This window comes from Anas platyrhynchos, chromosome Z (genome assembly GCF_047663525.1).
Source record: "Anas platyrhynchos isolate ZD024472 breed Pekin duck chromosome Z, IASCAAS_PekinDuck_T2T, whole genome shotgun sequence".
Taxonomy (NCBI): Eukaryota; Metazoa; Chordata; class Aves; order Anseriformes; family Anatidae; genus Anas; species Anas platyrhynchos.
Genome location: NC_092621.1, coordinates 68,934,962 through 69,079,140, shown reverse-complemented (window position 1 = coordinate 69,079,140; position 144,179 = coordinate 68,934,962). Strand labels below are relative to the sequence as shown.

The following is a 144,179-nucleotide window of genomic DNA, read 5'->3' as shown; positions in this document are numbered from 1 at the left end:
TGCAAACTGTGGTCTACACTCTGCTGATAGAGGAATGGAGAAAAAATGCATTAGCAATATCGATTGTGGTGTACCACTTGGCTACCTTTGATTCCAGTTCGTATTGGTGTTCTAGCATTTCCAGCACTGCAGCACTCAGCAATGGCATGACTTTTTTCAGGCCATGATAATCCACTGTTAGTCTCCACTCACCATTAGACTTTTGCACTGGCCATATGGGACTATTAGAAGGTGCATGAGTCTTGCTCATCACTCCTTGATTCTCCAGTTGATGAATTAGCTTATGGATGGGAATCAGGGAGTCTCGGTTGGTGCAATATTGCCACTGGTACACAGTTGTGGTAGCAATTGGCCCCTGCTGTTCTTCGACCCTCAGCAAACCCAAAACAGAAGGGTCCTCCAAGAGACCAGGCAAGGTAGACGACTGTTTAAGGTCCTCTGTCTCTAACGCAGCTATGCCAAAAGCCTACTGGAACCCTTTTGGGTCCTTGAAATATCCTGTTCTGAGACAGTCTATGCCAAGGATGCATGGAGCATCCAGGCCAGTAACAGTACGGTGCTTTTGCCACTCATTTGCCCAGTTAGACTCACTTCAGCCTCCAATATAGTTAACTGCTGGGATCCCCCCATCACCCCATAAATACAGACGGGTTCTGGCCCTTTAGCCTGGAGAAAAGGAAGCTCAGGGGTGACCTTATTGCTCTGTACAGGTACCTTAAAGGAGGCTGTAGCGAGGTGGGGATTGGTCTATTCTCCCACTTGCCTGGTGACAGGATAAGGGGGGATGGGCTTAAGTTGCACCAGGGGAGTTTTAGGTTGGATGTTAGGAAGAACTTCTTTACTGAAAGGGTTGTTAGACATTGGAACAGGCTGCCCAGGGAAGTGGTGGAGTCACCATCCCTGGAAGCCTTTAAAAGACGTTTAGATGTAGAGCTTAGTGATATGGTTTGGTGGGGACTGTTAGTGTTAGGTCAAAGGTTGAACTCGATGATCTTGAGGTCTCTTCCAGCCTAGAAATTCTGTGATTCTGTGATTCTTTATAGCTTGAAGGCATTACAGTATACTGTGCACTGTTGTCTACTAAAGCCTTATACTTCTGTGCATCTGACATGCCAGGCCATCGAATCCACACAGTCCAATAAACTCGATTGTCCCTTTCCTACCCCTGTCTGGAGGCAGGACTCCTCTAATCCTGGTCAGAATCTTCATTTCTGTGTCTGAAGGACTGCCCGCTGGAAGTTGGAGCAGCAAGCTTCTCAGAGAACCCCTTTTTTCTGATTGTTTTTCTTTGCAACTCATGTACCCGTGCCTCTAGGGTCGAGGTAGGTTTTTCATCCCGTTTTCTTGTGTCCTCTCCATGGTCACATAGGTAAAAACACAGGATGGCACAGGGGGTGTACCCACTATGTCGTCTTCCTTGCACGGAAAGATGCTTACCCCTGATAGATGAGACACTGGTTTGTACAGGTGGGGAGGAAAATAAATTCTCTTTAAGTTGATGGACCTCTTCAGAAAGTTTCTCCAAAGTATTCTCTTTTAGTTGGTGAAACTCTTCAGAAAGTTTCTCCACAGCCGAGATGCAGGCCTGTAGGGAAAAGGAAAGACTTTCTTTGTACTAGCGAAGTTGTTTAGCCACTTCATTCACTGTGGGTTCCTTGTGGTCTTTCCAAGCCATTACTGCCAAAGGGCTGTTATATGATGATGGTACACTCCGTACAAACTTCTGCCATGTGGGTTGTGTATACTTGACTTCCTCTGGATCTGTAGATATTTGTTCATTGTCTAGGTCCCTATAAATCACCTCCCATATGGCTAATTCCTTCAGGTACCGCATTCCCTTCTCCATAGTGGTCCACTTGTCTGGTAGACATACAAGTTCTTCCTTGAAGGGATACCCTTTCTTCACAGCTGACAGGAGTCACCTCCAGAGGCTGTAGCTTGGTGCTCCATCTCCAAGTACTTAGTCAATGCCTGCATCTCTAGCAAGGGATCCCAGACACTTGGCTTTCCCGCCCTCTAATTCCAAATTATTGCCTCTGGTGTCCCAGCACCCGAGCAGCCAGGTGACAAGCTGCTCCCCTATACAATGACCAAAATCTTTTCACACATCTAACACTGCTAACACTGGTATAAGTTTGAGTAGTTACTGCTGGTTTTGCGACATCTTCATCTTCATCTCCTGTTCCTCTGACAGCCCAGCCTTGTCTTCTCCATACTTAGTCTTAGCAGGAGTTTCTTTGTGTTTTAAATGATCTGACTCTCTAAATTATTTTTTCACCTTGGTTACAGGGGCAATTTGCACTGCTATAGTTCATTTCCCTGACCCAGCCACAGGGCCCGCCACAGGGGTTGAAACAAATGCAGGGCCTGCCACAGGGGTTAGAACAAAGGCTGGGCCCACCACAAGGGCTGGAACAACCCCTGGGCCTGTCATAGGAGCTGGGATGATCACTGGGCCCATCACAGGGGAGTGATCCAACCCCTGTGGAGTGGCCACAGGGGCTCAAGTGGCAGTAAGGGTTGGAGTGGCTGCAGGGGCTGCAGTGGCCCCAGGTGCTGGAGTGGCTGCAGGGTCCATCATAGGGGTTGGAGTGGCTGCAGGGGTTACAGTGGCCATTGGGCCTGTCACAGGACTTGGAGTTGCCGCAGGGTCTGTCACTAAGCTTATAGTGGCATCAATTGCAACTTGATAGGCATAGACTAGACCCCAGCACATTGCAGCGATTTCTGTCTTTCTGGAATTGCCAGGGTGATTACACCCCTTTTTCAAGCATTCTACCAGTTTTTTAGGATTTTGCAGTTGTTCAGGGGTGAATTTCCAAAGCACTGGAGGTGCCCACTACTCTAGATACCTGCCCATATCCTCCCACATTCCCTGCCACTCATAACTATCCTGCCTCAAGATAGATCTCTGGATGGCATTCCTAAGTAGTTGTTTAACCTTAAATGAAATCTGAAGCACATTCAGGAGACATAACAATAACAACATGCTGTTCTGAACACCCCAAGGATATTCAAAATCTTGAAGAACCATTGTAGCTAGCCCAGAGGAGAAGTGGGGGCTGAAGGAGAAAGGGAGGGTGAACAAGTAGGAAAAAATATCTCCCCGTCCCCTTCATAGATTGGCTCCCTGAAGAAATAAGGTAATAGTTTCTGAGATATGGTTTCCAAAGTGTAGAGTTGATAGCAGTGCTGAATACAAATACCAGGTTAGTCTTATGACCAGAAATTTTATCATATCATAAGCTAGTGTTACACCACACAGTAAAATAATAATCTTAAACTAGCCCCTGGAAAGGATGAACAGCATGACAGGGATCACATACAGTAAATAAGGTGCAATATAACTCAATCTGGAAAACAGGCACTGCAGACCTAAGATCAAAGCAATCAACATTGTGACTAGCAACTATTAAGCAGGTCTAATACTTATACCAGTTTTGGTTTAACATACTCTGGTCAGATCTGTCAGTATCTCAACCCTTCTAGCCGCATGTTAGGCACCAAGTGGACTGTTGTGGTTTAACCTGGCCAGCAGCTAAGCACCACACAGATGTTCGCTCACCCTCCCCCCTCCCATACTACCTGGGACTATGGAGGAAAGAATCAGGAAAATGAAGCCTGTGGAATGAGATAGAGAAAGTTTATTAGGGTAGGAAAAAAATAATAATAATAAAATAATAATAATAATAATAATAATAATAATAATAATAATAATAATAATAATAATAATAAGTGTACGAAACAAGTGATGCACAATGCAATTACTCACCACCCACTGACCGATGCCCAGCCTAACCCCGAGCAGCCAGCCACGCCACCATGGCCAGCCACCCCTATATATTGTTTAGCATGATGTCAGATGATATGGAAAACCCCTTTGGCCAGTTTGGGTCAGCTGTCCTGGGTCTGTCCTCTCCCAGCTCCTGTTGCACCCCTAACCTGCCCACTGGCAGGACAAAGCAAGAAGCTGAAAAGTCTTTGGTTTGGTGTAAACACTGCTCTGCAGCAATTAGAACATTGGTCTGTTATCAACATTCTTCTCATCCTAAATCCAAAACATAGCACCCTACTAGCTACTAGGAGGAAAATTAATTCTATCCTAGCTGAAACCAGGACAGCTGGTTATTGACAGAGTTTTGGCACTGCACTTTCATAGTACATTATGCACTATCATAATTACCTTGTTGTTAGTCAGCTTCTGAAAGAAAAGAAATGGGTGTGAAATCAGTCACCCAACATGGTAAATTTATGTGTGTGGAAGTACCCAACCTGCTTGTTTTTACTCTTTATATTTACATTGACTCTTTACATTTGTTTTACCCACAAAATCAAGCACCCTCCTTTCAAGCTTTGGGAATCAAGAGCTGCAAAGGTTATCTGCCTCTATTTTTTTTTTCAAAACTGGTGAAAATCAAAGTCACATGGGCCCTCTTCCACCATGGGAATGCTGTGGGGCAGACTGCATGATGCCTGAGGAAAAAAATACTTTTTTTTTTTTTCCCATTCTGTGAAGCTAATTAGATGATTTTTTTTTTTTTTTTAACTTGGTAAAACAAAACAAAACAAAAAGCAAACAAACAAAAACAAAGAAACCACAAAAACTGAGATACTATTGCCAGCAGGATACAAAAATTTTGAGAGGGGCCTGCAGGTCAATGAGGTTATGATGATGACCTATCACATATTCTGTGAGAATATTGAGGTTTATCATTTCATTTATACCTTTCAATCTGCTATGCTGACCTCTGCCTTCATGCCCGCATACCACTTTTTGTTCCTTAAACCTAGCACAATAACACTTGTCACCCCACATGGCCATCACGAGAGGAAAAGGAGATGTTTGACACCCTCTAACCAATGGCTTATGTATGTGGCTGAAAAGTGAAATATTCAAATCCATCATGCAAGGTGGTGAATATCCAGTAGGATCCTACTTCTTGGGTGGTTATGGGTGGGGTGTTAGCAGCTGTTGGGAGCTTTTTTCATGGCTGTATCAAGTGCTTCCATGAAAATGGCTCCATGACCTCTTGGATAACCCTAAGGGTTTTTTTTGACACCAGCTACAGAATGTACTTCCAGCAGCTGTTTCATACATCGCAGGGATGTCTTGAAAATCAGAAAAACTATTGCCATTCCAGGTTCTATGGTAATCCACATACATGGGTGGGTTTAAACCTTCCTCAGATCTTTCTTTTGTTCTGGACACTCTAATGTGTCGAGCCCATATGTTCTCCTCTTGAGCAGAGGCAGATTCTTCAGTTATAAACACACCCCCATGCAGGTTTTTCCAAATCCTCACAGAATTTGAAGGGTTCACAACCACAAATTGGGTTCCAATCATTCTGTGGAAACTGTGGCAGTAGTTCTTCATAAATGTCAACAATACCTAAATGTAGTTAAAAGTGTTGTGTATGGTAAAATATCCCCACCTATTGCTTTCAAGTACCCTGTTAAAACATCCTGTGATGGAGGCTTCTGATGCATTATTAACAACAAAAAACGTCAACATTACACTACTTTAACAGTTTGCTTGAAGGCTGGCTTAAATATTTTTTGCCTCGTCAGTCTGTGATTTGAGGCTAGTGCTTCCTAGTAGAAACAGCTTTAAAAGCCTCAAATATTTCAGAACCTGTTTTTTCTCTTGAATCAGTGGCTCAGGCTTGTTTGAACAATATATCTGTCACTGTTAAGTTACACTAAACACCATCATTGTATCTGTAAGGCTGTGGAAGGTCCACCAAGTATGCCTGCCACAGTGCAACCCCCTCTGCCGCAGTTACCTTGTTTCTTTTCAGGGACTTTCCTGCTACCTTGTGTAAGCTGTGCAAGTCCAAGTTTTCAAGATAGCCTGTAACGTGGCTTCTCTTCAGACAGGAAATTCAAAAATACCCCAAAGCAAATACCCCAAATGCAGAGGAGCATTTTAAATGTCTTTTAAGAGAAGCAGCAATGTAGCAGCAATTTTTTTATAAATAAAACATTTATATAATAAATATTTATTATATCTATTATATATATAATATATATATTATATATTATATATTATATTTATATTATATATATTATATATTTATATTATATATTATTATATAATTATATATATATATTATATTTATATTATATATATTATATTATATTATTATATATAATATATATTATATATAATAATTTTTTTATTATTTTTTATAAATTCATCAACAGAAAAAGGAGGACTAGGGAGAATCTCCATCCTTTACTGGATGCAGGGGGAAACTTAGTTACAAGAGAAAAGGTGGAGATGCTCAATGCCTTCTTTGCCTCAGTCTTTAGCGGCAATACCGGTTGTTCTCTGGATACCCAGTACCCTGAGCTGGTGGAAGGGGATGGGGAGCAGGATGTGGCCCTCACTATTCACGAAGAACTGGTTGGTGACCTGCTACGGCACTTGGATGTGCACAAATCGATGGGGCCGGATGGGATCCACCCAAGGGTACTGAGAGAACTGGCAGAGGAGCTGGCCAAGCCACTATCCATCATTTATCAGCAGTCCTGGCTATCGGGGGAGGTCCCAGCTGACTGGCGGTTAGCAAATGTGACGCCCATCTACAAGAAGGGCTGGAAGGCAGACCTGGGAAACTACAGGCCTGTCAGTTTGACCTCAGTACCAGGGAAGCTCATGGAGCAGATCCTCTTGAGAGTCATCATGTGGCACTTGCAGGGCAAGCAGGCGATCAGGCCCAGTCAGCATGGGTTTATGAAAGGCAGATCCTGCTTGACGAACCTGATCTCCTTCTATGACAAAGTGATGCGCTGGGTGGATGAGGGAAAGGCTGTGGATGTGGTCTACCTTGACTTTAGCAAGGTTTTTGACACCATCTCCCATAGCATTCTCCTCAAGAAACTGGCTGCTCTTGACTTGGACTGGCGCACACTTCATTGGGTTAGAAACTGGCTGGATAGCCGGGCCCAAGGAGTTGTGGTAAATGGAGTCAAGTCCAGCTGGAGGCCAGTCACTAGTGGTGTCCCCCAGGGCTCGGTGCTGGGGCCGGTCCTCTTTAATACCTTCATCAATGATCTGGATGAGGGCATTGAGTGCACCCTCAGTAAGTTTGCAGATGACACCAAGCTAGGTGCGTGTGTCGATCTGCTCGAGGGTAGGAAAGCTCTGCAGGAGGATCTGGATAGGCTGCACCGATGGGCTGAGGTCAACTGCATGAAGTTCAACAAGGCCAAGTGCCAGGTCCTCCACCTGGGGCACAATAACCCCAAGCAGAGCTACAGGCTGGGAGATGAGTGGTTGGAGAGCTGCCAGGCAGAGAAGGACCTGGGAGTGATGGTGGACAGTTGGCTGAATATGAGCCAGCAGTGTGCTCAGGTGGCCAAGAAGGCCAACGGCATCCTGGCTTGTATCAGAAACAGTGTGACCAGCAGGGCTAGGGAGGTGATTGTCCCCCTGTACTCAGCTCTGGTGAGGCCGCACCTCGAGTACTGTGTTCAGTTTTGGGCCCCTCGCTACAAGAAGGACATCGAGGTGCTTGAGCGAGTCCAGAGAAGGGCGATGAAGCTGGTGAGGGGCCTGGAGAACAAGTCCTGCGAGGAGCTGCTGAGGGAGCTGGGCTTGTTCAGCCTGGAGAAGAGGAGGCTCAGGGGCGACCTTATTGGTCTTTACAGATACCTTAAAGGAGGTTGTAGCAAGGTGGGGGTTGGTCTATTCTCCCACATGCCTGGTGACAGGACGAGGGGGAATGGGCTTAAGTTGCGCCAGGAGAGTTTTAGGTTAGATGTTAGGAAGAACTTCTTTATTGAAAGGGTTGTTAGACACAGGAACAGGCTGCCCAGGGAAGTGGTGGAGACACCATCCCTGGAAGTCTTTAAAAGACATTTAGATGAAGAGCTTAGGGATATGGTTTAGTGGGGACTGTTAGTGTTAGGTTGGACTCAATGATCTGGAGGTCTCTTCCAACCTAGAAATTCTGTGAAATGTCCACTGGCAGGCCGCTACTAGCCATGTACAATATGATACACTGATGTATAAATTTAATGCAAATACAGAGGAATCATAGAATCACAGAATAGTTAAGGCTGATAGGGACCTCTGGAGGTCATATGGTCCAATTCATCTGCTCAGGCAGGACCACCTACAGCAGGTTGCCTAGGACCATGTGCAGATAGCTTTTGAAGATTTCCAAGGAGGGGGAATTCCTGAGACTTTGCACAAACTGGGCTGGTGCTCCATAAACTCCATAAACTGCACAGTAAAGAAGTGCTTCCTGATGTTGAAGGAAAACATCTCATGTTCCAATTTGTGCCCATTGCCTGCTGTCCTGTAGCTGGGCACCACTAAAGAGAGCCTAGGACATTAGTCTTTGCATCCTGCCTTCAGGTATTCATACACATTTATAAGATGAGGAAATTTATTAACAGGATGTAAGGCGAGTTGGTTGCCAGTCAAGGTTCTCATAGCTTTTTCCACTTTGTTCTTGTTGTTGAACACAGGTGCCTCTTTCTATCTTGTTTATATTTCTCTGGCTGCTACCAGCCCATATGGGAATGCCCTCAGGTCACAGCTCACTTCTTACGTTTCCCTCCTCAGACAACCAGGTGGTGTTTTTAAGAAGTTCTATAATATCACCAACCTTACAGACTGTATTGGAAGTACATATAGCACCAGCCTGCACCCCATTGTGGTCTTAAAGGTTGCAGTAAGGCCTCCCACAACCACAGGCAAAGGGAAGTCCCCAACACTGGCTACTGTCTCTGTGCAGGGACTCAAAAAGTTGTGGTTCATGGGTCCACTAGCTGTTTTTTGGGGTCAGTCTATGCTTTTTTTGGGAAACCCATAGAGCCTTGCTAGTCAACTACAGTGGACCATAAGAGGGGAAGGACTGCTAGGACAAATGGCACAGGTGTTCACAGCACTGGTGGTCCCATTGCTACTCCCAGTATTGCCTATCATGAAGAAGACATCCTGCCCACGTAAAACAGGTGGGATATCCAACCATCGATCCCATCATTTACCATCTGCTCAACAGTATTTGCCTTCTTCTAGGCAGGAATAAAAAGATAGTACTTAATCAGGTATGTTCAGCATTATGGTTACCTGTCATATCAGGTTACAGCCACCACTACAGCCAGACCACATGGAAGGGCTTCATGCAGGTCTGACACCCCTGCTGCACGTTGACCACAAGAAAAAGGACATGAATCAGCATTCTCTGGGGCTGAGAGACTATTTCTTTGGTAAGGGCTCTGTGCAGGAATCTGTGTAAGAAGCACTGAGTTCCCAAGGGCTTGCATGACCTCACCTTTTGGCTTCTTAACAAATGTCCACCCATGCCAGCTGTGTCAGAGCAGAGTCCTCAAGGCACTACTCACCACAGCATGGGGGCAGTATGTTTCTCAGTGGAGTGAAGAGAAGTGTGTCTATGGCTAAGCAGCCTTACATCTCCCACAACTCCAGCACTACTTTTTCATTTTTGTGTGAGCCCTATGCCCATAAGAACCATTGTATCAAGGGCTCTCTGCTCTCCAGGGAAAGGGGAGCCAGGAGCCGGTGAACCCCAACACAGGCAGTGCCCTCAGCAGCAGTGCACAGCTGAGTGTCAGGGACAGGGCCCGTCAGCATTCCCAGACAAAGAAGAGAATGAAAGAGGTCCAGACTGTCTCGGAAGTGCAGTCAGAGGAGATGGGGCTGGCGACAGGACTGGAGACAAGCTACAACATCTAGATGCAGGAGAGATCACTGCTGGAGCTGAGATACCCACAGCACAGATCTGAACTGCTGCAAGGAGACGGGGCCAGAGACGGGTTCGGGAGACTAAAGGCCCAAGTCTGAGCTCAAAAGGGGACTCCCACAGGTGTGATGCAATCCCAGGGATGAAGATGCTCAGCTCCCTGATGCCGTTGTGCTGCAGCCTCGGCTACCAGCAGAGGGCAGCCTTGCACCGTGCAGAGGTCTTTTTCACACGGACGTGCTGGCATTGTGAGAGGCCACAGGTCCTCTAGGGATGCAAAGTACAGCTGTGTGCTTCAACTTCCTTTAAACTAACACACAAAAACAAAAGAAAATAAAACACAAAACGAAGAAAATCTACATAATTCAGCTTCCCATTCCTCACAATTAAACTAATGTAATCTTTTAGATGAGGGAGAGCTGCCTACCGTGTATTTTATTCTATCATATCATTGCAACCTCATCTGTAATTTTTTGTTTTGTTTTCCACAACACAATGGTTTTGCTAATCAATTAGGGTAACCCTAATTAACCCTAATGGTTACCTACTCAATTACCCTGCTCAAAACCAGAAAGCCTCCGAGTTTCTGTTAAACTGAAACTTTACAAGGACTAGGTGAACAGATGCAACATCATGTGCTTCCATGTGAATGTACAAGTCAGAAACAGGGGGAAAGCCTACAAAATTCCACAGATATGCTACAATAGTGTAGTGTACATCAGCTACATCCACAGGTACGCTTCATACCAGTTATAGGTACATACATATTTACTCTGGTAACTGAAAAAATGAGGAACCATAAGAAAAAGTGGAGGAAGGAGGAAGGAAGGAAGGAAGGAAGGAAGGAAGGAAGGAAGGAAGGAAGGAAGGAAGGAAGGAAGGAAGGAAGGAAGGAAGGAAGGAAGGAAGGAAGAAGGAAGGAAGGAAGGAAGGAAGGAAGGGAGGGAGGGAGGGAGGGAGGGAGGGAGGGAGGGAGGGAGGGAGGAAGGGAGGGAGGGAGGGAGGGAGGGAGGGAGGGAGGAAGGAAGGAAGGAAGGAAGGAAGGAAGGAAAGGAAGGAAGGAAGGAAGGAAGGAAGGAAGGAAGGAAGGAAGGAAGGAAGGAAAGGAAGGAAGGAAGGAAGGAAGGAAGGAAGGAAGGAAGGAAGGGAGGGAGGGAGGGAGGGAGGGAGGGAGGAAGGAAGGAAGGAAGGAAGGAAGGAAGGAAGGAAGGAAGGAAGAAAGGAAGGAAGGAAGGAAGGAAGGAAGGAAGGAAGGAAGGAAGGAAGGAAGGAAGGAAGGAAGGAAGGAAGGAAGGAAGGAAGGAAGGAAGGAAGAAAGGAAGGAAGGAAGGAAGGAAGGAAGGAAGGAAGGAAGGGAGGGAGGGAGGGAGGGAGGGAGGGAGGGAGGGAGGAAGGAAGGAAGGGAGGGAAGGAGGGAGGGAGGGGGAGGGGGGAGGGGGGAGGGAGGGGGGGGGAGGGGGGAGGGGGGAGGGAGGGGGGGGGAGGGGGAGGGATGAAGGGAGGGAGGGAGGGAGGGAGGGAGGGAGGGAGGGAGGGAGGGAGGGAGGGAGGGAGGGAGGGAGGGAGGAAGTTGACTTTTCCCCTGGGGGAATTCCTGCTGCCCTGTGTCACAGTGCCACAGTGCCACCAAGCTATGTGGCCTTTTCTAGTCTAAATGATTCTATAATTCTATGATAAAGCTGAATTTTTCTCTCAGTAGCTGATGGCAAAGTTTTCTCTCAGTGCTCTACAAGATCCATCTTCTTCCCCATACACTGACACCCAATGGCACATATTTTTCCTGATACTTGGTAACAAAAAACAGCTTTTTCTGCCCCCACCAAGGATGCCAAGTTTGTGAAATATGTGGAAGCCTCCAGGAGAAGACTTGGATGCAGACAATCAAAGTAAATTACACAGAATCACAGAATTCTAGGGGTTGGAAGGGACCTCAAGAGATCACTGGGTCCAACGCCCCTGCCAAAGCAGGTTTCCAAGAGCAGGTGGCCCAGGTAGGTATCCAGACAGGCGTTGAATACCTCCAGAGAAGGAGACTCCACAACTTCCCTGGGCAGCCTGTTCCAGTGCTCCGTCACCCTCACCATGAAGTTCTTCCGCATGTTGGTTCCGCAGAACTTCCTGTGCTCCATTTTTTGGCCATTGCCCCTTGTCCTGTCCCCTCATATCAATAAAAAGAGGTTGGCCATATCCTGTTGTCTCCCACACGTCATGTATTTATAAATATTGATTAGATTCCCCCTCACTCTTCTTTTATCCAGGCTGAACAGAGCCAGGTCTCTCAGCCCTTCCTCGTAGGGAAGATGCTCCAGGGCCTACATCATCTTTGTGGCCCTCTGCTGGGCCACAAAGAGTCTCCTGGACTCTATCCAGGAGATCCCTGTCTTTTTTTGTATTGGGGAGCCCAGAACCGGACTCAGTACTCCAGGTTAGGCCTGACCAGGGCAGAGTAGAGGGGGAGGATCACCTCCCTTGACCTGCTGGCCATGATCCTTTTAATGCACATCAGGATCCCATTGGCCTTCTTGGCCACCAGGGCACACTGCTGGCTCATAGCCAACCTGTTGTCCACCAGGACCCCCAGGTCCTTCTCCTCAGAGCTCCTCTCCAGCAGGTACTGTACTGATAAATGCTGTTTTTCCTTCCTGGGTGCAGGACTCTACCCTTGTTCTTGTTAAACCTCATCTGTTTTTTTGCTGCCCAGCTCTCCATCCTGTCCAGGTTTTGCTGACTGGCAGCACAGACTTTCTATGTTGACTGCCCCTAATGACCCTCTTATCCTTAATATGACTAGAGACAACACCAAGGATAAGTTGTTCCATCACCTTTCCAGGGATGGAGGTGAGGCTGACCAGTCTATAGTTATCCAGGTCCTCCTTCTTGCCCTTTTTGAAGACCAGAGTGATATTTGCTTTCCTCTAGTCCTCCAACACCTTTTCCGATGCCCATGACTTACCAAAGATGATGGTGAGTGGCCTAGCAATGACTTCCACAAGCTCTTTCAGCACCCATGGACCCATGGATTTATGGATGGCCAGCTTGCTTAATTGGCCCTTAACCCAGCCCTCATCAACTGAGGCAAATTCCTACTTTATTCCAACCTCCTCTGGGGCCTCAGGGGTACAGGGATCCTTAGGAGGGCCTCCAGCATTATAATCAGAGACAAAGAAGGCATTCAGTCACTCTGCCATCTCTTTATCTTCTGTCACCAGGGCATCTACCTCTTTCATTACTGTGCTTACATTACCTCTAGTGTTAGTTTTATCTGCAATGTATTTGAAGAAGCCCTTTCAGTTGTCCTTGACCCCTCTCTCAAGGTTTAATTTTAAGGAGACCTTAGCTTTCCTATTTGCCTCCCTACATCCTCTGACAACAGCCTTATACTCCTCCCAAGTGGCCAGCCCCTCCTTCCATGATTTGTATACTCTCCTCTTCCACTTGAGTTTGCCCAGAAATTCCCTGTTTAACTATGCAGGTCCTCTGGCTCTGTTTACTGTCCAGTTTAGAGGGACCTGGACAGGCCTAGCAGTGGGCCTGTGAACCTCATGAAGTTCAACAAGTCCAAGTGAAAGATTCTGCTTCTGGGCCAGGGCTATCCCAAGCACAAATACAGGGTGGGCAGAGAATGGATTGAGAGCAATGCTGATGAGAAGGACTTGGCAATGTCAGCTGATAAGAAACTCAACATGAGCCAGCAATGTGAGCCTGCAGCCCAGAAAGCCAACTGTATCCTGGGCTACATCAAAAGCAGTGTGTCCAGCAGGTTGAGGGAAGCGATTCTCCTCCTCTGCTATTCTCATGTGATACCCCACCTGGAGTGCTGCATTCAGCTCTGGGGCCCCCAGCACAAGAAGGACATGGACCTGTTAGAACAAGTCCAGGGGAGAGCCACAAGAATGATCAGAGGGCTGGAGTACCTCTCCTGTGAAGACGGGCTGAGAGCTGGGGTTGTTCAGTCTAGAGAAAAGAAGACTCCAAGTAGATATTATAGCAGCCTTCCAGTACCTAAAGGGGGGTCTACAGGAAAGCTGGACAGGGACTCTTTGCCGGGGAGTGCAGTGACAGGACAAGTGGTAACGGTTTTAAACAGAAAGAAGGTAGGTTTAGATTAAACATTAGATTAAACATCTTTACTTCTGTAAGGTCTTTGACATGGTCCCACACGACATACTGATTCAAGTTGGAGAGAGATGGATTTGATGGGTGAACCATTCTGTGGATAAGGAGTTGGCTTGAAGGTCACACACAGACAGTTGGTGTCCAAGTGGAGGTCTGTGATGAACAGTGTCTCTCAGGGGTCTGTTTTGGAACCAGTGCTGTTTAATATCTTTATACATTGACATTGGGATTGAGTCCACCCTCAGCAAACTTGCAGATGACACCAAACTGAGTGGTGCAATTGATACCAAAGAAGGAAGAGCTACCATCCAAAGGGACTTATACAAGCTTGAGAATCAGGCCCAAGTGAACCTAATGAGGTTCAACAAGTCGAAGAGCAAACTGCAGCACCTGGGTTAGGGCAATCTTGGGCATAAGCACAGAGTGGTAGAAGAACTCATTAAGAGCAGCCCTGCAGGGAAGGAGTTGGGGGTTCTGGTGGACAAAAAGCTTGACATGAGCCAGCAGTGCATACCTGCAGCCCAGAAGACCGACTGTATCCTGGGCTGCATCAAAAGAGGAGTGGTCAATAGGCTGAGGGAGGTGATTGTCCCCCACTACTCTGGCCTTCCGAGGCCCCACTTCGAGTGCTGTGTCCAGGTCTGAAGCCCTCAGCACTAGAAGGATGTCCAGAGGAGGGCCACAAAGATGATCAGAAGTCTTGAGTACTTCTCCAACAAAGAAAGGCTGAAAGAGCTGGGGCTGTTCAGCCTACAGAAGAGAAAGCTCTAGGGAGACCTCATTGCACCTTTTGAATATTTACAGGGGGCTTATAAAAAGGATGGAGAGCAGCTTTTTGCTCAGGTAGATAATGACAGGATAAGGGGGAAAGGTTTTAAACTAAAAGAGGGGGGTGTGTTAAATTAGATATTAGAAGGAAATTCTTTACTCAGAGAGTGGTGAGGCACTGGAACAGGTTGCCCAGAGAAGCTGTGTCTGCCCCATCCCTGGAGGTGTTCAAAGCCGGGTAGTGGGTGGGAGTTTGACAACTTGATCTAATGGAAGATGTCCCCACTCATGGCAGGGGGTTTGTAATTAGATGGTCTTCAAGGTCCCCGTCAACCAAAGTTATTCTGTGGTACTATGATTCATTCTAGGGTCTGAGGCCAGGCAGAGTTATCAGCCTATGGGGCCCATGGCTAAGCAGAACAGGGCTGTAGAAAGCTGGAGACCAGCACCGGGTGGCACCACTGGAACAAGGGATGATGGCTCTGGGCTGGGCTGAAACGGGATACAGGTCTGGGGGCAGGAGGCAGGGGTCAGGTCTAGGGGGGTGGAGGGGGAGGCCTTGGAGTGGCTGGAGCAGCCCTTGAGGCCCATGGGTGCCTTGAGGACATGACAAAACACAGTGGAGATGCCTAGAGGTATTGGCACTCCACTGTCCCTAAAATGCCACAACTTCTCATGTCTGAACTCTTGAAAAGGAATGGAGAAATAAAGAAATCCTTTGCAAAAAAATTGTGTCACCTGATGTCATCAATGTTAGAAGTGTGAAGGACATTCAAGTGACAGCTCTATGCAAACTGTTACATCACAGGTTTTCCTGCTTATGTGCTCTTTTAATTCTGTACAATAAAAATAACTGTAATGTAATGTAAGTGTTTGTAAGTGTAATCAAAGTGGTAAGAGCCCCTCAGGCTATAGCACATGACACTGCAGAGAGCATTCTCATAATGACAGCATCACCCAAATGAACCAGAAGTCTCAGTTTCTTTGTTAGGTATTAGATTTTTTAATTTTGGTCTTTATTTAAAACATACTTATAATTTTGAGCATTAAGACCAAGCAAAACAAGAACAAAAAAATTATAAACTTAACACACAAGCTGAATCTTTCTTGATGTCTTTCAGTCCAATAATTCATGTCTCAGTCCAAATTTGTGTAACTACACTTTCAGTAGAAAATGTTACACATTTAGATAGTCTGCAGTGGAATGGGTTTGCTGACAGCCGTGGTACCTGTGGTGGGACCCTGATCAGCACTTTCAGTTCCCCGTAGCCATGGACACCTCTGATGTGTGCTGGGGGGAACCATGGAGGAGACAAACTCATGGCTGATAGCATGCAGGTCAGCATGTAAATCCTTCCTATTGTAGGGGAAAATAAGCAAACAAAAAACACAGGTGGTATGAAATAAATATGTAATTCTTCCACAAGAAATGAAGATTAAATGTCTCTGCAGTGTCTCAGGGCTACACCAGAAAGCTGTCAGGAGCATGGCCACCAGCTCGCACATGCCTCCAGCCCTGCGAGCACCACCTTTGCACCTCTCCCATGCAGACCGGTACCTTCCCATGGCTGCGTGGGTCGCAGCCTGGAAAATCCCACCGCTGCTCACCTCCTACCCCTTTTCTCTTCGTGGCACCCCTGCACACGGCGCTCCCACTGCTCGGGTGCTGTCTCCTGCCCCATTTCGGTGCACAGCCCCACCCCGGGACGGTTATGCCCTGCCCATGCAGGGCATCCCTCGGCCCTGCGGTCCCCCCCCCCCCCCCCCCCCGGACCCCGCCGCACTTCGCTTTTCCCCTCCTTCAGCCTGAGGCCGGGCCGGGATGAGCCAGAAGCACGAAGCTCTCTCCCGAGCCCATCGTGGGGAGCCTGGCCAGGGGACGCAGTGACCCCCAGCTCCCCGGCTCGGGGCGCTTGGTGTTCCCGTGCGGGAAATCAAGACTTTATCCCAAACGCCGTCATCAGAACAGTGACTTTATTAAGAGAGACGAACAGAGGATTAAAACACGTCATGAGTTCGCTGGAGCACACAGTGCACCTGTGGAGGACAGACACGTTTACGTACATCAGTTCGTTGTAGAAACGTGACAAATTTGGTTCGGGTGACTGGGATATCCCCTGCTGGTTCACCACAGATCCACACGGCTTTCTCTCCGCGGCTGCTTCGGTAAAGCGATGGCTTCCCTCCCAGCCCCGCAGCCGGAGCCCTGAGCGCCGCCGGCTCCCACGCCGGGCTACCCCTGTGAGTGCCTCCTGCCCGACGGGGCGGGCTGTCCCGGCCGCGGGGCGAGGGGACAGGGCTCAGGGTGCTCCCCCCGCCGCCACCAGCTCCTTCTCACGCCCACCCGGGGCACACCTGGCCCCGGCCCCGGCCCCTGCCCCTCCGATGGATGTCTCGGGAAGGAGAGGAGCGCCGGTCCCTCTCCCGGGTTCGGCTCGGCTCCCGGCAGGAGCGGGCTGGTTTTTTGTTTTTTTTTTTTTTTTCCTGGACGGACAGAAATCAGATGGGGGACGTGGGGCGGGGAGGGGGACAGGGAAGAGAACAGCTCCACGGATATCGGATGTCACGGACGGCGTTACGCGGGTCCCCCCCGGGCCGACGAGGAGCCGAGCCGGGAGGCGGCGGTGCCTGCGCGCCCGGCGGCGAGCCCGGGGCCGCTCCGCTCACAGGCACTTGAGGAGGAAGGAGTTGCACCAGGTCCCCCGGGGGCAGTCGCAGAGCTTCCCGATGCGGGCCCCCTTCCTCACGGCGCACTGCTCCCCGGCGTCGCACTGTGGGCAGCGGCGGGGCCGTCAGCGGGAGCACCCCGGCGGCCGCCCCGTCCCGCCGCCTCCCGCCGGCGCACTCACCATCGGCACCTGCCCGAACTTCTTCTCGTAGTGCGGCACCCGCTTGCTCTTCAGCTTCTCCAGCACCTCCTGCAGCGCCTCGATCTGCAGGGACACCCCGGCACCCCATCAGCCCTCTCCCGCCCGGACAGCGCCCTCCACCCCGGACCCCTTCTCCCCCTTCCCAACCAGCTCCTTCTCGCGGGACGCTCCGCCGCCTCCTTCTCCTCCTCCTCCTCCTCCTCCTCCGCCGCCGCCGGGGGGCCCCAGGTCGCGGGCGCGGCGCAGCGGGGGCTGCCCCTGCCCGCGGGCGCCCAGCAGCAGCGCGGCCGCCACGGCGCAGAGCGCCAGCGCCCGGCAGCTCTCCATGGTGCTGCCGCCCGCCCCGCCGAGCCGCCGCCGCCGCCTCCCCTTTATAGCGCCCGCGCCCTCCCCGCCATGCGTCAGCGCCCCCCGCCGCCGCCCCGCCCCGGGAGCACCGAGACGGAGCCGTCCCTCGGCTCCTGAGCGGCGGCCGGGCACCCCGAGCCACGGGGGGAGTGCGTGTCACACGCCCGTCGTGTGTCTGTGTGCGTGTCACACAACCGTCGTGTGTGTCTGTGTGTTTGTCGCACGCTCATCGGGTTTTCTTCGTCGGGGAGGTCGGGGCTGGAAGGCAAAGAGATCAGGAAGAGGGAGGGTCTGTAGCCGTGGGGCTAAGGGAAGGTCGGACGAGAGGAGAGGAAGAGCAGGGACTGGAGGATCGCCCTGCGCGAGATGGGGGTGGAGGAGAGGAGGATGTGCTGCGAGGGGGTGACAAGTGGGACTGGGTAGGTTAGGGAGGCTTGGGGCTGTAGAGCACGATGGACATCTGGCCCAGGACAAAAGTAATAAGCAGCACTTTGAGCACAACCCTGAGAAGGGGCTTGAGGCTGCGCACCACCTTGCTGAGCTCAGTGAACACCACCCGCCCTGTGCATGAAATGTGGTACCCGCCTCTTGGGGAGAAGAAAGCACAGTCACCAAAATGAGAACTGACACCATCATGAGGCTACTGCACTCACTGCCATCATGCCTCTCCACTGATGCTCACCTCCACAGGCTGGGTGGCTTCATGTTGAGCCAAGGTGCTCAAGCCTTGGCCAGTTGTGGCCAGGACAGGAGGAAAATAAGAGCAGCTTCCCCAGCTGAGAAAAGTGGTGTTGTGCTTGGGGAGCAGGTGAGAGGAGGGCAAGAGGACCCCTCACTCCCACAGGCCGAGGCTGAAGGAAAGCCATGGGGAGCAAAGCAGTATGGATGCTGCCCCTGTCAGGAGCCAGTCAACACCAAAAAATATGGTGGCTGTGGGCAGGGAGATGGCTGTGGGCCTGCCAGAGGGGAGGCCCCGCTCACAGCATGGCAGAGGCATGGGGATGCGGGTGCCATCTGGCCTGTAGTAGCTGGAGCTGAGCTGGGTCTCCCAGCTGCAAAAAGGATTGTCTGGAGAGGGGGGACTTCGGGAAGCCTCCCTGGCAAAATGCTATTGGTGGGCAGGCTGTCAGGGAGGTAGGGATTCCCTGAAAGTCAAAATGACATGGGTAAAGAGAAGGTTCTTCAAAGAGAAGAAGTGAAACAGGCCCAGGAACATATTTTTCCATGCAGGAAACAACATTTAAAGGGGCCAAAATGAGTAGTGGCTTAAACAGTTTTCAAGAGCACTGTTCTGTCCGAGGTAATAAAAAGGCTCTGATCTCTACAGCTATCATGTTGCTTGTCTCCACAGCTGCGTGTTCGCCTCCTGCTGTTACCACCTCCCACACACTCCTATTGATCATCACATCCAGCAAAGGTCCCGTTTGTAATTGCTCTTCAGAGTAGAGATTCTCTGTTTGCATAAATCCTCCAGCCTCACTTTGCTGCGGGAAAGGCTAAGATGTCAGCTCTTAGGCTGATGGTCAACTGCTCATAACAAATCCCACATCCCAGGCTGGTGCAGAAATGCAACCTTGTGAACTGCTGGAAATGATGGGCCTGTCAAAGCAAAGTTTCTCAGAGCAGAGAAATAACACAGACAAGAAGAACGCCACACTTCATACGGACAGGCAGATATACGGCCTATTCAGCTTTGAAAGCAGTGTCTGTGAAGCCTGACGAAAAATTCAAGCTGTATTTCATAGTACAAGGATTACTCACGCAGTGCTGAAAACATCACAGAAATGCTCAGAAGACATCAGTGCTTTCTTTCCGACTGGTACTTCCATGTGAAAAGCTGAAGTCCTGATTCTTAGTTCCCGTGGTGAAATTATGACTGAATGTGGAGGTAATTACAAATTTCTATTTCCAAAAGCCAATGTATCTGCCTGGCTATAGACACCTACAGAGCTGTACATTTCTGCACCTACCTGTTGCTGTCTTTATGAACATCACTGTAACCTGCTCCATAGTCCAGCTGTTCTTGAAGACTATGTCTCCATCACTGGGGGGAAAATATTGGAGGATGCAGGAGAGCTGAATGTTAAATGCAAGTCAGAAGCTACCAAGTCGGTGAGCAGAATTGGGTAATGGTACAAAAAAGCAAAATCTCTGTTTACAAGTACAAAAAAGGCAGGTACTTTTTGGCAACAGCGTCTGTAGCCAGTTGTAAGACTAACTAACTTAAATCTAACTCCCACAGGGCAGTGTGTGGCACTACAGAACTCGTTTCCAGATAATCTACATGAAATCCAGTCAGACCTCATGGATGAACAGCTCTGTTTCAGCTACATATTTATTCAAGCTTTTCAAAGTTAACACAGTTACTAAAGGTAATAGGGATGACGTACAGATGGGACACAGTCAATGTGTTTTAACATCTACATATCAAATGCATAATTTTTGAAGTTTTACACTATATATGCTTTTTAAATCACACCCTTCCGTTGTGACTAATTAACTGAGTGTAATTCTTAGCACAGGAAAATAAAAGAGGTTTCTGTTGACACCGTTGTCAAAATAATGTTTTGACATTCTATTCTAAATAATCCTTTGAGCAGTTTTGATACACTTATGTGTTCTAGTTTTGGCTTGACGTAGACACACTGTTGGATGGATTTTATGACTACTAGACCATAGAGATTAGCATGAAACATTTGTTCAAAGTGTTCTACTGAATCAGAGCTGTGAAAGTGGACATCTGGCTTTAAGTGGATACTTTAAGGCTTTGCTGAAAAGCACCGGGCTTTTACATGTGCTTTGTTGAATTGCCTTAATTTATAAACCTCAGTTAAAAAAAAAAATAATAATAAAAAAAAAGAGTTAATACAACATACACTTTTTTTCTGAATCAAGAGATTTCTTCAGCTGAACTGCAAGAAAAGTCTAAGACAAATTAGAGTTCTGCCACATTTAATATAGTCCAGAGATATACTTGAAAGACAACATCTGTTTCAGTTGGAGATACCAATTCATCTTGATGAGTAACAGGTTCACAAAATGCCATCTAAACAAGAGTTGGTCTCACAAGAACAGCAGATACACAAATGCCAGCAGAAACGCTGAGACTACATACTTCACATCAAACCAGCACCAAAATGGCTGGGAAAAAAAAAAAAAAAAAAAAAAAGTGGGAAAGAAGGGTGGAAAGAGACACCCAATGGCTTCTCATAAATTGTATTGACTCTCAGTTTCTATCGATAAATCCATCAGAGAGGCTGTGCTCATTTCAGTCTTGGAAACTGTCCTGCAATCCTCATGCTGCTGCTGTACCAGACTATCTGCCCTCAACATTTGTTGCACAAACTGCCAGTCACTTTGGTTGGTTATCACATTGTAGCTTCCAGTGGTTCCCAGCACGTTCTCAGTGCCATGAGAAGAAAAAGGAAAATGTTATGTTCAAGTGGCAGTTGGTAGAGGAGGATGTTCTTGTGATCCATCCTCGATTCACCATCTCATCCCAGGTAATTTAAAAAGCACCCTTGGCTACTTGCAGCAAGGATACAAAGGGTCTAGCTGACCTCATTCACAGCTTTCCAATTCCTTCTGTGAGGGCATTTGAAAACACACTCAACATCAGAATATCAGCTATATTAAACTCAGCATACCCAAACATTGACTTCTCTTAAATGGACCATGTCATTTACAGTTGTCAAAGAGAGCTGGAACTAGATAATCTCTTACATTGCTACTGCTCATTGGCAGGAGGGAGGCAGACAGCCCAAAAAAGCAGTCCCCAAGGACAGACCAGATGGGAGCAGAAACGTCACCTGGAAGCCTAGAGCACCAAGTTTGGGGTCCTGGTCCACTGCAGCTTGTGTGCATGACATTATGCACTTATTTCCTTTGTTCCTCAACTCCCACATGAAAAGTAAGTGTCATCCTACGTATCATCCTTTCTAACAAGTACACAGATTAACAGTTATGAGTTGTTCATATACTAGAGTGAAGAGGTGACACACAGCCACGATGGGTAGGACAAGCCTGGATATAGTCATCCACAGTTCTTAAGGCATACTTGATGTCAGGAATCTTATGTCCTTGCAGTGACACTTACCTTATTAATAGTGTGTTTAACATTTGCCTTCAGGAAGTATCCACAAGAAGTCCTACCAATAAGCAGTGGCAATGGGAAGAGAGAATGACTACCAAATGGAACAATGCCCAGGCATAAATGTACCTACCAACAGCATCAACTATGGTAGGAACACAGTAGTCCAACTCATGACTCCCAGTGGGTCTGCAAAGAACAGGTTTTTCAGCAAATTTCTGAGTGCCAAAAGCCAGTCTGTGCCATTAGAGTGCCATTCTGCACAACATGCATCCTGTAGTTAGTGCCTACCTGCGAGGGACAGCATGTTGACCTGAAAAAAAGATTTTTCAAGATCCAGTTTCCTAGGCAGCGGGGAATTGTTAATTGTTAAATCACTACCGATTCCTTGAATCACTTGTCTTCAGTGAAGGTTCCACTCTGTACCCTCCCCTAACTGGAACATGCTGATGGGAAGCTAACAAGCCTCTGATGATGAATTTCATTTAACAAGTTTCCAAAGTCAGGTATTACTAATGCAGTACTGTCTTATTTATTCAGAGACATGTTTTGACTCGGCTTGTACACATATTTAGAGGAAGAAATTTTGATAAATGTAAATATCTATCCTTTCAGTCATAACAAATGATAGGTGTTGTGAGAGGCATGAATCCTCCTAAATGCATCTAATTCCTTTATCTGCATCTAAGGATTATCAGTTACTGTCTCCAACTTTGAATGATTTCATTACCAGTCTTGCTGAAAAAATATATCCAAAGTAAAAATATTATTCTTAAGTGATCGATCACTTACTGCTAAGAAAATGACAATAATCCTTATAGCTTTGTGGGTAACAGGCTGGGGAAACAGACCCCATAGTTTAAAGCAGAGAGACAAAGGATGCTTCTGTTGCTGACTCCACTGGAGTTGAAGAAAATAAAGTGTTTCTTTTTTGTTGGAAGTTGTTAATAGCAATAGTTTCAGTGTCTGAATCCTTTGCTCCCCCTGGCTACATTTTATATATAAGTATTTGAAAATAAGGCATTGCAAAAGTTCAGCAACCATAAATAATGTCGACATATTTTCAGGATGAAGATACCCTGGGGCTATGCCCAACACAATTTTTACAAACTCTTGTGGTGAGATGAGAACAAGAACCAGTGCCACAAAAACAACTCTGTACCTTGTTGCCATTTTATGGTAGTATTTTACGCTGTTACTTTCTGCTAACTACACTAACTACATGCTTAACATAATAAAAACTTGGGTGCGGGCATAACAGCGAGTACATGCGCAAAACTACAGAAGTAGTCTTTTCAGTGGTGTGAACACACTAAGTTTTATATAAATTTATTCTCAGTAAAAACAGAGAGAAAAATGGTCTTTTAATGTAGTGTGGATGCACATCAGAGACCGCAGAGCTCAACACAGGCTGGGCTCTGGTTCTACTACACTGAAGATCCTTTGATCCAAGAGTTTACTTCTCAGCCCTACAAATCTGGGAAGACTACAGCTGACATGTTGTCCAGGATGATTATCGCCCAGTTAACTGTCTTCTCCCCCCAGGCCAGCACAGGAGAAGACTTCCATCCATGTATTTAAACTATTTTGTAATTTGTCAGTCAAAAGTATTTCTGCCATTTAGCAATTGTTTGGAATCTAGGTGCCTGAGGGACCAAGCTAGATAAAACTACCTTCAGAGTTCCAGCTAGCATAGTCTTTGCATCCATATTCCAGGCACAATTCATGACAAACACTTAGTTTCTGCAAGGTGCGCTACTTCTATAAAGAACAAATGAATTCTTTAAAAATATTACATTGCAACAAACTACAGTAAATAAATTGGAAGATTTAACAATGCACTTCTAGCATCTTAACAACCCCAAAGTTGGTGGGATTCAGGCAAGTGCTCTGGCTCAACCATTGACCCATTTGGAGAGGATGCCATGTCCTTTTGAGACTAAAACTGCCAGAAGCATCATGCCACTGGAGCAAGATGTTGAAACACCTCAGCAGCCAACCCATCTTCAGAAGTGCCCTCAGAAACCTGCAGCTCACACAGATGTAGTCTACTCTCTCCAGCTCTTCCAGAAAAAGCTAGGCATCCATCAGATTCTCTTGTTTTGACTTCAGAGAATCATACAGAAGACTAATGTTTTCTGAATGAAAGCCAGAGAAAGGCCAAAATGCCAACAACTGTGTGAAATCTACAATTTCATGCTGTGTTGAACTCCCTGGTTGCCATTATTGCACTTTTTTTGCAGAATTTATTTACCAGCAATGTGCTGTTTTTGTTGTTGAATTTCAGTAATATTTTGCTTTTGTAGGAGACACAGAAAAGAATTAAAAGAAATGAAGGTACTAATAAGCATCAATTATGCAGTTTATTTTGTAGATTTATTTAGATAAGAGACAATATCTATGTTTTCTTATCAAAGCTTTTAACTTAATGACAGAAGTTACAGTTTATTCATGAACAGGGCACTGCAGTGTTATATAAGCACTATGACTGGTCTCAAATCAGTACCAAAATACTGAAGGATGGTGATGATTATTCAGTCAAAATAAATAAATAGGACTTTTCCATCAATAATAGTACTGTATAAAGCTTTATTTTTTAAACTGGTTTAAAACACCTCAGCGTTGTAGTAAGTTCACTCTCCGGTCCCAGTTATAATATACAGAGGTAATTCTGATTAGCATACATTTAGATTACATCCTGAAAACCCCAAATTCTGTCTTCTTAGAAGGTGCATTTAGTGCTGCGCTGAGACTGAGGCCCAAAACCAGTCTAGTATCAGCTGGATCAATAATTCCATCATCCCACAATCTAGAAAAAAGACAAACAACAATAATTAAATTATATTAACATATACAGCTGGTAGTTTCAAGTAGGCAAAACTGAAAATAGTTATACTAAATTGCAAGGACTAAAGAGCTAAATTACACATGAAACCATAGAGTTAATTCACCTGACCATCAATGCAGTAGACTAGTGTGTATTATTTTGAACAAATTGTTTTCTAAAACAAAGTATAAATTTTGCATAATGTAGAAAATGACTTTTTCACCAGAAGCTACCTTCTTCTACTAAAAATGCTAAGGACTATGTCTCATCATTATGTACGTTACTCAGATTAGTCAAGCTGCCAGACAGTATGCTTCATATGTTTATATTTTTGTCATTAAAAGAGCTAGTTTAATTTCAGGTAATTCCAATATCTGTTGTATTTATTTTTTCTGAAGTCCATTTCTAAACAACTCTAAGCTAATACCCTCCTTTTTACCGCCCTGAAGGCAATTAAATTATGAATATGCACTGTGTCAAAACCTCCAAGCAAATACCAAATTTGCAGTCCCCAAACTCCTAAACACTTGTAAACAAACTCTTCGACATTATCCAAAAATCAAAGTTCTTGTGGCATCAGTTCTCCACATCTTCATCTTACCCAAAATGAAAACCATGTCAAAACCCTCATCAGGCCACAAAACTGTAAATATTGTACATCCACTACCTCCTCAGTGATAGAGTTAAACAAGAGACCGCACTGCTCATTGCAACTCAAGTCTTCCTTAAAGAAGCAAACATTTTAGCCAGGGTATGCAAAACAGAGGTACAATACCTTCAGTTAAGAAAGCAATGTTCCTCCTCCATCCCATCTTTCCCTAGAGAGACTTTGTTTGCACCTTTCCAGAACTTACTGCAGTGCTGTCATGTCTACTTTTTATTCCTTATCTTTGGAAAGACTGCTCTACTAATGTGTTTTAAAACTACAAGAAAGAGTCATGAATAGAGAGCTAACACTGTCTTTTCACTAAGAGAATGCGCAGATAGCCATTCCTTTCTAACTGAAGTTTCCAGCTTCAAGCCCTTTCTTATTGTTTGAAGATTAATTAAAAAAAAAAAAACAGTAATTACACAGGAACCAATGTATTTTGCACATTTCTCTTAATACTAAAAGCCTGCCCCCAAAAGAAACAAGACTGCAAAATGTGCATAAATACATGCTGATGATCTTAAGGCAGCAACAGACAGTTCTGACGGTTTTCTGTCTTTGATATATTTTGCCATTTAATTTTGCCATTTACTGTGAAACTAAATTAATCAAATCAGAGAAAAATATTAAATGACTGATGATGTAAGTTTTTATTTTTGCAAAAACTACATATATCTTTCCTAGGATGCACAAAGTGGAACTGTAATAAAGGACACCTGTAACAATATGAGGCACAAGGGTTCAGTCCCAGCTTAGGTGTATGTTCTCCAGCTATCAGAATAAAAAAGATACCAGACTCATAAAGAAGGTTCTACTACAAATACAAATTTATCATGGTGTAGCTGCCCATGTACAGGAGACCACTACCCTAAATAGGGCACAAGAGCACAGCTGAAGTACAAAAGGAGAAAGAGGTTTGAAATAGGGAATACATTCCTGTTAATTGGGCAAAATTACCTTATTCCTTTGTTGTGACTGAAAACAAAAGTTTGTTTAAGAAATTTCACACCAGAATGAGGCTCACTGACCAGGCTGACCGGAGTCACAACCAACCCAGAAAGAAGTCTGAAAAAGACAGTACTTCTTCCAAAGGTGAGGAAAAAAAGTGCTATAGAGCCAAATAACAAATATAAGGTAACAGTAGCTCTATCTAATTTGTTCTCAGTGTAGGATTTTCTTGCAAATATCTCCTTTCAAGTGGGCTGGACAGCTCCAGCCTTGAACTATAATATTCTAAGAGCCACACCTGCACAGAGGTTGTACTAGCAAATTGTGCTGCAAAAGAAAGACAATAATTGTCTATCATATTTTGGATAAAGTGCGTGGTATAACCTCTTGCAGTCTGCTTCCCATGAGTAATTGCTTTTATAGCTGTAGCTTTTAACAGTAAGTTAAAAATTGTTAAAATATTTTGGCATATTTTAACAATACTTCATTGAAAAGAGACTCAGAGTAAGGACTGCTTAACCATACAGTGAAAATAACTGGAAGGGTTTTTTGTTCAAAACAAGAAAGGGACAGGATGTAACTTTGTTCAACTGAGATTTATTTAAGCGTTGGTTGAATTTGTTTTTCCCCAAGCATAGTGATTATACCTATTTACGTAATCTAACATGATAGAATGGCAAAGACAAAACATTCCCTCCACATTCAACATCATGAAGTATGCATTACCAAACTCTTTTCCTTAACTTTCCTAAGCTCTTTTCCTTAACTTTCTTGTGTTTAGATATTAAATTTTGATTAATTTAGTCAGCTTAATCTGGGGGAAGGGAGAAGGTCTGTGTTAACAGTGATAACCAACAAAGTAGTTTTTGAGGTCAAATCGGTCAGCACTACTCTGCTGTTTTTTTTAAGACTAAAAAATTTGATTGTAATAACAATGACAAATATACTGACTTCTATTTTTAAGCAAGTATTTTCTTTTTGTATGTCACAGCTTCGTTTGTTCTCCAGTTCAATTTTTTAATGAACATTCACAGTGAACTTTTTAATTATGAAAACCAATAAAACTAAATTAAGTAATTCAAGCTTCTTACAAGTGTTTAATAAATCTGCTGAGGGTTGAGGAGGGCAGGAATGATCTGAATTAAAAAGAATCACTGACTTAATGGGGTACTTCCCAAGCTGCAACTTCCTAGTGACCAACACTGCAACAAACACTTCCAAACATGAAGCACATTTTAATGGCAGATTTGCTTTTTGTAACAACACAGTGAAGTTATATTCACAACCACACAGATTTCATGCTGCATAAAAGTGAAGCCACTCTCATATGGCCACCCCTGGTTTCTGCTTCTCTTTGTTTAAAGAAAACTACATTTTCTACTGGGATGTAGCATTAATAATTAAACTATCTATTAAAACCCCATTGCTAGAACATGAGTCACATCAACACTCATAAAACATTCATAACAGAAATGCTCTGAGTACAAGAAATGAACAGCTCCCAAAAGGAAAATGCTCATGTAATTTGTTATGATGCAAACTGCCGAAACTCCTTTTAGAAACCTGTAAGCGGATTAATATAGCTCATTAAAATGGGTGCTGCCTAATGACTTTTGTTAATTAAGTCTGCTCAGTATGAAAGGTTCTAATCAAATAATTGATTAAATTTTGATTAGAAAATACAACTGTGGGGAACAGTATTGACATTCTGTACATGTAACAAGTTGCAATTTATAAGCAAAAATAAAAAAGAAGAGTAAATAAGGAAATTTGCCTTTTTTCAAGATCATTGGATGTTTTCCTTCCCTCTTGTTTCTGCACAAAGCTTTAGTCAAAGCCTAATGAAGTCAACTGGAAGAGCCACATCAATCTCAGTGGATGTTAGAGGTGAGACAAAGTCCCCATAACTTAGGACAGCATGAGGGAGCTTCCAAACTGACTGCATTCAAGCAGTCATAAAGAAAGCAGGCTTTATCTCCATCTATCATTCTTTTCCTCTCAGCAACGCAAAGCTATTTGTTGGAGTTTTCTCCAGCAATCATTTGGTTTGTCTTTTTGGTGGAGGGGCATAGCTAGCATTTGACAAAAACAAGGCTGTCTGGACCCAGTTTCAAACAGATGCCCTTATGTGGCCGACAGTCAACTGTTTGTGTTTTGTTGTTGTTTGTTTGTTTTTAACTACGCTTGGGATCAGAAAGGAAGTATCCTTTAGAGCAAAAGGAAGATATTACTTCTCCCTGACATATAACAAATGCTTGCCAATGAGCAACTGCTGATGTTAGGTGACAAGCAGATTGGCTCTGTGGTTCCAAATCCCTTCCTTGTGTACATTACTTGCCACAGGCAGTGTAAACCTGCTTCATGTCAGTGTTTCTGCCTACCTTCTGTGGGGTAGGCAGCCTACCCCACAACAATAAGAACTTCTGAGCGATTGGTCCAAGATCTTGCTTCAGGATTACTGATAAATGAAGGAACAAGGCATATGCAAGATAACACTGACAGTCATGAAATGAAGGCAGAAAACTTAGGAATATCTACCAATATACTATCGTGGTTTAACCCGGCCGGCAGCTAAACACCACGCAGCCGTTCGCTCACCCTCCCCCCTCCCTCTCTGGGACGGGGGAGAGAAATGGAAAGTGAAGCCCGTGAGTTGAGATAAAGACAGTTTAATAAGACAGGAAAATAATAATAACAAAATAATAATAAAAATAATAACAATAATAATACAATGGTGATAATAGGAAAGTAATAATAGTATGTACAAACAAGTGATGCACAATGCAATTGCTCACCACTCGCTGACCGATGCCCAGCCTAACCCCGAGCAGTCCGGCCCCCTCCCCCCGGCTAGCCACCCCTATATATTGTTTAGCATGACATCAGATGGTATGGAATACCCCTTTGGCTAGTTTGGGTCACCTGTCCTGGGTCTGTCCCCTCCCAGCTCTTACTGCACCCCCAGCCTGCCCGTTGGCAGGACAGAGCAAAAGGCTGAGATGTCCTTGGCTTAGTATAAGCACTGCTCTGCAACAATTAAAGCATCGGTGTGTTATCAGCACTCTTCTCATCCTAAGCCAAAACACAGCATTCCACCAGCTACTAGGAAGAAAATTAATTCTGTGCTAACTGAAACCAGGACATATACCCAAGTACCTCTACCACACAGAAGAGAGCAATTAAGAGCTCCTATACAATGCCAACTATACTACTCTGTCCAATGCATGGACACAGAGAGAGAAATCAACCTGGACTGTCTTGACCTGAGTTAGTCACACACTGCTCTCACAAGCACTCAGTGACAAGGGACATTTTGCTTTCACTGCTTGCAGACAGATGAATCTCTGAGGGATGTCAGCCCTGACATTTGACTTCATATCCCAGCTGGGCTTATTAGCTTGAGTGCAGCATCTCATGAACTCAACCAGATATAATCCAGACCCAAGCTAGGTCTCAGCTAGCCACCTCATATCTGTGCAAGCTATAGGTACAATAAGAAGTATTAAAAACCCTGTGTTTTTTGTTTGTTTGTTTGTTTTTAATATTGGGAGCCACATCCTTCACTTAAGTGTACTTCCTAACCCCTGGCAAAGTTAGGTTATTTACTGAAGTGCCTATGTATTTTCAACATGGCTTTACAAAATGGCAAGACATTCTGGAAACAAACTGGGTCAAAAAGCTGGTCAATAGGGAGCAGAAAGCTGGTATTAAATATTCAAGTTTCATACCTAAAATCACCAAATGCTATTAAAAATTTAGAACCTGACTTTTTTTTAATCCTAACCTTAATCTTATGTATGAAACTACTTTGTTGCAGATTAGCAATTTACTCCTGCAAATTGTAGCAATGGTCTGTTGTTTTTTGGGAGGGGAGAAGTTTCTGTATCACTGATATACTGAATATATTGAGTGTTAAATAAATCCAATTATTTTCAATCATGAGTACAAAGAGACTGTGACTGTGTTTTCAGTGAGCATATTAAAAAGAGCAAATATTAAAAAAAAAAACAAAAAACAACAGACTATTCATTTCCTCCTTCATGGTAGGGATTCATTTTAAATACAGACAGTTTGACTCATTTTTTAATGTTATTATTTCAGTGGAAAATTCTCCTTAAAATCCAGTTACAAAGGATGACAGCATGTGTTTTGATTTTTCCTTCTTGCCACAGGGAGGAACACAAAGTTTTGCGACAGAGGTCCTAAGCTTGATTTAAGGGGGACTAGCAGAGATAGCACAAGATTTTTCAACAACTGACACCATTTCAGTTTGGGGGAAATCCTATGAAATTTAAATTGATTTAAAAGGTTGGGGAAAAAACAAACAAACAAAAAAAAACAGCATGCCAACAGAAAATCCACATCAATTATAAAATAGGGATTTCACATAAGTATCTTCATTGACTATATGTAAAAAACACAGTAAAAACCATAAACTAATTTAGCAGCTGTGGGGATTGCACATATGCACAAAACCTCAAGAAGCTGAGAACATCCATGACAACTCTCTGCAACATTGCCATGTAGACCTTTGCCAAAAACAGAAACCAAGGAGTGACAAGACAAAACCTCTCCCTAAATCCCTGACCTATGTGATATAAGCCTGCACCAGTGCAATCTGCCTAAATTGTCATGCTGAATACTCTATTGAGAATACTGAGCCCATCACAGCACCAAACAGGGCAAAAAAGCAAGAGCTTCTGTTTGATGAAGGCATTCACCTAGTCAGAATACTAAAATGAATATGGATTCTGTAGGTATGATTATTACAGTTACGTTCATTCCAGTATCCCAACAGGAAAGAGAGTTAAGCAACCATTAATTTTATACCTTTCTTCAGATCATGAGGAACTAACAATTTATATAGGAGGTCACTGATGCTACAATGTTGCTCATGTATGAGACTTGATAGGCATGAGGTTTAACATGTATCAAGTCAGATAAAAAAAGCCCCCAGCTCCTAGACTTACTGGCTTCTGTAAGACATTTACGGAATTCTTTGCACCCACCTGTTCATATAATTTCTGCACATGATGACCCCATAAAAATTTATCATATTCCAAACACATTGTACTCACATTATTTCCCAAATTCCTGCCTTGCAGGCAACAAGACCATCAATAACTCTAATTCAGCCACACAAAAAATATACACAGCAGACACCAAAGGCGCAAACTGGCTACAAAGGCACAGTAAAGTCTCATTATTTTATGCTAATCCTATGACTAGCAGCTGCGAGACTATGAAGAATTAGCTTTAGGATACGACAAGCAGAAAAGTTCACAGAATTACTATTACAAACAGGATGAAACTAACCCAGATTAACAATCCGAGGCCAAGACTACAAACTAGTTTCCACAGGCCATGCTCTAGGATGCCACCTTGCTTCATCAGCCTAACTACTTCCTGGGCATTGACAATATTCCGTAAAACTAAGAACCAAATGCTACAGAGGACTACTGTGGTAGTTTTGGATGACTTGTCAGCATATTCATATATGAATACACTTCATGCATTAGCTAATGCCCTACCTGAATTCCTATCATTCAGTAGACATCTACGTGACCCAAGATTTACAAATTGCTTCAGGTATTCCTGAAACTTCTCCTTTACCACTGGCCTCTTCTAGATGTAGAATCCATGTATGTTTCAGTACATTTCAATAGGCTTTAGAAAGGTGACCAGACGCTGCAGTGGAGAGAATGATCTAAGACTTATCCAGAACGAAATACACAGAATATAAATTCCATGTTTCAGAAGACCAGTTAAGGAGTATCTCCCTACTGTACCATTACTTACAGAACCAGCACAGTAATTCCTGGAAGTGCATGCCTTCTTCTGAAATAGTTTGCACTACAAAGTCTTAGAGGCAAGACACACAAAACATTGGTTTGAAGTTTGTGGTGCTGTATTCCTGCACATCAAACAAAACGTTTGTTCTGGAGTGCTCTGTTCTGCTCTTCTACAACACCAGGATTTAGGTGTCATTGCTATATCCTGTGGTTACAATCTAGTTTTGGAAAAGTCATTTTTATGTTACCTTGCACTGGAATAATAAGGGTTTCCTTCCTCCTCAAACCTCCTAATGATTGGCTCCTTCAAAGCTGCTTCATCTGCCTCAGATAACTGTAACAAAACAAAGACACAAACACAGATAAAAAAAAATATTATTTTCTTCCGCAATGACAGTAAAACTTTTTGATGCTGACAAGCAGCATCAAACAAGCAGAAATAGCCTAAATTATCTCTCCAGATTTTTTCAATCTTTTTACCTATAATGATCAATTTAGCAATTTGCTAAATTATTTTACTTATAAATTTAATTAGTTGAATTAAAATTTTACTTTTCAAAATGGGTGGGTGGGAAAAAGAGTAGAAAGTTATAGGGAAACAGAAAGTCCTATTGCTATACTTAATCATCTAATTTTTCTGCAGGTAATAAACTGAGATTTTATTAATAGACTTAACCAAGTATAATTGTGGACTAGCAACCAAAAAATTAATGATGCTACTTAACTGAATAAGCCCCGTTCTGACTTGCCTTCGGAAATACTTTTTTTTAATAAAACCAGTCTGTTCTATTCTAGTACTATGTTTCTCTGATCCACAGTGGTCACTACTGTAATTCAGAAAACTGTCAAGTCTCTAATACACTTTACTGACATTAACTACAATTAGTTTTTAATAATAAAATAGTATTTTTTTTACTTTCTGTGCCTCATTCCGACAATATTAGCGATTTGGAAAGTTGAGACAGAGAGAGATAAGGATCTATATGTTCTATCCATGGAAAGTCAAAATAAAGAGCAGAAAAAAGAACTTCAGAGATAACAAGAACATACTGATTCACTATTCTGAACAACTACTCATGATAAATACAAGCAATTTTAAGACATCACAGTAAAATCACTTCTTACGGGACCAATGCACCAGCATAAACACAGAACATGTAATTTAAAAAACACAGCAGAAAACTGTGTAGAGAGAAACTAGAAAAATATTATTAAACAAAATACCACTAACTATTAGTTAAAATGATTAAATGAGTCAAAAACTTTTCCAAACCTCTAAGGGCTTCTCCTATTATAAACCTTATAAGTCTCAGTCACTGAATAATTTGAAGATCAGTTTTCTATAAAACTGCCTACTTCAAAAGTAAATGGAAAGACACTTTGTTCTCACATATTCCTCCTCATACTCCCAAGTGGGTGTGGGGGAGTGGGAGTCCCTTGCTGCTCATCTTGGGCAGAACAAATAATCATGTGCAAAAAAAAATATGAAAAGATGATAATATAAGAAATACTTCTCCTTCTAAACAAACACAAGAAATGTCATGAATGACTTTCACATTTAGAAGATGTAATATTTCACAAATATTTCATTTTTGTCAATGTGCTGGGTGGTATTAGGAGAACCATAGCTCACTCGTGTCTTACTCTGTAACATCCTTCCCTGGCTTACAATGTGAGAGCTCCAGTGAAGAAGTAAATTATAATAACGGTACTGCAAATGAAAGAAGAAAGATGTACCTGTTTTCCCTCCCTTGCCTTTTGGTCCTTTGCTATTGTAGCTAGAACAGTTGCAGCTTGCTCCCCTCCCATCACCGATATGCGAGCATTTGGCCACATATAAAGAAATCTTGGACTGAAAAACATGCATTAAGTATTAAAATTAGACTGCATAATTTCATGGTAAAGAACTAATTCTCACTCAGATGCATTTTATACATGACAGTCTTACAATTCATTGGTTTTCAAAGAATGCAAATTAACATTTTCGATGCTTGCAGCATTATGTTTGAAAATACAAATATTCTGCTCATTTCCTATATTCAAGCACCTTAAAAATTAATTTCCCTCGTTCTTGTGTCTCTTCAACTCACAGCCCCCCCAGGAACATTTCTCTTTAAAATATCACTAACAACTTCAGTAGTATCAGAGACCTTGAAAAATAATTAAAAAAATATTTATGAGTCATGTCCAACAGGTCACAAAAATAAATCCTTAGAAGTTTTGCAAACACTGCTCATAAAATCCAGACTTCTCAAAGTGAATGAAGATTTTTTTATTCAAGTCAGTTCTCTTCACATGAATGCAGAATAAAGGACCAGCCCATATCACGTGGCGATTGTTTAGGACTGTTGATTTTCTGACCCAGAAACAATAACAGGAGAAAAGCACGTCAGCAGGTTTACACATTAGAAAATCTCTTCTGTCACATAAATTAAAGTTAATCATGAGCTTAACTGTCTCTACAGGTTTGTATGGTTGTTTTTTACTTAAGACCACATTCTATGAGAATTCTTTTGTTTTCCTAGGAGTACAACTTCTGCAAGAATTAAAATAGCTTTTCAGATTGGTACTTTAAGGTTAGAGTATCTTAACTTAGTGCTATGTCCTGTTGTAATTAGTGCTATGTCCTGTTGTAATTTGAAGTAACACTTACCTGTATGCTCTTCCACACATCCCATAGTTTCCAGCACCATAAGAACCACCAATAATGACTGTTATCTTAGGTACATTGGCACAAGCTACAGCAGTTACCATCTTGGCACCATCTTTTGCTATCCCTCCAGCTTCATATTCCCTACCAACCATGAAACCTAATGAGTTACATGATGAAAAAAAGGGTTAGTAACTTTATACTATCACACTGTGCTGTACTTTCTAATATGCAATATAGAGCACATCCAAAAAAAAAAAAAAAAGTAAGATGACAAGAACGAATCATCAATAACTCAAGCCTTCACAAGCTGCAGCCAGACTGATTCCAGAAGAGGCTGGAGATGTAGATAAAATAAAGCACACAAGATTCTTTCTAAAACTTACAGCCTTAACAGTTAACAGCAAAGCCTACAGCATAGTTAAACTTCATAATACTGCGCTTACCTGTAATATTCTGCAAAAACACAATGGGAATATTTCTCTGGCAACACAACTGGATGAAATGTGTACCCTGTGGGGAGGAAAAAAAAAGAAGAAAGGGTAAGCCTTTAAGTATTAGATCAGTGAAGCCATTGCTACCACCAGCATTTTGAAGTATGTGACAGTCTCCTTCCACTGAAGTCCATTGGAGTATCTGTATCATAAAGTGATGGCCAACTTCTCCATCCAAAGTAAGCTGCAAAAGATAATTCAACTCTAGCAGAAGTAAGAAAATGCCAAAAATACCAAGTTGAAAGAAAAAATAATACCCGTAAGTATTACTGTTTGTACTGAGAAGTTCAACTGTTTTGACTTGGCCAATATGCAGTTAAACTGTAGACATATTCACAACGTGGCATCTGACAGCTTTGTAATGCTGTCATGGAACTTGGACAACTGATCAGAAAAAATATCTCCCCATTTCCCTTATAAAAGAAAATTATTCTTTGAAACTAAGCAAGGCTCACATACATTATTTGCTCCTGGCCCTGTCAATTGCTACAACATTCTTTCCCCTTTTCTCAGGACAAAATCCCCCCTCTGCATTTTCTGGGAAAGACAGTTTTTCTAACAAAGATAAGAATAGCAGAATCCAAGCTTCATTTTCAACTAAGCATAATCTAAAACAATACAGATTCTCCACTTATTTACACGTTGTTGGTATAATTGAAAAAACAAAAAAAAAAAAGGAAAAAAAAATATCACTGCAACTGAGAAAAAAACTAACCTCTTCACAATACAAAACCAGCAGCATTTAGAAAAAGGACACACCCAAAAAAATAAAATAATGAAACAATCTTTAGCTAGCTTTTTCAGAGAAGCAGTCAAAAAAACAGTGATCTTTGGACAAAGATCACAGGTACTTTTGCCATATTTTTTTTTCTTTAAGTTTCCAACTCACTATAAAAATGAAAAAAATATATTGTTAGATTAGGAAGCTTACAGATGCAATGTCATGAATACAGCTAAACAAGTGAAACTTGATTATCTCCTCATAGAGTACCAACACGTCAGCAAAAGTCAACAAACCAAGGGAGATTCCTTTCATTTTTTCATTGGTAGGAAAAAAATCATCAGAAAAATACTGGAAGTATTAGAAATACAGAAAGAATTATTTTCAAATTGGAAATACCTGTGATTAAGAAAACACTACCTGAAAACAATGTCACTTACTGCAGTGCTCCAAGTTCAAAGTATTCTTCAGTACATAAAACTCAATTTTGTGTATTATTTTATGACAGCAATAAATCAAGTAAAATTACTTCCTTTCTTCAACTCCTTCATAAAGGTCTCTTTTTTCCTATAGATTTTTCATACTGATTTCCTAACCATTAGTTTGAGGAGCCTACTAGCACAAAACTACCATATGTAACTGCTATTACAAAAAATTCAACTCATAGCAGTTCTTGAAAAAAACAACTAAACACAGAACAAGGTTAATAAACACTCTGTCATGCACAGTATCTTTTTACCATCTCCTATGCCCAAACCTCAAAGATGCCCTTTGACTCACAAAATAGGTACTGTGTTTCACAGAGTTTGAGACCCTGTATGGTTTACTCATTAGACTAAGAGCTGCCACAGCAAAGTATGAAAATAAAATCTTTGGCAAGTCAATGAGCTGAATATCGGAATCCAGGTTTGAAATTTTCCAGTTACTATCAAAACAATGACGTGATTTATTGTAGTACATCAGCTTGGAGTTCAGGACTTACAATCAACAGGCTTTTTGAAGTAATCAGTATGCATTTTTCTTCTAAGAGCCGTAAGTTTCAAGATAGAATATTTCAACTGTGTTATAGTTAATCAAATTCAAATGCTGTCTTTATTTTACTATTGACCTATTTACTTCATATCAGAAAAACCTAAAGAACAAACACTAAAATAAGGTCAATTATTTTTAGTTTATTAAGCTATTTCTTATTTACATGATAAATTTGCGGACAGTCCACTTTCATTATTTAAAAAAAGATCCACATTTCAAGAGCAAATTCTTCAACTTAAGGTTTGTTTCTCAGTGGTTAAGAAGCTCTTTATTTACCTTTTTTGCTGACTCTGAAAAAAGAACTCCGTTGTTTCCAATAATTCCTACTGGGTAACCAAATATTCTTGCAAATCCTGAAGAGGACAGGTAAAATTACAAATTATGATAATTATGATGTATATTTATTTTACTGTAGCACAGAAAGGTAACATTTTCTCTTAATAACAGGAAGTGCTATTCTTTTAAGGAAAAAAACACTATTAAAAATACCATCGGGTAATCCAAATAAAATGAATATAAGTATAAAATCATTGGGAGTATACATAGAATAATTGTATTTTTAAATACCTGTGATTAAAGTATCCCCATACAAGGCTTTGAATTCATCAAATTTACTTCCATCTACAATTCTAGCAATAACCTTAAGAAAAAAACAGAAAAATAGAATGAAACACCTAATCCTTCATAGTTTATAATTATTTTTTATTTATTTATTTATTTTTAGAAAGAAAGAACGTGGTAGCACCTTGACTTAAAATTACTTAAAATGAATGCTTTCCAGTCAGAAAATATCAAGCAGTCCACCATGTAAGTAGTCTGGATGGCAGGCAAAACCTACTTACTTTTTAAGGTGTAACTTCTCTACATGCTTATAAAAAAAAAAATGGAATTTCAAGGCTAAGACTATTGTAACTAAGCAGTTGAAATAAACAGAAAGAAAGTTTTTTTCTGATTAGTTCCATTTCAAAGAAGAACTGGTACCTCTGGTTATATTAAACATTAATCAATAGGCTCACATTTATAAAGAGAAAAATATATACAGCCATGAGTCACTTTCTTAGAGATAACTGCATTTTCATCTCTGCTTAAGTTTTTGACATATAAAAATAATGAAGATTTGTCCTGAGGTTTCTCTGGGATGCAAAGGAGCATTTTAAATAAACATAAATCTGTTGCTAGCAACATGTTTGCCAGAAGATATTTATTTCAACTTTAAAAGAGCATAAATCCAAGCTGGGGATTTATTTATACTACAGTGTTCCAGGGTATAGTTCAAGTAAGACTCAATAAAAGTTTTTTTTTTTCCTCTTACTGCAAAATAAATCATAGTAATTTCTGATAAAATATTTTAAGGAAGGTATACAATAAGATTTTTTCTAAAATAAATACTTGGTTTGTAGTAGGAAAAGCTCTGTATATGGTACCTGTGCAAAAAATCAGAGTGTGGTTACTCTCTGCATGTATGGAAGCAAATAATTACAAGAGATTTGCAGTAGAGTACAATAGTCTCCTCACATGGTTGGAAGATCACTGAATTGTTTAGGATGCTTATACTCCATCGATCTTTAAATATTTGATCTTTATTTTCTCTAGACTAATAGAAGAAGAAAGCTGTCATATCACTTGGCAAGTCTATAGAATCTTTAGCCAAAAGTTCACTATTTCTTGGAATTTTTTTCAACATTCTATCAATCTCTTATCTTTAATTACCCTTCTTAGAAGTAAAAATAAAATGCATTATGTTTTCAACATGTCGTTGTCATTGTAATGGATCTGTTAGATAACAACATCCAGAAATACATTAAAAAATGTATAATATTTAAATATTCAGTATATGCCCTAAACCAAATGTCTGCAGACAAACTATGTTAATATAAAGAGTGACTTCCTGCAAGAAAACATAGTACATGCATACATTCTATTTCTGTTTATACCTCTTTGACATCAAAGTTTCTTTTTAGCTGGTCACCAACTATTCCATATATTTCATCAGCAGGAAATAAAGGCTCTTCTGATGGTTCTACAGTCACCTGTAGCAAGTTAACAAAACAATTTTCACAACAAAGTCATTATTATTCTACGTTATGTTTTAGAAAAAAAACACCAGTTAGAGTTTAGACTGCATTCAACAGTCTTCTCTTCGCCAGTCACAGCCACAAAATGTCTGTACTAGCTTGACTTCCTTCTGCATAAAGATCAAGTTTCTTAAATAGAAGAATGATAATTTCTTCTCACTTACTGAAACAAAGGTGAGGGCCTTTGTTTTTATTCCTGTGTATGCCTCTACATGTGCTCCACATTAACAACTTCTTCCATGTCATCAAAAATTAAGCATGTCTTCCCCTTTCCTTTTTATTCCCCTACGCCCTATTAGACAGGTGGTATTCTGAAAAAACAAGTATTTCTGCCATTCCACTAAATACAGTATCTTGGCTTCCTTCAGCTGCAGAGATTTTATCTCCGATTCACCCTTTCACGTTTCCCCCAGCATAGGTTAAAATAATTTCTCCGCTATATCATAGTTGCCTTTTTTTCTTAAAAGAATTTTTTAGATCAGTAACAATACATTACAAAACCTAAGGTACCAAAAAGAAATAAAGCAGCTTTATATCATGTTTTACATCTTTTGTTAATAATCTCAAAAAGTTCATGTTCAAACAAATGCTTTAGCAATTACCAAATTTCAAGTCCATGGGAATGACCATGTAAGCTTAAAATTAAATGCAGCACCTGGCAAGAATGAGTTCATCTTAAAGTGCAAATCTGTGATTCTGAAGTGCTGTTCTAGTTATAGTGCATATTTCACTCTTGCATGCAATCCCAGTGGTTTCACTGGGAATGATGCAGTAGGAATGTAATTAATTGCAGAACTGAAGCATTAGACAAAACATTAAAGACAAGAATCATAAATTCTACTTACAAAGTGTTTAAAGTCAGAGACAAAAAAAAATATGTTGTATGAATCAGGGTCAGAAGAGCATTCATCCTTTAAAAAAATGAAGTGTTTCCGAGAATGTTCTATATACTTACATCTATTTTCTTCTGGAGATTTAAACTTCTTACAGCTTTCCTTGCTAGATGAAGTGCATGACTGTCATCCAAAGCATAATGATCTGTTACACCTGATTTTCTGTATTTAAATGATAATAGAAATATAAAGATTTTTTAGAAAATCCAAGAATGAAAATTAAAGTTTTTAAAAACCTTCAAGACTGTTTATTTAAAATATAGACGCTAAAATACAGCTCTGCATGTTATCTTGTAAAATTGAATTCAAAGTAAAACCCATGTCTGAACTTTTCTTTTAAATGGTATCAGACAGGATACAAAATGGTAACTCTGGTAAACCAAAAATCTAAATGACAATATAAAAAATGGCAAGCATTGTTCAAATGGAAATGAAAATTAATTTGAAGTTATAAAGAAAAAAAAAATTAAAAAATACTATGAACTGCCCTTGAAGACAATTCTTCAGTCATTTCAATAAACTGAAGTAAAAATTAAGCATTTATTGTACAGCAATACCTAACTTTTTAAAAGCACCACCTAGTTGTTTGTTTTTTTTTTACTATTCTTTTCATTTTAGGAAAAGCATTGAAGTCTTTGTTTTGATAAGTATTCTCTTACGAAAAACACAGGCTATTTTGATTTTGTTTGTAGTAAGTTCCAATTGACATAAAATCTGCAAAAATACATTAGCTTTCTCAAAATTTGTTATTCTAATAGCACTCAGCGTAAAACAATATAGCAAAGTTGTCCGTGTTGTGAATGATGTTGCAGTATGTTAGATACACACTTAAGTATTTTAAAGCAGTAAGTGAAAGAAACAAGATGCTACTTGGAGTAACACAGACTAACTACGCTACTCTAACAACAAAATTATCCACCAGTATCAGATAACGACAAAGCAAATATTTAACTTTTATAATCTAAATAATAACAAAATCAATCAATAAATAAACCACTCTAATAAAGCTTAAAGGATGGAAAAAATTAACTCCAGGAAAATATTTCTTTAAACCTGCAGTGAAGATCTGCCCCTCCAAGATCCTCTGCTGATACTTCTTCACCTGTTGCTGCTTTAACCTACAACAGGAAAAAGAAAACGAGCATTAGAATTGACACTTGTCTAGCATCAATATTTATATAGACTATTATAGCAATAAAACTGTACTTTGCAAAACATTTCTTCACTAATAATATTTTCTCAGTTACTCTCCCTCAGAGCACTTCAAACATGACAACTCAGAATCCTGCCAAAATTACTTAATTTTACTGACTTTGTATCTTTATTATCTAGTATTTATTTGTAGTTTTTATTGAGAAAGATTTTCCATTTACTGCAGTATCTGTTGTTGTGTCTATTATTAGTGTGGTCATATTTACATACCCCTTAGGTTTATGAACATGCATTTTCACAAAATGATTTTTTAGCAGTTAACAAATGCAATTTGAAATGTTTACACATCCTGCATTGTTTCAAACAACAACAACAAAAAAAACAATACCCAGCTGACACTGTGCATTTTGATTCTGCTTAGTTTGTTTTCTCTACACAAACTTCTCTTCTGTAAATTTTAAGTTACTTATTTAAGCACTAATCATAAAACAATCATTATTAGTTTGTATTTCCTAGATCTTCCATTACAAACACAATAATTTAATAACAATCATTTTCTAAGAAGAGTGCATCAATGGCATAAAACTGTTTGGATTAACTATGATGTCTCCATAAAAATAACTGGAATGTATGATCTAAATCCTATCAAATTATAGACCTGACAGGATAATTTAAGAGTGACTGAATTCCTTCTTAAAATAAAGCAGTATCATTTTCTGCATGGTAAAAAAAACCTTTTTGACGCAATTCCACTGAAATACCTTTCCCACAAGCTCTGCCATACTCCTTTGAAAAGGATTCCTTGCAAGCTAGTGAAACCATTATTCACCACCCACGGAGAGTACAGAGGTAGCAAAAGACATTAGGAAAGAGAAAACTATCACTCCAAACCAGATATCAGTTTCCAAGATTCATGACCATGGACTGTTGGGTTTTGAGTATCTCTAGTGATGAAGACCCCGAAACCTGTCTGGACAACTTGGTTTGGTGCATGATCACACAATCCTCACAGTAAAAATGTGTTTTATTTGTTTTGTTTTGTTTGTTTGCTTTTTTAATAATAATTTCCCATATTTTAGTTTGCCTCTTGACCTGTCACTGAACTCCAATGAGAAGTCTGGCTTCAACACATTTACTCCTCCTGACCAGGTACTCATACACATGGAGAGATTCCCTTTGAGCCTTCTCTTAATGAGAATGAAACGTCTCAGCTCACCTTCTCTCCGTATTACAGATGCTCCGATCCCTTCACTGGATTTACTTTTTTTTTTTTTTTGTACTGGGAGCCCAGATCAGAACCCAGCACCCCAAATGTGCAAATGTGCGGAGTAGAGGGGAAGGATTACCACCCCTGACTTACTGGAAATACTCTTCCCAAAGCAGCCCAGGATGTTGCTGGCCACCTTGCTGAAAGGTGGCCCATGTTCAGCTCGGTGTCCAGCACCTTCCCAACTGGTTAGTGCCTGGCCTGCTCTAGTGCATAGGGTTATTTCTTCCAATAAGCATTCACCTTCATTGAACTTCAAGAGGCTCTTGTGAGTCCCTTTGTAAAGCTTGTAAAGGTACCACTGAATGGCAGCACTCCTATCTGATTCATCAACCACTCCTCCCAGTTTTGCATTATTTGCAAACTTGCTAAGCCCAGCAATTCAGCCAGTTTTCAATCCACCTTACTGTCCATTCAGTTTGCTATTTCAGGAGACACTGTCAAAAGCCTCATCAAAGTCAACATAAACAACATCTACTACTCTCTCCTCAGCCACTGAACCAGTCATCTTAGCATAGAGGGAAACCAGGTTGGTCACGCTTGATTTCCTCACTGAAAATCCAACCAGACTACTCCCGGTCATCTTCTTGTCCATAATATTTTTGGAAACAGCTTCCAGGATTATTTGCTCCTTCACCTTCCTAGGTATTGTGGCAATGCTGACTAGCCAGTAGTTATCTGGATCCTCCTTCTTGCCTGCTTTGCCACTTTCCAATCTCAGAAACCTACCCTGATCACCACAACTTTCAAAGTGTGACCATGCAACAACATTGGCCATATTCCTTAGTACTCATGGGTGCATCTCAACAGACCCCCTAGACCTGTCTATGTCTAAACTATTTACATGGTCCTTACCTTGACCCTCCTACACTATTCACCCTGGCCTGAGGAACCTGGAATTCCTGAACACTAATCGAACCAATAAAGACTAAGGCAAAAACAGCATTGAGTATCTTAGCCTTTTCCACATCTGTTGTCACCAGCTTCCTTATGCTGTTCAGCAGCAGGCTCTCATTTTCTCTTGACTTTCTTTAACTGCTGCAATACCTATAGAAGCCCTTCTTTCTGTCCTTCACGCCCCTTGCCAGATTCAACTCCAGGTGGACTTTGGACATCCTAAATCCATCCTAACCTAAGGCCCTTGAAGAAAAGTGTGAGTCTTGGCCAAGTAAGTATTAGTCTTCTATACCTAAAAAAGGGACAATTTGCCACTAAATAAAGACAAATTCCATTCAAAAGTAGTTAATACAACTTTCTTCTAAATCTGGAGTGTCATTAGCAATTAAACACCTCTTTCAAAAAGTGGTAGTATGTAGTAAAAAGAAAAAAGATCAACTTTCTTCACATAAAGTGATAATTAAAAGAAAAAAAAGAAGTAAAAGGAAGCCCTTTGAATTGAAATAAACTGAATTATTTTGCCCCTTTTTGTGTGTCATTAAGAGGCCTATCCTTTAATTCAGATGGCATGTTTATAGATACATATCCTTCATTTTCTACACCATGAGGTTTTTCTTTGCATCTCAGTTCCTAATTTCATTTATTTAATTTATAATACTCTGAACTTCCAATCAAGACTGCAAGCCCACGAACAAGAGATTAAAAAGAGGTTAATAAGAGGTACAGGAAAGGTCTATAGCAAACATATTCACGTACTTCTGGGTAAAATTTAAAAACAAAATCATCCAATTCATTTCATTACTATAACTAGAATTCCAAACACTTCAGACAAAAGGTTGAATTCCTCAGGCACTTTGAATGCAACTAAATTACAACTAATGAATATTACAGTTCCAAAGACATGTAGATTCACTGGACTAAAGTGCAAGCTTGTGAATAACCACTCATTTTGAATGATTACTATTCAAGTAAAAATATAAAGTTTCAGTATCTTGAGTAACTTATAGGCCACTTATCTGTCTTTTAAAATACTTTAAGTAAACACTATAATCATACCATGTTTCTAGAACAGAAATACACATTTCCCCAAACAGATGAGCTGATGTGTAGAAGAACTCCTAGCACATAAACCTACAGGAATTTTGCACTTTTTCCCTTTTCACCAGGCTTCCCTTTACTTCAGAACACAGGAAGTAGCACACTTTCCCTGGCAGAGGAAGGACCGTAAGTTTTGGATGAGATGGGAGAAGCCTATCAATCAACATGGCACCCTGAGCTATGAATCAGTATTGCCAAGGGCAAGGATATTGATTCCTCAACCTGGTCAAGTACAGAGGAATGGCTCTTTCACATTACTACTCTGGTGGCACTGCTCCTCTTGTTATTGAGATCTATCTGCTTGTGAAGTCCTTACTCCTCACCTTTGAGAAAAGAACACTGAGGAAACTTGCACTTCAGACTTTGGACAATACATGCAATTATTTTTTTATTTTTATTTTTTTTAAGTGTACACATCCCAAGACCAATTATATCTATCATCAAGTTTTTTTTCCTTAGGATGTTTTGTTTTAGGCAGGTGAGCAGAAAACTCCAATCCAATTCTTTTCATACAGGAACAATGTTTTTGGGGAATACAGCATACACAATAATGGCTACAATATCTACTACAAAATGGAGTGGATATTTCTACGGGAGTCTGAAGTAATTTTGATACTTACAGAAAGGCAAGCAAAAAATTGTTAGTGAGAATATGAAAAGCTCTACCAAACAGGAAAGCTGACAGGTTGTGATATTAAAGTTTGATCTATACACACAAAGATAAAGATCATTACATCTGCAGGTTGCTAAGGAACAAATTAAATTGCAGGATAGTTGTGAAATCTTCCTCTGGAAGTGGTGAAAAGTTTTCTTCCCTTCTGACTTCACAATATCTACACAGTCACTGCCTTGCCTTGGTAAATCTTCACTTTGACACTTTACTCAGGCCAGCCTTTTTCAGCCGCCTAACTGGGCAAAAGTCTCCTACACGGTTTCTACATCTCAGTGATAAAGATGAATGACTTAAATTCCCTTACAATGTTAAAAGAGTACTATCCCCTTAGAATGAGAGCATCTGTTTTCCTATTTTTCAGCTTGCTGGCTAGTACTGGGTATTAGCTCTCTCATTTTGTATTTGCTTAATGCTGAAGCTTGAAAGAAACTGCTTGTTTGGCTGGGATAGAGTTAATTTTCTTCCTAGTAGCAGTTATGGTGCTGTGTTTTGGATGTGGGATGACAATAATGCTGCTAACACATCACCGTTTCAGGGGTTGCAGAGCAGTGCTCACACAGAGCCAAGGACCTTTCAGCTTCTTTCAGCAAAGGCACCCACCAGCAAGGAGGCTGGGAGTGCACCAGGAGCTGGGAGGGGACACAGCCAGGACAGTTGGCCCAAATGGGCAACAGGGATGTCCTGTACCATGTGGCATCACGCTCAGCAATAAAGCTGGGGGGAGTGTCTGTGAGTGGTGGCTGCTGCTCCAGGACATTCACAGTGATGGTGTTTGTCTTCCCAAAAAATTGCCGCACCTGATGTGCCCCACTTTCTTGGAACTGGCTGAACATTTCCCTGATGATGGGAAGTGGCAAGCTAATTCCTTGTTTTGCTTTACTTGTATGTGCAGCTTCTGCTTTACCTATTGAACTGGCTTTATCTCAACCCAGGAGTTCTTGCACTTTTACCTTTCCAATTCTCTCCCCCATCCCACCTGGGGAGATCAAGCAGCTGTGTGGGGCTCAGCTGCCTGCCAGGTTAAACCACAACACTCCCCCAGGACACACAGCTTGGTGTACCCAAGGGGTCCCCTCTGGGTCTGATGAACCTTTCCAGCTTTAACAGAGCTCCAGGCAGAATCACTCAAGGTGTACCATGCTCCCCAGTGCTTTCCCCTGTGGAAGTGCTGTCAGAAAAGGAAGGTTTGCTCAGGTCTTTCGGATTTACCAACAGAGCTTCTGCAACAAATTACTCTGAACTTGAGCAAGCCCCAGAGGCTGTCATGCCACTTAACGTGCCACTGTCTAAGCTAATGAACAGTGCTGGGCCTAAAAAGACTTCGTGCCTAGACAACTCAGGTGTTCCTGCAGCCAGTGGCAGTTATTTGTAACATGATAAGCAAGCTATTAACAGTCAGATGTAAAAGCTCATTTCTTTCATCCTAGTAATTTCTTTATTTCAATAAAAAAGACATATGAATCACCCAGTGTTACTCATGCAACTAATACCAATATTCTCAACTAATATCTTCATTCATATGTATGCCTCCTTTCACAAAGACATTCCTAATATCTAAATTACTGTGATAAATTTACAGAACATTACTTCATTTTGAGGGGGAATTCGTCTTTGTTTACCTAAAAACTGCATGCTGAAAAAGACTAACGCAAGATAAAAAGGAACAGAGACATATGTAACACATTTGAAACAACAATTAATGCCAAATAAATTCTATCAGCAAATGAGCAATAAGTTAATTAGTAATAAATGGCATAGTTGCTATTATTTACTGCATTTGCTTTTGCTGATTACTTTGTTGTTCTTGTTAACTTGGAAAGTCTCCATTATAATAATAAAATATTTCAAGTTAAATACATTATTTTATTAAGGTAGGCAACAAAGTATGCTCGTCCTAATAGGTTTCCCCCACACACGCTTTCATTGTCAGTTACAATCTGAATTTAAGATGTTCTAGAACAATAATTACTATTTAACAGCCATAGCAAAGTGTGTTTGAATAACTGGTTGTTTAGTTTCTTTTAAGATGCACAAGAATTTTACTTCCATCTATACATAGAACTTGGAAAGAAAAAAGTGTATAGAACAATAAATACACTTTTAGGACCGAGACAAAGCCAAAAAAAAAAAAAAAAGGCAAGCAAACAAAAACACAAGAAAAAGAATAAAATGCAAAAATATATTATGGAAATTAAAGCAATACTATACAAGTAAACACTGAATGGCATCACAGGGTAACTTCTTCAAGCAACTTAACTTCTTTAAGGAAATTAACCCAACCATGATTTAGAAACTGCTCAACAACAAAAGATGTTCGTGTTTGTTTTCCCATAGTTCGTAGGATCTGCTAAATTTTTCACAGTATCATAAGCAGTGGAAAGAAGTGAATTCCAGCAGATTCCCCCTTCTCTGTTACTACAGAATAGAGTGGAGCAGGATCCTCATTAACACTGCTCTTCAAAAGTGATTTCTCCTTTGCTCAGGGTGGAAGAACTTTTTCCTAGACATTTGATTTGCTATTGGCTCTGTCAAAGGAAACACCCTTAATAGTTTCCAAGACAATATAACTAAAACAGAGACAACACACTGCCTCAGACCAGTTTGTTCAATGAGAACTTGACTATTTCAAAGAAGCAAGTTTATCTAGTCAGGTTTCACCTAGACTGGTTATGCTGAGTGCTGCCTTACCAGCAGCCTTACCTTATCTCTAGCACTAATGTAACACTTATTACACAAGATTATTTTTTCCTCATAAAGCTTATGTTGAGTAAAACAATACTTGTCAGGAAAAAAACAGGATTTTTTCAGTATAAAATCAAGCCTATGCTGTAACATACGCTGTTTTTAAAAAAAACACAAACCCACTTAAACACTCCCTTTCCTGTTGTAGCCAAGCTATCATAATTTTCAAGTCACCTTATGCTGCAGTATTTTGCACAGCCACAGATTCAAGTGTGTGTTCCACAATAAAAGCAACTTTTAATTCACCAGAGTTCTTCAGGCATGCTTCGTTAGAAATAATTTCATTACTAATAAGGTAGAGAAATGATGACAAACTACGTAATTAGTGCATCTCTTTTGTCTATAACATGACATAAAATATAGCCGATTAGTCCATCTGCTTAGTCCATCTAGTTCTCTGATCTAGACTCTGAGATATAACACACAGTTGTAATTATTTATTTATTTATTTATTTATTTTATTTATTTTTATTTATTTATTTATTTATTTATTTTATTATTTCAGGTCAAACCGAGAGACTATTTAACTGAATATAGAAGGCATTCCTACCGTTTAAAATGTGCATAGAAATCTCAAAGTGGTGCTATAAAAACAGTTTAACAAAGTCTAAGTTATATATATATATACACATTGAAAAGTTTTAACTAGAAAAGTTTTAATCAAGGATATAAACATTCAGATATATTTAAAAATGCAAAATTACCTACAGACGATCTGGAAACATCTCACCAAAATCGATCTGAATAGTTCAAGTAGCACAATTGTCAGCAGTGCAAAATTTTTTGGCTATGTTACTAAAAACCTCTCTGTGCTTACCAGTGGTGGCCCTCCCAAGAATATTGTTCCCTGTTTGCCGACAATAATGCTTTCATCAGCCATTGCAGGTACGTATGCTCCTCCTGCTGTACAGGATCCCATTACTACTGCTATCTATTGGGAAAACAAAAAACACAAGTAAATAATTGTCAAACCTTTTAAAATGAATTGCACTTGCATAACTATATATTGTATTGATTTGAATAATTTCTGGGACAGTACTACAAGATTACTTTGGACTGGCAGGGCAAAAATATTATTTAAGTTTTAGCTTTTCTTCCAAAAACAAGGGAACATCTTTAGTTTTCAACCCATCTTCTTCAGGCCCCCCTACATGAAATTTCATATATGAAATGCCATATGCCACGTATGTGAAATATTTGAAGGAACTAACATTCTATAGTGGAATATGTCTTTACCAGTGAACTGTTGCAGGTTGAAAGCTAGAGTTTGCTCCTGGTATTTACAACTGAGGGTATCAGTTGTTGCTTATCGGTACAATTTCACCACTGTTAGCAGCCTTCAAAGAACATTTCTTACATCTACTAGTACATAACTTCAGTTCTTCAATGGATCAACTAACAGCCAACACATTAGCTCTGCCCCTTCAAGGTGTGTTGTATAACTCATTGTCATCTTGAGCATGAATAATTATTTCATTCTTATGCTAATTTTGAGACAAACATCTAAGCAATGCACATTTTCTACCACTAATATTTGGGTGACACTTTTACAAAATTGACTGGATTTCAGTAATTATGAATAACTGCAGCAGCAAATGATCTTAAAAGTGAAGTTCCTCTCTTAGCTTCTCCTTCAGCAGAGATCCTCCAAGAAAGCTAAAGACATTTTCAAAACAGTTCATAATGAAAAAAAATTAAATGCTCATAATGAAAAGGAAGACAGAAAGAAAATAATTCTCTAAATGAATGCTTCCTTCCATGACCACAAAAAAAAAAAATCTGAAGCACAAAATAACATTGTTTTGTGAGAACTTTGTTTTGATATATTTCTGAAATGACATCAAGTAGTGTTCTGTGTTAAATGGTAATTTAAAGGTTGCTGTTAAAAGGAAACAGCACACACAGAAATAGAACATCCAAGTTCTAGTGCATTATCTGTACCTAAAGAAGAAGTAGATGAAATTATGTTAATCTCTAACCCCAAATCAAACAGCTTCTTCAGTTAACAGTTTTCAGTTTCTTAAACTATATTCAGTCATGTGATTGATCTGCAATTGTGCATAGAATAAATATCTCCAGGTAAATACAAACATCATGTAAGCCTCTGGAAATGGGAGAAACTTGGGGGAAAAGTTAATTTTCTTTATTCCCTAGGTTTTCTGTTTTTTCTCTTATTTTTTTCTCCACTCATGCTGAAAAAGGTGGCTGCATTTAAACTATCATTCAGGTGTTACTTCTTCCAAAGCTATATAGGAAAATCAACCTGTCAAAAAACACAACCTCAAACTTTCCAACCAACGTGCTACTTCCTGACTTCATTCTTTGAATTACTGCATTGAAAACTACTTAAAAGAGCAATATAGATCAACAGTTCTGAATGCACACAGTTATTTTATACCTACTGCTCAGCTCCCCTATTGTATCCATGCAGCTTATGAGTATGAGAAAGCCTAAGAAGTGGCTAATGGGAAGCTAATCACATCTTTCTGATTCACGGCTATATACACATCAATGCAATTTAAAGCTGCAGTAGGAGTATAATAAATTAGTCACAGGTAAAAGCGGAGGGGGAAATTAAAAGCAGCATAGGTAACTGGTTAAAAAAAAAAAAAAAAAAACAAAAAAAACAATCATTTTAAGGTTAAAATTGAGAAGAGCTTATGAGCTGATGAAACAGATGCTCGGCCAGGCCACAAAAAGTAACAGCAGATAGAAAACTAACAACATCCAAACTTGCTTGTCAGAATAATTAACCTGAATGGGAATCAGAGGCAGCACTATTTCCTAATAACATTCCCTAATGCAACATCCTCTCAGACAGGGAAGACTATTCTAGTTCCCTGTATCTGCTAGCATAGAATCAGTAGCAGATTACAAATGTTTACTGTGCTTTTTTGAAATGAAACAAAGGATAAAAACATCCCTCAAATAAAATACTCTTATTAGATATTTTATATGAAGGAATAGTTTCAATGATTTTTTTCTCCAATTTTCCATAAATATTTTAATAAAATTAAATTTTCATCAGTGTCATATCAAGAAAATTACTTTTATCAGTGTCATGCCAAACAACAATATAAGTGTATTATTAGAAGACAAATTCTTCCCATGCTTCTTTTTGATTGTACAGGGGTACAGTGCTACTCTAATTTAATACTACATGGTAATCAAAACAACAACAAATTCAGCTTGATGAGGAATTTTGCAAATACCTGAACATTTCAACACGTACGAGAAAAACTGCTAGGGATAGGACTTTCTAGCAAGGTGCTGCATAACCTCAGTAATTTCAGCCCTACAAACGGGGTTTACATACCCATCTTCAACTTAACATCTAAAAATCACTAATCCCATACTAGATAATGATCAGAGTCTCCAGTTTAAAAAAAAAAAAAAAGTTCACCAAAACTTCTCTTAAAAGAATTCAGTACAACAGCCATGTGAGTGCCTCTTTTGACAACACACTGGCTTCCTGTTCCACAAAAATGGTGGGACCAATTTTATTCATATACATACATCTAAAAGTACAACCTAGACATATCAATGACTCCAGTGAATGACCAATTTGTTAGTTATGCAAGTGCATGAGCTCCTTAAGAATTCTTAACTCTTTTCTCTTAAATATTTTTTTCCAATTAAACAGTGCTTTTCCTCAAGTAACCTTACTAAACACTACACTTGCTTAACTATTGCTGTCAGAAAGAAAAGTACTACCGAAATTAAATTATGTCTGATTGCAAAACAGATTTAGTGAATTTTGGGGATCTTCTGCCTCAGAGGCAATGAATTTCAGAATTCTTTGTTAGAGAAAAGATGAATGAAGATTTGAAGCCTGAGTTGTCTCCAAAATGCGCCCAAAGTGTATCAAGGCAACAAATGTATTTTTCTCAGAAATTAGGCAAAGCCAACATCTGTCAGGTAAGGAGGAGTCAGAGGCACAACTAGATCCTTGACCAGCACTTCTGCTTCACAGTGAAAGGAAGTATTAGCTTCCACTTACTCCTAGACTATGAGATTCAACCAAGTATAGCTTCTTGCAGAGAATAATAAAAAAAAAAAAGTATGTTTCTAGCTCAGCCATGCCTTTCAACAACAGGGGTAGATAAGAATGAAGAAAATAAAACATGATTTCCACCCTACATTAATGGTGAGTTCAACAGCCAAATATGCCAAAACAATATGGTGGTAAAATACGCCCCTCACAGTGCTCAGATGAAAGAGCAAGTGAGCTAGAATATTCACTCTGCTTGAGATTCCAATAGCTATTTCTAAGAAGACTTCCTTCACCTTCTTTCATCCAGATGGTAGGCATTGAACAGACAACAACACATAGGAGCAGACTCATGTAGTTACAATAATTCAGAGAAAACACTGGACCACTGCTCAGTAGCAGTGGGGAAAAAAAAGCAAAAATGTAAAGAAATACTGGGAAAGGGACATAAAATAGAATTGGGAATATCATTGTACACATACTATTATATAAATCCATAATCAGTTGCCATACTAAATAATACAGGAAAATCTGTCCCTTTCACCTCAGAAAAGATGTAACTGGGCCTAGAAAAAGGTTTAAAGAAGATAAACAAGGATGATCAAAGGTAAGGAACAGCTTTCCCTATGAGGAACAGCTAAGAAATCTGGAATTCTTCAGCCTGCAATGGGGAGTAAGAGGCAGATAAATGACAGCTGTACAGCTGTAGAAAGGACCTGGTTTGCACTGCTACAGATCAGAATAGAAGGTTCCTGTGTTTGGAACAGGTTATCTTCAAAGATCATCTGCCCTCCTTAGTGGCCTCTCACAGGTGCCAGATGACAGCTCCCTTAACTAGCCAAAGACTGCTCTACTGAAGCCCAGTGTCTTTATCCTGCTACTTGCCTTCTTCACCTCCATCCATATTTTATATCCTGCCATACATTTTCACTGCAGCCAAGGCAGCCATCAACATTTACATGCTCAGACAGTTCTGCACACTTCATGAGTAGCAGATTCAGTAGTACTCCTCTCCTAGCTGGCCACCTGCATCAAAAAATTGCCCCCAACACACTCCCAGAATATCCATAACACAAAAACATTTCTAAATCCACAAATTGTGACCAACAGTAATTCAATGCATCATTAATACATTAGAAAATGACCTTGTTGCCAGGGCAGATTTATCATACAGTTATCAGTGTATAAAATGGATATATAAATATACATATACCCCTCTTAGCAAAAAGTATGTCTAATTTACTAGCCATCATCAAAGGGGTCCTCACCCTTACAGCACTGATGCAGAATAATCAACTGCTCCAAGACTTCCTACTGCTTCCTGACGTGGCCCTATTTACCACACTGTCAAGTCCTCTTTCTCCCCACTCCAAGATAGGAGCAGGTAGGTCATGTCATTAACATCAAGGCCAAGAAAGAAGACAGCTTCTTCAAAACTATAATGACTTTTTGTGGACAGTTATTGTGTTTACAGTGCCTCTAATCCCCAGACTGGGCCAACAGGTCAGCAGAATGCAGTGCTAACTAATGCAAAGCATGACTACACATCTTGAAATCACACAAAAGCAGCAGGAATAAAAACTAATTAATACATTTCATTCTCAAGTAAAACCAAATTACCTGAGGAATTCCTTGTGAAGACATGACTGCTTGATTATAGAAAATACGACCAAAATGATCTCGATCTGGAAATACTTCTGCTTGCCGAGGCAAATTTGCTCCTCCAGAATCAACTACAGTAAATGAAAATATATTAACATATGCCTTTGAACAGTGTTATATACATAAATTGTTGGTAAAATATCTGCATGTTATTGAAAATATCCAGCCCTTACTATCACTACTGCTACCTGGTATCTATGTATATTAGGATACCCTTCCTGAAAATGCAGAATTAGTACATTCCACATACACAACTAACATCCACACCAAATATTATAATGAAAAATATATTCAGATGGCTTTAGAGATACAACCATTCTTCCTGCAGATACTTCTAACCTCATCTTACTGCAAAACATTTGAACTAAGATCACTTTCAGTGCACAACTTTTAAGACAATTTTTCTATTGCAATTCTGTCACAAGTTCCAAAAAAATGAAGAAACTGTGTTCAAGATATATAGCACATGTACTTTCACACTTGATTATCCAGACATACTGAAGACATTTTATGTTTACAGTCTTCAAGAACCTTATTTTATATTCATGCCTGCCTCATGATGTACCCTCTAGCTTATAGGTCATCAACTTCAGCTACCTTTTCACTCCAAGAACATGAGAATAAATCAAAAGACTCCAAAGATGGAGAGAAGGTGAGAAAGAAACGCACTGGGCATTTGCACAAGCATCCCTTAGAACTCTGGTAAGTTTTACCTACGAGTAACAATCCACACATACATTCTCATGTTGCATGACGGTAGCTGGTAATCCCCTATATTCAGCTTTACCATTAAGAAGGGTTTTGTTTCTGTACCCTGCCCTCGTAGAACCACTCTCCTTAACATAGCATCAACTCTAGCAACTACAGAAACATACAACTGGTCACTACTGTCAAATGTTGTGCAATGGGTCATCCCTGAACACAAAAGAGAATGCCCAAAACAGTGACTGACTCTCAGTGACAAATGGCATCAGGTGTCAACATCAGAGAATTAGCACAGTGACCACTGAGGGAAAAGGAAGACCAAACTGCATGAAAATTAGGTGGTCAGGAAAACACTCCCTCTCGTGTTTTCCTAACCGTCTAATTAACACAAGCCCAGGTATAGAAATTAAAAAGGTCAAGGAATTCACTGGGTTTGATGACAGGCAGTATTGTTTGCAAGGACTATACTTATCAAAGGTATAGGTTCTCCAAGACACCTTCCATTGCAGTATGACAATCCCACAGTCTCCACCCACATTGTCCCCAAATCCACCCCACCAATACTTTCAAGTTCACATTTCTTCTAAACTTTCTCTTGATATTCACCGCATGTTTGACCAACCAGCAGGGATTGTACATGTTGCTGCTGGCTAAGAATTACCATTTTTATTTTTTAAATGGGGACGATGTAATGGTCTTTCTCCTCTGCTCTAATGCTGATCTATACAAAATCCACAGGCATACACACTCTCTGAAATCTGTCAAACTTGGCTTAAAATTAGTTAATGGGTTTAGAAGTTATTAGACCAGGATTTGAGTCTGACAGTCAGAGAGCCTGGTTAGAGAGTCCTTGTAGTCATACAAAACCAGACTAAGTGTTACCTGTAATAAAGTGAAGACATTTGGACAAGACCATAGGATGGATTACTCATGCATGATGGATGTCAGGGAAAGGAAAAATAATGAAGTGATACATACAGTGGTGTAGTTACATCTGTATGTTGTAAACCAAGACCTACAGCAATGCAGAAAATAGTGCTACAAAGCTAAAAGTGCACTCCAGTAAGATTTGCAACTAATCTGTAGAAGTAACATTATATTGATGAAAATGCATTTGCAATTGAAATATTTACCTGGTTAGTTGAATCTGGGGACCTGTCAGCCTCAACAACGTGTTTTGAAAGAAGCAGTGTTTTATCTAGAGATCATGTAATACCATTGACAAAGGTCATTTGCTATTTCCTCAATGGGACTCACCCAAATATATACAAGGGAGATGATTTTGCATTGCAATTTCTTGAGCACGTAAGTGTTTCTTAACGGTGATAGGATAATAAGTACCACCTTTGACAGTTGCATCATTGGCGACAATCAAGCATTCCACCCTGAAAGCAAAACAAGTTTATGGGAGAGAAATATAGTCCTAGTAAACAAATCATTTGTTGATTAAGAACTGCAACACACTCAAGACACTTGAAACCCTTGGGATGCTCAAGAAAGCAACCCTCTTTACCTGCATTCCCTCAAATACATAGTACAGCAGCAGTTGCAGCACTATGACGTTCTGCTTCACAGTCCCTTAGCTCCCTAAATAATTAGCTATAGATTCATACTTATTTCCAACAATAGTTTTAGTGGTACGTTTAGTAAGCAAAACTAATTCTTGACCTAGAATACTGTTCTGTCTCTTGAAAATTGCCTTACTGATGCACAAATCTCTTTTCATCATCATACACCAGAAAATCTGTGTGTCCAACTTCAATACGCAATACAGTTATTTAAAAAATCACCTCCTTTTAACAAAAACTGAATGAATTAAGACACTGAATTTGCTGATATTTTGAGTCTCTGAGACAAAACACTTAAAAGCTAATAGCTTAACACTGGAAATTAAGCAGTATTGTACCTTATTGCTTTTCATATCATCAATAATGTAGCTGACTGCTATCTCTCACCCAGATATTCGTCCAATGCCTGTAATAATTCCTCCTGCTGGTACCTCTTCATTACCATACAACTGGTAGCCTGCAAACTGGGAGAACTCCAAGAATGGAGACCTGAATAACAACAAAGACCATAACAAGATTTTTAAACAGGAATTGGCCTAGTACTCAAATGTCACCAAATCTCAATTATAAGATCTAGTTTTATTTTTTTTAAATCTCACTTTTTAAAAAGATGAGTATTTCAAAGAACACATTTGTAAAACTTCAAATGGTGATAACTGCCAGTGCTCATGGAAACTAATGATAAAACAAGTCTCTTAGAATATTGACCTGAGAAAGAGAATTCGATGTGTTTTTAAGCAGAGAAAGTACTTACCCTGGATCAATAAGCCTGTCAATTCTCTCTCTGGGTAACAGCTTTCCTCTTGATGTGTGAAGCTTACGAGCTTTTTCTCCACCCCCTGTGATACAACAGTCATTCTTAAGGTTTACACTGAACACAGACAGACAAATTAACAGTTATATTAAAATTTAGAATGGAAGCACTAAAAAGTTCCCAGCTTTTCAAATATGGAGTTCAATAATGCATTCAATAAATAATGATTTTCACTTCAAACAGACTTAAGGTATTGATACAAATGCTTGTCTTTTGGAATCTACTCTATTTTTCCCCTTCATTTTTTATGGCTAGTCTTCATGTAAAGATACTAATAAACACAGTTGCCTGAAACTTTCACCCTCTGCTTGGCTATCAACAGAAGGGCTGGAAACTTGAATACACAGAGGAAAAGCACAGCAATAAGAACTACAAAATACACTTTTTCCCAAACTAGTTCAAAACAGCTATGCTGAATCCAGTCTTGAAAGACCCAACACTACCAGGATTCATTTCCTTAGATTACTCCAAAGCTGTGAGCATCAGAGTTCAGAAACACAGCATTTAATATCAAGGTTATATTTATCTTTGCTTCATTTCAGCCCGTTACTGGAGGCCAACCTAAATCATATCTTTTGCTCTCTAGAGCTTTGTGTCATTCAATACTTAAGATTTGTTGACACACCTCAGCCTCTTTATAACAATAGCTTATCCAAACAGCGTCTCTTTATGTAGACAGATCACTGATCCACCTCGTCACTCTAAAATTGTCTCCCCTTGTCCAAAATAAAGCAGGTGTTATTTTGCTAGCATTTCTCCTGAGACTTCTAGATTTCTTTGTTAGCTAAGCATTGCTGAAACAGAGCTTTTAAGCCTACCTGTCAAGCCATCCCTCTTACCTCTTTCTTTGACCACTATGAATATCATTTCCTACCTATAAGGCAGGCCAGAAAGCCCACAGATTATTTCTGATTCAGTCTGTTCATTAGGTCTGTATATCCAGCCTAAGTCTAAATCTTGCACATTCTTTCTGCACAGGTCTCTTAAGATACAGCCTTTCATATCCACCCACAGAGCTAATACTCTCATCCAAGTTCCCAACATCCCACATCATGATTACTACAACATTTTCTCTGACCTTAGCTGAAACCATCTTGCCTTTCTCATTTACACTTAGAGTGTTGCTGCAAGAATCATTTTCTATCCTGTGATTTTCGTCATCTCTGTGCATACCCCCTCTTCACATGCTAATCCTAAATGCTTGCCCTCCACACCCTATAGCCATTCTGTCGAACATTTCTCTTTCAGGATCAAGAGGTTCACTCCACCCTACACTAGACTCCTTTCTGAAGCAGAAATTTCTGAAGCAGAAATTCACTGAAAAAAGCTTGGAGGTGTTTAACGTGAAATCTCCTGTTCAATTTCTCCTCTACAGCAATGTCTATAAAGACTTCACTGTGACTGTGGATTGGTTATGATTCCTGCCAGTCACAAAGCCTAGAAGTATCTCAGTTGTAAAATTATTTTGCTTGTCATCCGAAATCCACCTGCTGTAATTTTTTACAGCCCATACATTCTTTGGTGGCAGGGACCTTCCTGTTACACACACTGGTATTACACAGGAGAATGTGATAGAGGATTACAACAGACCTACCCACCAGAGCAACAAATAATGAAATATGCATTACAAAGACTTCTGGCAAGAGCTCATTCTCTGAATGACGGCTCTTAGAAACAAAAAGATGTTGCACTGATCCCTCAAAAGTATTCAGTCTAAGTATCCAATTCTTCTTGGTTGGATGAGATGATCTGAGAGGTCTTTTCCATCCTGAACAATTCTGATTCTTGTATACCTGTATGACAGGCAAAGCAATCTCACTTGATCACACTCTCAAAATACATATAAACTTTGTGACAGAGCTCCCTTCCTGAGATGCAGAAGAGGACTGTGTTCTTGTCCTGTTATCATATAACAAGCAAGAACAAGAAAAGGTGCAGCAGTGAAGAAGGCCATTATCACTAGTTCATGAGCCACACAGGGTACTACTAAACAGTCCCTACACCCATAAAAGACACAGGGAGTCTACAGGATTCAGCACATCCTTATGAAGTCCTTGAGCTTCATTACATAGCAAACAAGGAAGAACATTAAACTCATACTCTTAAATGTACTCTGTTCCAAAGTTGTACAAGAAGTTGCATTACATAGGAAACAGCACACTATCATGACACACACAAAGTGAGAATTAAAGCTACATGCTTGATCTCAGGCAGCACAGTTTAGCTTTGATAAACCACTTCATTTTGTATTTCTCAGTCAATTGTAATTAATTTAGGTAGTCCTATATCAGTAAAGATTAAACCCGAAACACAGGTTTCAAACTTCCAAATCAGTACAGATTTAATTATTTTTATTTTTTTTTTTGCCAGCAAAACAACAACAGAGGTCTTTGTAAGCCCCCTTGAAAGTGAAGAAACTAACACACAACCTGAACAGCAATACATTTGCCAAACCAAGCTTTTATAAAAGCAGGCAGCCGAGGATGAAGCAAAGAAGCATGTGAAGAGGAAAGTATATGAGCAAAAACCATTTTTAATAGTCCTTTCTATTTTTAAAATATTGCCATTAAATTCATTAAAGAAACATATTTTCCATTGATTAAAAAGACTGATTAAAAATGAAACAGCTCTAAATATCCAGTTTTCACCATATATTTTGCTTACTTTTTGCCTCTTTAGCAAGGAAATTAGTCTTCTGTTTTGTTATATCAACCTTACTTTAACTTATTGTCCTTTTCCAGTAATTTATGGACTTGCTGCATTAGGATATTCCTGTGATATTCTGTTGGCAAAAAAATGTATTAACACTCTAAATACTGTGATAAACAAATAAATGCCAATGTTAAAGACTCTTTTTCTTACTTAAACCAAATTACTTTGAAAAAAAACACCAATATTTCGAACCAAGCTAACTTGGACATAAACCCTTTAAAGTTTTCAGCTGATGAAAGATAGCACCTAGATGCAGACAGATGACCTAAACTTCAGTATGACTACCACAATCCACCTAATGTTGTGTCTGAATGAACTGATTAATGGGAAAAATAGTAATAACTTAAAGAAAAACATCTATTTTAGGACTAGTTTAAAAAAGTATTCTAAAATCTGGACTACCATACTCACCTAATTTGATTTTTTCTGCTTGTTCCTGGAGTTCCTTTACCAGTGCTTTCATTCGTTCATAGTTTTCCTAAGTAGGGGAAAAATGTTTCAAGTTTAACCAAGAGTGACAGTGCTATGTTTGAACAAAGAAACACAGAAATTAGTGCACAAGATTTATGTCTCTTCAAAATTTCAATCTACCTTATTAAATTCTTGTTCTGCACTGTTTGTAAAGTAATAAAATTTCTACCTGTGTGTCGGCTTTCCTCAGGCATCCCAAAACAACCTTCACAAAAACTCTGAGTGTGTTCGAATTGTAAAAGGTCAGTTCTAAATTTAATGAACCATTACCAGAATTAGTCATTACAGAGTTGAAATGTTATTTTTCAGGTTTTGTTAATGTTTTGTTACAGGTTTGTTTGCCTTTTACAAATCTAATTTTGTAAAACAAAACATCATGGACACTCAAATTAATTGCTGCTATGTCTCTTCTACGGAAGATGAACGACCTAGACTGAACAGAAATTGGTAAGCAATTTCTATATTCTTATTGTTTAAGTAGAATGTAAAGAGAAAACAAAGCTTTGCAAAACCAAGGAGACTGGTCTTCGAGGCAATATTCATCTTATAAAAACAGACTTTTGCAGCTTTTTATATGAGCAAACCAGTACTGAGCTCACCACTGCAGAAATATCCAATACTCTGTGTGATCATTACAGCTGTTTTTATCATTTCTTCAGAATTAGAACATGTTAGTCAACCTTAACTTGGCTTTTCAGACACACTAAAAACTACGTAACTGCTTTGAAAAGTATAACCACAACAAAGCAAAGAGATACATTAATTGTTGCACAAAGAAATCATACTGTCTTGTCTAATTGCCATGTAGAAGATATTAAAGTCTACAGAAAAAATCAATCTGGAAACTTCATATTCAGACTTGAACACTCAGAACTGGGGTTTCCCCTGGAAGCAGCAAGTGTTGTGGTTTAAATAGCTTTGTTTAGCTCTGTCTTAATCACAGAAAGACACCATGTGGTGAAGGGCAAAGAGAATGAAAACAGGTATAGGCCCTTTGGATTCAAACCACTTTAGGTGTACAGAAGGACTTTAAAAAGAAAACATTTCTCCTCCTTTACAACTGCTATGAAGAGATAGAAAATATCCTACTGAAAGGTAAAAATGTGTCAGAAGAAAGCAGGTCTTGGCCACTTCCCCCCCTGGTACACAGGGTCGGCAGCAGGTCAGCCCCTGTGCCTGGGGAAGGACTGCACATCCCCACTGAGTGCTGCGGGCAGCAGGGCTCAGCCTGCACCCGGTGCTTCCCAGGAAGATGACTGCAGAACGCTACCTACCTGCCTTCGGAGCTGCCCTGAAGCCCCAGGAGACAGGGATGGGGAAGTCACCAAACTTTGTGTCCCCTCCCTCAGATGTAAGGCTGCATTATCTGCTCCAGCATGCTGCTCCTCCTTTGGTGCTTCAGTCTTTCTTCCTGGCCCACCCTCCACACAGACCTAGCACCTACCTCTTCAACTGTTTTTTGTTTGTTTTTGTTTTGTTTTTTTCCCCCCCTTCCTAAGCTGTGAAATCACAGGGGAATGACTTACTGACAGTTTTACCATTGTTCACAGCATCCCAGAGAAACAAGTACAAAGCAAGCTGCGTCTCGTTAACAGGACTCCGGCACTCCCCAGAGACACTACGGACAGCAACTGCAGCCACACACACAACCACTCACCAATGAGGAAAGCAGAACCTGATTTCAGACCTTCAGAAGAGCGCTTACAACTCCTACAACTCCCCTGTAAAAGTCCGTAAAACAGACATTGTAACTCTGTTCTTCTAAATCTGCAGTTGTTACAAGATCCAGTGTTACTGTATGCGTGAGTGTTCAGTTTGTCTAGCCAACTCACTTCCCAGCACTGCACACAAAATTTTCCCTGTTTCTCCTTCTTCAGTCAGCCTGTTTCCTCTAAACACACTCACCTTTTTTGACAGTACTGAGATTTAAAGATCACCTTTAACATAGGAAAAAATGCAGCTAAAAATAGCTGAGGGAATTAGAAAGGTTGTAGCAACCCCAGTTGCAGGCTCCCTTATCCGATTCTGAATTAACAGCTCCTGGCAGCTGCTTTAGCTATTCTCCTACATGAAAAACTGTGAAAAGATTTTTTACACCATCTATAGAAACCATTGCATTCCAGTATTTAAGTTAAATTCAGTTGATTTCTAACCTTATCCTTCATGTCCTTAACCACACCACAACATCATTGTATGTTACAAAGGCAAAGTAAAGATGTTTTCAAATCTTTCTATGGGTTTTTTAAGAAACAGCTCCCTTCAGAAACAAATCTATTATTCCTTCTAATAAGCTCTTTATTAACTTATGTCAAAAAGGCAACAAGTTCTTTCTGGAAACCAGCCCCTGCACCAGTCAGTCTGCTCTTAATGTAAGGGCTCCCGGGAACTTTAAAGCAAAATCTAGAAGCCAAAGTTACAGACTAATCCTACAGTTATTGTATGAGCTGAATTACTGCTACACAAGGTAAGGAGCAGTCAGAGCTAATCTTTAGAATCTTTACATAGACTCTCCTCTATTTTCTAGAACTTAGACTAACTCATTTTTAAATTACATTTTTACCTGTCTGGTTTGACAGTTTACATTATGAAGGCCAGCCTGTCTAGCTGAATTCACAGCCAGAAAAGCAAACATTAGCTGCAGGAGGCAAGACCTTCATCACGTATTGTTATGCCTTCTTGTGTTTGCACTGCTACTCCGTGTATTACATTTGTTTCAGATGGTTAAGTACCTCACAGCACGGACCCCAGCTCTTTGTGTTTGTAAAGCACCACGTACATTTACACTAGTCTACAAATTGTAATTATTTCTACCAAATACTAACACTATTAGGAACCGTACTGCTTGAATGACGTACCAGATGTGTCCAAGTAAGTGGGCTTGTCTAGCATAGCCACGCAAACTTTTCCTGTCAAAATGTCCCATTGGAAACTGCTGCCAAAACTTGTGAACACTAATGAAAAAAAAAAAAAAAGTAAAAATGTATCCTAGAAAAAATTACCTGGCCTTGCATTTTTTTGAGCTCTGGAGGTACACACGAAAATGAAAATCCATTAACAGCTTAGCTGAGTAAACACATTATTACTTTTTTTTTGTAGGTGTGAATATACACACACGTGCACAAACATACACACACTCACTTCACATGTACAAGCTTTGTACATATACACACCAAAGCTTCACGGAAGTTTCTGTCACCTACCAAGTTCTGTCCCAAAATTTAGTTTCTGCAAAACCAAACACAGAACGAGAGGAAGTATTTCTGTGAGAGCACGCGCTGTTGCTTCACTTGCTGTTAGTTATTTTGCCTGGATCAAATTTTAAAACAGCTGTGTGTCTTCCTATCAGTTTTGATCCACACCTAAAACTACGTGATTTTCAGCCTAACTGTAAACACAACTTTTATCCTCCATGTGAAGATGCCAATAACGCCCCACTAAAACAAAACAATTTCCGCCAGACACGGGTGCTGTTATCTCCATAAAGGAGGCTGTCATTCCACCTGTTTCTCCTCCTCCTCCAGGGATGGTGCTTTCCACTGGCATCCAGCTTTCTGGAGGCACACACTTGACTTTGCAATATTCCCCCTGCCTCCAGCTCAGGAGCTGGTTGGCAAACAGAAGAAAGTTTCCAGCCCTGAAACCACCAGAGACCTCCTCCAGCTGCCTGCAAGCTCCCTGTGTCCGCCTCACCAGCCCGGTATCGATCAGCTCCTTCCTCACCGCTGCAATAACAAACAGGCTCTCGGAGTAAGGAGAAAAGTCGAGACCAAACCCACCGCGAGGCGGCAGGCGGCACGGACCCATGCCTTTTTTTTTTATTATTATTTTAAACTCAGCCTCAGCGAGATAAAACGGGATTTGGCACTTCCACCAAAACAAAACCCCAAGGGGCGGCGGCAGCAGCAGCAGCACCCGCCTGCGGGCACCGAGCCCCGTGGCTGAGGGACCCTCGCTGCCCTCCTCCTCCCGCAGGGCGCTTCCCCGGCCCCGGGGCCGCCGAGCGGTGCCGGGCCCGGCCTACCTGGTAGAGCGCGGAGCCCGCGTCGGGCCGCGAGCCCACGGCCGCCACCGCCTCGCCGCGGTAGGGGCGGGCGGCGGCGCGGCGCAGCAGCCGCCATGGGCGCAGCAGGCGCCGCGGGCCCAGCAGCATGGCGGCGGAGCGGAGCGGAGCGGAGCACAGCCCAGCCCCAGCCGTGCCGGGCCGGGCCGTCCCGGGCCTGCCGCCGCCGCCACTCCCCCCGCCGCAGCCAATGCGCAGAGCGCGGCCCCACAGCCGCCCGCCCCGCTCGGCCGGGCCCCTCAGCGGGCAGGCGGCGGGCACGGCTGGGAGCTGAGGCTGGCTCCGTCCTTTGGTGTGCGGGAGAGAGAGAGGAAGGGAGGGCGAGGAGGGGCTGCTGCCGCCGGCAGAGCTGAGGGGGGTGAGAGGAGAGAGCCCAGCGGAGGCCGAAGTCATTTTGCGTAAAGAAAAGTGAAATAAAGCAGCACCCCAGACAGAAAGACAACGACAACATGAGACGAAGTGTCTTCAATCTGCTTTCCCCATGCAAACGTGCCTCACAGTGCGAGGCAGAAGTTGAACCCACACTCTGAAATACATACAAGCCTTTAGAAATGGCAATAAATATTCCAACAGACACAGGTAATATAAAATAATTTATTAACATAATTTACATATACAATATGACAACTTTCTTTGAAACAGAAAGCTTATACGCAATAATACCTGTGTCAGACACATCTTCAAGCAAAGCCACATTTCTTGTGCCACATTTCTGTAAAAACGCTACAACTAATCGGCATCGAGATTTCACAATTCCTTTCTTACATCCCCCACCATTACAAAACTTGCATAAAACAGAACACAAAGTTGTCTCATCACAATTCATATTACACTTGTTCTTTAAAAAAAATCCTCTAACAAAGTGCATGTGGTTTACTGCAGGGAAAAAAAAATGTACCCCAATTAACAAGGTAGATAAGGCACCTTAAATATTGGTGATGAAATTATTATTTTTATCTTATAATATGAATGCAAGCTAAAATATATGCAACAAAATATAGAATGGATATCACCTTAGGAAGTAATTAGGGCAATTATTTCATAGCCAACTCTGCACAAATCTGTGTTTAGGCTATGCCAGTGCAAGTGATTGAAACATGCCACATTTATTAGGAAATAAGAAATTGCTTAAATGAAATATCTACAAGACATACAATACTTTGAGCTTAATGTATACATTACCCTATTTCATAATATTTACAGTAAGACAATACTTAGATAAACTACTCAAGTTAAATGGATTAGGCAGAGCAGGATACTGTCTGAGGAGAAGCTCTGGTGGTGGTGGTAGATTTGTCTATTTGTTTTTTCTTTTTCTTTTGACAGTATGCTTTCCAGTAAGTTACTTTCTACTGGGAACATCAGCCTCCTTATCATGTCAACTAGATGTTGTTCCTAGTGCCATCTGGTTGACAGAAAACTCCTAGTATAGCAATTTGCAGTAGCAGTAATTTTTTTTGTGCATTGTCCCTTACTGACAAAGTTTTAAAGGCTCTTTCATAAGCCTTGCCAGTAAGTTCTGAAAGGCAAACATTTTCAAACTTCAAGAAGTATTTCAAAATTAAGTAGATACTTATGTGAAAATACTTGCCAGCCTATGATTAAACCAGTCCAAAACTGAAAACAGGCTAATACAGTTTCAAAGTTTCTCTTTTATGATCATTTCTTTTGCAGAAGTACTTGCTGTTATTAAGTATCAGGACAAAGCTAGACTATCTAGATCTACATACTCATTGTGTAATGAAGTTTGAGAATGAATATTTCACCTTTCATTGACCACCTGGCTTTATGAGACTCAAAAGAACTTTCTTATTTCATCAAGACAATCTTCCTCCTAAGCAAGTAAACAATTACACTAAAATCTCAAGCTATGCCAGTGAGTACAAGTAATCCAGGAACATGGGGAAAGCCATTCAAATTCAACTGCTTCCAAGCAGCAAATCCTTAAAGCAACCTCACTGTACATGTACAGTCATGGTTTAAATTTAGTTCTGTTTGTGCTAATTTACACAGGTGAAACAAAGGACAGTGGTACAGATATATACACCTATATGTAAAAACAAGGAAAAGAAACGGTATCCAACCCCTTGTTTTCAAATTTGGAAGGAAATTAGTATGTGTATTGGGAAATACTAACCTTTTCTCACTCTAGTAGGACAGTTGCAAAAATTAACATTGTATAGCATCACTCGGTAAATGAAGCATATTTTTCAGTGTTTTCCTATATAAATTTTAACGGAGACAAAACCATTTGGCTTTTCAGGCTAAGGTCTTTTAATTTATGCAAGACTTCTTAAATATAAAAATACGTAGTTTGGAGATGCTAATAAAAATAGCTGCAGTGATGAGCATATCCATGTACTTCCTATGCTACTTTCAGTATTTGCATCCTGATCTACAGAGATTACACTATATATAAAAGGTTCATTCCTCCTTCTAATATACTAATATAGCATACTTCACAAAAAGAAGTAAAGAACTTGTATAACCAGTACCACAAGCTTTAGCATTATAATCCAAAGGGATCCTTGTCACAAGAATAAGCATTTTTTGCATCACACTTTTCTGGAAGACAGCCATGCACCCATTTATCAACATCTAAACAAGGGAAAATTAAGCCACTGGTCCATCCAATGGCATCAATGTAGTGGTGTAGGTTGCATCAACATTTTAAAAGTATCCAGGTCACTTTGGAAGAAATTGATTCCATCTTTAGGGAAGTTTATTAACAATAGCTTGGCTGATGGTAAGATTGGCACAGCAAGCATTAGAACAAGCACAGACTTTTAAAAATAATTTATTGCTGTTGTACTTAGGTCCCACAATTTTTATAAAGCCAATTTGCTATTCTGAGTCATCTACTTCCATAAAGATGTCACTGAAAAAATACTCAGAGATTCTGGTGGGCTCTTCTTCCTTCTTTGGATCTTTAGCAGAAAGGGGGGGCTTCTGAGGTGGCTCATTACTTGGAACCTAATAGAAAAAGAAAAGGGTACTGTTAACAGTCTTAATCTGTTTACATACTTGTATGTACACAAACACATATATACATACACACATATATATGTACATGTGTATAAGCATATGTAGATATATATGCTTGTGCTTCCTATTCAGACAGGAAGTTTCAATAAAAAACAGGAATTACTAGAAAAAGGAAAACAAGTAGACTCTCTTCTCATCTTCTGCTAATTAACACCAGGAATATTTCTGCAGGAAAAGCTGATTAATATTTTGAGATAGACCACGTACTGGACAACAGTCATTCCCTTTGTTTGACTTCACATATTTGCTATGGGTTTCAGTTAAAACAGAGAACTATTGCTGCAATTTGTTCCCCAGGGGGCAGTGTTGAGGCCTGTCCTCTAATATTTTTATTGATGATCTGGATGAGGGAATTGTTTGCAGACAACACCAAGCTGGGGGGAAGTGTGGATCTGCCAGAGGGTAGGAAGGCCCTATAGAGGGACCTGGAGAGGATGGGTCGATGGGCAGAGGCCAGGGGGATGAGGTTCAACGTGGCTAAGTGCCGGATCCTGCACTTCGGTCACAATCCCGTGCTATGCTACAGCCTTAGATGGAGTGGATGGAAAGCTGTGCAGAGGAAAAGGATCTGGGGGTGCTGACTGATGCTCACCTGAACATGAGCCAGCAGTGTTCCCAGGTGGCCTAAAAGGTCAACAGCATCCCGGCTTGTACCAGGGACAGTGTAGCCAGAAGCATCAGGGAGGTGATCGTCCTCCTGTACTCTGCTCTGGTGAGGCCACACCTTGAGTCCTGTGTTCAGTTTTGGGCCTATCACTACAAGAAGGACATCGAGGTCCTGGGGTGTGTCCAGAGGAGGGCTACAAAGATGGTGAAGGACCTGGAAGACAAATCCTGTGGGGAGCAGCTGAGGGAACTGGGGATGTTTAGTCTGGAGAAGAGGAGGCTCAGGGGAGACCTTATTGCTCTCTGCAACTACCTGAAAGGAAGATGTGGGGAGCTGGGGGTCGGCCTCTTCTCACAGGTAACTAGTGTTAGGACTAGAGGGAATGGCCTTGAGTTGTGCCAGGGGAGGTTCAGGTTGAAAATGAGGAGACATTTCTTCTCAGAATGAGCCGTCAGGCATTGGAACAGGTTGCCCAGGACAGTGGTGGAGTCACCATCCCTAGGGGTGTTCAAGGAAAGGTTGGACGTGGTGCTTAGGGAAGTGGTTTACATTGGTAGCAGGATGATGGTTGGACCAGATGATCTTGGAGGTCTTTTCCAATCTTAATGATTCTATGAGTCCACAAGATAATTCAAAGTCAAAACTTCATCACATTAAAATATCATACATACACACATAAACAATTATCAGCAGAAGCCCTTAGAGCTTCACCCAAATTTTGAAGAAATGTACAAACCTTCTGCAACTTCTGCAAATGTAACATTATAGAATATTGGGCTACAACTGTCAGAGAAACCAAAACATTCATAGATGTATGTGCACAGAAAAAAAAAAAAAAACTTAGTTCCTTTTTAAGTTTCCTTGACATGCACACGTTAGGATCTATTTATTCAGTGAAGCAGATCTCTCTCCAAACTTGAACTCTGTATGCCCACTTACTCACTTCTGAAACAACTAATTCATTGTTCTTCACATCTCAAAAATGAAAGGACATTCAGAAGCAAACATACCGTAACTACAGCATCAGCAGTTATGCCGTCATACTCCACAGATGATGATGTGCTTGTAGAGGGAAGGGAACAAGATTCCTTACTGGATGGAGAGGTTTTTTTCTGATTTCGCTTCAGGGTCGCAATCTTTGGTTTTTGGATCTTCCCTCTACTCCCCTTGGTATCTTCTGCAGAATCAGAACTACTTTTTTTACAAATTAAAGATAAAAATCCAAATGGTTTTCGTCCACCCCTATTCAAAACAAATACAGTCAGAATGTCACAGATTGCTCCATTTAAGCAATATATAAATAGTATAGCAGGGGTCCAACTCATTACAGAGCAAACAAACACCTCAGATGCATATGAAAATTCTAAGAAACAAGAAGTTATTCCAAGACAGGCTGTTTTTATTACTGAGTAATTTCTCATATGAGGAGTTTTACAAAGCACTACAGAAACTAGGACCTCCAACCCTTACAACAGGAACCTACGATTTGTCACTAAGCTAAAGCCTGTAAAAAACTACTGAATCTTCAGAAAGAGGTTCCAAGAGAAACAGAGACTTAGGCATGAATAAAGAAAAAGAGCACCCTTCGTCTATTCACTGAAAAAAAAGAAACCTGATTCCCGACAATGGGGCTACAGCAGACTATTTTAGACCACAGAAAGAAGACTCCCTGCTGCTGGGTTTCAGACTCATCACACCTAGTAATCAAACTTACGTAGAAAAACAGGGAAGAAATGACAGTGATGATGGAGGTACAGAGTATCAAAGTTACTTCTTATGTTGCAAAGAGTTTACAGATCAGGGAGTAAACTCTAAGGCAAGGATTCCTAATTTTAATGCATCATTACCCAGCTGCTGTGGATATCCAAGGTACAAATAAACAATTTTGTTACACACAAATGTAACAAAAGAATAAACAACACGATCAGGACAGACCAGTGGAGCACCACAGCTGAGACCAGTGAGCACAAGTGCAACAGACAGCAGGAATTCAAACACTTAAAACAGTGTGGAAGGGTATATTAAAAAAATAAACATAATCCACACACTGACAGACCGATGAGAACAATTTCTTCTCAGCTGTCAGGCTTGAAATTCCTTTGGGGAAATGGTGCATCTTAAGTTAGGCCTAGAAATCCAGTGTATGAGTACTATACCAATAATAAATTTTATTGGCAGAAGGACAAAAATCAAACCAAAGGGATAGGTACATATATCTAAGCATAGACTGAGCTAAGGAAAACGACAATTATCCTAAATCAGTATCAGAGCCAACAGATGTCTCCCTCGCAAGAGACATCTGTAAATGTCTACATAGATACAACATACATCAGTAGTGTCCCTTAGTGTATCTGCTCACTTAATGACTAAAATACATCAAATTTCAAAGGAGACAGTTTGATCCTATTTAATTTGCTGAAGAGGATAGATACTATAATTCTTACCCAGGATGGTCACAAATTGTACTGCCCTTATTAAAAAGTATACCAGAAACTCAATATGGAAACAATGTCTTTTTAACAGAAAAGGCTGGTCAAAATATTATTCCATAAATACCTGAGTAATGGAGTTTTTGAAGATTCTGTTAGACTTCCAGAAGTTTCCAACTGTGCAGGTTCATGCACATCTCCTAGTTTTCCTTGCTCGCTTGTTTCTGCTTTTTTGCTGCAGGTTAAGCTAGACATCATCTCTTTTTCCTGATCAGATTCTGAATTCTCCAACGATGCTTTACCTAAATTCTCCAAAGTTTCATGCTGACTTCTCTCACCCAGTGGTCTGAGTGACAAAGACTCGGGCACCAACACAGAAGTAAGTAACTTTTTCTTTGCTGAAGCTTCTGTTTTTTGAAAAGGATTCCCTGTAAAAGAGTTGAGTTATTCAGTGTTATTCAAAAACTTCATTTAGTTCCTTCAATGATAACCTGTTCGAGCGAGTACAGAAGAGAGCTACGAAAGATGATCAGAGAGCAGGTGGAGCACCTCTCCTATGAAGAAAGGCTGAGAGAGCTGGGGATGTTCAGTCTGGAGAAGTGAAGGCCATGGTGAGACCTCCATGTGGCCTTCCAGTACCTGAAGGGGCTTATAAAAAGGATGGGGAAGAAATCTTTACTCAGGTAGATAATGATAGAACAAGGTGAAATGGTCTCGAACTAAAAGAGATTAGAGAGATTTAGATTAGAAATTCGGAGAAAACTCTTCACTCAGAGGGAGTGAGGCACTGGAAGAGGTTGCCCAGAGAAGCTGTGAATGCCCCATCCCTGGAGGTGTTCAAGGCCAGGCTGAATGGGGCCTTGACCAACCTGATCTAGTGGTGGCATCCCTGCCTATGGCTGGGGGGTTGGAGTTAGATATCTTTAAGGTCTCTTCCAACCCAAGCCATTCTATGATTCTGTGATAATACTACAGCCCAAAAGATGGGGATAATGTTACAATGGCTTGCATCACAAGAGAAGGGCTGATTTTTTGTTGTTTTTGTTACTGTTCTCTTTTTTAAAAACACCATTATGAATTAAGAGTTCACAGTCTACTTGTAAGGTCTGTAAAATCTTACAGATGCTATATGGAAAAGCTGGGAAAAATTTGAGGAAGTGTAGTTTTACTGCCCACACCCTTTACAACAATTGAACTTAGTTTAGCAATCTAGATGTTCAGATTTCCACAATTTCTCTTTCAAGTTTATTTCAGGACAAAGAAGTAGTTCTCCAAATCCTTCATGGGCTCAAAGACTATATCATCAGGAATTCTGCTTTCCTTCTGTTGATTCTTCAGAGACAGATTAAACTGTGAATTTATTTTTTTTAAAGACTAACAAAAAATAAAATTTTAAAAATTTATTTTGGCATAGCATGGTAAGACACCAGTTAATACCTTTAGTTATTAGCACTCAATGAGTGGAAATATTTGCTAAGCAGAAGATAATAGGTGTGGTCCAAAAATCTCCTGTAATTCATGAGTAGACTAACTACGGCAATGCTTTTAGAACCATTCCTTACCATTAATAACCACCACAATTAGTTTATAGCAAAAATATGAAATTGTGGTATTAGGTTATTACAGTGAAAATTTCATTCAACTGTTATGTTAGATAGCTGCTTTCAGCACCATTTAGCACAATGACAGCAAGTATTAAATTTTAATGTATTATGTATTTACATTTGTTATACTTTGTTTTTACAAGTTTAAATTTACCTACCAGAAGCTCTTTTTGGAGAACTTGTGGATTTAGTTGAATAACCCTGTTAAAAAAAAAAAAAAAAAAAAAAAACTTTCACCATTCAAGAGACAATGAAAGTTGACAAAGGCACATCGTGCGTGTACACTTCTAAGAACAGGAGTGATAGAGAATACATCTTCAGTAGAGCATCATTCACCATTTATCTCATTTCCTGAGCAGGCTTTTCAAGGTGTTCTCATGAAAAATGACTCAAGTCAAAAAGGTCAAGACAAGAGGTCAAAGAACAAGGTAAATTTTTATCCAGTCCTTCCTAGAAAAGCTCTCTGAGTCATATGGGAAATTATCACACATTCCCTCACAGGGACGCACTACCAAATCCTAGCCTACTCACAGAAATTGGTGGAAGTCACTCCCACAAGCTTGGTCGTACTCTAAAAGGAAAGGGGAAAGCTGAATACAGGCTGTCCTGTTTTAGTTTGCAGGTTCTTTTAGACTAGTGCCCACTAAGTTAAAAAACATTAGGAATATATCTAATAAGTTCTTTCTGTAATAGATACCACTAGGAATCATAATGTCTGCCAGTCATCCAATACACATCCAAAGTTTACCCTCCTCCATTGTAATTGTCAAAAAGGCTGTGGTGAATGAACTGAACAATGAAACATGTTACTACCCTACCTACCAGGAAGCTTAATAAAAATATTTGAGAGCCAACAGATTCTTCAGAAAAATAATACTAGAATTAACAGTCTAAAAAGTGCTGTTGGGTTCAACATAAAAAGCAATTTATGGATACTGATTTTGCCTTGAAATTGTACAGGTAATAGCATCACTTGCTTAAAAGTGTACTGTTAAACATTAAACATAGCTAAAACACTCTACAGTTGTGTTAAGCGTTTACACTATGCATACAGACACACTAACCAAATTACCTTCTCACCTTACAAGGGCTTTCGAAGTTACCCTCCACTACAGTAGACAGAGTTTTCTTGGCAGGAGGAAAGTCATTCTCTGCAAGCTCAGCTGCTGACCTTTTTTGAGCTGTCCGCACCAAATTTAGAACAGGCTCTGCTAATGCATTCTGTAGTTGTTTGGTTTCCATATTGTTGTTCAAAGATGCATCAAATTCATTAGCTGCAGTTGTCAAGGATCCAGTGCTGTTTAGATAAAAAATCATTATTGTGACTGTAAAAAAAAGCCAAAATTTACCTTGTATAATACTTCGGTATGGAAATTACCCATGGATCATTGCTGATATTCTTTGTTACTTAAAGCCAGTATTGGTTTCACATGTACTGTTTACCATCAAGAGCTATTTTGCTGCACTACCTTAAGGCAAGTTAGAGAACTGAAATTTGCTAGTTACAGTCATATCTAATTACTTTAGAAGATGTTCTGTTTGAATTCAATTTGATATTTCCATAAAATGCAAAAATATGTCAACTGATTAACTGCCCTAAATAATCCCATAATGCAATACTATTTGCACGTGCTGCTGAATCTAATTCCCACCCTCTCCCTGCTCCCCCTGGTATGATCTCAAAAGAGAGTAAGAAATCTCAGGAAGCAGCAGAGACTAGGAAATAAAGTAAAGCAGTAAGAGAACAGTGAGACAGATGTACCCTAACTCTGCCTGTCAGTAGTTCTCTCTATCTTCAGTAGTTCCACACCAATTCACTCTTAGTTATTGAATGGATAGATCTTTAAATAGAATAACATTTTCCTTAAAGTTCTCCATACTGGTGGAGAACTGCATCACACCTGTAGTTTTGACCTGGGAACTTACATTAATACAGTAGTACATTTTACAACATAACAACACTTCCTATTCTTCAGAATCTTTTTGCCTTTGACATTTTTCTTTGATTTAATTAAGCCATAACGTTAAAAGAATTCAGTTATGTCACATTGAAGAACACTCCTGCTGTAAGATACAGACAAACCCTTTGTCTCAAAATACTGCCAACTAGCTAATATTCTACTAAATGAATTCATTTATTTGACTTTAGGTTCTTCTGCCTTTAAAATCATGGCACAAACTCAAGAGAACAATATCTCAATTTGTCTGCCATTTATCATATTCTCCAAAGGGCCATCTAGACTAGAAATTTGGAAGAGGAATTGATAAAAGAAGTTTAAAGTTTTTGTTTTGTTTTGTTTTAGAAAATTGTTAAAGTACTGTAAAAATGCAAACATGCTTAGATTTATCATTTTCAATTACTTTTCTTTCCAAGTATCCATGATAGAATAAATTTCAGCTGAATAAATAACTTTTATTGTTAAAAATTGACACTAAAGAATAAATCAGAATTAAAGTTAACATAGACACCAAAAACCCAACTAACTAAAACAGTAACTTTAAACCTCTGATGAGAGCTTTCTCCACTCTGATTTAAGTACTTTTAAGACTCTGCCCAGCCTACTAAAATGATTTCTTCTTGCATTTATTTCTTCTGAGATGTTTCACTGTGTAATGCACATTCAAAGGATAATCAAGATTCACAAAAAGTGTTCCACTAAGATGCTCAAAAGTTAAGTGTTTACCTCTCCACTTCAGTCACACTTGTTTCACTTGCATTTTCTGAGCCGATAATTATTGGCGCTGGTAGTAATGGTTCAGAAGTTTGTTCCAGCAAAGCAGATGCATCAAATTCTTTTGAGTCAGCTGGGATTTCTACCAATGTTAAAATGAATGTCTGTTCTTCATCTGGACATTGACAATCATCACTCACTACTATAATTTCCAGTGGAAAAAAAAAATAAAGAAATCTATTATTCAAGTTTCAAACCATATTCTTCTCTTCTTCATGCCCTCCCCTCCACACCCCCCCCCCTTGACTGATTAGCTTTTAGGTGCTTGTTTCTCCAAGGAAAAAGACAATGGGAATATCCTTCACACAATATGCTTGCCTTCTTCTGAAACAAGATACTCATCATCACTCCCTGGAGCTCATTCATTCCAGTGAAATTCTTAATATTCTTAATACTATTCATAATGAAGAATATTAAGCATAGCTATTGGAGATGGAGCTTTTAAAATGAATGTTCTAGTATTAATAAACAACTTGCTGTTCATTTAAACTTGTGTAATGGACAAATGGCTCTCTGTCTCTAAATGCTACTGTCAGGTAAGAGTTATTTTTTGAAGTGGCAGGAGTAGGTTGGATTTTTTCAATAAACTCGAGATTTTTCCTTTCCCCACTGACTGAAGAGGGCCTGAGAATTATTGTCAGAAACTGAACAAATGACAAATATAAATAATTTAGCCAAAAAGTTGGAAGTAACAGACAACTGCCAACTGCCATTAGAATGAATTTAAGGAGATAGCATTTTTAAAGGTTTTTCAAAAATGGAAATCAACAGTGCTACTCTGTTACTGAACACAACTCTTATTTTTGATTATTTAAAGCTGTTATTCTGATCTTTATTAACTTTGGTTCTTTTTCTAATTAAAGATGATTTACAAGGCTCTGTTCCAAGACCCTTGTAAGCATAATGACAGACACCTAAAAAGAAATATTAACCCTAGAGTTTTTGCACATGCTCAGGAGTTTGGCAGGAAGACTGCAATCTGCATGTGAAGAAATTATTCTGGGCTTCTGACACTAATTTTCTCATACCTTAGCCATCTATTGGTTCTAAACCAGCTCCACTTCAATTTGTTTTAACAACATGCAACCATTACCTTGGTACTTTTCACCACTTTTAATCATTTAGCAGCTGATTGCCAGGTAAAGAGGGAATTCTGTTTTCTTCCATTTTCTTCCCCTCTCCTTTTTCACTTGCTTGGACTTGCACAGTCCAGTCTACCCACCCACACAACTGTGACACAGGCATCCACTTGACAATTCCATGAGCTAACTACAGTTCACTAAACCGGTGGAAAACTACACAAGTTCTCTCCCTCCACCACCTTCACATTTGGCAGGTGAGTCAATCAGAGGCTCATAACATGCTTTAATAAGTGCTAAACCCAGCAGTGGTAAGCAGTAGGATCTCCTTGCAGGGAGGAAAGAGCAAGAAATTCCCCTTCCATTGTTATTTAAACTTAGGGTGCCATTCCAAAAGTTCCTAAGTCTAGTTTGTGTTCATGAAACATAATGATAGGGTGGGGAATGGCACTATGCCGTGCGTTCTTATTTTTGCTTATGAAGTAGATTGTTTAACTATGTCAATAAAAAAACATTTTCATTTTGTTGATTCATCTTTGTATAACTGCAACATACACAAGTGTGGAATTTTGCTGACTTAAAATATGAGCACATGCTACCTGAAGTCTCTTCTGTGCTGCTTACACATGGCTGTTGACAATCCTGAGCACACGTTTCATTCTAGAAATAAAATATTTGAAATAAAACAGGTTGGTAAGTCTGAGAAATAACTCTAGAAAAGAAGAAACAAACAAAACATGTCAAATGAAGAGCCAGAAAAACTAATGATATCATCATAATTACATTTTGTCAGGTTTTTGTTTCTAGCTAATCTAGGGTGAAGGATACTAACCTGTCAAGGACAAGAAACATTTGGGCAATATATAATATATATGCAGCTCACTGTATTGATAGTTTGTTGAAATAAATTTATACTTCCTACAGCACAAATGTCACTGATGACTTACACAACAAATTGCTCAGTGGCACTAAGAACATGAATTCCCCCAACCACTATAAAAACACTGCGTGCCAGACATTCACTAAGCTCTGCAACATACCTACACTTTGTCTTTTACAGCATGCACCTTTGCTAAGAACAGGAATACTCTACTACAAGCTGCCTCCTCTCACACTCTCTGCCAGTCCAATATAAGCTAAGTCTTTGTACCCTGGTCTAACCTTAGATGGGTCTTGATACATCTACAGGTTGCACTGTGGAAACAAGCTACTACCCATCAGCTATTCCACTTTAAGTACATGAACACGGGTATCGAGCAACACTAGAAACCTTGAGTGAACTGAAAATGAATCTCTCTCATGAAGAAATATGATACTTCTCTAGCACAAATATGCTAGAATTGGGATACACAAACCACTGCAAAGCAATGGATGTGGAATACATACATTACTATGGTCAAATAGAAAATGTAAAAGTTGTTTTAAAATAAATGGAAAAGAGTAGAACGAAGGATGAGGGTCAACTTAAACAAAGCTTGTTTTAAGCAAAGCAAATGAAGGGGACAATGAAAATGTAGTGAGTCCAGCAGAACATAGTTTTAATTTAAAAAAAAAAGTAACAGCAAGAGGCCAGCAAATGAAGGGGACAATGAAAATGTAGTGAGTCCAGCAGAACATAGTTTTAATTTAAAAAAAAAAGTAACAGCAAGAGGCCAGCAAATGAAGGGGACAATGAAAATGTAGTGAGTCCAGCAGAACATAGTTTTAATTTAAAAAAAAAAGTAACAGCAAGAGGCCAGACTGAATGAATACAGGAGTCTTAGGTAACTTCTTCCATCAAAACTCATTTTCAAAAATCCTCAAAATTTTTCTAAAATTTATCACTTATTGCTGAAACCCTAAAAACTGAGGCTTGCAAAGATGGGGTTTGCCTGAATGATTGATTATCCCCGTGAAAAAAAATAAAGAGGGGTTTCATTCACCAGCTGACCTACCAGGTCTGTAAAATGGGTGAAGACATTTGCACTGGAAACCTCTTCTTCTAGAGTTTGAGAAAAGGTGCACTTCCAGACTGTAATTAAATTATTTACCTGAGCAAAGTTGATTGTACAGATGCTGTGCTCAGCAGGACAAGGATTTTGCATGGTAAGTCCATCCACAGAACTTTGATTCAGATAATCCTCTAGTCCAAGGTGAGATTTCTTATATATTGGTGATAAATTCCCTGAAGTCCTACAATCATCTGTCATCTCCTTCTCTGTTCTATAAGATACATACCTAGTTAGTTTGAAACCAAGGCTGAATTCTGCATAATTATGCATTTAATGCGAAGCTTACATACAGAGAAACAGAGCACCTGTTTGAAAATTACATACTTCTACTACGGGAAATGCATAATCTTTACATAAGTCTACATAAAGTACTTCAGCAAAAAGCCCAACACCACTAATTGAAACTTTACTACTAAAGGCATGAGCAAGCATGTAGTCTTACAAGCTTATTAACATTTCCAAATTGATCAGCTACTTAACATTTCCTTTCAGACACAGTTTTCTGGGAGAGAATTAATTAGCAAAGTAATTACCAAATACTGAAACAGCAAACACAAATTAATGTTTTACCTCCAGAAGTTGCAAGACAATATAGAACAGCCTTAGAAGTAAAATGTCAAACTAAGCTTCTGTGCATTATCTGTAAGCATATAATGTCCATCACAGATGTATTACAAAACTGCTTATTTTATAAGACTCTAGAAATGAAATCAAATACTAACTGATGATTTCTTCCTACCTCTCTGTTTTGTTCACTTGTTTGACAAGTTCCATACTAGTTGCAAAATTATCAAGAATTGAAGAATCACTTGCAGTTGGTCTGAGCAGTTCTAGTTCCACCCCTTGCATTTCTGCAGTACTTCTCAGCTCTGTAGACTCTAAGTTATATAAATATTATTTTATAAATATTTATACATGCACTTGTATATATGCATATTTACACTTATTCATGTGTATATATATACATACACAGAAAAATTGTGTAGTTTCTTGTACATTATTTTTACATATAAGCTTTTGTCTATTAAAAATACTGACGTGTGCATATAATTGCACTATAAAATCTATTCTTTTAGTGTGTACATAAAGTGTATACACACACAAGTTATGCAAAAACCATAGTAAAAATTTTGCTGGTCTGTATACACAGTTTAAAATTAATGTAAATGATATATATACACATGTATCAACTTGCCTTAGTATTTTGTGGGTTTTTTTTTGCCAGTGGTATGAATATAATTAAAAATTTGAACACCCTACAGACCACCGTTTTTCTGTAATTGCTTGAAGAATATAGAAACTATTCTGTATATCTCCCCTTCTGCCTTTAGTGGAAGGGAAAGACAGTAACAACAGAAAAAAAAAGTACAATGTACTGTACAGTATTTCTGTCATTGCCAGATCAGTAATTGCTACTGAGATTTCATTTTATTTGGTGTTGTATAAAACCATACCATAAACAGATAGTCTGTTGTTAAAACAGTGATCCACAATCTGTGAATGTGAGCAGAAGTGAAAAATACCTTCAGCCTAGTTTTGTTTTACAGACATGAATCCATTAGAAGAAACTATTTCAAAACCCTAGGATAAGAAATGGGCTTACCACTTTGAATTTGGTCCAGCTGTTCCACAACTACATTTGTATTAAGTGGCTCCTGAAGTATGTTTTCATTAGACCTCAATACTCCAAGGTTTGACTGAGGCTTTAGGAGTCTGTCTCTTCTCAGTCTCTGATTTACCATCGACAGAGGGCTATTACTACAATTAAAAAGAAATGCCATCAACATTGCTAGCTGTCAAAAATCAAGAACTATGTGATAAAATCAGTGTTTTCAGCAAAGATCATTGCACAGAGAAGAGATAGGAGAGGTGTAGTAGATGAGAAAATGAACAGATGAAATACAGACTATAACTGTCAGTGAAGGCACAAAGGCTATTTGGCAGAACAACGAAAAAATAAAGATCAGCTACACTGGGAATTGGAGCACACAAGTTTACTACAAACTTGTATGTTCTCTATCTACAGAAATTGATGAAATATGGAAAAAATGTGAGAACATCAGATATGTAACACTGATCGTATGAAATTAAGTTCTGGCTAATAATATAGTAAAAGAACCACCTAATTTGAAATCAAAATCTCTGATTATATTTTTTTTAGAATTATATAATCTGATAGTGTGTTCAAGCAGTCAACAAGTTACAGTCCTCCAAATAAAGAAACATGTTCACTACCAGATTTTTCTGAAAAGCTGTTCCATCAAGCTATTTCAATGTTTGCAAATATTTTAACAAAACTAGAAGACATGATGATATAAGATCAAATAGTTCTTTGACATTCATTTGCTCTAAATGTAGAATACAGACCAGCACTGACACGTAAGCAATTTGCCTTGGGCTGATTAGCCAAAAAGTACTTTGGGAAAATGGGCTTGGTAACTAGCAGCAATCCATACCAATGAAGTTCTCACATTCTTCCCTCCTCAACATAAGCATAATTTCAGAAGCTAAAAACAAGTTCTACAGTCTCCAAATCACATATCAACATCTCAAAAATCATAAGAGAAATGCAAGAGGGATTTCCCATATTGCATCACAAACATAAGCAGTGCTATAGGATCTCTTCCTAAAGTAATTTAATCAAAAAATAAAAATAAAAATATTAATTAAGGTACTAATTGAACCTGGTAGCATTTTTCTCACAATACTCTTCAACACCTGTTCCTGCATCAGTGCTTTGATCCTCTACATTAATGTTGCTTCCATCGTCACAAAGGACCAAATTCTTGGTGTAAGAGGCTGAAGAAACTAAGTACTGATCAGGAGTCCTATTTTGCTCAGCATAATCGTGGGTCACAAGGTTACTGGACAAGTTCAATTCATCTTGAGTTGGTAACATCTGTGTCCATTCTGGTTAGAACAATAAACAAAACAGAAGAGCATAACTTAAAAGACAGAAATTAATATTCAACCAATGAAAGCTGACAATAAATTCTGTATAAAAGTCTACCAAAAACTAGACTGAAAACGTAATTTCAGGTTACAGCTACTTGGGAAGCTACGTTCCAATTTAAAGGCCTGGAAAGATCTCTGATACCTATGCTCATTTAAGCTTGGATCCTCTCTTTTGTTCAATTTATGTGACCAACATAGATTAATTCAAGCATGTGCTTCTTTAAACAGCTCTCGAAACATCTTTCTAGCACAGTGATGCAGTTTGTAGTATCCAGTAAGGTGCCTTGCTTTTTCCAGCCAAGCTGCATTGCTTAGTCTCACTACATGTGTTACAATTCAACAGAACAAAATGCATAAAAGACTCCTGAACTCTTGCTATGCAGCAGCATGGGGAAGAAGCATGGACCCAGAAAGCACAAGGAAGGCTTTGTCTCAAATCAGATCATACCTTCAGTGCTTGTTTTTAACTGGAACATTGGATCACCCATTGCAAGTAAAGTCATGGCAGCTTCAGTGCTTCCATCATTAATTCCTGCAAAGTTGTTCACACACAGGTTAAAAGTCACAAGTATATTTATATTATACTTACCTGTATTCAAAAAAAACATTTGACACTATTATCAATACATTGCAGAATGCATTTTTAAATTGTTGCCATTCACGGATCAAGATACTCACTGACAGATGGCAATTCCCACTAAATTCAATATTCCCTGAAGGATATTCCCTGAAGGAATTATAGCCCATGGAGGACATGGTAGAACAGGCTTATCCTGGATCCTGTATTAGTAGCTGTTCCTGAAGGACTGTAACCAATGGGAAGGGCCCCATACCAGAGGAAATGTGTGAGGAGGAAGGTGTAGCAGGGGCAAAGTGTTAAGAACTGACCACAACCCCTGTCACCTCCTCCCAAGTAGGGTAGGGAGTGGCAAGTCAGGAGTGAAGGACTGATGCTGAGCCTGGGGAAGGGTAGGATGGCAGGGTGTGGCAGGATGATGTGTTTTAGTCTTTTTCTCTACTTCTAACCACCCACCTCCACTTTTGACGGTAATAAAATAAATTATTTTTTCCTAAGTTGAGTCTGTTCTGGTAAGTGATCTCCCTGTCTATATCTCAACCCATACGCTTTTCCATTTTCTCCCACTGTTCTGTTGAGGAAGAGGATTGACAAAGTGGCTTGGTGTGCATTTCACAGCCAACCCTGGTCAACCCACCCACCACAAATGGAAAATAAAGAGGAACCAGTTTAATTGCATAAATCCTGTAATATAAGCTGTAAAAATATAACCTGTAATATAGCCTGTAAAATAACCTGTAGCATTAATCCATATCTCAGTTTAAATCTCTGTTTCCTAATCTCTACCCAGAATACATCCCTTCAGCTATAACTAACTGGTCGTATAAAACAAACCATTTCCATCCTCCAAAACAATTGTACTGAAGTAAATCAAAGGAGCATAGCAGACTTTCCCTTATTCAACTATGATGGTAACCATTAAATTTTAATTTCTCTTCAGAAAGACTGACAATGTATTTAAATTTCAAAGTGAAAGCTATTCTAAAAAACAATAGATCTGTAAGAGCAACATATCTCACATGGAAAGAGTATTTTCTTCTGGTAGGCTGTGGTTACTCTTTCACTATACTAGCTTAACAGTCTAGAATATTAAAGTCAGAGACCATAATGATGGCAAAGCTATGAATCTACCTTATTTTTTATCACTTGGTCACACACCAGGTTAAGTTGTAAGTACGCATTTCTAAAGTTTCCTCTTCTCCCACGTACAGCTAACTGCAGCGTGGAAAGCATACATGAGACACAAAAAATGCACATTCTGACCCTGAGGAACAGAAGTTCGCAGTGCTTGGTTCATCTACTTGATAAAGAACAGTAAGAAAGCAAATTGTTTAAGTCTCCTCCAAAATATCCAAGCATGCAGCATTTCATGAGCATTTTTCCTACAATAAATGAACTTCCTGCAATAATAACTGCTTATTAGTAGCAAGTTAATGGGGAAGACATGAACAAATTCATTTCATATCTACCTTTGTCCACTTCTGGATTTTCATTTATGGTTGCTTCCTTAAATAAAAAAGAAAAAACACATCAAAGATATAAATAAAGATATAAAGATAATAGATATAAAAGAGAAGAGATATAAAATGAGTCTGCAATTTTAATCTAATATAATCGTTAATTCTCTGCCCAAAGGTTACCCTGGCTTTAAAATTGTATTTTAAATACTGATAATATTTTACAGTTTTCCATTATCAGCAGGTCAAGGGAGGTGATTGTCCCCCGCTACTCTGCCCTTGTGAGGCCCCACTTAGAGTACAGCATCTAGGTCTGGGGCCCCCAGCACAAGAAGGATGTGGACCTGTTAAAGCGGGTCCAGAGTAGGACCACAAAGATGACCCAGGGGCTGGAGCTCCTCTCCGATGATGGAAGATTGAGAGAGTTGAGGCTGTTCAGCCTACAGAAGAGAAGGCTCCAGGGTGACCTCATTCCAACTTTTCAGTATGTGAAGGGAACTTAAAAAGATGGAGGCAGATAATGAGAGGACAAGGGGGAATGTTTTTAAATTAAAAGAAGGGAGATTTAGATTAGAGTCTAGGAGGAAATTCTTCACACAGAGGGTGGTGAGGCACTGGAACAGGTTGCCCAGGGAGGCTGTAGATGCCCCGTCCCTGAAGGTGTTCAAGACTAGGTTGGATGAGGCCCTGGGGAACCTGATCCAGTGGGTGGCACCCCTGCCTACGGCCAGCAGGTTGGAAATAGATTATCTTTGAGGTCCCTTCCAACCTGAGCCATTCTATGATTCTATGACATGATTCTATGATGGTAGCCACATAGCTTTGCATCTACAATGAAATCAAACGAGACGTTCTTACAGTTGGTGAGGTGTTTGCTTTTTCCTCCCTCTGGATCACTGGCTGGACAGTTATCTGAGAGAGAGTTTCTACATCTGTAGCCACCTGCACATCTGGGATATTCACAGATATATCCAGCTGTAAAAATAATTTGATAAACATTTCAGTTCATCAGCCCCAAAAGAAAATCTATCAAATGCCTTTGTTCTTTTATATAATGTATAGACTTAGCTGATATTGAACACCTAGTGAGATACCTCTCAAAAATCAAATGGGTTTTATTGGTTTTCTTACTTCTTCAGGTTTTAAGTGTTCAGGGAAAAAAAATCAGTTCTACCTTTTTTCTATGTAATATTTTCTAATGTAAGATTAGGGAATATAACTGTACACACATACATGTCATTTTACCTGTATTTTTTTTCTCTTCTCTAGCACTATACTTATACTGAGAACCTCACACATTTCACAGTTTCAGAAACAAGAACTTGAAATTTGGCCAAGAGGTTACGGTACTGGCAGAGAAATTCTAATGAAAATCACTGCTTAATCTACATAGTTTGCAAAGCTTCCACTTTTACTATTTTCCACTGAACTATTTAAATCTGGAAACAGCTGAGTCTTCAGGTATCTAACCATATCCTGTACTAGTATTCAAGACATCTGTGTGTTAAACCAGGTAACTTGATGACTATTCTCAAACCTAATATATTCCACGTCATTGAAATGGAAACCTTTGATTCAGTAAAACTTTCCCTGAAACACCTTTGTTCTCCATTATTATTCTAGAGCTTCCCATAGTGTTTTGACTGAGCTTTAAATTCTCTTGCTGTTTCACCCTGAGCAAGAAATAACGTGATTAATTCAGGATGCAAAAAAGCAGGATTTCAACAGAAGAGAGGAAGATTAGTAGTAGGAAGGAAAAGCGAGAATTGGAATGAAAGAAAAGAAGCAGTGATGATGACCTGAAGGATGAACGGAACTGGCCGGATAAACAGATTTGGAAATAGGCAAGAAAATATGAGATAGGCAAAAATAATAAAATTACACTAATTTGTAATTCACTTAAAACCATATACCTGTGTCAGCCAAACATCCCTGCCACTGTCAAAACTATTCTTAATGAAGTAAACTAAATTGGGATAAAACCACCACCAAGTAGTAGCAGGTATTAGAATAAAGGCTTCTGTTTGAACAAACAATACAAATGTACATACACAGAACACAGCTACATCATACCTCCTCCATGGTTTCCTCTATCTGAACGGGAACAGGTTCAGGAGATCGAAGACCAACAGGAACAAACACTGGAGCTTTGTTTACTTCCTCTGGTGCAAAACATTCATCCTCATCATCAGGCTCAAAGTCATCTGTCTCCTCCTCTTCCTCCTCTTGAGAAGCCCGTAGAGTCACTAAGGTTATCTTTGAACTTCTGTGCTCCTTTCCAGGTTTCTTCCTATGAGCAGCTTTCGTACTTTTGCCTCTAGTAACACTCTGCTTAACTTCTTGTCTTTGATTCCCCTTCTCACAACAATCAGCATCACATTCAGAAGCAAGAGATGAAGCAGTTCGTCGCTCCCAGCCATGCTTTGGTAGTGCTGTCTGTTTCGATGACCTCCTAGACTGCCTTCTAGAGCACAGAACAAGAGCATGTTTAAAAAATAATGAAGTCTAAGACTTCTCCCCTCCTGCTCTCCTCCCCCCAAAAAGCACCTTAAATAAAAACAAACTAAATGAATAGAAAAGGATCACTGAAATCAACAGCACAATCTAGTTACTTCCTAACATATATTGGCATTCAGATACCACTTCATCTGAAATTCAAAGCTTCATGTATGCATAAACTATGGATTTTGTTTATTAAGCAGTTTCAGAGTGCTGAAAAGTTGCATAATGAAGCTTACAAGCTACACAATTCTTTCATTAGAAATAGATAAATACATGTTCATTTTCAGGGACTTGGAAGTTGTGTGCTTTTTAAATCATTGGAATATTTCTAGTTCTCTGTTGCTAATACTGCACTAGGAAACCTAAACTGAAATTTTAGTTATCTAATGCCTAGAAAGTAAAACTGTTAGATGATAACTAATTATCTGTTCTTAATTCTTAGACAGTAATCCTTTGCATCAGCTAGTTACTGTTTCCATCCTCAAAATGATGGATGTGACCACTTTAGGAACCAAAAGTAATTCCAAATTCCCCCCCTCCCCATAACAGCTTCTATGGTCAGCTGGTGGGGAAAGGAAACAAAATACTAGCAAACAGAACTTCCAGTGGTTTTTCCTTCAGCAAATCCCATGGTCCCTTTTTCCCCAGGATGGGTCATCCTCTTTTAAAATCAGGAATTTCTGTTGAGATCAAGGTAGACTCTGGAGTAGTAGGTTGGTGGGAGTGCTGGCTATGTTCATTTAATGAGTGTGCAGACAGGGTAAAAAGGCATCTGACATGATTCAGATGGAAAACAAAAGTACTGATATCCTGCACGTGTCCTCTCCCTCTTCCCCCCATCTATCTTCCTCGCCTCCTCATTTTCTCTCTCTCACACACTTCAAAACTATGGCTACTAATCAAGGTCTAAAGCCAAAAAAAAAAAAATCAGTTTAGATTACAAGCTGAAATTAGCTGTTTTACCTTGTAAGATCATCTGATTTTTTTTGCTGAGATGTAGAAGGTTGAAAGTCATCTTTTTCTACTTGGTTCTCGCTCTCTGATGACACCTCTGGAGACTGGAATCTACTATTCTGCCTGACTCTTTTACAGGATGCTTCTTCAAGAGAGTCTATAAAATCATGTTTTCCTGTAGCCTCTGGGAAGGATGCTGCTTCCACTATGTTACTAGAGTTCTGCTGAACAGAAGAGACAATTGCTATCATATTAATTGCCACATATCTTTAAACTGGTTTTGGTAACAGAAAATTTAATAAACAAAGTTTGAAGTTCTTGAACCTATGCTCAGCTGTAACCTGATAGTTTAGGATGTCTTTTTTTTCTTCATTGTTTAAAGTAGAATTGTCATTAGAGGGTGTTATCTACGACGCCTGAATTTCCCACTGGTACTAAATAACATACCAAGTCCATGCTCATCTTATCACAAGTAGCAAAACTTCAACTGGAAAGATGAATTACTTTATGTTTTCTGAAACTACTTATTTATTTTAGAGAACAACATGAGGAAAGGAAAAGTTATTTTGTCCGCCCTGGGAACCAACTGGGAAGAAAAAACTACTGCAGAACAGTTTAAGTGTTATTCAATAACACACAGAAATATACCCTCAAACCTAAGCAATATTCTATTAAGCAGAATTACATCAAGGCTCTTTCTTTGTCTTCTGTAGGAACTGTAGTTCCAGGAAACCCAGAACTTTGCTCACTTACAGTGTTTCCTTTCACAAAGTTTCTACACGAATCTATTCTCAAAAAAACAGCTACTTGGGATGGAATTCAACTGTTACTTGAGAACAGTATACAATTCTGCTCAAAATGCGTGTTATTTAAAACACATTAGTAAGCATAGTTCCATCAATTATGGGTACTTGGCTAAAATAAATGAGTGATTTTAGCGATCTGTCTCAAAAACAAGAATCACCAGATAAACTTGATTCACTTACTGCAACTTGTAACAGAAAAGGAAACAATCTGGGCTAGCTCAGGACTAGAGAGAATTCAAGTAGAACAAAGTCTGAATATGTTGTTCACCTATGTATCAACTTTAAAAGTTGATCCATGTTACTATAAAACGATGGATTTTAGGTAGCATTTGATATTAGAAAGCTGCCTTAAAATATATTGCTCAAAGAATAACAAACATTAAATTTATTCACAACAGCATTAGCAACTATTTATGATAAGGCAAACTTCTGCATATAAACTGCAAAACTTAAGACAATAGTTCCACAGCTTTTAGATTTTAAGTCCATTAGTTCAGCATCATTTCCAATGGTGAATTACAAAACCGAAAGTATCTCCTTTAACCTTTCATAGACATATACCAGATTCCTGTCATCTAGGAGTTCTAAGAATACAAGAGCTGAGGTATAAACTGGTTCAAAACTCTCATGATCAGTACTTACCATTGATACATCTGTTTTTTCTAACAATAAATACTCTTCTGAATTTCTTATCTTGACATTGTTCTCATCTCTTCTACTTTCTTCAGGATGACCTCTTTTTCTGTGAACTCTCATTAGGTTTGGCTGTGGGTTCGTGAGTGGTTCCCTTTCTTCATGCAAAGGTTTTGTATCACACTGTTTACTTTCTTCTCCAGAACTTAAATTAACACTAGACCTACAAAAATATTTTTCAACTGTTAGTTCTCATGCATTATAAACAGATTCTATGATATTGTCTCATTATCAAATATTTAGAACATACAGCCAGAAATGAATTTAAGTATTCTGCATTTTTATTTACTTATTTTGATTTGACTAAGGGAATAAAAACAATGAAAAAATGATATAACTTGCTTTTCTGCAGTAGTGGACCTTTCTGTTTATTTTTAGAAAAACCTTTCAGAAAGGAAACATCATTAAGATGTTACGTAAAGTTTCAGCTATACTACCATAGACTCCCCACATCAACCAACTATAGGAACGCTATCTGCATGAATTCCAGTGCTCAAGGTACTACTGCTTTTAAATAGGATAAAATTCTCACATCTCATCAAGCACATTCAAATCAGTAAGACAGACACCTTGAGCTTTTAAACATACTTTTAAGCAAGGTAGAAAAGGGGATCCTTTTTAGATCCAGGGAACTACCAGCTGGTCTGCCTCACCTCAGTTCCTGGCAAAGTGATGTAACAACTAATTCTGGAAAACATTTATGGGTATATGAATGACAACAAGCTGACTTGGAGAATTTAGCACGGATTCAGAGCAGGTAAGTCATGCTTGACCAACCTGACAGCCTTCTATGATAAGCAGACGATATTGTCTACCATGACTTCAACAAGGCTTCCAATACTTCTTCCCTAACATCCTCATAAAAAGTCTGGTAAATTATGGGCTGGATGAGCAGATAAGGAGATGCCCTGAAAACTGGCTGAATGGCTGGGCCCTGCAAGCAGTGATCAGTGGCACAGTTTCATTGGAGGCCAGTAACTAAGATTGGATCTCAGGGGTCAACAGAGGGTCCAGCCCAGCTTATCATCTCTGAATGATGCAGAAGAGCCTACCCTCAGCAAAACTGCAGATGACACAAAACTGGGAGGAGTGCCTGATATACCAAAGGGTCATGCTGCCATCCAGACAGAACTTAACACACTGCAGAAGTGGGCTGACAGAATTCACATGAAGGTCAGTAAAGGAAAGCTCCACCTAGGGAGGAACAACAGCCAGTACAGGCTGGGGTCCCACCCAGCTGGAAAACAGCTTGGCAGGGAAGGACCTGGGGGTTCTGGTGATCACTAAGTTGAGCATGAGCCAGTAATGTGCCCTTCCTGCAAAGGCCCATGGCATCTTTGGCTGCATTAGGTGACATATTGCCATCAGCTGGAGGGAGGTGATCCTTCCCTCACTCAGCACTGTTGATGCCACAGCTGGAGTGCTGGGTCCAGTTCTGGGCTTTGCAGTGCAAGAGAGACATGGACTTACTGGAAAGAGCCCAGCAAACAGCCACAAAGATGACAAGAATCAGTCTCCTTTCAGTGGTGTCTAGTCATAGAACAAGAGACAAACAGGACAAACTGAAATGCAGGAGTTTCCCTCTGAACATCAGGGAACACTTCCGTACTGTGAGGGTGCCTGAGCACTGGCACAGACTGCCTGGAGATGCTGTAGAGTCTCCCTCCTTTTGGATTTGGATCTTTAAAAGCCATCTGGACATGGTCCTGGGCCACCTGCTCCATGTGGCCCTGTTTGAGCTGGGAGGTTGGACCACACTGCCTCCAGAGGTTCCTGCCAACCTCAGCCATTCTGTGATTCTGCAAAATTCCCCCCCATCACAGAAGCAAAAAAGACAAACAAATCCCTTGTCTTGTGAGCACTTGCATAAAGACTGTGGGATATGATTTCAGAGAATAGAAAAATGAACTCATGCAAGGTTGCTCCATATCAGTAAATAGTGAGCAAAAGATGTAACTCAATTGTTAAATGAATGTTTGTGAATGGCACTATCTGCCTTCTATGCCACATACATAAAAAGCATCCCTTCTAAAGGATCATGTCACTGCGCATAATTGCATGAATTTTTCTGCCTGAAAAAAATAATTGAAGAGACTAAGAATACATCTAAGACAACAAGCCCATCAATGTTCTCATTTATAAGTAAGGGCAAGTTGCGCTGCAGTCTTCAAGGATCCACATGTGTACTGCACTGCACCTAAGAGGGTATTAGTCGAATCAAGAAACTGAGACAGAAACTCTACTTGCTCAAACTCCCACTTGTGAAATGCCTTCTTATAAGGAAAATGGCCTCGAGAACAAATCTGCTAAAAACTCTTTAAATCACGTAAGAATGCCACCTAGTGACCTTCACAGCTTATAGCATCTAAGAACTAACAGCTCAGAGCCTGCGCTTCAGAAATTCAAGTGTTGAATGGAAACGAGTGGAAAAACACACCAGCTTTTTAAAGAATATTTTATTTTGTCAACAGGGATTTTTACCTTTTGGTGGAATCTTGAATGTTCCCTATAGGATGTGTAATTAGATGTTGATCTCCCTTGCTGTGGCAATTCGGTGATTTTTTAGGGGAATAGAGTGTTTCTGACCACAGAGTTTTTGGATTCATGTCTAGACTGTCATCCTTGGCCAAATTACCCACAAACAACAGTCTTTCCACGTCATCCTTAAAATTGGAAATATATATATATATTAATACAAAATAGATCAACTGTAAAATAAAGCATTGCAAGTTATGATCCAGACAATTTGAAACAAAACTTTGAAAGTTTTTAAGCAAACAGTTTATGGCATACATCACTGCTCCTTGTTCATTTAAAGGAGATATTTAATAAAACATATACTAGAAAAAATAGTCTTTCATAAGCAACCACCAAGGGGATCAGAAGAAACCTAGCAAAAGGAGCATGTGCTACAGGTAAACATTTACAATGTACATGACTGAATTTTCAAAAAGTTTAAAGGACAAGCAGGACAGGTCTTTAAATTTGGTAACAGTAGCCCACATATTATGTGGCATTAATACATAATTTAAAAAAAACCTCTTGTAACAGCACAAGTATGAAACAAGAATGTAATTCTTACCAGTCCAAAATTAATTTATAGGTTTAAAACAGCTTATTCAGATGCCTCTAAAACAGCTGGTGCAAAGACAAGCATCAGAAAGTATAGTAAGAAATATCTGGACAGAATTCTCACTTTTAAGGAAAGAGTTTCCTCAGAGTCTTCTGCTACAGGAAGATTTTTTCCTTTATTTGCTTCTTCCTCAATTGGAGCAGCAAGACTGTGTGCCACTGGAGATTCTCTTTCACGGTATGTTCTTCCTAGGTTTGGTCTGGCCCTCTGAAATCGATTCCTTATGAGCTGTGCTGATTTCAGAGCACCCAGCTTGCCTTCTTGGGAAGTGGATTGTTCAGCACTAGTGTATTTAAACAAATTTTTTAGAAAATAAATAGCATCGCTTGACTTTGGTTGGGGAAGGAAAATAGCATTTTTGCATTCATTAAGTTTTGAATCAACACAAAAGTATTAGAAATTCTAATACATAGTATCCTACTTAAAATCAAGAAAATATTTTGTCAAGCAAATTTCTCATTTTTGGTTCTGGTTAACATGTAAGAAGGAGTAATAAGGCTTATCAATACATTTTCAATACCAAGAAATTTGTGTTGCTAAGCGTACCAACAAAGATTCTACATGCTAACACATGCTTAAACCCATAATTTATCAAGAATGACAGTAAAATAGGACAGCACATTGGGATCAATAAAAGACAAATATAATATTTTGCAAAATTTATCTGTTATGTGTATGACCACTGTACATGGAATACAAACCCAGTAAAAGAAAAGCTTCATCAAAAGAGCCACAAGATCAAGTACTTGCCAGATAACCAATGACAAGTAGTTCACCTTAATTAAAAATAGTACTCTGAAAACATGGGACAAAGCTGCCTGTAGGCATTGAAACCTAAGCATCACAGAAAGTCAGCTCAAAATGAACAAAAGAATTGACTCTTGCAAAAGTGTCTTATTATGCAACAAATAAAAACTTTTCACATGTGATTTTTGCTAAACTCTAATCTCACCTGCTTTGTTCATGCAGTATGTTTTCAGAAATACACGGCACCTGAGGCGCTTCCTTTGCTGTCTGTTCCTCATTGCTCAATACATTTGCTTGATGCAATACAGCTTCATTTTCACCCTTCAATTTGCAGTAAAAATAAAAACATTATGCAATGTAGCACAAAGAAAAAAGGAGAATCAAACAAGGTTTTAAAACAGAAGTGCATTTATAAAAATACAAACTACATGTACATCTCTGCATTAATTTCCCAGTTTGAATCAAAAAAAAAAGAAATCATGCTATGTTTATAAGAGAGTAATCTTCCTGAGTACGTAATGCAATTTCTAGGCAAGTGGGAACATAGCTCTTTTCAGTCCTGGGCTACCTACAGTTAGGCTCGTAAACACTATCAACAGCACTCAAGCAAGTGGGTAGCACTCTTCTATTTAGCATTCAATCAACTCTATTATACAAGGCATGAGGGGAAAAAAAATACTTTTGCAAATGGAAAATACCTTTGAAATGTAGATGCTCTCACTAACGATACAGACACATCCAACACACCACAACATAACCTCAGTTTCTGAAGGGTTCATTAGTTTTAATTCTGTATTTGCCACACTGGTTCCACGAAGAAACCGCTCAAACACATCCATCATCTCTCCAGGTCTGAGACAGGTTCATTAATATAGAAAAGCATCAGACCAGCTATGAATCTGCGCATTTGTGCAGGACAAAGCAGATATACATGCATGGTTCACAGGCCACAAAGGTCTAGAATAGACCAAGCCAAACCACAAGCAACTCTCTCAGCTGGGAGTGATATACTACTGTGCACCGGAACAGGGGAAGTGTGCTCATGCTCTGATCTGGGAATACAGCACACAAGCATTCCAAACTAGCTCTGCATGGGTTCAAGAATAAAAAGAGCTACAACCGCTCCAAAAAAAAATGAGTCACTCTTATAAAGCTTAGCTACGTTTGAGATTTAAGTAGAATCTACAAAGAGACAGCCATGACATGATTCATGTGCAACCCACAAAATGAATACAGAGAGTTGATACTATATTGGCTTTCAAGGATTTCAGTACCTTTAACAGTGCCTTGTAAAGTGTCTGTGAGACACACAGTGTAAAGTAGAGAAGTGTCAGGCACTATAACGGTGAAGCTGAAGTTTACAAAATTAATAAAACCTTAACTCACTCTTACAGAAAAATACCTACACTCTGCCTTCTCTTGATGCTTTCTGGATTCCTCAACACAAATTTTAATAATCTAAACAGAAAAGATGAAATGAGCAAAAAAACCTATTTTTATATAGAACAAACTTTTATTCTATTTACCTAAATGTGCATAAACCTTTTTTTTTATCATGTAGTCTAAGCAAAGTAAGATCTCAGTTTTCAGAAGACAATACTACAAGTTGTAGACTTCACTGATCTTGTACCTACAAAACCTCAGCATATGGTGGTTCGGGGAATTTCTTTCTTATCATATGTTCTCTCTACCTCAGAGAATGCAACTTAAATGTTTTAATACAACTTCATAAGATAGAACATGCAACTTGGAGCCACATTTTTGAAAGCAAAGTAATTATTCTTCGCAGACATACCACGGCAGACACAGGACTGGCAGACTCATCTTTTTGCAGTTCCAACTCATCTGCTTCAGACTTGTTCTCCCCTTCATTATCTTCTGATATCTGTAATTCCTTCTTTCCACCAGCTCTTCCCAATTTTGGCCTGTACCTCTGGAATCGGGCCCTCACAAACTGGACAGGTTGAAGAAGTGTTTGTTTACTTTCTTCTTGAGCTGTATTTTTTCTATCAATAAGTCATATAGAAATAATAAAAAAAAAATCTGAAACTTAATACAAAAGCATGTCATTAAAAACACAGGTTTATTAAATTAACATGCAAAACATAGCTTAGTTTTTAAAAGACATCACATAAACGTAAAGTTCTGTTGAGTGTAAGTTATACACACAAACCTTTGTTTCAGCAAAAATTTCAAACTATTCATCTCCTAATTTCTTCCACAACAGAATTAAGAGTTAATGCCTTGTAATTCCTCTATACTCACAAGCAATAAGGTAAAAGAGTGCACCTACACGAGAAGGGATGAATGCCTAAAAAAAGATTTTACCAGGAAGTTGACTGTTGACAACTCATCTGAAGTGTCTCTATACCGATGCACACAGCATGGGAGACAAACAGGAGCTGATAGATACTGTCCATCTGGAAAGCTACAGTCTGATCACCATCACTGAAATCCTGTTGGTTTCATACCTTGTGGTATGAATACCATGAATGGTAAGAATACTGGGATACTGCCTAGGAAGAAGGAAATGCAGACAGTGAAAGTAGGGACAAACACACTGAAAAGAATACTAGGATACTGCCCAGGAATGTAGGAATCAGATCAGGTAAGCTGAAACTCAGCTAGAGCTAAACTTGGCAAGGGATGAGAACAACAGTAGGAAGGGGGTTTTATAGGGACATCAGTCAGAAAAGAAACACAATAGAAATCATACCCCTTTAGATGAACCTGGGAATCAATCTGACATGGAAAAGGCTGAGGTGCTCCACTTTATCTCAGTTTTCAGTGACAACTGCTCATTTCACATCTCCCAAGTCCCTGAAACTCAAGCCAGTGTCTGGGGGAATGAAGTCCCACCCATCACAGATCTGGTTCAAGATCACCTGAGGAAGGTGGATGTCCATGGGACATAAGATGAGATGTATCCCAGGGTCCTGAGGGAAATGCCAGATGAACTGGCTAAGCCACTCCTCATCACATTTGAAAAGTCATGGCACTAAGTCCCCAGTGACTGGAAAAAGGGAAACACCACATCCATTTAAAAAATAAAAATAATAACAATTAAAAAAAGGTATGAAAGAAGACACTGGGAACTACCAACCAGTCAGCCTCACCTTTATGCCTGGTAGGATCACTGAGCAGATCCTCCTGGAAGCTATGTTACGACATGTGGAATTCAGGGAAGTGGTAAGACAGTCAACATGGCTTCACAAAAGGCAAATTATGCCTCACTTACCTAGTGGCCTTCTACAATGGAGTGACTGCACTGGACAATAAAGGAAAAGCAACTGATGTCATCTACCTTGATATCTGTAATGCCTTTGATACAGTCCCCAATACCCTTGCCTCTAAACACAAAAGATAAAGATTTGATGCATGGACTATTAGATGGATTGGCTGGATGCACGTATCCAAAGAGCTGCCATCAACAGCTTAATGTCCAAATGGAAACCAGTAACAAGCACTGTCCCTTAAAAGATCATACTGGGAGCAATAACACTTAATATCTTCGTTAATGACACAGACAGTGGGAGTGAGCGTACGCTCAGCAAGTCTGCAGACAACACCAGGTGAGTGGTGCAGTTGATCCTCTAGAAGGATAGGGATGACATCCACAGGGACCTGGACATGCTGAAGTGGGCCCATGCAGACCTCATGGAGTTCAACAAAGCCAAGTCCAAGGTTCTGCACCTGTGTCAGGGCAATCCTCACTATCTGTACAGAGTTAGGGCTGAATTGATTGAGAACAGCCCCATGGAGAAGAACTTGGGGATAAGAAATTCGATATGAGCCAGCAGTGTGCACTTGCAGCCCAGAAAACCAACCGTGTCCTGGACTGCATTAAGAGGCATGGCCAGCAAGTGGAGGAAGATGATTCTCCCCTTCTGCACAGCTCTAGTGAGACCCCACCTGGAGCACTGAACCCAGCTCTAGGACCCAAAGCAAAAGATATGGACCTGTTGGAATCAGTCCTTCCTTTACGAAAGGCCACAAAGATGAATCAAAGGGCTGGAGCACCTCTCCTATGGAGAAAAACAGTTCTAGGGTTGTTTCTAGGGTTGTTCAGCCTGTAAAAGATTCTTGGGAGATCTTTCAACATTTAAAGTGGGGCTTGTAACAGAGAAAGACTTTACCAAGGTCTATAATGATAGAACATGTATTAACAGTTTTAAACTAAAAGAGAGGAGCTTTAGATTAGATATTAAAAAGAAATTCTTTACTATGATGGTGGTTAGATACAGGAACAGGTTTGTCCAGAGAAGCTGCGGATGCTCCATCCATAAAAGTGTTCAAATACCACACTGGATGAGGCTTTGAGAAACCTGATTTAGTGGACAATGACTCTGACAATGGCAGGGCAGTTAGAACAAGACAATCCTGAAAGGTCCATTCCAACCCAAACCATTCTATGATCCTAAAATTAATGCTCATTAATTTAATGCTTAGAATACCAATAAACGGAGTTTTAATATAACTAGTGTTGCTACTATGAGAGCTGACACCTCATTCAGTATTTTTATTAGACTTTATTTGCCAATTAGAAATCCATCAACACAATGATTTCCTTTTAAAATGCCTGTGTTTTAAATGAAGAATGAAACTGACTAGCTACGCCCTTACCCAACAGTAGTAGTTGAGGTCCCATCTTTTTCTACAGGTAGGTAAGACTTCAATTCACCATCCTCTGATCTTGAAAGTGTCTGTGGGGACTTACAACTTTGCCTCTCAGAAGCATCCAGAGGGCCAAATGATTTTTCCTTTCCTAAGGATTCCAATGATTGCAGGACTTCACATTTTCCAGCTTTCTGGAAGTAAAAAAAGTGTTGTTTTGTTTTTAAATCATCAGATGTTTCTTTCAGTTCCATAAACTCAAAAGCTGAAATCCAACTAAAAGGGGGAAAAAGAAAAGCCTTACATCTGTGTCAGGCAGGCTACCACATTCACCATCACACTGCATCAAACTTTCTTCTTCGCTATTATGCTTCTGTGATACATCTTTATTTACATCCAGTACTTCCTTTCTACTAGTTATTGTTCTTAAATTTGGCTTTGGTCTCTGGAATCGACTCCTCAGTAGCCGTGCTGACGAAGCAACATTTTTTTCCTCTTGCTTCTCAGGACCAGACTCCCTGTGAAAGCAAAAAGAACAACAGTCAAAAGCATGGGACAGCACTAGTTCTCCAAATCATATGTTACATACTCGTATGTAGTTTTGTCCACTGCAGTAGCCAAATAAAACACAGTAACTTTCTCAAAGCAACAGCAAAGTTATCGACATTGTGAAAAAAGAACGTATCTTTGCTGACCTATTTATAAGATACAGGATTTTAATGTTCGGTTTCAGAACAACCGCAACTTCCAGTCACACTCTAAGAGGAACGTAAATATTTTAAAAATTCCTTTCTTTGTCTCATCATGTCCAGAACTACACAATAGATTTATTTATTTATTATTTTCTACGGACAGCTTAATAGGAAGCCGACCCCTACACTTGGGGATTTACGTAAGGATACGGGGATGTACTGGTAGAACCAACACGGATAAGATAAGCACAGGAATTCAGTAACGTTTAGATATTTATTTGAAAACTGGAATCACCATGACTTTTTGGATTTTGTTTTATTTGTTTAAGTATAGTGTAATCCTGATTAAAAGCAAGTTTTATATCTGTGACAAGGTATTTGATTCTAGAGTTGAATGTAAAAGCATGGAATGCCTAGAGATATTGATGGCTTTGAACAATCCCTTTACTCCATTTAAAAAATAACCTTACCCTGCATTGAAATCTGAAACAACTTTCATGTCATCTGAAGATCCCTTTTCACTTTCACAGCCTCCAGCTTCTGAGGACTTTTCTTGGGAGCACTGCCTTGTACGTAATGAGTTCACCTCAGAATCTACTGAAACATCCCTTTCTAACATCATGATGCATGGCTGTAGGTCTTCATGAACATCCTATGGGGAATAAAAGTTTCACTCAATTAAGGAAAAAGATTTGGCCAACCTCTGCTTTAGAAGGGCAGGAGGACAAAAGGTTATTTTTCAGTAGCTCTTACAAAAATGCTCTAAAAGATCCCTCACTTCCCATGCATTCAACTGAAACCACTTTATACTTTAAAAATTAAAAATGTTATTTTTCTGTATACTTTCCACCTGAAATGGTCTCTTTTCCAAGACCATGCTTTCTATACCACACTTCTCTTTTCACAGCTGTATCACCCATAACACAACAATGCGAGATATAATCTCTCTCTCCACGCAAAACAGAATCTAAATGCAGGAGTTAGAAAATTCTATGACAATTCAGTTTATCCTGAATTTGTTACACAAATGCCAGGCTTACAATTTAAGCACCTAGATATTTATTACGAAAAGCTCCTATTTGGGTCCCCGCAAAAACCTATGCAGTATATGCAGCTGTTCAAGAAACTTACACTTTTGAGGCACGAACCACTGTCTTCATCTCTATGGTGTATCACACCCTTTTCTACTTCTCCATTTTCAGCTTTCTCCTCTTCAGCATCTTTTTCATGTGATCGGTCATCTTTTCGTGCAACAGTTCTGCCTAGATTTGGTTTTGGTCTCTGCATTCGGCCTCTCTTTAGAGGTGTTGGTTTCAGAACACTCAGTTTGCTGTCTTCTTGTGAACTGGTTATTTCATTAGACCTGGAAAAATATATAAGATCTGTAAGTATCTAAGACATTTAAAACTGTAAGAGTTCCAAAGAAATGATATTTTCCTTTTTCAAGCATTTATTAAGACACACTTTCTTAGAAGTGGAGCTATGCATTCCTAAGTTCATGAAACAATGAAGTTGGAAGTGTCTGTCTTAGACTGAAAAAGTACTTGAGAAGTAAGAATTTATTAATTTATCTTTGTCTTTCCCCATTGAAGACAGAATACCACGCTAGACAGTTTCCTGACCCATAATGGCTCTTCTCATATTCTTTAGTATCTGGTTTAGGGGCAAATGCACCTAGTTTAATGAAGGGTATGACATGTTTAAATCATAAACATTCCATAATCTTACTGACATAATATATTCTTTGAATTATTTATATCAGATGCACCTACAACTACCAGGTGCTTCTATGCATTTACACCCTGAGAGCCAAGTTATATAGCAAGATTCATGATGAAAGAAGCAACCGATGAATTATTTTTCTACCTGATTAAACCCAGTTTACCTGTCCTCTACACTGCTATCTTCCCCTTTACGAAGTAGTAGAAAAAGCTTTTAGTATTTTTCAATCTCTTATAAAACACATTTCTCCTCTTACACTACAGCTGTCATTTCTCCACTGAACAGAAATAAAGGAAATACTTCTTAATTTACCTTCACATAAAATTGTCCACACTAGACTTTTTCCCCACTTGTGAAAGACACCTAACACTTTAGATGCTGGACTGTGTCCAAAGAAGGGCAAGGAAGCTGGTGAGGGGTCTGGAGAATAAATCTCACCAGGAGTGGCTGAGGGAGCTGGGATTGTTCAGTCTAGAGAAGAGGAGGCTCAGGGGCAACCTTATCACTCTCTACAGGAACCTTAAAGGAGGCTGTAGTGAGGTGAGGGTTGGTTTATTCTCTCACTTGCCTGGTGACAGGATGAGGGGGAAAGGCCTGAAGTTGCACCAGGGGATATTTAGGTTGGATAGTAGAAGAACTTCTTTACTGAAAGGGTTGTTAGGCATTGGAACAGGCTGCCCAGGGAAGTGGTTGAGTCACCATCTCCAGAGGTCTTTAAAAGACATTTAGATGTAGAGCTTAGTGATATGGTTTAGTGGAGGACTGTTAGTGTTAGCTATAGGTTGGACTAGGTGATCTTAGAGGTCTCTACATGATTCTGTGATTTAAGAACGACACTTTAAGAATAAGCACTGATTAGTGTTGTTTAAATACTCAGTTTCTGCCACTGAAATGGTGATACTTCATTATTAAAGCTATTAAAGAAAGCTTGTTATAGTTTTTAAAGGACTAGCTTTCCTGTTTTTTTTTGCATTCATCATGATTGATGTTTCACTTAAAAGCACTGCTTTATACACAAAAATGGTTAATTGATTTCATGCATAAAGAAAAAAAGATTCCCTCAATTTCTATCTCATTGCAGAAATTTCTCAAGAAACTTCTATAACTACCATACTATGTAATATTACCAGACATGAGAAGTACAGCAAGTTGTTGGAAAGTAACATGTTGCTGGTTTGTTTGTTTGTTTGTTTCATTTTTCACATACTTACTGAGACACTGTCTCCACAATTTTATCATCTTTTTCTGCAGCTTCTCCACTGGTAGTATCAGACCTATTACTTTGGTCAATATTCTGAATAGAAATAGAACATGAAAACATTAATTATTTTCCATTAGGTAATGCTGCACTTAATAATACATCAGGTAACCATCCTTAACAGGATGCAAAATGGGTTTCTCATGACAGATACGGACTCTTACACACTACATTTCACACAGTCAGAAAGGTGCAGTAAAATCTAGTTCAGACAAACAAAGCTGTGTTTGCTGTAGGACATGAGAGATTACTGGCATATACTATTTATGGTACAATCTCCCAGCTAAGCTGAGGTCCCTACACAGTAATCGTAGTCACTACTGGTTAAATAAGTGCTGATTCCTGGTCATATTCAGAAAAAGAAAAAAATAAGTTAAAAATAATAAAAAAGAATGTTGCCCAACAGGTTTCTAGCTAACATATTATTTCCAGTTATCTTACTCCACAAAGTACCTTTTTAGTTCCCTCCTCAGACTCTGGATGAGACATTTTATCATTTCCTGAACTGTTCTCAGGCTCTTTCCTTCCAGATGCTCTTGTAACATTAGGTTTAAATCTCTGTCGACATCCTCTAACTCTTGTCATTCCAATTACAGTTTTCTCAGGCTCTCTGCACAAAGGATTCAAAACAATGAAATTTATTCTTATATTCAAATATTCAAGCCTTATATTCAATGAGTTGTGCAACTTTCTTTACTTTTCTTTACAACTCAATATTACATTGAATTGTTCTTAGAAGGATTTGCATATAATATGCAAGTTCCTTCACATTAATACCAAACTATATTCAGTCTTAAGGGTGTGAAAATTTCATTTATCTAGTTATTGAAAGAGATGAAGTTATCACACAAGTGAGGAACCCAAACAGACTACATGCCACTCCTGCTCCAGCAAGTGTCAGAAATGGAGCCATCAACTGGTAGATGAGGTGGGAGAATAGCCAAGCTATTGTTATCACCTTTTTTTCCACCCAAATTCCAAATAACATTGGTACTTTATAAAGCAATACTTTCTGCGATTTCCCAGAAAAGCAGCATGTATCTTCTACTGTAGTACCATTACTGGAATCATCCAAGAAAATGCCAAAGTTGATTTTAAGATTCATATTAAGTTTTTGACTTCACTGTTGTCTTTTTATAACAGCACTATGCAGAATGAAGTAACAATTATAGACAGAGTTAATACTAATGAAACTGGAAAAGTGGTCTCAATACTTACTCAGATTTCGTATCCAAATCCATATTCTCCAATTCTGTGACTTCATCTCTGTTTCTTCTACTGTCTTGCTCAGAGCACTGTAATTAAGGCAAGAGGAGGTGTGGTTTAACACAGCCACTCACATTCCCCCAAGAGGGATGGAGGGGAAGAAAATCGCAAGGGTAAAAGTTAAGAAACTCACAGGTTGACATACAGCTTCATGCATCAAAAAAGTAAACAAAAGAAAATCAAAACCAAGAAAAAATAAGGGATGCAAAACTCAACTGTCCAGCACCAGGCGACTAATGCACAGGCAGTCCCTCCACAGCAGCAGCCCTGGCAAACACCTCCCAGTACTTTGATGCTGAGCACAATGTCCTGCAGTATGGGATGTCTATTTGGTCAGCTGGGGTCATCTGTCTTGGTTATGTCCCTCCCAGCTTCTCATGCACCTCTAGCCTACTTTATAGCAGACAGTTCAATAAACAGAAAAGCCCTTGACTCTGTATAAGCAGTGCTCAGCAATAACTAAAACATCCATCAGCACTATTTTCATTACAAATCCAAAAATAGAACACTACACAAGCTATTATGAAGAAAATTAACGTGGTCCCAAAAAAAAAAAAAAAAAGGCAAGAAATCTTGGTCAAATGCACAGATAGATACCTCAGAGGTAGTTCTCAGAATTTTATGTACTACACTGCAGTTTGTCTACAGGATCAGCACTCATCAAAATGGATACAGCAACAAGTGCATAGCATATTAAGGAACATTTCTCTTTCTGACCTTTTCAGCTGTATTCACAAGTTTTGGAGAGGAAGTCTCGGCCTCCATTTTCTCTTGGTTTGCTGCTTCTTTCTTTCCTGAGGATCTTGTGAAATTGGGTTTAGGTCTTTGCAAGTGTCCTCTCTCTGCTGGCTTTTCAGTTTTACTTAAGACATAAAAAGGGGTAGTTTATATTACTATTACTAAAACACTACATGGTCCAAGACGTACTTTAAGAGCAGCACAAACTGCATTGGTAGTACCAATAAACTGAAGAAAACTGTAATAGCAGAAAAATATAATATACATTACTACTTTAAGCACAGAATCTCAAATAAACTTTAATACCTTTGATGGCCTTCAGTGCAATCTACTTAAAAATACTTGAAGGAAGCATTTCTTGATTCTCAATAAATAGGAATACTTCTTTTAGGGATTCACAGTTGACACCAGTGTGAACAGGCTTACTGAATTCAACAGAGACAACAAGTCTGCTCCAAAGTACAGTAGATCTATTTGACATACAAAATTTGCTAATCCCTTTTTCTGTCCCTCTATCCCCTTTCAAAGCTACCCTGCTCAAGAACTATGAACTGCTATCGACAAACTCTGTCCTACTGCTCAGTACCACACATTGTTGAAGAATGGGGCATATGTATCAATCTCTGTATCCTATTAACTATTGCAATACAGAATCTCAGGATTCAGACGCTACTTCCCAGAGCCCTACAGATGAGTGATAATCTTTAGATTGGAAACTACTACTTTTTCTTATCCTCTTCCCAGGACTGGGTAAATGAAACTTTGATCGCCTTTACAAGTGAGTTGCCCATCAGTAAGCTAACAGAAGAAGCATGAAACTTTCATATTTAAAAGAGTTTCTACCTTAGCATAAACTAGTAGACCATCTCAAAAATCAACTTTAAAGAATTATACCATTGATTATTACATCTCTGATCATATAGAATGGAAACTTTGAGCACAGAGTTGTTTAAACATCACTGCTCAGTTACATAGATAAGTATAGAAATAGTCACAAAGATTAACCTCATAAAGGAGTGCAGCTGAGACAGAGCTGGGGTACCTTCTGGAAAGGTATGTCTCAGCTTACTCTCTCAAATTCCAAAGAGCAAAAATTTCCAGTCAGGAAGGTTTCAATATAGCACACGGGCTGTGTGCAGCTAATAAGCTCTGATGGTCATATGCCATTTTCAGAGAATACAGTGAAGTCCTTTTTTAAGATCAACTTTCCCAACAAAGGCTCACCCATAAAATCACAACATTTCTTCAGAGAAGTTTCTTGCTGTTATTCAGTGTAGAGGGACTAGCTTTTTTCTAAGCTCAGTTAATCCTCTCTCATGTCCAAACATCACGTTTTAGTCAAAGCATCATTTGCTCCTCAGCAATCAGAATTTCTATCAAAAAAAACTTCCTTGAATATGAAAAAATATCATCACAATCTACTATGTTGTTGAACCTACTCCGGTGAAACAATTACACCCAAATGAAGTCAATATAGGTTTAGCACAAGTACCCCCACAAGTTAATCTAATTCCACTTACATTATTTCAGGCAGAGAATCACTTTCTGATGCACTCTGCTCTTCCTCTCGTCTATGTAAGTCATGTGTGTCTTCGTTCTAAGTAAGAAGAAAAATAAATGATGTGGAAATTGATAAACATGAAGAACTCTTTGCTGTAAGTTAACAACAAGAAGAAACGCTCACAAAGTAACTTCATCTTTTAACTGAATGAAGCTGATAACAGACTCCTTAGGCAATATCGGTTAGTAGTAAGTTTCCAGGTCTAGTATTAAACCAGTTTCCCAAAGAATATGGACCATAACCTGGGGGCGGAGGGGAAGGGGGGGATGTGACAAGAGCAAACTAATCCCAATTACAGTAAAGTTTTTACAGAACCTATCTACAGAATTAAGATAAAAATCTACTGCATGCAAACACTATTTCTCTACTGTATTCATTTGTTTAATCATATTGATAGAATTACATTTCACACATTACTAGTTGGTTATTTCTAATTTTAGATCTCTATTCACATTACTTGTAAAGAAAATCAACCACAGCAGGCCAAGCCAGTTAGAACTGACAATCAAGATTTTCAAAATCATTTACTTTTACCTTTTCTCATGCCAAACAGCATAAGTAATTGGACAGAGAGCTGAGCTTAGCTACATTGGCTACTATGTACCATATGATAGACATGTATATAAAGAATTGCCCTGTTCAGTTCACTGATTTTTATAAATATCATTCCAACTAGTATCAGGAGATTGCATTGTTCTAACATTCCCAACCATGGGTATTTACTGTTTGTGAAGATTGTAAGCAGTTAGTTTTCCACTATGACAAAGACATTGCTTTAGGAAACAGAATCTAAAAGGCCAAAGCAGGAATGATTTCCCTTAGGTAAACATTAATACTTCAAATTTCCTAATCTCTCACTGTAAAGTTTAGTCATAAGATTGTTCTTTGTCCTAGAAAGACAAAGAAAAATTAATTAATTTGCTCAAATACAAGTCTTCAAACAGTATATTAAGTTACAAAACCAACGTGACTGCACAAGGGTAGAATGATTATCAGAGGAACAGAATAGTCTCTACGTAAGGAGAAGTATAAGGTTAAGACTCTCCAGCCTGAAAAAAAATAATGCTGAACAATAGAAAAAAATGGTTTTATAAAACAAGAATAGCTTGAAGATGATGAACAGGAACATAATAATGGATGCAAATGCATATTACGATATAATAAATTATATCATAATAAAGGGTGCAATGCATTAAGCTACATGCATGAAGCTTAAAGCAATCTGAAGAGTATGCTTTTTTTTTTTTTTTTTTACTAAGTTAGTAATTAAAGTAAGGAAGTCTCAGCTGTACCATGCAGTTGACAACAAATGTAAAGGAAAATGCAAAAAAAAAGCTGCCAAATAAATCATGAATAGAAGCCCCACTAAAGGCTATGAAAAAAAGTCAGATGCAATCTCAGGAAGTTTCTAAACTGATGGAACTGATTACAGCATACCTGAAGAAAGACCACTTAATTTTGGTCCAGTTTCTTACCTTTTCTGGAATACCTCAAACCAGCCAGTACCAGCAGATGAAAGTTTAGACAGGTTTCCATTCTGAGGCAGCGCAAACAATGCAATGATCATCCTGCTCAGCTGCCAGTGTTCCACTAGCAAGCAATGGAAACTTGCTCTAAAGCAGTACATCTTTACTTTTGATGTTGTACTGCTTTAGTTTTGAATAAACAAAGCGTTCAGCTTTTTTAATTGTCTGCAAGGTAAGGCAGGCATGAGCAGTATACTATCTGAACGAGTTTAGTATAACAGCCCATTAAAGCTAACAACACTGAAAATATTTAGATTTTGGTGTTGTTCCCAAGCTTGTTGCCTTTTTCACTCCTGATGGTAAAAGCATGACAAAAAAAAAACACAACCAAAAAGCAACTTTGAATTATATAAACACTTAACAAGAAAGACAAAGATTTTAAGAAGTCAGAATTTCACAAAAATAAAAATACCATTGTTTCTCTAGTTTCTTCAGATTGTCTTTCTTCATTTCTAATCCTTGAAACTGGCAAATTTGAAAGCTGGATTTCCTGTGATATATCATCTGGGATATTTACAGTTCCCAGCTGAGCAGATTCTGTTTCAAGTATAACATCATTGCTATCCTGAAAACTGAAATCAATAAAAGCACAATAAAAAACACAATATTAGTGTACTCTGATAAAAAGCTAGTTTTATTTACAGACAGATCAAATTCCACATAAAAATTTATATTTACAGCAGTATGCAATTTTGATATTTAATAATTACATTTTTCAGAGAATCTGAAAAATTCTAGTGATATTCCCATGATGTGAGCTTTAAAACAACTTTTGTACTTTTTCAATGCAAGATGTTAAAATCTCACCTGAGTATTCTAGACTAGATAGTTTTACAAACAGACTTTACTGATATAAACACTGTATGCAGACGATTTTTTCCCTCATCTTCTGTAACTATGCTGGGCTCAAGGACAAATACTGTTCTTTCATGTACTTCCAATGAGGAATTAAAGCACATAAAAGTTTCTGGGAAACTGTATAAAATAACAAAACAATTACAGTGTGACTATACAGAGTAGTTATAGAGCATATCAAATGATCAAGTAGTACTAACAGCTTCATAATGACTTTCTCAATTTACTGCTTTCATATCAAAGTTTAACAAAACAAGTTGTTGTTTTTTTTCTAGTAAAGGAATACCCAAGATTGAAAACAAAAGTCTGCCTCTCTGCCCAAGTTCAACACTAAAATCCAAGCAGCCTTCCTTTTCCACAACAACAACAAAAATATATATTAAAAATAGAAAAAATTCCAGGTGTGCAGTAACAATACCTAACAACATTACCAAGCAGCGTTTTGAGAGAAATTATTAGAGGTGAGGATAATCCAACAGGCTTCATGAACATCCATTCCTTATCACTTCATGATGAAAGGAGTTTTAGATAGAACTTTGGTATTAATGTAAATTTATTTTCCAAGGACAGTGCATCAGGGTAGAGAATATATTGACCGTGTAAACTAAAAACTAAAAAACTAAAAGCTGCTTACCCAGCACTGTCCTTAGAATCTAAAAAACTGCCCATTCTCTGCTACTTAATGTGACAGTAAGAACAAATTTTAAGAATTATTACAAAAAAAATAAAACTACATTACAACTAAAAACTTCAAATCACTTTTTATTTTTCCTAAGCTTTCCACTACAAACATTACCTGCATAAACTGAGATCACTTTCCCTCTCTGTTATGTCATCCACTGGTAAACAGGACTGCGATCTTTCCTCCTCTTTAGTGGGAGGACCATCTTGTTTTTCTTCAATAACAGTGTCCAATTCTTCTCTGCAGGTAATACGATCATCAGTGTTTGTATCGCATTCCATTTTTTTTCCTGCTAATAAAAAAGAATTAAATAAATGTTGACATTCTGGGCAGCAGCTTAAGAATTTCAGTTCTTGTATCCTAGCTACTGTGAAGCAAGTGTTAATTTAAGACAAGAAAAAAAATCCCAGCAGAGCATGACTACCAGTTATTATGATTTAAGAAAAATGTTGTTACCTAAAATATATTTAGTCTAGATTTGGTGTCTAGATTTAAAGTGCTTTTGCCTCTTACTTTTTTTAGAGGATTTCCTTTCCTCTTCAATTTCTGAAGGGACAGCCAGCTGTTCTGGAAAACTGTCCACTTCCTCTTCAGGATCATCCTTTCTCTTCCTTTTTTTTCTCTTCTTCGCAAATGCTGGCTCTAATGCAACCTGTTCTTCAGCCTGTTCCGAAATGCCCAAGGACTCTTCATTTTCCTTCTCAGCCGTCACAGCATCTGCTTCTGTTTCTGCATCAGAAATTCTGGCCTCCTGCAGATCGTCTTGATCATCAAGAGTTTCTGTGCTGGCAGCTTTTGCTACTGAGACAATGTGGTTCCCAGTTAATACATCAGTAGAATATTAGGAGTCATACATTTTAAAGCTATTCTCACTAGTAACATTTTGTGAATTCATACTTCAGTGTCAATATATTACCAGAAAACAGAAACACTTCAGCATAGATTTACTTCAACACTAAACACAAAACACATTCTGTACAGGGGACAACACTTCCACAAGTATAAAGGCAATAAAGAATACACTTCACAAATATTCTTGTTCCTATATTTTTGACCAGGTTACGTATTCATTTTTGAGTCCAGTAAAAACAGATATTGTTATTCCTAAGCAGAATTTTTGTATCTCCGTATAAAGAGGTAATAATGGTTACAGAGAATATGTCAGGAAAATGTAATTTTGATCAACAGATGTACTGTAATTAATAATTCCTGTTTTCCATAAGAAACTTTAATTATTATCTAGCTAATAATTCATAAGCTCTGTTCTGGCTTTAAGGCATTTCCAAAATTCTTCCTGCCTTTTCTAGAACATTTTGTCATCATCTTCAGTTCATGCAGAACATCAGACAACCACCAAACACCTTTCCCCGTCGTTTTTACTAGTAGTATACTAACTTGTTCCCCTGTTAAGTAAGAAAGTTAAAATGCAGTAGAAGTAGAAAAGCATTCACATATAGCTTTCCACAAAATACCTTTAAGCTACCATTAAAGTTTATCAACATAATTTTTACAAACAACTTTAAGACCTTCTCAGTGGAAGATTTTACTTAATCAAATCTGAAATCGAGGCTATGGAAAAACAGCTGCATCAATTTTAAGAATTTAATTGAAATGCTGCTTCCTAGTTAGCATACTCCTTAAAAGGGTTGTTCTTTTTGTTTGTTCCACAATACTATTTACAAACAAATGTGTTTTTATGGACAAAATATTAAAAAAAAAAACTCAGAATCAGCACTGAACTTGTAAACTACTGTCAGTACATGCATTTTTTCATTTAAGCACATTTGTGAAAGAATCTTTCACAGTTACAGAAATAATAAGATACTATATTGTGATCAATAGTAATAAAATTGAATCTTTGTCATTAATTTTGAACAGACCGGGAAATAAAACAATTTCTACAAGACTCCCTGAAGGGAAGAAAAAAAGAATCATTCAGACTTGTGACTTAAACTAAGTATAGGGAAAACGGAATCTTTAAAATCGGTTTAAAATGTAAGAAAAATGTAATTAAAAAGTAACAGAACATGCCAAAATATGGTTTTGCCCCAAGGATTCTGAAAGCAAATTTCAGAATTTCAAATTTTCAAATTTTCCACTGAGAAGGTGGTCAAGTATTGGAATGGGCTGCCTAAGGAAGTGGTAGTGCCTCTATCCCTGGAGGTATTTAAGAGGTGTGAACGTGGCATTTAGTGTCCCGGTTTAGAGATGCAACTTGGTAGGTCATGATGAAGGTTGGATCTAGAAGGTCCTTTCCAGCCTAAACGATTCTATGATTACCACCCTGCACATTAATGAACTACATCTGAAAAATAAATACGCTATGAAGCCAGGATTCTCTCCCTCTAGAGAATTCTCTCTCTCCTGTCTAGAACAGGAAAGGAAGAGATTCGCTACATGATTTTATTTATGCTAGCAACATATTACTGACCACTGCTCTTAAGAGCACTCAAGCACTCTTTTGAAATACCTTTTGGCTTCTTACGAGGCCTTGGTGGTTTCTTTTCCTTTGGCTTCTGGTTTCTAACTGTCTTTTGCTTCCTCTTTTCCTCATCTGCCAAGACTTTTTCAAGTAGCTGGGCAAACAATTCAAAATCAAAGGGCCGCTTTTCTTCTAACAGATTAAAGGAAAGAAATAAAAAAAATTAAAGGTGAGAATTTTTCCAAGTTTTTACTTTGTGAAATGCTCAGTAGTACATGTTATGGCCTAAAATACAGATGTTATATATGTTTAAACAAAGAATCTTTTGAAAATAATTTCTGCATCACCTGACCAGGCACTAGAGGTAAAAAAAAAAAAAAAAAAAGATTACAGCAACTTGGTTTTAAAAAACAGACAGTAAAAAGGTCACAGTACTCACCATAGTATCACAAAATATATTAACATATATTAACATGCTGTTTCAAGATTTATATATCTCATTCAGATAACATACAAAACATTTAAAAATTCTCAAAGCAATTCACAATTAGTAACTGTGCTAAAAATTATCATGAATTACAATAATGAACTGAATGCATATGGAAAAGGGTATATTAATCTCATGTTTCAGAAAACTAAAAAAAATAAACATAACCATAACTGTCAACCTTATTTCTCAAAAAAACTTAATATGCCGCAGCTTCTAAACTCACCTATGACCAAGAACCTTGGTCATAATTAATTCAAGCAAGGCAAAACACAAAAATGACAATGAAGAAAGATGACTAGCACATAAATGACTCGCTGTAGGGTGGGGTACACTTCCTTTACTTACTGAAAGCTTTGTCTATCCTCCATCCATTTGCTTTTTCCTCACGTTTGAACTTGTTCTAAAAAAAAAAAAAAAGTCCTTTTCAGTAAGCAAGAAATGCAACAAGATACTGTAAAATACAGAAGATCAAAGTAAGCCTTATTTAATGCAACAAAATTTTCTACAAACTAAAGTTGTAAAAACTTGCAAGCACGCTGACAGAACGTAAGTTTGTGTAGTGGGTTTATGTGGCAAGCTTTTGATAGCAGGGGGCCATAGGGGTGGCTTCTGTGAGAAGGATCTAGAAGCTGCCCCATGTTTGGGAAGGGCCCCACTGCTGACCAGAGCTGAGCCAATAAGCGATGTTGTTTTGCACCTCTGTGAGAGCATATTTAAGTCAGGAAAAAAATGCTGTGACACACAGCAGCTGGGAGAGTGAGAAGAGTGAGAAACAACCTTGCAGGCCTAGGTCAGTGAAGAAGGAGGGAGATAAGTGCTCCAGGTGCCAGAGCAGAAGTCCCCTGCAGCCTGCGGTGAGGACCATGGTGAAGCAGGATGTCCCCCTGCAGCCCATGGAGTACCACGTTGGAGCAGGGTTCCACGCTGCAGCCCGTGGAGGAGACCACAGTGGAGCAGGTGGCCCTGCACTGACGGAGGCTGCCGCCTGTGGAAGACCCCTGCCGGAGCAGATTGTGGGCCGGACCTGTAGCCCGTGGAGAGGAGCCCACGCAGGAGCAGGTGACCTGGCAGGAGCTGCTGCCCATGGGGGAGCCAGGTTGGAGCAGTTTGCTCCTGAGGGATGGACCCCATGGTACGGACCCATATCTGGAGCAGCTCTGGAAGAGCTGCTGCCTGTGGGAAGCCCACGCCGGATCAGTTCATCAAGGACTGCATCCTGTGTGAGGGACCCCACAGCACAGGGGATGAGCGTGACCAAAAAGGAGCGTCAAAGAAGTGTTATAGACTGACCATAACCCCTTTTCCCCCATTCCCCTGCGCCGCTCAGGGGGAGGAGGTGGAGGACGGTGGATGGGGGATAAGGTGCTGGTTTCTTTCATTTGTTTCTCACTTCTGTATCTTGTTAGTAAGATTTATTACCTATTACTGTCTCCCTATGCTGAGTCTGTTTTGCCTGTCATGATAATTACTGTGTGATCTCCTTGTCCTTATCTCAACCTTTGAACCCTTTTCATCGTATTTTCTCCCCGTTCCTCTTTGAGGAGGGGGAGCGAGAGAGCAGTTGTGTTGGAGCTCGGCCGCCCACCCGGGTAAAACCAACACAGTTTGCTATTCAGTTTTTCATATAAAAGCTAAAGTTTATTTTCTTTCATTAATACATATCAGCCGTAGTTTCTGATTCTTTTCGACATCTTTGTCCTTGCTTCCAGTCTAAGCATAGTCTGAAATACAGAAGGTTTTCCCAGCTGCATACCAAGAAAGAGGTAACACAAAAGAGCTTCATCAAACATCCAATATGTTTATCAGCATTTTTCAATTAAAATAAAATCAAGACAAACTGCCTAGACATGTTAGATTTACTAGATTACTTTTATGTTTCCACCTCCTGGAAACATTTATTAAAACCACTGCTACAGAGCCAATTAGCATTAAAATTACCAATACCAATAGGAAGCATAGTAACAGAGAAAGATAAACAAAAAAAGGGGAAAACATATTTTTAATCAGTTGATTTAAGTGCCTTAATCTTTACCTTAATTTCTGATCTGGCTCTGTGAGGAAACAATCGTCCAATCAAGGAAAAGTCTGTTCCTACCATGCTGATAGCTAAAAAGAACATGTCTGTTTCTGGGAGGAAACAAATAAATAAAATAGTTATGCATACAAACACACACACACTTAAAAACAAATTTCAAACTTAAAAAAAATAGATAGATAACTTTCAGATTACCGACAGTGATGGCAAGTTCATGCAAAATTACACATCTGATAAAGCACGCTACCATTTCAACATCTGTGACAGAAGCAGTCATGGGTACCCTACAAAAGGCACTGGATTTTTTATTTTTTTTTTAATTTGCCTATTTTCATAGCAAACATCAAAGCTCTGCTTGCTGCAAAGAATTCCAGGGTTGAGACCATGTCACACTTAAGCAGATCCATCAACTTCATGGGGAATAAAATGCATCAAATATAAAGTATTGGTAGAAACAGATATTTTTTTCTGCACACTTAAAACGTGAAACCAGAAGTATTCTCACCTTTATTTGACCATGGTTTGGTGTAAAAACTTTTCCTGAAGCTGGAATACGTAGTTGTAGAGCCACGCTCAAAGATAGGATCATTTTCTTCTACAACACAAGGACCTTTAGTTCTTAGAACTTCTACAGTTAAACTGGAAAAGCAAACACAGAAAGAGACTTATATGACAATATCACTAGCAAGACATATAGTTGGCATTTATAAACTTGTTTTTTTCCATTTTTATAAGATTTAGTACAAACAGATAAAATTAAAATACCTGCCAAAAAAAGACTGTCTTTTTAATATCCGAGAATTTATTTTGCAAAACCACACAATGGCCTCTCTAAATTCTTTTACATCATGGCCTAAACCTCATGGTAATAATGCATTTTGAGAACCCAGTAATTTGGTAGCCTAATACTTTTAAAAGTCATATTCTAAGCAAACTTACTGAAAGCACTGACAGCTGAACAGAGCAGCAACATGGAAGAGATAAAGCTAGAGCAAATCATATTGACATCTAAACAACAATGAGCAGATTATTGAAACTGTGAGAATCAAAGAAGTGAACTAGATAGGACACATCTGGAAGTGTGACAAATACTGACAAATTTTATTTCCTGTAACAAAGCATGGTACCCTCCTTTGTATCCTTCTCCAAAACCACGTTTCTCAGAGAAATTTAGCCACTACTAAGACACATAATAAGATAATTCTTGCTCATATTTTGACACATATTTGCACTATTTTCTTAATCAGGATAGCTCAACTTTCATCATATTAATACATTCATGTTTCTCCCTATCCAAAATAACTGTTCTCTTTACAAATGAAGTAGCAATCTAGCACATATTGTCCATGAGTCAGGCAGAGATTTACCTTTCTTCATCCAGAATAATTGAACCGTCTTCTGCTACTTTCACACGAGGAACTAGAAGTGGACCATCTTGACTGTCCTCCCCATTCTCTGCCTCTTCCTCCTCATCTTCCTCTTCATGATCCTGAGTACTTTTCTCTTCCTGTCTACAATTTTAAGAGACCAAGCAAAAAGATTACTTTTGTCAGCATTCTAATTTGCTGCTCTGTATGCCAGATCTTCAATGACTTAACCACTCAGCAATGTAACCTATACACAAGTTAGTCAATACAGACTCTGGAATCTGCTTTTCATTCTGTTGTACAGTGAACAAGTCCAAAACCATAAAAATGAAAAGCAAAATGCTTTCACTACCCTCCCCTCCTAAATTACAGTTTATTTTAAATAAGGGCTACGTTACCGTAAACAAAGACCTACATTGCTAACATTACTACATTTACACATGTTCATACCAAATATCAGATTTTTTTTTTTACTCTAAATACCTCTGTCACCAAGACTTACTCTTTCATTTGACACTGTGTAGAATTTTTTTCTGTTTTCTTTTCTTCTACCAATGAAGACCTAGAATTTTTTAAAAAGTTAGAGATTAAAGATTGTACAAGTACACCTCAGTTTCATTCCCCTAAACCCACTTTCACTGAATAAATGGACAAAGAAACATAAAACGTTCTTATTTTCAAGTCTTATTACTTTGCGAACTTTGCGAACATTGGTTCTTCGCTTTTTAATTAGAAGTTCAGATTGCCTTATCACAAGAGACTGAAGATGAACAGTGGTCCATCAGTCACTGAGACAGAAATACCTAAAGCTGATGGTAAAACAATGCAGTACACACTAACAACTCCACTTTGCATTGACCAGCAAGTTCTGTGAGTATGAAAAATCAATGACACTACTTTTGTGAAACTGATCCTTCTAGTAACCACTGTACTTTGGAGGTCAAGTGGTCATTCTTTTCCCTAACTTTTAATCAGGTTACCAAATCTAACATCTTGCTCCTTCTCCTTGCACCATCTACACACCATCCCAAACTGCTAGAGTCAGCAACATCAAGGCACATGCTGCTGTAAGAATTAACTGAATTAAGCTAAGAGAGCATGTAACAGCTAGGTTGCAAGGCACAATATATTCATTATAGGAATGTATGAAAAGTAAGAGCATATGTTGCATTATCTGGTTAAGGACTACTCAGTGTAAAAGTTAAAAAAAGCAAAAATCAAGGTAAGTGTTAAATAAAAGACAGGCTCACAAACATTAATGAGCAGACGATAGCAGACAATAATGAACCTCAAACTTGTCTACTACTGATTGATGAAAGGAACTACTCAGGCATAGCTTTAAAGGTCAACTTACATTTTGTAATCATTAAGAATCTTATGAGATATTTGAAAGGGCTTGAGGGGACTCTCCAAAACCTATTGTTGTATTCAGAAAGACGTTGTGGGATTATATGAACTTATATGAACATACAAACTCAGTGATAAGTGAACTGACAGCACAACTGTGGGGGGGTGTTGGTGGATAAAAAACTGAACATGAGCCAGCAGTGTGCACTTGCAGCCCAGAAAGCCAGTTGTACCCTGGGCTGCATCAAAAGCATGACCAACAGGTGGAGGGAGGTGATTCTTTCCCTCTGCTCTGTTCTTGTGAAACCCCACCTGGGGTACTGCATTCAGCTCTGGGGCCCCCAGCACAGAAAGGACATGGAAGTATTAGAACAAGTCGAGAGGAGGGCCATGAGGATGATCAAAGGGCTGGAGCACCTCTCCTGTAACAACAGGCTGAGTGAGTTGGGATTGTTCAGACTGGGGAAGAGAAGGCTCCAGGGAGACCTTACAGCAGCCTTCCAGTACCTAAAAGGTGCCAAAAGAAAAGCTGGGGAGGAGCTCTTTGTAAGGAAGCGTAGTGGTTTTAAACCAAAAGAGGGTAAGTTTGCATTAGATATTTGGAAGATATTCTTCACTCAGAGGGTAGTGGAACACTGGAACAGGTTGCCTGGAAAAGCTGTGGATGTCCCATCCCTGGAACTGTACAAGGTCAGGCTGGATGGGGTTTTTGACAGCCTGATCTAGTGGAAGGTGTCCCTGCCCTTGGCAGGAGGACTGGGACTCGGTCATCTTCAAACATCCCTTCCAATTCAAACCCTTCAGAATTATTTTTTCCCCCTCCATGTATAATCTCACTTTCTGTGAGTGAAACAGGGACTAAAACTCAATCGGAGAAAAGGCTGCATTTCACTGGGCTGGTGGGTCTAGGTGCCAGCAGGCAGACAGGCTCACAGGCAGGTGAGGTTTGCACGCCAGCTACTGGAGACACCACAGATCTTAATGCCTGTAGGTTGAGCTGTCAGCAGCTGGTGGTAGTGTGCACAGAGACTAAGTGCCAGCAACTGCAGAGGCCAGGTTGTGTTTTTATTAACCATTTAACCCTGCATGCATGTTGATGTGTACATGCACACAGCTTGCTTAACCCAGCAAGTAACTTGATAAAGGCCCAGGGTCCAGACACAGACTTTAGGAAGGCAGAGCTCACACTTATCCAAGAGATTCACGATTGCAGTTGTACTTGTAGAATGAGCGTGAGGGCACATACATCTGTTGTGCCAACAAACATCAGTCTGAACAAGCCAGGATGTCAGAAATGCATGTACTGCCTGGAAGATGAGGGGATGTTTCCAACATGATACAAGGCTTTGAAGCTGTATTGCATTCAAGGGATCCACGAGCACAGGTGTGTTCATAAACCTAGAGAGTCTGTGTGTGTTTTCATTTCACTAGCTAACTTCTGATCAACCAGAAAGGAAGAACAGGACTTGGATAACAGTACGTATGTTTGCGATTGTTGTTCAGGAACAGCAACAGCCACATCCATCCAGATGGGACAGAGGCACCTCCAGGGTCTTGCAGCATATTCTATAATTCAGCAGCCAGAAAGCAGAAATGCTTTGTTTTCCTCAAGTCCACTAGATTTGGTAGTGACTCAAAGTCCCTAAAATGAAATTTAACAGAAGCTAGCTAACAAAAGGCAACTTACTATAATTCTGCATTTGTACAGATAAATCGGCAGTGGGGAAAGGTTTGTCTTTTTATCTTTCAACAGGTACACTAACCTCCTTTCTCATTTCTGTACAAGGACTGAACAGATGTGAAAACACATATGGAAGTTTTTATTGCCATTGCAAAAATATTGCATCTGTGCTAATTGATTTAAGAATCCTCCTTTTCACAATCATTAAAATGACAGGAAAAAAAAAAAGATTACTTAACCTAAGGAGCAGGAAAAAGTCATACTTACTTCATAGGGTTGTTTTCTGGCAGATAGTATATCAAGTCTCTCATGGTCATTTTAGAGCGATCTGGTGGAGAACGCCCTTCGATAATTGGAGGCCTGTGTTTTAACTGTTTCTGTATAAAAGCAAAATAGAAATTCAGCCTGGAAATACTTTATATTACACAAATTAATATTTTTCTTTGTTTATTAAGTACCATTCAGATGAAAATTGTTGGTTTTTGCTGTTGCTGTTGGGGTGGTGTTTTGGTGTTGCTGTTCGTGGTGCTTTTATTTTATTTTTTTTTACACTCAACTGAAAAGTTTATTTTAAGACTGTACATTTGTTGGAGAGGACAAATGTCTGTCACCATAGACCTCTAAGTGATTTGTCCTCTCAAAGAAATTCAGCACTCAGAGATAAAGTCACAGAACTCAGTAAATAAACAAGTCTAAAATAATGCAAGAAGCCCCGCATCCCAAGCTTCTTACATACCACCCCAAGGTATTATCAGCTGTGAAGATTGGAAAGGTGACTACTACAAAGCATGTCTCAGGTCAAAAAGTGTTGCAAGTCTAACTAAAAGGAAAGATACCTTTTTCCCATAAAATCTGTATGAGGGAAGTGCTGTTACTGCTTACAAACAAACTAACCCCATACATAATTATGAAACATCACAAACCATTAGCAGTAAGCAGGTGATGATCATTGTCAGAAAACACTACAGCAATGCAGCAGTGACAATGTTAGATGAATCAAATCTTTCTCTGTGCTTCACAAACCAGCACTGCTCAAGGCAGACCTACCATGCGCTCTTTCTTCAGCTCTTCTCTAAGCATTTCCCTCAACTTCCGAGCTTTGAGGATCCTTTCACGATCAGAACAGATTCGTTTCTCTTTTGCGGGAGCAGGTTTTGTAGGTAACTTTTCCTCCTTTGTCACTGACGTTTCCTGTGTTGGTCTCTCCTTGAGTGGAGAGGGTAGGTTCTTCAGCAAGGTATCATCATTTTTTTGAGCAGCTACACTGGCAGTTTGTTCTTTATTTACAGACTTTTTTAGGGGTGAAAACTGTGGCACTTGTGGCACAGGCGTTTTCTTTTCAGGCAGTATGGGAGACTTCAAAGAGCCTTCAGTACTACTCTTTTCTGATGCCGAAGAATCCTTCTGAACTGAAGCACTGCCATCAGGAGCCTGCAATGCTCGCCTCTGCGGTTTTGATGCAGAACACTGAACAGATGAAGGCCCAGCTCTGGGTTTGACAAGATTTGGCGTAGTGGAAATACGTTTTCTTCTCTGTGTAGGCGTCTCTGTAGCTTTACTAGTTTCTCCAGCATCATTTGAGCTATCAGCCTTGTCATCACTGGAAAATTTAAGAGGAAACATTCTGAAATACTTCTCAGTGACAAATTCAGAACTCTTACTATCAAGACACATGCTTCACTCAGTATGAATACAGTAGTACAGAAAATTAAAGATATATACAGCAAGTCACAATTGAACCAACTTACACCTGGCATTCAACCTAACCAGATACAAAAACTGGTGTATTAATCTCTAATATTAAGTACTAGCTCTCTACAAGTTGGTTGACCAGTAATGCTAAACTCATGCAATCCTTTTTTGCCCTCTTTTTGGAAAGCTCTTGACTTTCAAGTAAGAATACCAAACATCATAGTACGATAAACTCAATAAAGCTTTGTAAAGAATACCCTACATACCATGTTACACATTAAGAACATTTTAATAACGGTATATGCCACAAGTACTTTTACGATTTTTCATCACAACCAACCTGAGCCATCCTCTTATACACTTGTAAGTAGATAAAATCTAAACTGTGATTTAAAAAAAAAAAAAAAAAAAAAAAGTCCTCCGCTGTGAAACTGGCTGTTGTTCCAACGAACACCTCACAACTGGGCTTTTGGGGACAACAACTTCCAGCTTTCCTGGTAAGCTTTCTTAATTTAAGTATTGTTTCCATCCTTTACACAGAAATAATTCACAAAATAGCAAAAACCATGATCATCTTCCAAAATCTTGAAAACAGCTCTAGTATTTGACTCCCTGGCTGTTGCTGACAGTAAAACTACAGCAGAATTACAAATGAGTCATGAAGACCTTTTTAATTTCACTTTGGAACTATGCCTTGTTTCTGTACAAAAGGATGACCCCACCTATGGTTTACTTATCCATCTCCAAAAATACTCAAGCAAATGCCTTTGAAAGAACAGGAAGAAAAGCAAGTAGAAGGAATAGAAGGAAAGCAAAAATATACAGCACAATTTTTCCAAAACCTCTCTAGATACTCTGTGGAACAGGCATGGGCTACAGATGATGTCTTATTTAACAGCCTCAGCAGACTTTTCTGTATCAATTTGTCCCATGCCATGAGTTCATACACATTCTCAGTGCATACAACATCCTTTAACAAGGCGTTGAGCAACTTCACTATATGCTGCCTATCTGTGTTTTGAATGAGATCCTTACAACCTCCGTTCAATATTCTCTGTTTTTGGTACAGCAAGAGACAGAGGAAAGTAATTCTTTGCTTATCTTCTCAGCACTACCTGTAGCTTACAAGTTCTTCCTAGAGTACCACACTAGATTTTGGACAGTTAAATTTAGCTGTACTGGTGTTGGCTGGCATAGAGACAGCTTTCTTCATACAGACTCATTTGGTACTGTTCGTGGGATTTGTGGTGAAAATATCATTGATAATACACCAATGTCTCAGCTGTGGCAGAGCAGTGCTTACAAAGAGCCAGCGAGGAGGCTTGGGGGGGAACCAGGAGCTGGGGAGGGGTAACAGCCAGGACAGCTGGCCAAACTGACCAAGAGGATGTCCCATGCCATGTGAAGTCATGGTCAGCAATAAAAGGGGGAAAAAAGGAAGAAGGGGTATATGTGGAGCGATGGCCTTTGTCTGCCCAAGGAACCATTCCACATGATGGGCCCTGCTCTTCTGGGAGTGGCTGAACACCTGCAGGCTAATACGAAGCAGCAAATGGATTCCTTAGTTTGCTTTGCTTGCATGAAAAGTGTCTGTTTTACCTGTTGAACTGTCTGTGTCTCAACCCACGAGTTTTCTTTTTACCTTTCTGATCCTCTTTCCATCCCACTGCAGGGAAATGAGTTTGCAGCCTCCTAAAGTTAATCAACATTAGCAGACACCATTTTGAAAAAATGAAAAGCAGTAACCTTACGCTCAGGGAATTTTCGTTTCCCTTTTTCTGCAGACTACATAAAACCACGTTGTGCTGTATTCTACCAATTACTGCACTCAAGAAATCAAATTGCCTTTCCTTATATCCACTCTTCTTGAATCTTCTGAAACAACCTGGCGGCCAGTTTTTAAAATGCAACGAGACAGCTCTCCAAGAAGCTACTACTGCTTACACTGCAATAAATCCCTTGGCCTACTGTTGTGGTTTAACCCAGCCAGAAGCTAAACACCACACAGCCGTTCGCTCACTCTCCCCTCTCCCTCTCTGGGACTAGGGACAGAAACAGGAAAGTGAAGCCTGTGAGTTGAGATAAAGACAGTTTATTAAGAAAGAAAAAAAATAACATTAATTATGACAATAGTACTAAGAATAATAACACGTACAGAACAAGTGATGCACAATGCAATTGCTCACCACCTGCTGACCAATGCCCAGCCTAACCCCGAGCAACCGGCCCCCCACCCCAGCTAGCCACCCCTATATATTGTTCAGCATGACCCCATGTGGTTTGGAATACCCCTTTAGACAGTTTGGGTCACCTGTCCTGGGTCTGTCCCCTCCCAGCTCTTGCTGCACCCCCAGCCTGCCCGCTGGCAGGACAGAGTGAGAAGTTGAAACATGCTTGGCTTGGTGTAAGCACTGCTCTGCAACAATTAAAACATCAGCATGTTAGCAGCACTCTTTTCATCCTAAGCCAAAACGTAGCACCCTACCAGCTACTAGGAAGAAAATTAACTCTGTCCTAACTGAAACCAGGACACCTACTCTCTCCTGTTTGGTTCGTACAGGCCTTCAAAACCATGCTGAAACTTTATGAATTCTGTGGAATTCAGGGGTGAGCATATGGGGTCAAAAGGGAGAAACTCTCACCTGTGCCTCTACTACCTGCTGCCAGGACTATGCGTTCAGTTCCGCTGAGTCTCCCTGCACTTACAGGCAGATGCTGCTTTCTACCTTCACCTGCACTCCAGAAGCCACCGTAGGAGTGGTCCATAAGAGTCTTCCTGTAAGCACATCACTTCCCAAACCTGCACATTCCTGAAAAAGCTCTTTCCTAGGCCTCTTCCCCACCCCGCACATCTCACTGGGTTAACAAACTGGAGGTCTTACACTACATCTGAAATAACTTCCACTACAGGCAGTGGAAGGTTAATGTAGCTGCTATAGTTTTTCTTTAAAACAACAGGATCTGGATTTTTGGATTTGCTTGCACGGATATTTGCGGTGGCGTTCACTGTTAGCCAAGAGCCTGCTACTTACATGGTAAAAGTCTACTTTTTCAAGTCATGATTTCACAGAATATTCTCCACTTCAGAACAGCGTTAGCGCCTGGTTTTGCAAATTACATCATGCTAACACACCCATTAAGCTACAATAAAGAAAAAAAAGGGTAAATCTGCTGAGTCAGCATCTCTGCCGCATAACTGACGAACCGCGCCGTCATTTCAGGAGTAAGCTCTGCCTAACCAGTGACACGCTGATCTTTTCTCTGTAGCTGACACATTTTTATAAGTGACTGTTGGAAGAAGACCACCCTCATCCTTGTAGAGCTTAGGGATATGGTTTAGTGGGGACTGTTAGCATTAGATCAGAGGTTGGACTCGATGATCTTGAGGTCTCTTCCAACCTAGAAATTCTGTGATTCTGTGATCCTGTGACTCACGGCGTGCTGTGGAACAGCTTTCGGCAGGCAAGAAAGGAGCTGGACTGAAGGCAGCACGGGTCGACCGCAGGCACGCTGACACCCGAGTTACTCGTTAAAGATATCGTAAAGGTGCTGAACTTAGCGATATGGTTTAGTGGAGGCCTGTTGGTGTCAGGTCAGAGGTTGGACTCGGTGATCCCGAGCTCTCTTCCAACCTAGAAATTATTTTGCGATTCTGCGACCGCGTGCAACGCCACGAAGGACATTTTAAGGAAAAAAAAAAAAACAAAAAAAAAAACCGCCGGTACTGGCGCACGTACAGCCAGCTAGAGGCAGCGGCGAGGCCGCTCCGAAGGACAACCCACAAAAAGCCCCTAAAACACCGAGAAAGCCGCGAGGGGACACCACCACAACGCCGCCCACCCCACTCGGCACTCACCCCTCGTCACGGCTCCCGGCTGGAGGCGGCGGCGGCGGCTGCGGCTCAGCCCCAGCGGCTGCGGGCGCTCCCTGTGTCTCCCTGCCGGCGGGCCGCACGTTGGGCCGCACGCTCAGCCGGGACCGGCGGAACATGGCGGCGGCGGCGCTGAGGCGGCGTTAACGGCCCGCGGGCGGCGCGAGCCCCGCGCGCTCACGGCATGGCCGCCGCCGCCTCCTGCTGCTGCCGCTCCTCCACCGGCGCCGCCGCCGCGCGCGTCATCGGCGCGCGCTGCTGCCGCCGCCACCGTGGGCCACGCCCCCTCCCCGCGCGCGGCGCGTGACGTAGCGGCGGGCGAGGCTTTATAAGGGGAGCGCGCGGCGGGCGGGCCGTTAGAAGCTTCTAGCAGCCGGTGAGGGAGGTTGGGGGGCGGCGGTGCGCGGCCACAGCGTTCCGCCATGACCCGTGAGTGAGGAGGGGACCCGTCACGGAGCGGGGATTCGGGATGCACCCCGGGGAAAGGCGGAGCGGGGAGCCGCGGGCGGCCCGGGGGTTGTGCGGGGCCCGGGGTGGCCTCGGGGAGCCGGGGGCGGCCCTCACGGAGCGGCCGTGAGGGGGGGAGGAGGGAGCAGGGAAGGAACGGTGGGATTCGGGCCTGGCTGTTGGCCAGGCTGTAAAAAAAAAAAAAAAAAAAAAAAAAAAGGTTTCTGCGTGGTTGCAAATAGTTAATAGCACGTCGTTTTTTTTTTTTTTTTTTTTTTTGGCGTTAGCGTGCTGTTCAAAACTAACGTGGATAGATCTGCTCTAAAATAGCGGAGCCTAGAATAGCCCCACTTAACCTGGTAGGTGCTGCGGCTCTTCTGTCTGCTGCACAGGACGCTTGGCAGCACTGAAACTGCCCGTGGTTAATTAAGGAGGTGTTTTTAAGTTTGGACTTCATAAAAAAAACAGAAAACACGCCCTCACATACACTATATTATACGCTGTGCTGCTGGAAGCACAAAGGACTACATCATAAACGGTCTATGTGCAGATCAGACCTTGAATTTGAAGAAGCAGGTTGATGGCTTTTGATGTTTTTTTTTCCTGTTCTTGTGATACTAGGATAACTACGGCTTAAGTTTTGAGGAGAGGTACAGTGTCCCACAACTAATTATAACAGAGCGGTTGCATTTTGTTCTGTGACCTACTTTAATACAGTACTGAAATGCTAGAGGTGTAGCAGTTGTGGTATGCCACTCTGCTGTTCGGCCTTTGCTGTGGGATATGTTTACAGTTCAGGGCTTTGGTATTGATCACGTGGGTCTCCTTCTGACTTCAAGTAGTCACATGGTAAAACAGAATAAGATTATATTGTTTATTAGCAATTGTGCCTCTGAATTCATAAATTCACGGTAATTGTTGCACTGTGAGATTGAAGCAGTGCAAATACCTGGAACCAAAATAGATTTGTGAAGATGTTCATTGCTAGATGAATTGGAGAACTTTTTTTTGGCACTTGTCTTCCACTGTTTACTTTAGTGTTCTATTTTGGGAATGTGGTTGCAGACAGTTCTATTCAGCTGGAAGTTCTGACTGTGATTAGATCCTTTGCTACTCAGAATGTAGTCCAGGGATCATGACCTTAGTAGTCAACCCTTACAGCCGTTCTCTTTGACCTCCTTCCAGTAAAGACAATTGCTGCTTGTTTCAATACTGTACAGAGGCCTTCTGCTTGTCTTTCTCTTCAAGGACAGATGGATCTTGGAGATGGGAGAGGAGGGACAGGCAGAAGCAAGGCTGTATGTCTTGCAGAGGCAGGCCCGGACTGGGGTGCCAGAGCACAGGTATAAGCAGGAAGTATGTACTGGCCTTTAAGTAGCTGTTAATGCCTGAATTTCACATTACAGAAAGTGGAATTGGCATCTTGTTAGGACCACATTTAATGGAAGATTTAGTTTTATATTATGGAATGTAGCAAACAGGACCATCTCCTGTGGAGCTAGGGATTCTCACTCAGCATCTCAGGTAAAGTGCTGGGGCCAAACAGTCCTTTTGCAATATTTTCTTGGAAATAGAGATGATAAAGGAATACTTCTTTTCAAATAATAGTTTGGGTTTGTATGCTCTGTGTGCATACTATACTGCTGTTCCTTCCCCTCTGCTCTCCTTTGCTTTGCAGAAATAGCAGCCAAGGTTTTCATTGGTGCCATTCAACTTGCTTCTTGAGCTTTCAGTCTTACATGTGTTCTGTGGACACCCTGCACAATATTTGCCTGGAGAGGAAAGAAAGGTATAAGGTTAAGGGTGGAGGATGACTGCTGTATAAATTTTGTCTATAGCAGTGTGTTTTGGCTTCTCACCTCCTTTTTTGTCATGGTAAAAGACTACACTTAGTTTAAGCACCACAGAAGACCTGTCTGATAGCTGCTAACCTGCTTGCATGATACTCGTACCTCTTCCTTGAGCCCTACAAAATCCAAGGGCCATTTATAGCGTGGAAAGTATCATCTGCTCGTGAGTCATCAAGTTCTAATCAACTCTACTACTAACAGTTCTACATGGCAGAACTTCAGGGACAGGATCTCATTAATGCTGGTGGTGAGGAGGAAGCAAGGAGTCTTGATGAGGACCTGTAGTTCTGAGTAGGTATTCAGCTTTGTGAACCCCTTTCTTTCACAGGGTGCTCTGTGTTGCATGGTCTGTAAACTAAACCTTGGGCTGGAGCTCTTTGGCTGCCTTAGTACTGAGTAGCAAAAAAGAATTAAACATCCATACAGCTGCTTGTATACTAAGTGGTCTTCTCTGCTTTCATAGTGCTAGAGGAAGGCAACTCTTAGTAATTCATAGTCCTAACTGAGTTTCTGAGGTATGTGTGCATTATTAATCCCACGTTAAGTGGTTTGGGGGACTTTAATAGAATATAAGGTCAAAGTTCTCAGATCTGACATTGTCTTACCCATACTGGTCATCCTCTAAGTGGCATCAGCGGAAGTGTGTTCTTCTACACATGGGTGCAAGGCTCCCAGCTGCTATTTAGTAAGTATGAGCAAGGTTTAAAAGGTTCGGCTGCTTGACCATGGGATGTGATCCAACATCAGTGATTTTGCACGACAGCATGACAGACTGAAAGCAGATAGACACGTCTGGATTCCAAATATGTATGTGCTTTTTGATTTCTTAAGAAGGCCTTGGGCAGAGTTTGAGGAAGTTTTATAAGCTCTCTCAGACTGCCTTAATTTTAATGATGTAATTCCAGTGTAAAGTTAATTTGTACGCTCTGTTGGATGCTGGAATCATGTTCAAGGCTCCTGGAGGATGGCTCCTCTTTGGAAGAGTAGCTGTCATTGTTTTGCCCAGGTCATTGATGGGATGGTCTGCCTTCAGTCTTTTGGAGGAAACTGCATTGTTCACCTGGAAAAATGGCACATTTTGCAAGGAATGTTGAGATGGATTTTGGTGATCCTTTGAGCATGACCTGTAGGAATGTAAGCGTGAGAAGTAATAGGCTGTCTTGCCTCTCACGGTGCACCTGGCAGGGAGACCATGACAGAAGATACTGCCACTGCCAACAGGCAGAGCCAAACGTTACCACCTTTGTAATCAACTCCTACACACACAAAATGCATGTGGAAAGTGGTAGGACCTATATAAACTGTACGGTATCTTCTAGGTGGGAACCAACGTGAACTTGCTCGCCAAAAGAACCTGAAGAAGACTCAGGAAATCCACAAAGGGAAAAGGAAAGAAGATAGCTTGTCTGCTTCTCAGAGAAAACAGAGGTGAGAAATCTAGCACTGTGCTTTTGCCCAAGTGGTTGGGCAAAATGAGAGGAATCAGAAAAATCCAGTGTCTTACCTTAAACAAGCAGATTTAAGTATTTTGCTCAACTCAAGTGCCAAAGTGTAAACCCTGGATGTAGGTTTTGCTGGGTCTGCTGTTGAACATTTTTTTTTCTTCCAAGACCTGGAAAGGCTTTTATTTCTTTTTAGCAACTTTTTGCATGATGCTAACAGCGGTATAACACTTTCTTGAAGATGCTTGTTTCATTGCACCCTATATTTCTAAAACTCAGAATTAGATACAATCCATTAATCAAGCAGCTTTTCTAAATCATGGCGTACCTTGATGAAAGGACCGGCATGATAATGGCTGAGATGTTTTATTCTAGTATTTTCCCGTTATCAAAACGGGGTTTATGTAAAGGGCTGTGGAAAAGCCGGAGGAGACTGTTTAGAAAAGGAGCAAGCTGTTATCTGAAATGCAATGTTTTTTTTCTTCACAGGGACTCTGAAATCATGCAGCAGAAACAGAAGGCGGCTAACGAAAGGAAGTCTCTGCAGGCAGAAGCAAAATGAAGCATCCCTGCAGAGTAGACAGGAGTGCACCGCTGCAGCAGAAAGGCCTAGAGGATCATTTGTGAAAATGGCCAGCCATTAAATGATTTCAGTGTTAATCTTGCAGCCTTGTTCAGCTAGCGTTAGTTTGTCCTCTGGTTAGCGTAGGTGTAGTTGTCTGGAATGCTGTTTCCAAGCCGACTGCTCTGCATGTGTAGCACTGGTAGTACCGGGCGCTCGCCGTGCTCCGGCTTGCGCCGTGTCTGTCTCTTCCACGGAACGGTTCCGGGGACGAGTCTGTACGCCTGCACTTAGACCAGGTTTTCTTTCTCGCCTTTCCCAGAAGCTGCGTTGGGCTCGCGGTGCAACACGCCTGTAGCCGCGCGTTCTCCCCTATTTAACTATTTTTACAATAAAAAGAAACCTTGCATGGCACCCGCCTGGCCCGGGTCAGCAGCGGGGGCGTGGACTCGGGAGGGCCGTGGGCTTGGGGGCGTGGCCTCGCCGCTCCCGGGAGCTCCCCGCGGCGCGTGCGCAGTTCGCGCCGTGCCGGTGCGGCGGGGCGGCCATGTCGGAGCGCGTGCTGTTCCGGCGCGGCACCGGGCAGGTGGGCGGCGGCGGGGGGGGGGACGCTGAGGGAGCGGGGCGGGGGAGGGTGGGGGGGTGAGGCGATGGCGGCGGCTGTAAGGCGCTGCGTGGCCTCCGCAGAGCGACGACTCGGACGTGTGGGACGACACGGCCCTCATCAAGGCGTACGACAAGGCGGTGGCCTCCTTCAAGGTGAGGGGCGGCGCGGGGGGACCCCCTCTTCACCCCCCCCCTCCCGGGGCGCGGCTCGGGGCCGGTGCTCACGGCCGCGCCCTGCCTGTGCCCCAAGAACGCCCTGAGGAATGGGGAGTGCGCCGAGCCCGCCGACAGGCAGGAGCAGCGGCCGGGGATGAAGAGGAAGAACAACAAGAAGAACAGGAACAGAAAGAAGGGCAGCGCGGTGCAGGTGACGCGGGGCCCCAAAACGGGCTGCTTTTACCTCAAAAGTAGCGCTCCGCGGGGGGAGGGCGGCGAGAGCGCCGCAGAGCTCGCGTACCGCCACCCGGTACAGTGGTTGGGACAAAAAGCGGGGCGGAAAAAGGCTTCTTCCTCGTCAGTCGCTGCTGTACTTGGTTACCTGCCTCTCTCCCTCCTGCTGCAGTGGAAGGTTGGTGACAGCTGTAACGCGGTTTGGTCCGAGGACGGCAACGTGTACCTGGCAACGATCGTCTCCATAAACCAGAAGAGGGGCACGTGTGTCGTTACCTACGACGGATACGGGAACAAGGAGGAGCAGAACCTGTCCGATCTACTCCTTCCAGCCAACGACGAAACAGTAAGATGGGGGATTCTGGGGAGGCAAGGGGTGCTTTCCAGCATTTCTGGCACCGCTGCTGTGACCAGACGGGTTATGTGAGACTGGAAACCCAATTGCATTGTGAAGGAACACAAACTGATGCAGGCGGCAGAAGCATCCCCTTACTTCTGGAAGTCAGCGTGGGAGACGAGAAATTTATGAGTAAAAGTAAACCTAGCTAGCGTGATGAACAGGTAGGGTTATGAGATATCTCCTCAGTAGGATTGGGAAGGGAAGAAAGAGGGCTGTCCACACTTTTTCACGCTGAAATTGCGTTTTGCAAACTCATGTTTAGTGCATCTTATAAAAATGTTTTGGTTTTCCAGAATGAAAACGAGACTCCATATTCAACAGATGAAAGTGAAAAATCTTTCCAGTCACCTCAAAACAAAAACAACTGCACAAAGGCAAGATTCTCTCCCCAGAACTTCCGTTTTCCCATACCACCAGCAGCCCCCAGCCTGGGAAGGGTAAGCTTAGTCTTATCTGCAGTAATTCCTATACCACTGTTAAGCCTGCTCGCTAAATTCTGAGACAATAGTATAATATTTGTCATATAGTCACGGAATCATAGAATAACCCGAATTGGAAGGGACCCTCAATGAACAGAGAAATTATCTGTATGTTTGTGGGAAGTATCATATATTCTTCATGTAAAAATTCAGATGCCTTCTGTGTAGACTTCTGTTTAAAAAGACTTTTTTGAAAGCTTGTGTTAAATAGAACCTTGTTTCAGCAGTGGTTACCTCAGGGCGTATTTAATACAAGTTCTACTGTTCTAGTCATGGAATGCTCCCCAGAAATAGCCGTCCCATGTTCTTAATTCAGTTTCACTAAATTGTTTGGATGGGCTGTCTTTAGCTTAAGGTTTGTGCATTGCTTCAGATTCTTGTGTTTAATAAAATCTAATGTCTTAATTTTTTTTCTTAACTTTCGTTGTTCAATTACTTCAATATAGTCTGGATCAAAACTCAGAACACCTCCGCCATTCTTATCTTGCTGGCCTCCACCCTTTCCAGCAGGACCACCGGTAAGTAAGAGTAAAAAGTGTCAGAGATGAGTATTGGTGATCACATTTTTTCCGAGTGTGCTGATCACCTGGTGTCCTGGTTTCAGTTAGGACAGAGTTAATTTTCTTCCTAGTAGCTGGTAGAATGCTATGTTTTGGCTTAGGATGAGAAAAGTGCTGATAACACCCCGATGTTTTAATTGTTGCAGAGCAGTGCTTATCCTAAGCCAAGGACGTCTCAGCTTCTTGCTCTGTCCTGCCAACGGGCAGGCTGGGGGTGCAGCAAGAGCTGGGAGGGGACAGACCCAGGACAGGTGACCCAAACTAGCCAAAGGGGTATTCCAAACCATATGGGGTCATGCTGAACAATATATAGGGGTGGCTAGCAGGTGGGAGGAGGGCCGGACTGCTTGGGGTTAGGCTGGGCATCGATCTGCGGGTGGTGAGCAATTACATTGTGCATCACTCGTTTTGTACACATTATTATTCTTAGTACTATTATCATCGTTTATGTTATTTTTTTCTGTCTTAATAAGCTGTCTTTATCTCAACTCACAGGCTTCACTTTCCCATTTCTGTCCCTAGTCGCAGAGAGGGAGGGGGGAGTGTGAGCGAACGGCTGTGTGGTGTTTAGCTGCCAGCCGGGTTAAACCACAACACTTGTTTTTAGGACATATTTCTGAGTTAGACTCCGTATTTTCTAAATATTTGACAACCCATTCAATTGCAAATATTGCAGAGATCTAGCACAGGGGGCCTGGTCTCCACTTATTACCTTACATTTGACTAACAGCATTCACTGATACCAATAAGTATTTTCTTGTTCTAATGAAAGTTTGTTTGAACAGTCAAACTACAGGAACCCTGCTCCTCCAGGCTTTGGAAACCAAATGTTTTTAGAAAAGATTGTTTTGCTTGACTCCTTTCCAGGGAGTGCATTGAGGATATGTTCCTTGTTTTCAGTTTTATATTTTGGTCATTTAGAATTGGTTGCTATCTAACATGGCCTGTACTCCACTGAAACAAACAACTTACATTTCCTTGGTGTTTTCTTAGCTGATTCCTCCTCCACCACCTATGGGGCCAGATTCTCCTGAGGATGATGAAGCATTGGGAAGCATGTTGATAGCCTGGTACATGAGTGGTTATCACACTGGCTATTACCTGGTATGTGCAATTTCTGTCTGGAAGTATCTTTGTAATCCTGCTTTTGTTTGTGTGTGTTGCTGCTGCTGTAAATTATAATAGTTAGATTTAAAAGTATTTTGGATTATATGCATATTCATGTCCTTGAGTAGGGGTCACATGAGCCTGGATGTTTGTATGGTTGGTGTTGTTTTAGTTCTAGGTCCTCCTTGAAGGACTAACTTTAGTATATCTTGCTTCAGATTATATAAGTGATTTTTTTTAATATGATTTTCATTGGTCAAGAAATAGAGATCTTAATCATTCCATAAAAATACTATTTGTAATGGGGACAGGTAGTTTAATTTCTGTCCTGTTTAATGCTCGATGTCTGATCTCTTGATTTGTTAAGGAATTAAAAAAAAAAAAAAAAGTTGTCTGTAAATATCTTTATTTTGTGACAATATCTTGTTTTTACAAGAAAGTTAAAGCTCTAACGACATTGTGTCCTGTAGGGTTTAAAACAGAGTCGAATGGAAGCAGCCCTGGAGAGAGAATCCTATACAAAATAACTAAATATCCATCACTGATTTGAACAGTTGTAAGTGTTGTAATTTTATGCTAAATTGAGATACACAGTTGCCTGACAAATTTGTCTAGCTCTTGGAAAGTTTTGAATTCCATGCAAAAACTTAATGCTTCAGGACTTCCACCTGCTGTCATGGCTCTCTACAGAGATCTTCTCTGCCATAATTAATTCCTTCTTTGCCTAGCAGCAGTGGAATATTATTTTCTTAGCTAGAGTGAAGGAAAGTATTTTATTGCTGTGATGAGAGGTTTTAACTACCACTCATACCTTTCTCGCCATTTATGTCATGATTAAAACTCTAAATATTTTTTTCTTTAATTTTTTAATTAACACAACTTTTAAGAGTTACTCTATCTGCTTGAGGGTTATTTTGAAGGTAAAAGGTTGTTAACTAAAATACAATTTTCACAGTTATTGTATGCATTTTCAAAAGCAACTGCTTCTTTATACACATGATATAGCGGGATATGTAGCTCTAATTTGTTTTCTGGACAAGATCGGCATTTCAAGTTTACGTTGCTGAACTATTCCCTTTTCAATACTTCAGTGCCTTGCTTTTATTTGGAATCATTTGTTTAGAACTCTCCACTTCTTCATAGAAAAAACTGTTCTTATGGGAACTTGTTTTTCTTATTTTCTGTGACAAGCATTGCATTTCAGTGCTAATGAGTACTTGTTTGCTTGTTGGTTTTTTGTTTTTTTTTTTTTTTAAAGTCTTGTACTAATTCTTGCTTGTTTATTTTTTTTAAAGCCAGGTACAAACGTTTCTGACAGAGGTGTGGTATCACTTTGTGCGTTGGTTGATGGCGAAGATCAGAATGTTATCAAGACAATTAATCTGAATGGTTTCTTGACAGTGAGCTGCCCCTGGTAACAAGTAGACAAATTACTTGAAGCTAGTAGCTGTATGTGCGTTGTCATAAAGACATCCAGGCAAATGCATTTAGAAAGCACTGCAGCAATGAAGTGTTCTGGCTTTTTTTTTTTTTTTACGTTCTTGAAACACAATTTTAAGTCTAATATGAATTGAAAAAAAAAAACACTTGGTAGATTTAATTTATCCTTTATTTTAGTTACTCTTGTATTCTTTTGACTTTTTACCTGACTGACAACACATGAACTAGCAATTACAGTATTTTCAGTTTATGGCAACAATTTATGTTACAGTGGCTACTGGTGGCAATGACCTGAAAAAGATAGACTGCCATATTTAAAGATACCTTATTTTACGGGTCTGAGTATGGCAGCTGAATTCAGAAAGGCTTGTTGTTTTTTCTTTTTCACGTGCTTGTTAATAAAGTTCTACTTTTCAAACTTAATTTAGGCATGTTGTTTGTTTATTTTTCGACTTCCATAGAAGTCTTCCTGTTGGATGAATTGTTCAAATAGGACGGTAACATTTTGGAATGTGGCCTTTTTCTGGTTTTCTTGTGGTACCACATTAAAGCCAAAAGTTGTAGTAGCAGGCTCTGCAAAGATAATTGAAATTGTGGACTAAGACTTTGGCGGTCTTAGACTGACAGTCTTCACTCCTGTAGTACAGAGTCTATACACATAAAACTATATTGTGACTTAGTTAAAGCCAGCGGTATCAATTGTGGGAAAAGTAGTGTAATTCAAACTTGGAACTTTGCTATATATTTGACTCCTTTCCCTACGATGTCCAAATCCCTGAAAAATCATTTTTCTCAGAAAATCATTTTTCCCATAAATAATTGAGCAAAAAGAGAGAGAGAAATTGAAATCATAGTATTCAAAGGGAAGTTTTTCCTTCATTGCCTAGCAAAACTAGATTAAGATTGCTCACTGTCATGCAAATGGTATAAACCAGGTTATCGACTGGTTGTTGCTGAGAGGGACAGCTGCCGTCCACCTCTATAGCTAGTCCTGTGATAGTTTCTGGCATGAAGTTACAAGTGGCCTTAATCAGTTTTTAATACTAGTGAAATCTAGCATCCAATATTATTTTTAGTGCAGTGCTGCTACAAATAGTTTTTTGATTATATTTAAAGGCAAATGATTCATGTAATTCATTTAATTCCAAGCAGAACAACTGAATAGAAATATTTATTTTAAACAGTCTTTAAGCATATTATACATTTTTCTGTAGAAGGCATCACTTAGTTACAATATATTTGTAAAGCAGGTCAGGTTTTTCAATTTAGTTAATTCTGTCTTCCTTAATCCTTTCACATATTTCATTGTGGTAAAAATTTTACAACATATTTATTTGAAATACAGGTGCATAATTCATACAGCAATGAAAAAAACACTTTCAAATGTTTTTAGTCTTGAACAATTGGTGAAAGTGCAAAAGCAGTTGCCAAGATATTTTCAACTCCTAGATGGGGTTATGCACCTTCACAGCATCAAACATTTTACAGTCTTCTGCATCAAGGAGCCAGCCGTGCATCCTAACTGTCACAAGGCCAGACAATTGAGAAACAAGTGGACAGAAGCTCTGACTGTTGATGTACTGGCTTTCATCTGATGTGTTAACATACATGACTAATGTCCAGCTTTCTTTAATTGGGCTTTCTTAAATTCAGAGTTCTAAAGAAGTTTCTCTGACCAGTTCCTGTAACATTGTGATTTACTGAGAGAGAGAAGAGCACTTCTCAACCTTTCGGAAACTTCCACAGGTTGTGCAACCTTTGCTGCAAAAAGAAGCAGAACTCAACCAAGGATTTAAAGATGCTTCAAACCCATCTTGAACATGAATAAAGATACAGTGAAGCTGAGGACTTGTACATCTAAAATAAAACAGAATTGTTGCTATTAAGATGAAAAATGTAGAACTTTGAACTCACATCATTAAGCGTTTTAATGCCTCAGGCTAAGGACAGTGATAAAATAGAAGGTATTTTACCTGTCATATTAATGCCTCAGAAAAAATATATCAGTGTGTTGATGGGTGTGTGATCATCACCGTTACGGAGCAAAGCAAATAAAATACCAGCTTATACAACCACTTGCACGGCTTTTCAGTTTTGCCTTATAGTCAGGCTACTTACAAGACAGAACTCTGGAAAGCAAATCACTGAGGTTTACTGATATACTAAAATATATGTCAAAAATAGAGCAAAATTATAGGACAGACTTAGCATTTGCTTGTGAAATGAATCATTTTTTTCAGTCTCATATATGAGACACTAGTTTTAAGACTGCTATCAAGTATGAAATTCAATAAATATTTTGGTAATGCACTGTTTAGCGACTAGTGCATCTCAGTGGTGAGAGGTAAGCTAATAAAACTACCAACCAAATTATGAAACTCTAGTTTAAAGTCAGTTATTGCTTTTTTTTTTTTTTTTTTGGTTTTGCGCTGTTACTGTTTTTTTAATATTTTACATGTTTTGTGGAAGACAGGAAATTGAGACATTTCAAAAGAAGTTTTACACAAAGTATTAAAGTCCAGTGTCTGAGCAGTCTGAATACACCGGTGAGCAAGAAATATTTGGGTCTGAATGTAGAAAAAGCGGTAAGAGAGAATAACAAGTAAGTTGTCACTGTTGTAACATGTACAAACATAAGATTAATTTATCTTGAAGCAATGCGCTCTCTGCTCGTAAATGTTATTTCATGTTCGAAGTTCTCTCCTTTAAAGTCACTTATTTCCAAACAGCTGTCATGATCCAAATATAGAATTAATGAGAAGCATCTGCTGCAGATGTAGACAGTGCTGAATAATCAGTTTGGCTGCAGACTTCACCCCTTTCCCTTCAGGAATGACAAAGTGTTGCAACACTAAAGATACATTGTATAGTGAACAAGGGTAAATAAAGGTTGTCCTAGCTACACCTGTGCACTTTACTTCTCTCCCAACCAAAGCTACTAAACATGAATGGCAGCAGCAGCTTCGTTCTCCCGTTTAAATTTACCACTTTTTTAAATCAGATGGCCTATGTTTTATTTTATAGCTAGAATTGCAAGGGATCACTCTGGCCTTAAAATGCAAACAACTTTCACAGTAAGTTCATTTCTGTTTTGTTTGTTTGTTTGTGTCGTGGTTTAACCCAGCCGGCAGCTAAACACCACGCAGCCGTTCGCTCACCCTCCCCCATCCCTCTCTGGGACAGGGGAGAGAAATGGAAAGTGAAGCCCGTGAGTTGAGATAAAGACAGGTTAATAAGACAGGAAAATTAATAATAATAATAATAATAATAATAATAATAATAATAATAATACAATGATGACAATAGTTCTACCACTAATAATATGTACAAACAAGTGATGCACAATGCAATTGCTCACCACCCGCTGACCGATGCCCAGCCTAACCCCAAGCAGTCCGGCCCCCTCCCCCCGGCTAGCCACCCCTATATATTGTTTAGCATGACGTCAGATGGTATGGAATACCCCTTTGGCTAGTTTGGGTCACCTGTCCTGGGTCTGTCCCCTCCCAGCTCTTACTGCACCCCCAGCCTGCCCGTTCGCAGGGCAGAGCAAAAGGCTGAGATGTCCTTGGCTGGTATAAGCACTGCTCTGCAACAATTAAAACATCGGGGTGTTATCAGCACTCTTCTCATCCTAAGCCAAAACACAGCATTCTACCAGCTACTAGGAAGAAAATTAATTCTGTTCTAACTGAAACCAGGACAGTTTGCTTTTTTTAAAAAAAAAAAAAAAAAAAAAAAAAAAAAAAAAAAAAAAAGTAAAATATAATGTAGTTTTTCAATATTTAGTGGGGCTGAAATTTTTATCTTTTCCCTACAGTTATTAGGTAGATTGTAAAGCCCTGTTTGACCAGATGTTTGCTAACTGTTGGTTGTACTGTATGCAATATTATAATAGAGCTGGGAAATCATAACAGAAGGTTATCTAGGGGCCCTAGACAGAAAAGTAATCTTCCTGGAACAAGGCAGCTGAAACAGAAGCCATGGTCTGTTCATTGATCTGTCACAGCAACTACTACATGATACAGACTGTGTTGCCAATTGTTCTCTCTTCCTCACAGAGGTTTGTGAGCACCAAAAAGGGCATATATTCAAACCAGCAAAACAGGGAGCGAAGTTCTGATGGACAGAACTGCGTGGACTCCCTACTGACTTAAAATCGTAGGATCATAAGGTTGGAAAAGACTTTAAACACCCCCAGTGACAGTGACTCCACCACCTCCCTGGGCGACCTGTTGCAGTGCTTGATGGCTCTGAGAAGAAATTTCTCCTAATTTCCAACCTGAACCTGCCCTGGCACAACTTGATGCCACTCCCTCTAGTCCCATCACTAGTTACCTGTGAGAAGAGACTGACCCCAGCTCCCCACACCTTCTTTTTAAATAAAATAAACATCATGGTAATCTGTTATCTCAAATGAAGCAGTACCATTTTATTCTTTGCACATTCAACAAAAGGACAGTGAAACCCAGAGATGCTCACTGGCTCCTCCAGCCGTTCACCAGGAGGTGACACCAGAGAGCTCCTTTTTGGAAGAATTTCAGACAAGATAGGGAGTACTTTTTCCAATGCCTGAGGGTCTACTGCTTCCCAACAGAAACAGCCACAGTCACTTTCAGTAAAATGAAGATTTACTTGCTGGTGAATGCAAAGAATGAATAAATACTTTCATTTATAACCTGGTAACTATAGCTTTTAATGTTTCCTCCACCATCTCAATACCATAATGTTTTAAACTATTATGCTTTCAGAGATCTAAAATATGTCTTTATTGCCTTCAAAATTAATAGAGCACTTCCATCTGAAACATATATACCAAATCATTTGGACATTTTTGAGAGGCAATATTAGCCATTTTTGGATTAGCAGAAGGCTGTCAAAGACTAGTACTACAAATAGCAAATTTACTTCTGAGATGTCAGCTGTGTGGTTGTTTATCAGTACTGTTGTGCAACTCATTGTGTAAGAAATCTTCCCCCAGGAATTCACATGCATATCAACAAAACTATGTGGCCTTGAAACAGACATAGTATTTGGAAAAAAAAAAAAAAAAAATCAGAAGCAAAACATAACAGAAAGTTATTACAACTTAATTTGTTTTGTATCTGAAAGCATATAGATAATATTTTGTATGCAACTGGCATGTATTTGCAATTTTCCAAAGCATGCTAAAAAACAAAACAAAACAAAACACAGACACAGCCCACATATAGTCCAGCCCAGATTAGGAACAGGCACTGGGATTACTGCTGATAACCTGGACTGGGAAGCCACGCATGGACCGAGGTAAGGGAAACTACCGCATCTTGCTTTGGGTTGGGTTCAGGGAGACTGGTGTGAATGAATGTGAGTGTGAACGAGGCGCACTTTTAGTGCAAAGCAAATGTGAAGTCCTGATCTGCGAAGCTCAGTGGTCCTGTGAGGGGATGAACAAAGTCCCCTTGGCTGAAGAGGGATGAAGCAAAAGAGAGAGGAGAGGAGTGAAAGAGAGTTTTGGGGGGGGGGGGTGGGCCCTTAGGTGTACGGTACAACGAGCACGGAGAAGTGAGGTGCTTGGCAGTACACCCCACCTCTGTCCTAATCCTAGGTGAAGGTGTGTGGTACCCTGTGGGTGGTAAAGTCCACAGCAGCACATCAGGAAGAGATGGGGATTAAGGGTTCCAAGAGTCAGCAGAGTGGTGTTGGAGACCCCGGGATTGTACCTAAAGATAGCCCTTTGGAGAGAATGATAAGGATTTGGAAAAACAAGATAAAAAATAGGGAAAATGGTTTTAAATACATATATAATTAAAAGTGATTTGATATTGTGTAACTGTCCGGCCTAAAAAGCTAATAAAAGGAAGTTCAGTATTTTGGCCAAAATATGGGTCTGATGTAAATTCGGGCTTGAAATTTATATGTAAACAATAAAGTTCCTTTTTTTGGAGGAGGAAACAAGTTATGCTCCTTATAATCCTAACATTGCACCGGAGGCAGCGGCAGCTGCAGTCAGTCCGTGGGGGCTGCACTCAGTCCGTGGTGCTTCATTTCCACTGCCCCTTCACAGTCACTCTCCCCCCTGCTCTGTCACGGGGACATTCCTGGGCTGTTCCTAAATGGGCTGCAGTGTGGAAATCTGCTCTGCTGCGCTACACCGTGAGCTGTGGGGGTCTGCCTTTCCCACCAGGGGCCTCTCTGTGGGCCGCGGGGGGTGCTTTGGCTCCGGCACCTGGAGCATCTCTGCACTGCACTCCCCCTCCTCTGCACTGACTTTGGTGTCTGCAGGGAGGTTTCTCACTCCTCACTCTCCCAGCTGCTGTTGTGCAGCAGTTTTTGTTTTGTTTTGTTTTGTTTTCCTTTTCTTGGGTGTGCTCTCAGAGATTTAAACTGCATTGCTCATGGGTTGGCTCTGAGCAGCAGTGGGCCCCTTTGGAGCTGGCTGAAACTGTCCCTTATCTAAGGCAAGGCAGCTGCTGGATTCTTCTCACAGGGGCTACCCCTGCAGCCCCCCCTGCTCCCAGAACCTTGCCAGGTGAACCCGATACATTGAGATGGCTAGGTCATTACTGGCCTGTAAAGTATCAAGGCTCAAATTAACTAATAAAACCCTAAACGTGATGGGGGTAGAAGGGACTGGGATAACAGTGCCACTTTTTGGGGACACCAAGCTGAGACTAGGGATAGAGTGATCACTGGGCAATTATTGCATGCACCTGAGGCAGGGACTAACTTGTTGGGAAAGGATTTGATAATGAAATTGGGCATTCAAATAATAAATTGTTAGGCTGGAATAACGGTATTATTAATGGGATGCTCTCAGACCCTGAGAGCAAAGATATATTTGCTTTTGATTAGAAAGACCCTGAAATGGGGTGGAAGCAGCAATACAGATGGACAGTTTTACCTCAGGGGTTTACTGGGCCATCAATTTATTTGGGCAAGTTCTAGAACAAATTTTTGGAGTAATTCCAACCTCCAAAAGAGGTGTTACTGTTACAATATGTGGATGATCTTTTATTGTCAGGACAGGAGAAAACAGTTGAGAAGGAAGCCACTAACAGGCTATTTGACTTTCTGGCAAAACAGGGCTTGAAAGTATTGGAAAATAAATTACAGTACATAGAAGTACTTACCTTTGGCACTTCTCCAAATTCAAACTGCACCAAGAAAAGAAATGGGAGTTTTACCGTATGAAATATTATTTGGATTGCTGTACATGGACAAAGGGAATGAATTACCTCAGTTTGAGGCAAAAGATACTTTTTTTTTAAGAACTTTATACTTGGGCTGTTGTCCTCTTTATCATCTCTCAGGACCCGTGGACTGTTAGCTCAAACCTCACTCTTGGAAGCCCTGATCCATCCATTCCAAGAAGGAGATTGGGATATGATGCAAACATGGAGAGAACTGAAACTGCAACCTGAGTGGGACGGACTGTTCCAAGTGCTCCTGACTACCAAGACGACAGTAAGAAAGGCTGAGAAATGATGGATTCGTACCTGGGTAAAAGCATCAGTTAACCCTGATACCAGAGAGACTGCATTAACAAAGACTTTTAAGGTTAAAACTGTTAAAGCTATCTGTTGTAAACCTTTAACTTCTCCTTAGAAGAATTCTTAATGAATTAATAAGTAAAAGGGGTTGGAGTGTTTGCAGGAAACACTCTCTGGAAGTGGGAGAAAGGGGTCTATTTAATCCCACCAGAAGAATCCTCATTAGTTTGTGATTTTTATTGTTTTTCTTAATTATTATAGGGGTGTATATATAGAAAGAAATTATGTATTTTAAGTTTATTTTAGTAATACCTATTCTCAATGGATTAGTAATACAATGGAGGGAAGAATCAGCATTTCTAATGAATGCAGAGTTCTATCTCGAAATAATTGTTGGATTTGCACCCTAGAAAGACTGAAGAGGCCTTGTCCCTGATTGCTATTTCCAGCAGCAACTGTGTCTGGATTCTCTAGATTTCTAAAAATGACAGATCAAACATAGTCCCAGGAAGGAATATATTTTGAAGTTGAGTTCCCTACACATAATCCTGGCTACAATACTGTGTTATCAAAAGTGCCTTTTAAACAATGATAGAAACTCAGGGGGCAATAGTACTGACCCTGGGTGTGGAAATATCCATGAAGTAGGGAATAATCCATACTGTACTGAATATGGTAGCCATGGGAATGCTAATATACATACTGCACATCAGATACAACACGAGAATCCTGTAACCGGATGGCCTGTCCTGAATTGCAAGGAGTGATACTGGCTATGTGGCAATAAAGCCAGGAAGGTGTTGCCCGTAGGATGGAAGGGAGCTTGCGCCCTGGAGGCAATAATTCCAGATGTAACTATTATTGAAGACCCACAAAGCCAAAGACCCCTTGAGACCACACGCAGAATTAAGTGGACTCCAGATAAACCTTTAGTAAAATTCTCTAGCATTTTACAATTTTGCACGGTGTTTTTTACTTTGGTTAAGGGTGAGTGAATTAGAAAAAGCAATTGTACATATATTGAAGAACTAGAAAATAAGTTTGCTAAGTTTGCAAAAATAGTACTCTAGAATCAAATAGTATTAGATTTATTAATAACCTCATAAGGAGGAGCATGCACTGTAATTAATACTGGTTGCTGTATATATGTAGATCAAATGGGATGAATTTGACTGATCTCAAAAATATTTTGGGAAAAAAAAACAAACAAACAAGATCCTACATAGAGTAGCTCACAATGATACTTCCTGGGGATCTAGAAACATTTGGGAGAAACTAATTTTGTGATTACCTGAATAGAATTGGCTCAAATAACTATTTGTTGGTATTGTAATAATAATGGCATTGTATATCTATCATCCCGTGACATCTGAAGAAGAATATTGCACCTTAATGTTGGAAAAACTCAAGAGAGCGGTGTGTGAAGAGGTGCAAAAACAACAATAGGAGTAAGAAAAGAAGAAGGGGGAATTTTGAGAAAAAGTTGTGTTTTTGCAGTAGAGAATTGTTTTTCTGTATTCCAAGGTAGCTGTGTAGTCATAATAAGGAGAAATGCTAAGTAGGTAAGTGGACAATAGAAGGCCTCACTGTTCCCAAATAAGGTAGAAGCTTGAAAAAAACAGGACGTGCAGTGTGAGAACAGTAAAAAAAAAAGATCAGAAGTTCTCAAAACATAAGAAAGGAGAAATTAAAGGGTTGAAAAAAAAAAAAGAAAAATTGTACATATATGGTATAGAGGAGCACTGAGTAGCTTGTGAACCTGTAGTACTCAGCCAATGAGGAAACAGGGAAGGTGATCAGGCATCAGGTAATAGGGAATAAAAGGTTATGACTTGTTTGCTGGGATGCACTCCTGATTGACAGGATGCCTGCCATTGCAATCGCGAATAAAATAGCTTCACAGAAGAGCCTGTCTGAAGAAAATTACTTGAGATGTTTCTCACAATTAGCACAAAACTGTGTAGGCTGTTATGTTGATTAGATTCCAAGCAGTGTTTTCAAAAGACACAGTAGTTAGCATAATACATTTCTCCATTTGTTTCCATTTGGAAGAAAAATGTTGCTATTTGACACCCATTTATTTTATTTGGAAACTTTTACCTCATTTCAACTTTTGAACATTAAATTTTAATTAAAAAAAAAAAAAAGTCTTTTTGCAGAGGCACAGTGTCTGATACAACCAAAAACATGTAGCTGATTATATGTTTAAACATCACAGTAGTATTTAAAAAACAAAAGCAAAAGTTTATGTCAACTTTCATTTCACAGCAGGAATTTGTCTTAAGGCACAAAGAAATGAAAGAAGCAACATGGTCAAAAAATAGAATTGTATCCAGTGACTCCAGTTATCCACAAAGTGTACTGCACTGATGCCACCACATTGAGATGCAAAGCACAGGTGACTTTCTTTAGACGGTGGCTAGCAAGTTTACTAGAGGAAGTTGAATTGGTATTGAGAATTGTGCTGGGAGGAGCAAAAAGTCTCCTTACGAAATATTACTGTAGGAATGATTGTGATTTATTTCTATGCAACATCCCCACAGGAACAAGGAATCTGATAAGGCTGTGTTAGACTTCAAAAACAAGACCTATGTAAAGATAAGAAAATTGAAAATGATCACTTAAAAAAAATGACACCATACAACTAAACTGGCAACCAAATAATAAAAAAATATCTTACAGTCATTTGAGAGTTTCCTGTAAGATATTATAATGGAATTGCAACACAAATCTGATATTTATTAGAAAAGATTTGTGAAAAGTCACAGGAAATCAGTATGACTGACAGGAAAATAAATCAGATTATCAGAAAATATCATTCAAAAAACTGTAGTTTTTGAGCAAATAAGACAGAAGGCTCAAAGGGTGTAGCAGATGAAATATGAAAAAAAATTAAAATCAGGCACAATAACAATAATAAAGAAACGGTTAATAGTAAGAAGATAAAGGAATCTAAGCCTTCTTCCAGATAGCAGGAAAAAAAAAGCCAGTGAAGAGAGGTGGTAGAATCCACTATAAAAGATATTAAAGAACTGTTCAAAGAGACCATGCAATAGCAGAGACCTTGAAGTGCCATCTTTTGCAGTATTTGCATTAATGTTCACTGCAGAGGAATTCAGAGAGATTCCTAGGGAAAATATTATGACAATCTTTAGAAAACAGTTCACATCTTTCAGGGAGAGGGAAAAAGACATCAAGTCCTTAAGCCTAATATCTGCTACAGGCAGATCAGCAGAAGCAACAAAAATGCTAGAATGACTGCCTGGATAAATACGCACTACTCGGAAGAGTCAACATGGCTCGTAAAAAGCAAATCCTTAGTTCTTTGAAGGGATCAACAAGTACATTACAATCAGATTGATAACATCCGCCTGGATTTCCAGTTTTTTAAGGGAACTGAGCCATAACAATGGAGAAAAAGTAACTGGCTAAAAACAGGTAGCAAATATGGGAAACAAATGGTCAGTTCTGGCAAAAGAGGAAGGTCAATGGTGGGACTACAGGGCCCAGCAATGTGATCTGCACTGCGGATTGCAGCATGAATGATTCAGACAAGGGCAAGCAAAGGAGTTGACTACATTTGCTGTTGATATAAAACTGAAGTAGCAAAGGCAAGATTGCCACTGTACAAATCCATAATAATTCCACACCTTTACCAGTACATGTACTCCCTTAGGAAAATGTGTGCTAAACAATGCTTTCAAATCCCACAGCAAAGAAATGCTGCAAAACTAAATATGAAAAAGTGATTCTAGTTCAAATTTTATGAATTTTGAAATTAAAATGCACAGACTGTCACTCCTTCAGTGAGGAGTCTGCACAAACCAGTGATGAGTTTGTTCTGACATTTTTTCCATCCACAAATTATATCAAAATATAGAATTAAAACTCTTCCTTATATTGCCCAAGTTAGACATTCATAGAACAGGATGCAAGTTCTTCACAAGTTGTGGTTATTAAAAATAACCACATTTCTTTTATTTGTATTTTATTTATTTTCAGCACTTCCAGTCTTGGAAATTAATTATGACTGTTACTGCAAATGGTGAATTTACTTTCTGCAAGTATGAAGTGCATGATAAAACATGGGCACTTACCTTTGAGATACCCACTTCACTCCACACAGCAGTGCTCTGTCTGGCTGAGAGTGCCTTTCAGCCTCGAACTTCCCAACACAATGGCTTCCCCAACCCTGCCACAGTATACGTTTGTGACTCTTCCCTCAGCATTTTTTATGTGAGTAATACGTAACAACCTCAAAAGGCACAATAATTTCTGATCCTCCTGATAATGATCTCATTGGTCAGCTAACATTGTGGCAGATCCAATAAACAAGAAAACAAACAAGAACAAGAACTGACTGGATATGAACAAAGACTGCTGAGGTCTAGTGAATCCTAGTAAGGAGCATAGATGAAGGAAGCTTTTCCTCCATGCTGATTTAAATGAAGGCAACAGATTGTTATAAATAAAACCGGAGATGCACTTGGATTAATTGCAAAGCAAGATACCAAGATGAGAACTGGTTTGTATCAAAATCACCTAGCTTTGAATTATTTACTAGCACAAGAAGGAGAAGTCTGTGGAAAATTTAACTTTAGTAATTGCTGTTTAAAGATTGATGATAAGGGTGTTTTTTCCTAGTAGCTGGTAGAATGTTATGTTCTGGTTTAGGATGAGAAGAATGCTAATAATATGCTGATGTTTTAATCGTTACAGAGCAGTGCTTACACCAAGCCAAGGATGTTTCTGCTTCTCACTCTGTCCTGCCAGCGAGCAGGCTGGGGGTGCAAGAGCTGGGAGGAGGGCCGGACTGCTCAGGGTTAGGCTGGGCATCGGACAGCAGGTGGTGAGCAATTGCATTGTGCATCACTTGTTTCATACACATTATTACTAGTAGTACTATTATCATCATTATTGTTATTATTATTATTATTTTCTTGTTTTTATCTCAACTCACAGGCCTCTCTTTCCCATTTTTCTCTACCATTCCAGAGAAGGAGGGGGGGAGGTGAGTGAGTGGCTGTGTGTTGTTTAGCTGCCCGCTGGGTTAAACCACAACAGAAAGAAAAGCTGTAAATGAACTTGTAAAGGAAATGAAGAAAATTCCACGTCCCAGTTTTTTTTAGAAGTAGTTGTCCTGGTTTCAGTTTTTTTTTTATTCCCAGTTTTTAGGAATAAAATGGCAAGATGGACGTCATCAAATCCCAATGGATGTGATCAACAAAATAACAGCTATGTCTCCACCAACTAACAAAAAAGAAACACAAACTTTCCTAGGTGTTGTGGGGTTTTGGAGAACGCACATCCCAAATTACAGTCTGATTGTAAACCCGCTCTACCAAGTAACCCGTAAGAAGAATGAGTTTGAATGGGGCCCTGAACAACGACAAGCCTTTGAACAAATCAAGCAGGAAATAGTCCATGCAGTAGCCCTTGGGCCAGTTCGAACAGGACCAGATGTAAAGAATGTGCTCTACACTGCAGCCGGGGAGAATGGCCCCACCTGGAGCCTCTGGCAGAAAGAACCTGGGGAAACTCGAGGTCGGCCCCTGGGGTTTTGGAGTCGGGGATACAGAGGATCTGAGGCCCGCTATACTCCAACTGAAAAGGAGATATTGGCAGCATATGAAGGAGTTCGATCTGCTTCGGAGGTGGTCGGTACTGAAGCGCAGCTCCTCCTAGCACCCTGATTGCCAGTACTAGGCTGGATGTTCAAGGGAAGGGTCCCCTCTACGCATCATGCAACTGATGCTACATGGAGCAAGTGGGTTGCACTGATTACTCAGCGGGCTCGAATAGGAAACCCCAGTCGCCCAGGAATATTGGAAGTGATCATGGACTGGCCAGAAGGCAAATACTTTGGGATATCATCAGAGGAGGAGGTGGGTCGTGCTGAAGAAGCCCCGCTGTACAACCAGTTACCGGAGAATGAAAAGAAATATGCCCTGTTCACTGATGGGTCCTGTCGTATTGTGGGGAAGCATCGGAGATGGAAGGCTGCTGTATGGAGTCCTACGCAACGAGTTGCAGAAGCTGCTGAGGGAGAAGGTGAATCGAGTCAGTTTGCAGAAGTGAAAGCCATTCAGCTGGCTTTAGACATTGCTGAACGAGAAAAATGGCCAGTTCTCTATCTCTACACCGATTCATGGATGGTACCAAATGCCCTGTGGGGATGGTTACAGCAATGGAAGCAAAACAACTGGCAGCGTAGGGGCAAACCCATCTGGGCTGCTGCATTGTGGCAAGATATTGCTGCTCGGGTAGAGAACCTGGCTGTGAAAGTACACCACGTAGATGTTCATGTGCCCAAGAATCGGGCTACTGAAGAACATCAAAACAACCAGCAGGTGGATCAGGCTGCTAAGATTGAAGTAGCTCAGGTGGACCTGGATTGGCAGCATAAAGGTGAATTATTTATAGCCCGATGGGCCCATGACACCTCAGGCCATTAAGGTAGAGATGCAACATACAGATGGGCTTGTGATCGAGG

At 40.0% G+C, this 144,179-nt stretch overlaps 5 protein-coding genes and 1 long non-coding RNA gene across 14 annotated transcripts in view; 3 read left to right on the top strand and 3 right to left on the bottom strand.

Annotated features, from left to right (window-relative positions):
• Positions 1-16,557: 16,557 nt before the first annotated feature.
• Positions 16,558-17,798, bottom strand: CARTPT (CART prepropeptide). Its single transcript, XM_038171020.2, has 3 exons — positions 17,618-17,798; positions 17,450-17,533; positions 16,558-17,371 (listed from the first exon to the last, which is right to left on the bottom strand). Exons 1-3 carry the CDS (start codon positions 17,795-17,797, stop codon positions 17,264-17,266), a joined length of 372 nt encoding a protein of 123 aa, XP_038026948.1. The 5' UTR covers position 17,798; the 3' UTR covers positions 16,558-17,263.
• A 6,448-nt stretch (positions 17,799-24,246) lies between these two features.
• Positions 24,247-64,209, bottom strand: MCCC2 (methylcrotonyl-CoA carboxylase subunit 2). The gene is made up of 17 exons (XM_027446375.2): positions 63,763-64,209; positions 59,682-59,748; positions 56,499-56,583; positions 56,132-56,233; positions 55,434-55,561; positions 53,430-53,542; positions 48,636-48,749; positions 41,043-41,107; positions 40,052-40,151; positions 38,956-39,051; positions 37,589-37,661; positions 37,298-37,374; positions 35,221-35,287; positions 34,778-34,934; positions 33,862-33,976; positions 32,373-32,458; positions 24,247-24,717 (listed from the first exon to the last, which is right to left on the bottom strand). Exons 1-17 carry the CDS (start codon positions 64,192-64,194, stop codon positions 24,600-24,602), a joined length of 1,995 nt encoding a protein of 664 aa, XP_027302176.2. The 5' UTR covers positions 64,195-64,209; the 3' UTR covers positions 24,247-24,599.
• A 172-nt stretch (positions 64,210-64,381) lies between these two features.
• Positions 64,382-121,188, bottom strand: BDP1 (BDP1 general transcription factor IIIB subunit). 7 transcript variants are annotated; one of them, XM_038169728.2, is made up of 42 exons: positions 120,917-121,188; positions 116,416-116,968; positions 115,636-115,745; positions 112,843-112,902; positions 112,341-112,484; positions 111,479-111,612; positions 110,971-111,065; positions 109,284-109,338; positions 108,497-108,640; positions 106,540-106,827; positions 106,141-106,318; positions 104,902-105,061; positions 102,923-102,999; positions 101,382-101,526; positions 100,617-100,693; positions 99,852-100,008; positions 99,352-99,434; positions 97,550-97,781; positions 96,889-97,070; positions 96,031-96,244; positions 95,736-95,920; positions 92,908-93,118; positions 91,318-91,433; positions 90,429-90,648; positions 89,714-89,895; positions 87,182-87,395; positions 85,743-85,957; positions 84,351-84,741; positions 83,136-83,252; positions 82,290-82,326; positions 80,692-80,775; positions 79,973-80,198; positions 78,892-79,046; positions 78,028-78,166; positions 77,328-77,499; positions 75,897-75,957; positions 74,171-74,360; positions 72,567-72,783; positions 71,645-71,687; positions 70,010-70,310; positions 68,464-68,695; positions 64,382-66,774 (listed from the first exon to the last, which is right to left on the bottom strand). In XM_038169728.2, the coding sequence occupies exons 1-42, from the start codon at positions 121,048-121,050 to the stop codon at positions 66,646-66,648; spliced, it is 7,059 nt and encodes a 2,352-aa protein (XP_038025656.1). In that variant the 5' UTR covers positions 121,051-121,188; the 3' UTR covers positions 64,382-66,645. The 7 variants fall into 7 exon arrangements, with proteins under 7 accessions (XP_038025656.1, XP_038025660.1, XP_038025657.1 ...); XM_038169732.2 differs by having other exon boundaries at positions 84,351-84,738; XM_038169729.2 differs by having other exon boundaries at positions 85,743-85,954.
• A 27-nt stretch (positions 121,189-121,215) lies between these two features.
• LOC101792525 (small EDRK-rich factor 1) lies at positions 121,216-125,646 on the top strand. The gene is made up of 3 exons (XM_027446136.3): positions 121,216-121,360; positions 124,548-124,656; positions 125,160-125,646. Exons 1-3 carry the CDS (start codon positions 121,354-121,356, stop codon positions 125,230-125,232), a joined length of 189 nt encoding a protein of 62 aa, XP_027301937.1. The 5' UTR covers positions 121,216-121,353; the 3' UTR covers positions 125,233-125,646.
• On the top strand, positions 125,641-130,637 carry SMN1 (survival of motor neuron 1, telomeric). Of its 3 annotated transcripts, none has more exons than XM_038169736.2 (9): positions 125,641-125,818; positions 125,900-125,991; positions 126,089-126,205; positions 126,401-126,574; positions 126,922-127,065; positions 127,554-127,625; positions 128,661-128,771; positions 129,245-129,330; positions 130,074-130,637. In XM_038169736.2, exons 1-8 carry the CDS (start codon positions 125,641-125,643, stop codon positions 129,299-129,301), a joined length of 945 nt encoding a protein of 314 aa, XP_038025664.1. In that variant the 3' UTR covers positions 129,302-129,330; positions 130,074-130,637. The 3 variants fall into 3 exon arrangements, with proteins under 3 accessions (XP_038025664.1, XP_038025663.1, XP_038025665.1); XM_038169735.2 differs by having other exon boundaries at positions 130,070-130,637; XM_038169737.2 differs by having other exon boundaries at positions 125,672-125,818; positions 125,920-125,991; positions 130,070-130,637.
• Positions 130,638-134,865: 4,228 nt separating this feature from the next.
• The window catches only part of LOC119714535 (uncharacterized), an 11,816-nt gene continuing 2,502 nt past the window's right edge, over positions 134,866-144,179 (top strand). Inside the window, exons 1-3 of the long non-coding RNA XR_005261819.2 lie at positions 134,866-135,500; positions 137,507-142,535; positions 142,855-144,179. The exon at positions 142,855-144,179 is cut by the window's right edge and continues 2,502 nt beyond it. This is a non-coding gene — a long non-coding RNA (uncharacterized lncRNA). The remainder of the gene's footprint in view (positions 135,501-137,506; positions 142,536-142,854) is intronic.

Excerpts from the sequence above, each read along its gene's own strand:
- CARTPT (XM_038171020.2), bottom strand. The coding sequence starts at position 17,797 with ATGGAGAGCTGCCGGGCGCTGGCGCTCTGCGCCGTGGCGGCCGCGCTG. Across the intron at positions 17,534-17,617 it reads CGTCCCGCGAGAAGGAGCTG|ATCGAGGCGCTGCAGGAGGT; the intron begins GTTGGGAAGGGG and ends GTGTCCCTGCAG. Across the intron at positions 17,372-17,449 it reads AGTTCGGGCAGGTGCCGATG|TGCGACGCCGGGGAGCAGTG; the intron begins GTGAGTGCGCCG and ends CGCTGCCCACAG.
- MCCC2 (XM_027446375.2), bottom strand. The coding sequence starts at position 64,194 with ATGACTTCGGCCTCCGCTGGGCTCTCTCCTCTCACCCCCCTCAGCTCT. Across the intron at positions 37,375-37,588 it reads TGGGGATACTTTAATCACAG|GATTTGCAAGAATATTTGGT; the intron begins GTATTTAAAAAT and ends TGTCCTCTTCAG. Across the intron at positions 35,288-37,297 it reads TTTCAGAGTCAGCAAAAAAG|GGTACACATTTCATCCAGTT; the intron begins GTAAATAAAGAG and ends TCCTCCCCACAG.
- BDP1 (XM_038169728.2), bottom strand. The coding sequence starts at position 121,050 with ATGTTCCGCCGGTCCCGGCTGAGCGTGCGGCCCAACGTGCGGCCCGCC. Across the intron at positions 109,339-110,970 it reads GAGCCAGATCAGAAATTAAG|AACAAGTTCAAACGTGAGGA; the intron begins GTAAAGATTAAG and ends TTTTTTTTTTAG. Across the intron at positions 96,245-96,888 it reads GTTTCAGATTTCAATGCAGG|GGAGTCTGGTCCTGAGAAGC; the intron begins GTAAGGTTATTT and ends TTGCTTTCACAG.
- LOC101792525 (XM_027446136.3), top strand. Across the intron at positions 124,657-125,159 it reads GCTTCTCAGAGAAAACAGAG|GGACTCTGAAATCATGCAGC; the intron begins GTGAGAAATCTA and ends TTTTCTTCACAG.
- SMN1 (XM_038169736.2), top strand. The coding sequence starts at position 125,641 with ATGGCACCCGCCTGGCCCGGGTCAGCAGCGGGGGCGTGGACTCGGGAG. Across the intron at positions 126,206-126,400 it reads AGAAGGGCAGCGCGGTGCAG|TGGAAGGTTGGTGACAGCTG; the intron begins GTGACGCGGGGC and ends CTCCTGCTGCAG. Across the intron at positions 127,626-128,660 it reads CCTTTCCAGCAGGACCACCG|CTGATTCCTCCTCCACCACC; the intron begins GTAAGTAAGAGT and ends GTGTTTTCTTAG.